General features: G+C 34.7%; 12 protein-coding genes across 23 annotated transcripts; 7 read left to right on the top strand and 5 right to left on the bottom strand.

The window, feature by feature from the left end:
* Window positions 1-10,666: 10,666 nt before the first annotated feature.
* On the top strand, window positions 10,667-13,452 carry LOC107862002. The gene is made up of 2 exons (XM_016707425.2): window positions 10,667-10,957; window positions 13,032-13,452. Exons 1-2 carry the CDS (start codon window positions 10,862-10,864, stop codon window positions 13,296-13,298), a joined length of 363 nt encoding a protein of 120 aa, XP_016562911.1. The 5' UTR covers window positions 10,667-10,861; the 3' UTR covers window positions 13,299-13,452.
* A 2,043-nt stretch (window positions 13,453-15,495) lies between these two features.
* LOC107861999 (uncharacterized protein At2g39795, mitochondrial) lies at window positions 15,496-20,716 on the top strand. Of its 9 annotated transcripts, XR_007053909.1 has the most exons (5): window positions 15,518-15,833; window positions 17,754-18,082; window positions 18,473-19,290; window positions 20,165-20,305; window positions 20,418-20,716. XR_007053909.1 is itself a non-coding variant. In XM_047409921.1 (3 exons), exons 1-3 carry the CDS (start codon window positions 15,618-15,620, stop codon window positions 18,633-18,635), a joined length of 744 nt encoding a protein of 247 aa, XP_047265877.1. In that variant the 5' UTR covers window positions 15,499-15,617; the 3' UTR covers window positions 18,636-20,716. The 9 variants fall into 9 exon arrangements, 2 of the variants coding, with proteins under 2 accessions (XP_047265877.1, XP_016562910.1); XR_007053906.1 differs by having other exon boundaries at window positions 15,496-15,833; window positions 18,437-18,711; window positions 18,805-20,716; XR_007053905.1 differs by having other exon boundaries at window positions 15,497-15,833; window positions 18,437-18,731; window positions 18,805-20,716.
* A 5,011-nt stretch (window positions 20,717-25,727) lies between these two features.
* Window positions 25,728-27,007, bottom strand: LOC107861998 (zinc finger protein 1). Its single transcript, XM_016707423.2, has one exon. The coding sequence runs from the start codon at window positions 26,653-26,655 to the stop codon at window positions 25,930-25,932; it is 726 nt and encodes a 241-aa protein (XP_016562909.1). The 5' UTR covers window positions 26,656-27,007; the 3' UTR covers window positions 25,728-25,929.
* Window positions 27,008-35,027: 8,020 nt separating this feature from the next.
* On the top strand, window positions 35,028-38,589 carry LOC107861996 (60S ribosomal protein L7-1). Its single transcript, XM_016707421.2, has 6 exons — window positions 35,028-35,178; window positions 35,824-36,018; window positions 36,730-36,830; window positions 36,915-37,052; window positions 38,010-38,112; window positions 38,232-38,589. The coding sequence occupies exons 2-6, from the start codon at window positions 35,836-35,838 to the stop codon at window positions 38,445-38,447; spliced, it is 741 nt and encodes a 246-aa protein (XP_016562907.1). The 5' UTR covers window positions 35,028-35,178; window positions 35,824-35,835; the 3' UTR covers window positions 38,448-38,589.
* Window positions 38,590-38,725: 136 nt separating this feature from the next.
* On the top strand, window positions 38,726-41,661 carry LOC107861997. The gene is made up of 3 exons (XM_016707422.2): window positions 38,726-38,993; window positions 39,096-39,469; window positions 40,724-41,661. Exon 2 carries the CDS (start codon window positions 39,107-39,109, stop codon window positions 39,449-39,451), a length of 345 nt encoding a protein of 114 aa, XP_016562908.1. The 5' UTR covers window positions 38,726-38,993; window positions 39,096-39,106; the 3' UTR covers window positions 39,452-39,469; window positions 40,724-41,661.
* On the bottom strand, window positions 40,150-44,499 carry LOC107861995 (aquaporin NIP6-1). Of its 3 annotated transcripts, none has more exons than XM_047409918.1 (7): window positions 44,448-44,499; window positions 43,092-43,327; window positions 42,737-42,961; window positions 42,443-42,637; window positions 42,206-42,267; window positions 41,211-41,411; window positions 40,150-40,440 (listed from the first exon to the last, which is right to left on the bottom strand). In XM_047409918.1, exons 1-7 carry the CDS (start codon window positions 44,482-44,484, stop codon window positions 40,365-40,367), a joined length of 1,032 nt encoding a protein of 343 aa, XP_047265874.1. In that variant the 5' UTR covers window positions 44,485-44,499; the 3' UTR covers window positions 40,150-40,364. The 3 variants fall into 3 exon arrangements, with proteins under 3 accessions (XP_047265874.1, XP_047265876.1, XP_016562906.2); XM_047409920.1 differs by having other exon boundaries at window positions 40,150-40,421; XM_016707420.2 differs by lacking the exon at window positions 44,448-44,499 and adding an exon at window positions 43,463-43,834.
* A 14,493-nt stretch (window positions 44,500-58,992) lies between these two features.
* On the top strand, window positions 58,993-65,190 carry LOC107861993 (factor of DNA methylation 1). Its single transcript, XM_016707417.2, has 7 exons — window positions 58,993-59,388; window positions 61,380-62,277; window positions 62,685-62,866; window positions 63,065-63,154; window positions 63,344-63,631; window positions 63,725-63,943; window positions 64,757-65,190. The coding sequence occupies exons 2-7, from the start codon at window positions 61,380-61,382 to the stop codon at window positions 64,985-64,987; spliced, it is 1,908 nt and encodes a 635-aa protein (XP_016562903.1). The 5' UTR covers window positions 58,993-59,388; the 3' UTR covers window positions 64,988-65,190.
* A 1,725-nt stretch (window positions 65,191-66,915) lies between these two features.
* LOC107861994 (probable CCR4-associated factor 1 homolog 7) lies at window positions 66,916-70,099 on the bottom strand. Of its 2 annotated transcripts, XM_047409917.1 has the most exons (3): window positions 69,624-69,900; window positions 68,557-69,477; window positions 66,916-67,209 (listed from the first exon to the last, which is right to left on the bottom strand). In XM_047409917.1, exon 2 carries the CDS (start codon window positions 69,411-69,413, stop codon window positions 68,589-68,591), a length of 825 nt encoding a protein of 274 aa, XP_047265873.1. In that variant the 5' UTR covers window positions 69,414-69,477; window positions 69,624-69,900; the 3' UTR covers window positions 66,916-67,209; window positions 68,557-68,588. The 2 variants fall into 2 exon arrangements, with proteins under 2 accessions (XP_047265873.1, XP_016562904.2); XM_016707418.2 differs by lacking the exon at window positions 66,916-67,209 and having other exon boundaries at window positions 68,444-69,477; window positions 69,624-70,099.
* A 7,138-nt stretch (window positions 70,100-77,237) lies between these two features.
* LOC107861991 (probable CCR4-associated factor 1 homolog 7) lies at window positions 77,238-78,852 on the bottom strand. The gene is made up of 2 exons (XM_016707416.2): window positions 78,558-78,852; window positions 77,238-78,337 (listed from the first exon to the last, which is right to left on the bottom strand). Exon 2 carries the CDS (start codon window positions 78,221-78,223, stop codon window positions 77,399-77,401), a length of 825 nt encoding a protein of 274 aa, XP_016562902.1. The 5' UTR covers window positions 78,224-78,337; window positions 78,558-78,852; the 3' UTR covers window positions 77,238-77,398.
* Window positions 78,853-80,557: 1,705 nt separating this feature from the next.
* On the bottom strand, window positions 80,558-85,061 carry LOC107861990 (stromal cell-derived factor 2-like protein). The gene is made up of 6 exons (XM_016707415.2): window positions 84,275-85,061; window positions 83,457-83,597; window positions 83,213-83,347; window positions 81,249-81,298; window positions 81,011-81,140; window positions 80,558-80,905 (listed from the first exon to the last, which is right to left on the bottom strand). Exons 1-6 carry the CDS (start codon window positions 84,371-84,373, stop codon window positions 80,822-80,824), a joined length of 639 nt encoding a protein of 212 aa, XP_016562901.1. The 5' UTR covers window positions 84,374-85,061; the 3' UTR covers window positions 80,558-80,821.
* Window positions 85,062-90,693: 5,632 nt separating this feature from the next.
* Window positions 90,694-110,955, top strand: LOC107861989 (sister chromatid cohesion protein PDS5 homolog D). The gene is made up of 17 exons (XM_016707414.2): window positions 90,694-91,101; window positions 95,243-95,446; window positions 95,636-95,817; window positions 97,636-97,762; window positions 97,836-98,003; window positions 99,393-100,145; window positions 100,258-100,353; window positions 100,460-100,552; window positions 100,729-100,821; window positions 101,991-102,073; window positions 103,206-103,257; window positions 103,499-103,585; window positions 103,684-103,724; window positions 106,947-106,998; window positions 109,147-109,233; window positions 109,819-109,856; window positions 109,941-110,955. Exons 1-17 carry the CDS (start codon window positions 90,967-90,969, stop codon window positions 110,653-110,655), a joined length of 3,006 nt encoding a protein of 1,001 aa, XP_016562900.2. The 5' UTR covers window positions 90,694-90,966; the 3' UTR covers window positions 110,656-110,955.
* Window positions 110,956-118,110: 7,155 nt separating this feature from the next.
* LOC107861988 lies at window positions 118,111-122,829 on the top strand. The gene is made up of 2 exons (XM_016707413.2): window positions 118,111-118,899; window positions 122,543-122,829. Exons 1-2 carry the CDS (start codon window positions 118,276-118,278, stop codon window positions 122,588-122,590), a joined length of 672 nt encoding a protein of 223 aa, XP_016562899.1. The 5' UTR covers window positions 118,111-118,275; the 3' UTR covers window positions 122,591-122,829.
* Window positions 122,830-126,347: the final 3,518 nt, after the last annotated feature.

Here is a 126,347-nt window from a genome sequence, read left to right as displayed (position 1 = left end):
AAGCGTATGACAGTGAAGGTTAGCTAGTGAAATTAGTTTGTGGCTATTGATAGGGTATTTAATTTTGAGTGCTATTTTTATGATATTATTTTAGTTTTAGGTGCTATTGCTATCCTTTTCCCTAATATTTATCCATTTGTAACAGATTAATACAAAACTCAATATTTATATAAAAACCTATAATTCTTGAATTGCTTCACTTTACATTTTACTTTCCAAGTTTTCAGAGAGTTCTCATTATTTCCTCATCTTACTTTCATCTTACTTTTCTCATTCTCCTCATTCGTCAAGTTTTGATTTAGGTTTGTTTCTCCTCTTTCTCTTTTTTCTTGTGGAATTATGTTATAGTTAATTATTCTATGGAGTTAAATTTTTAATAAGTTGTTTCCAATTCTTCATTCTTCTTTATGCTTACGTTTTATGTGAAGGAAACTTTCAGACAAGCTATTGTGACTAGTGACTTACAAATTGAACCACTGAGTATCCACATAATATTACTTTGAAAGATAGTAATTTAAACGTCTTAGTAATTTTCCAACTTAATTTTAATTGGAACTACTCTATGACCATTGTTTTTTTTTTTTTTTTTATATCTTTTTATTAAAAATATTTAATTTTTTCTTCAATCACATTATAATTGTAAAAAAATCGAGAAAAAAAATCGAAAAAATAAAAAAAAACTCGATTAAAACCGAAATATAAAAACCGATTGTATATTGGTTTGATTTGGTTTATAGATTTAGAAAACCGACATTGTTGGTTTAGTTATATTTTAATGAAAAACCGAACCAACCCGATCTATGTACACCCTTAGCTCTCAAAGTTGCAATATTTTCTGCATCAATTGAAGTGAAGTTTGAGTATTTATTTATGCATTAGTATAAAATAACAGAATGAAATATAGAAAGAGGGAAACATTACCCATTGGGCTCATGAAGCATTTTTAGATCTAAAAATTACACAAACTCACAACTTAAGTTTGACTTATTACAAAAAAAATTTATCTCTCTAAACATATTACAAAAATCTCATTTTTCTTTAAAAATACATATACATAGCTTTCTATGTATATGCGGTCTTGTTATGTATATGAATCGGCTTTGTTATGTATAGGTCGGCCATATTATGTATATGTCGGACTTGTTATCTATATGTCGGTCTTGTCACACTTGTTATGTATATGAATTGGTCTTGTTATGTATATGTTGGCCTTGTCACATATAAAGGTTTCTATGTATATGTCGGTCATGTCATGTATATGAATTGAGAGAGAGAGTAAAGTAATTAAGGAGAGTTAATACATAAAAATGACCCTAAACTTAACACCAAATTATAACTTTGACCTTAAACTTTGACAGTGCACAAATATGACCTTTAACTATTCAAAACTGCACAAATATGACTCCAATCCTACGTGGCAAAACGCGTGTTCAACACGCAAAACTGGGCGCGTTCAGCTTAAAATCTAAGGGTCATCTTTCACTTTGGTACCTCAAGTGGACGTTGTCCACTTTTGACACCTCAAGTAGCTATAAAATGTGTCATTTTGACACTTTTTTCTGAATCAGTAAAAATATACCGTGTGCGTGTATTACACACGCTGATGACGTGGAAAGAGACTAATTATAAAAGGACATTTGTCATTTTTATAAAAATATTTTTTATATAATTAATTTAAATTAAAAAAATATTAATAACCTCACCCTCACACCTTATATCATCTTTCTAACCATCCCACCCCATATCATCTTCCTCAACCCACCCCAACCCCAAATCGTTTACCGCCATCCTTACCTTCAAATTGTTTTCTGCCACCCTCCCCCACCCCACCCCTAAATCATTTATCGCCACTCCACCCTCCGCCCACCTCCTCCATATTGTCTTCTCCAATTCACAAACCTCCACCTCTAACCACTGCAATAATTCGACCAAATTGACATCAAATTTACAACAACTTGACAACAAATTGATAAGTGCAGCAATTTGATCGTCAATTTCAATTCTCCGCAGCAACAGTCCAACCAAATTGACAACAATTGACAATAATTTTTCATCCTCCATCCAAATTGACAATAATTTTCGATCAAATTATTGTCAAAGGTAACAAATTACACTGTGAAGGAAAAGAAATTAAGCAAGGGTAAAGTATCTTTCTTATTACCTTGTATGGTATTCCTTTTCTCATATTTAGTGATTTTATTGGGACTTTATTATTATAATTGTTTGCGTTCTTTAAAATCATGTGAGGAATTTTCGACAACAATTTGATCTTATCATCATTTGTTGCTGAATCTACTACATTTATTTCTAGTGCTCCTCCCCTTGGATCCTTCCCGAACATAATGTTCAATATATTTTCTTCAACTAAATAGTTGATTTACTGCTGCTCAAAATTGCATACTGATCAGGGAAAGGGCATACAAATTAGAGAGAGAGAAAAGTGGGTGAGAAAGAGTGAGATAGTGGCAATAATGTGTGCATGCATATGGAAGATTTCTCTGTTAATTCGAATAAAGGGATACGGATGTGTTAATAAAAGAAAAAAAAAGTGAAAATTTAATGGATTAAAAGAGAAGAAAGATGAAAAATTTATGAAAATATTCTCGAAACGTGCTTAAAATGTTGTGTTACATGTTCTATACTGACTCAGCAAGAAGTGTCAAAATGACACACTTTATATCTACTTGAGGTGTCAGAAGTGGACGACATCTACTTGATAAGTGAAAGATAACGTCAAGTTAAGGGGACTGACGAAATATTCTGCCTTAAGATAAAGAAAAAAAAATAAAATTAATGATTTATATAGAAAAAATTTAATAAATTTGAAATATTGAATGTGATGGGAACTAACTGGATAATTATGAGAAGAGATAATTTAGGAAATTTGTTTTCCATGTACAAAACAAAACGTGCAAAATTAGCAGAGGAGAGATTTATTTTTCTCACTTATCTCTTTTAATAAATTAAAATAATTATAGAATCTGCTAACTTCTTAAAAATGATAATTTTCACATCTCCTTAAAAAAAACCCTTTGGTATTCATTCATCAATGGCAATGGCAATGGCAATGGCTCGTCGATTAGTTAGACCATTAGGAGAGTGTTTGGATAGGATTAAAATCTGGTCAAATTAGATTTTAATTGTTATAAAACAAGAAGAAGAGTAGAGAGAATAGAGAGAGTAATTCTTATTTCTTTTCTTGAGGAATGAGAGATCATAAGATTGTAAATACAATGAATAAAACCTCTCTATTTATAGGAGAAATTTACTCCTAGTCTGAGTAAAAGACGGATGCTTCAAATCCTAATAGATATTAAAGTAGATCTTGATAGACATTCACTATAATGTAAATACATTTATAACACTCCCTCTTGATGTCTAATTGGTAGATAATGTGCCTCGTTAAAACCTTACTATAAAAAATCCAGTAGGAAAAAAAATCTAGTGAAGGAAAAAGAGTACATATCTCTAATAATACGCATTTCGGCTGCCTCGTTAAAAACCTTACAATGAAAACCCAGTGGGACAAAACCTCGTAAGGGAAAAAGAGTACAACGTGTATTAACTCCCCCTAATGAGAACATCCTTGACCTCTTCATCTCGATCTTGTGCAGCATCTTCTTGAAAGTTGCTATTGGAGAAGATTTGGTGAATAAATCAATCACATTGTCATTTGAACAAATCTGTTGCACGTTAATATCATTATTCTTTTGTAGCTCATGTATGTAGAAAAGCTTTGGTAAAATATGTTTCGTTCTATCTCCATTTATGAATTCTCCCTTAAGATGTGCTATGTATGTTGAATTATCTCTGTATAAAATTATGGGTAGATTATCATTTTTCACACCACATTTTTCTCGAATGAGCTGTATCATGGACCTCAACCATACACATTCTCGGCTTGCTTCATTAATAGCTATTATCTCAGCATGATTCGATGAAGTGGCTACAATAGACTGCTTTGTATATGTAACACCCCGTATTCAAGTACGTGTATTGACGTATTCAAGTACGTGTATTGATCTTATTTATATGGAATTAATTTTTTTATTTTATTTATAACGAAATTTGCCCGTCGATGGTTCTATGCGAAGGTTATTGAATAAGCTTTTCAACGATATAAAGATTTTCAAAAACAGATAGGTTTCGAATATAATCGAGCACGTTCGAAACTATAAAATGGTGGCCTGGATATTTGGGAATAGTAAATGTGCAGGAAAATTTCATGCACACAAACTACTGAGGCCAGCCGAATTTTTGGATCAACTTCGAATGATCATAACTCCCTTAATATAATGAACTGGGAGAGCTGCGACCTATGAAAAGAAATATATTTGAGTCTTCTTTCCAATGCAATTGGTTTCATCCAAATCCAACGTCTAAGTAAGGAGTTATACTCATTTTACTTCAGCCTATCAAAACAGATTTTTAGGGTCAACTTCAAACGACCATAACTCCTTGTACAGGACGAACTGGGTGGCCTACTTTATATGAAATGAAATCCCTTTGAATTATCCTTCCAACGATACCAATTTCACCCAAATCTGATATCGTATCAAAGAGTTATGGTCGATCTACTTTAGCTTATCAAAACAGTCCACCAAATGACAGATTTGACATTATTTAAATTTTAAAGGCATTTTGGTCATTTCCTATTATATTATGGACGGAAATATGTGTATATATACATGTATATGAGTTCAAAAACTCATTTTCATCATCAATCATTGAGAAAGAACAAACCCTAGCCAAATTTGACCTTTAAATTACTCTTGATTTAACCGTAGAAATTCCAAAGTAATCCGATAACTGTGTTTGTCATCTCGAGAGCTTTGAACGGCACCTATTATTTGTGTAAACAGGATTGCATAATCAAGAGGTGAATTCTAATGTATGAATATTGTTTGCCTTTGTTCTTTTCCATATGTATATGTGTGATAGAGGATTATATGTATTGGTTGTTATTGAAAGGTGATGAAAATAGGGCTATGGACTATTTTGCATGGTTTGGTTGTATTGAATTGTGGAAGGTAGATATGGTAATTGAGTTATGGAAGGTGGATATAGTGATATACTATTGAATTGATGATTATTTATGTCTATGGCTCAATTTGGTTTAATGGATTGGTTGGAAGGATAAATGAATCCAAACTTGATATTGGAGGATGTTGTATGAATATGCATGGCGTGTGAATGTAATTGGAGTATAAGAGGGTTAAAGTGACACCCTTTATGGTGTAATTAAGGCTTACTACTTAACCACTAGTTTTGTGAATTCAAATAATTGAATTATGACATTTGGTCGCTAATACTAGATTGCTATATATGTTCATTGTAGATAAGTAATCCGAAAAGACGAGAAGTTCATTTGGGACTAGTATTGAAGGTTGACAGTCAGGTATGTAAAGCATACTGTATACCATATCTTTGGCATGAAAGTGAACAATTGTTCTATTAAGAAAGTTTCCAAAGTTATTCAGTAACATGTGATCCATAATGGTTTTGTATGATGTCCTACGTTACCAATGAACTTGTTTCCACCCTACAAGATGTCAAGGCATTCCAATACTTACTTGTTTTCCAAATATTTTATTGCACTAATGAATGTCAAAAGGTATCCGGTTACTCAAACAAGATCCATGTGCTATTAATGACTCCAAAACGTTTCATTGATATACCAATAAGTTCCTACTTCATTGTTATGGCATTGATCACTCTAAAACACTTCATTGATGTGCCAATGAGTTCTTACTTCGTTGTTATTGCATTGATGGTCTATTTATATGTCTCTTATTGATGTATCATTGTTTCAAAGTATCAAAAATGTGGTGGCGACCGAAATAATAATCTCAAAAATTAATTGAACTAAGTGATGAAAGTTCTTTCTTATCGGGTCGTATCCCAGGGGCATAAGCCTATCATGGGTCGATCCCTATTTATGTGTTTATGGGTGATATCCCAGGGGCATAAGCCTATCATGGGTCGATCCCAGTTGATATGTACTGGAGGCAGCCTAATGGTCACAGTACAGTACAATAATGATTACAAAGATGATAAGAACGAAGGTAAAGTGATTGAATAAATACAATGTACAGGTTGTCACAAGTTCTAGTAAGTGTGGTCCACTCTTATTACGATTTATTCACTTATTTCTGATTTCTATTGAGCTCCTATATCATATGTGATTATCTACAGCTTTACATACTCAGTACATATTTCGTACTGACGTCCCCCACGGGGGACCTACATTTTATGCTGCAGGCACCGGTACCTCAGCTCATACACCGCACAAGTAGGAGCCAGGATATCTAGCTGCTTTTGGTGAGCTCCAGTTTGCTTTGGGGCTTTCCGTGTCATATCCAGTCACTTTTGATATTGTATAGAAGTTAGTTATACGGCGGGGTGTGTCCGGACCTTAGTTAAACTCTGTGTATTGTCTAGAGGCTTGGTAGACCTAATGTACAGTCAAGGTGGTGTTTTGTTAATAGAAATGATGGCTCCAACGGCCAAGTATTGTATATACATATATATGTGTGCTCGAGCTTATACAGGTGATTATTTCCTTTTATATGCGACATGATGCTGTCTGAATTTCGGGTTGTCATAGAGGTATGCATGGAAAGTATAAGGTTATGAGCTGGTTCTCCCGGGCCTCCTCAGTGACGGGTGTCAATCCGCCCCAATAGGATTTGAGGGGTGACAGTATATCTCCAAGATATGGCAGTACTACTACATATGAACACATAGCCTATTTGAGACCGAGCTTAATGCGGATCAGATAGGTACCCAACATCAGCATGACCAATAAGATCGGGACTGCAATCTTTAGAATAAAACAAGCTCATGTGTTTTATCCCATTTTGATGTCTCATAGTAGGAGCAGAAATATACCTTGCTAACAAATTGACTGAAAAGGCTATAGGCCTTGTAGTATTTGCAAGGTACATGAGTGCATCAATTGCACTAAGATATGGTACTTCATAACCAATCCAATTCGATATATTTTGAATTTCAGCAAATAATCTATTACTTTGAAAACTCTCCAAGTATTTCAATGATGTTCAAGCAATAAGCTTATACAATATAAGGATTATAAATAAGTTTCCCAGAAACTTTTATATGCTTCAAGCAGTTTGAATCCTTAAAAGTTCACACATAAGTTTTGTTAAGTGACAATATTCAACATTTCATGAGTGACATCTTCAAGTGTCTGGATTGCAAATCAAATAAGTTTTACGCTTACCAAAATGCACCCTTTCACGTCACTTGATAAATGTTTCTACGTCAGCATGCTTAAATAAACGTAGAATTCAGATCCTCGTAATCTTTCATAATATTGCATCAATATTGTGTCAAAGATATTGATGATATATCATTTTGTATCGGGTCACAATGCGACATAACATTTTGAGATCTCATCACTTCATTATTTTTAGATACATGAACCTCTCATAAGGTTTCATGAAGTGTTATGTCGTAGGCTCTTCAAGAGCTCATTGTCTTCTTATTATGATTATTTGCTCCTTTTTCCTTTGGAATCGATTTGTCTACCATGTTTTATGCATGCATAGACTTTATCCTTCAAGGACACAAAATAGGAGCACTTGCAACTTAAATATGAGATGCTTTCGGCATATGAGTTGAATTATCTTATGAATGAGGATCTTATGAATGAGGATCTTATGAATGAGGATCTTATGATAATTCCGAACATATTTCATAGCTGCTTATAAATATCCCCCTTATGTTAGGAAACTAACATACATCCTCCATCTTCTTTGAGGAATCTATCTTTATGCATCATGGTATATTCATTAATCGTATACCGCACATTAACTATTAGATGGATAACGTGTGATTCCTGACTTAGAACCACTTTGATGGGGAACTAATCATAATTTATTGGTTTGATGCATAAAGTACTTTTGTATATAATATTTCAAACCAACACATGGAGCTTTTGTTCTCAATGGTTTAACTATTTATTGAGGGCATTCGATGCTAAACCATGATCATCAAGATGAATTGTCTTAATTGCACAATCTGAAAATTTTGCTCTTAACTCAATTTTATTGAGCAAGCAACTTTATGAATGTCAAACTATAGGTTGACAATAAATGCACATGTGATTATCTTATATTGATGCATCTTAATAGATCACATGACTGGTAAACAGGCCCATATTCACCTTTTATACTTTTCAGATTTAAGGAATTCAATCCCATTATTAGTTGGTCCAACCAACTTATCATGAGAACAAGCAATATTAAAAGTAATGAAGAATTTTCTAATTCTTCAATATATGTTACATACAAAATATGTACATCTTTGGGATGTCGCAATCGTTCATATCAATTTATGAACTTTTATACTAGTAAACTCCAAGTTTACCATGACATATACCTTTATTCTTTAGTAAATTTTAGATTTACTCTTACATGAATAAATTTCAGATTTACTACTTCAGAGGTAGATATCAAAATAACTTTTCTCAATTATTCAGCCTCTTTCGATTATTCAGACTCTTTCGGAGGTGAGTTGTGATACCATCACAATCAAATGCATGTTTGCATTAATAAGCTTCTCATTCCTCAGGAATAGAATATAATCATGCCTTAAGCGTATCAAATTCTGATAGCTACTAAAAAAGCAAATTGAGGCATATATATGATTTATTTCTACCACATTCAATTCAAGGAATGGAGCATATTTAATGGGACATGTTTCACCAAATACTCATTATTTTACCTTAGCCATCATAATATCATCAATATGGTGCATTGAGATTCAAACTCAATGTCTTACCCATATAAATAGGCGTCTTAGGCATAAATCAAAGGGACTTGAACTCAACATATTATCATCTCTTTTGATAATATTGTTCTTGAGGAATAAATTTAAAACATAAATGGTTCCAAACCAATTATATTTCCTCAAATCCCAAAAGTCCAATAGAATTATATTAATTTAGTGACAAATTCTTGATGTCCAATATATTTAAACTCGTCAAAATTGAGTAGGACAAAATAAAAAAAAAAGATTAGTAAGATAAATCCCAAAAATATAAATTACAGTATTTCACATAAAACATACTTAATGAGATCTGGTAAGTTACTAACAATTAATGATAAGAATATAAAATTAAGAACAAGTAAAAAGGATATCTTTACCTGTATTGCGGACCTTACCGTTTGACACATACTAATACAACTCAATAATGCTACAAGCCTCCTTTTTAAAGGATTAATGTAAATATATTATGCAGTAATATTGATGGCAGTACTATTTGTGGCTCAATTCAGAAGTTTACTAAACCATATATTGATAATATATGGTGGAGAATCACACCTATAACAAGTAAGTAATTTTTGTTTTTTTTCTAAATCTCAACACATAAACAGAAGATAGTCCCTTATAACTAGAATTCTAACATTAGTTCAATAATCATTATCATCACACCCATCCGTGGTTAAGAGGAACGTACCTTTGATCTTTTCAAAATATTTGTGTTAAATAATAGAGACTCGAGCTGATAACGTATTATAAAACAAGAAAGAATAACGTGTTATAAAACAAGAAAGAATAAAGAACAACAGTAAAGAGAAAATAGAGAGAGTGATTCTTATTTATTTTCTTAAGAGACGAGATATCATAAAATTGTAAATAAAATGAACAAAATCCCTCTATAAGAAAAATTTACTCGGGAAATTTACTCCTCTATTTATAATGGAAATTTACTCTTAGGGAAATTTACTCCTAGTCTGAGTAAAAGATGGGTGCTTCAAATCCTAATAGATATTAAAGTAGATCTTGATAGATATCGATAGACATTCCTAATCTGAGTAAAAGATGGATGCTTCAAATCCTAATAAATATTAAAGTAGATCTTGATAGACATTCACTATAATGTAAATACATTTATAATATTAATAATTTTTTTTTAAACTTTTTTAGGTGTTTGGTAAAATTAAAAAGAGCTTAAAAAAATTAAAAATGAATTAAAAAAAGTAAAAATTGAGAAACTAAATACCCCCTTTTACTATTTAGATTAAAATTTTTTAGGTTTGACCAAAATATTTACCTTTTTATTCCTTATATTTTATTTTAATTCCAATAATATCCTAAACTTTGTAACCCTTATTAATTTTTCTTTGCGGTTTTTTTTTCATCTTTTCCCTCTAGATTTCTCTTCATCTTTTTTCTTTATTTTCAGATAATCCATTATTACATAATACATAAGAAAACACTTAAAAATTTTATCGTCAAATCGAGTGGTAAGTTCTTCTCTATCCGTTCATATAGAATCTCTGCTTGTTATTTAAATTTTAAAAATTGATTCTTTTTAATAGCTTGTTTCATTCCTAAAAATTTTATGTTATTTATAAGCTTGCAATATTATAATATAATACTATATTTATATAAAAAATATCTTAAAATTTTTATTTTTTAATATTTAAAAATAAAAAAAGTAACTTATATTTATAAATTGACCTGGCATAATCACTTTATATTGAAAGTGTATTTAAATAAAAATTATTTTTGAAGTATTAGAATTAAAAATCATAAATAATTCACGTTATTATGTGTTAACAACTTTAAAGATATTTAATTCATTTTGACAACAAAAAATGATTGACAAAATTTATTTACCAAACACATCAACAATTTTTCTTTTCAGTTTCAACACTTTTATCCTGCTTAATTAAAAACACTTATTTTAAATTTTTAATAACTCAAGTTAAAAAGTAATTTTTTTTAATCCTTTTCAAACGGGGCTTTAGGTGTAATAGCCAATAGGGTTTTCCTTCTTCAGCAGCAGAAAACGCATCCATTCATATTCAACAATTTGAATAGAAATTATATGTCGGAGATGCGTAGGGAAGCATTTGAAGAGAACATTCTCAGGCTCGTCCATCTCTTAATGCACCTAGAGATGTATATAAATCGTCCATATAAGGTACCCTAATTTCTCATTCCCTGTTAATTACTGTCTCTTCCTTGTTTTTGGAGTAGTATGAGGTAGTAATTACTTCAGAGCTCGTGGTTGCTCAGGAAGGTTCAAACACACACATATTGACACCTAAAGCTGTAAGGTTTCGCTTGGAAACCAAAGCACCCAGCTATATTCTTGGTGCTTTTTTCCATTTTATATCAGTTTATATTTAAAAAAAAAAAAAAAAAAAAAAAAGAAGAAGGGGCAGTCAGGTGGATTAAAGCTCCTGGTATGCTCAGGGTTCACGGAAGGACCGACCACGTATATCAATTTTTGTACATTTCGTATATATAGTTATGCCTAATCTGCGTCGAATTTAATGCGTGCCCGGAGCACCAAATATTTGTACCAAGTTCCGGCCCTGGTAACTACACTGGGTATGTTGTTGTACCCGAGTGAGCCGTTGGGAAAGCGACTCTTGTGCCTGCTACTGCACCTACGTCTCAATTCCTAGCAAGTTGAATTATTTATATGAATCCTGAAATACATAGGCTCATGGAGAGAAGCTAGTAAACAGAAGAGGAGCTTATAAAGTGTGGTTGCACAGTAGGTTGATTTATGATGGTGGCCTAGCTTATTAGTTCCTTTTGTGTACTTCAAGTAGTCCCTTTCTGCCAATGTTTGAGCAGGCAATTGAATCTTACCAATTTATTAGTTTTTTCTGATTAGAATTAACTGTTCCATGTTATGCCCTCTTAACCATGAAAAAGGATGAACCTTGTCAAACCCCACGTTCTTCTTTTTGCTTCTGGGAGTTGTCAAGAAGATGTAGAGATTCCATGTTTAGGCTGAAGTTTGATGATCATTATCATTTTCTGAAGGTACGACCAGTATTTGTGATTACAGTGGCGGAGCGGAACTTTTGGTTAAGGGTGTTCATATTTTTCCTTGGGCAAAGAACTGTTTAAAAAACAAAGAAAATAAAGCACTGCTGCACCTGTCAAGGTTCAAATCCGGGTTGTTGATGCGGAAATGCACACTCTTGACCACTGGACTATGCTTCTCTAGCTTGTCAAGGGTTTGCAACAACATGTAAATAACCACAAATATCTATATTTAACCTATATACTCGAAAAAATTTTCCAACGAAGGGTGTTCATCCGACCACCCTTTATTGGCTGTGGCTCCGCCACTGTTTGTGAAGGCCTAATAGATTTTCGCTCTTTCTTAAAGTAGGGTTGCACTTTTTGTTGTACAGCTTGTTGTGAGGAAACTAATAGGAGGTGAGTTACTTCAAGAGAAGAGTAAGCTGCATTAATGAACTTCGTCACCAGCTGTGATCTCAATTCAATTTCCTCTTGTCTCCATTAAAAGCAGTGGTCTGTTCCAAATCATTGCTGTGATAAGACGATTCTGTAAACCAAAACGAGAATGTTCATTTACTCTTGAAATTAAGACAAAGACAAGGACAAGAAAATCTTAGATTTTTGTATTTTTTTTTTTGCTAAAAGTAATAAATGAAGAGTCTTGAACTTAAGCTTTGCATTGGATATGTTTGATAGCAAAGTAGTGTCATCATATGATCTGAACTCTAAAGCATTCGAGACATATAAATATGGTGTATCTGATAAGATGAGGCATACATGTGTATCAATTAACGCAATTGCCCATCAAAATATATATAACACAACCTTGCATTAAAAGATCAGGTTTGTGTGTGGCTCATGTTGCTACTGCACCCCGTTTTGTAGTATAAGCTACTAGTATCTACATATGTTACAGAATATGCTTTGACCTAGTTAACATTAAAAATGCTAAAACAGAAATTTGTAAAGCGACAGAGATGTGTATTCTTGGCTGATACATGTAATGTGGGCTAACTTTAACAAGTAAATTATCTTGTATCTGCTTTATCTGTATGTTCTGATGTATCAATACAACACGTGGTATACCCATTCCAAGTTATTCATGGTGCAGAAGGGAGTTTCTGAACTATGTTATTTATTATTTGGCTAGCCGATGCTTATGTTTTCATACATTGAATAGTGTGAATCAGCAATGTCTCCTATTGCTAATTTTTGCAATTACTGAATTGCAGCCTATCGCAAAATTTGATTTATTTACCATTGATGAAAGGCCTAGAGAGCAATGGATTACATTAAACAAGAAGTTGGGAGAGAATGAAGAAATTAAAGTTGAAGCTACCATGTTTGATGCATCTATTCCCGTTAAAAAAAGTGGTAATGTATCTGCAGCAGATGATGTGCATTCATGGAAAGGAAATAGAGATAGCGGTTGCATTTCTCCTGTGAGTGTTGTCTTGCTGACTTGCTTGCGGAGAGAAATCATTTTGCTGCTTTTCTGAATTTCTTGGTGTAGACTTTCACATTTTATGTGACAGTTTCTGAACATCTTCAATCAAATATTTTGTTATGCTGTTATAAACCAAACGGGAGAGCCCAACCCAAAAGACTAATCTAATAGGTGGGAGAGCCCATTGGCTTATAACCCCCTTAGCATTTCTCTTTTTTTCCAATGTGGGACATTGGTTCATTACAATCGCCTTTGCTTGAGAACTAAAGACCTCGTTGGTCACGGCTGGCACCCCTCTTGGGTCCAGGCCACCACTCCAAGACGCGGCTCCACGCTTGGTTTGTTCCTCGTTGGTCACGGCTATGCAATTGGTCACGGCTGGCAACACCTCGGTCCAGGCCACCACTCCGAGTCACGGGCTCTTCGTTGGTCACGGCTGGCACCACTCGGGTCCAGGCCACCACTCCGAGTCATGACACGTGGTTTGTTCCTCGTTGGTCACGGCTATGCCCAATTGGTCACTGCTGGCACCTCTCTTGGATCCAGGCCACCACTATTAGCACCTCGTTGGTCACGGCTGGCAACACCTCGGTCCAGGCCACCACCACTCCGAGTCACGGGCTCTTCGTTGGTCACGGCTGGCACCACTCAGGTCCAGGCCACCACTCCGAGTCATGACACGTGGTTTGTTCCTCGTTGGTCACGGCTATTCCTAATTGGTCACTGCTGGCACCTCTCTTGGATCCAGGCCACCACTACTAGCACACAGGTCACCCCTCCGAGACGCGGCTCCACATGTGGTTTGTTCCTCGTTGGTCACGGCTATGCCCAGTTGGCCACGACTGGCAACCCCTCGGGTCCAGGCCACCACGCATGAAACTTTCAGTGAAAGCACCAATGTTATAAACCAAACGGGAGAGCCCAACCCAAAAGACTAGCCTAGTAGGTGGGAGAACCCATTGGCTTATAAGCCCCTTCGCATTTCTCTTTTTTTTCAATGTGGGACATTGGTTCATTACAATCGACTCCGCTTGAGAACCAACGACCTCGTTGGTCACGGCTATGCCCAGTTGGTCACTGCTGGCACCTCTCTTGGGTCCAGGCCACCACTACTGGCACACAGGTCACCCCTCCGAGACGCGGCTCCACACGTGGTTTGTTCCTCGTTGGTCACGGCTGGCACCCCTCGGGTCCAGGCCACCACTCCGAGTCATGGCTGGCACCCCTTGGGTCCGAGTCACGGCCCCCACGCATGGGACTCTCAATGAAAAGACCAATGTTATAAACCAAACGGGAGAACTCAACCCAAAAGACTAGTCTAATAGGTGAAAGAGCTCATTGGCTAGCATTTCTCTCCAATGTGGGACATTGGCTCATTACATATGCCGCCCGTATAAGTGCTTTCCTTCCAGCTGTCTGAAAAATTACTTTTATGTAAATGTCAAGCCTTTTGAAGAGTCCAAATGCATGCATGGTTTTGCAGAATAGGAAAAGCCAATGCTTTGAAGAGCTGACGCTTCATTATTAATATAATTTCAAATCGATGTGTATCAGAAGATAAATTGGAAGATTTAACATTTGTAGGAATGCTTGCTTCCAGGTTGTTGCAGGTTTCCTAAGCGGAAAAGCTAATTTTAAAGCATCAGACATTTGACAGTACTAACATTCTGTTGTTGATAAATGGTTAAGACCTCTTAACTTCTATTTATTTATTATTTTTTGAAAAAATAAATCCTTTAACCAAATATAGCCGGAACTCATACAATTTAAGTATATTGATTTAACTAAACGCGTGCATGGATTCAATCCATCTAGCCATGCACGTAAGTGGCTCATAGGCGTTAAGACATAATAGATAAACAAACACAAACCCAAATTTGATCTCAATGGCAAGTAAAGACTCAAACTTTGAGAATGCGCATCTAGAAAATTCAACTGTCTTTACTGTGTGTTGAGGTGCCCAATTTATAAAATAGCCATATAGACATTCTTCTCAAAAAAATAAACAAAAAAATCATATCGACACCTTCAAAATTTATATGTTACGTTAGCATTAGACGTCGCCGAGATATAGTAGGGACGCGTTAGAGTATCTACTTCCCAACTGATTTCAAATTAAGATATCTAGATGTGTATTATCAATATTACAACTTTGAAGTAAAAGTTTGAGTATTTATTTATGTACGAGTGTATAATTTTCCAAGTTGAGAGAAATAGCAGAACGAAAAAAGGTAACATTACCCCATTGGGCCCATGAGACATTTCCAGGTTCAGCCCAATAGAGTGACTTAGATAAAAATGAAAAAAATGGTAGAAAGACCAAAGATTCTCTTGTTAAACCCTCCTTACGCCCTTTGGTATTCATTCATCAATGGCAATGGCAATGGCTCGTCGATTAGTTAGACCATTAGGTGGAATAGCCAATAGGGTTTTTCTTCTTCAGCAGCAGAAAACGCATCCATTCATATTCAACAATTTGAATAGAAATTACATGTCGGAGATGCGTAGGGAAGCATTTGAAGAGAACATTCTCAGACTCCTACGCTACGAAATTCGCTATGAGCTTGAACGTTCTCCTCCAACTCAGGTATCCCCAATTTCTCATTCCTCTTTATTTATTGTTTCATCCTTGTTTTGGACTATGAGGTAATTACTAAAGTACTGAGATTTTCTACAAAATTTGGTGAGTAACTGGATGAGATGTCTAGTGTCTAGCTTAGCAAGTTAGAGGTAAGGTTGCATACACACTACTCTACCCAGACCCCACTTGTGGGACTACTAGTGGCGGACCTAGGGGTCGTGGGTGCTCAGGGAGGTTCGAACATACATACTGACTCCTAAAGCTTTAAGGTTCCACTAGGAAACCAAAGCACCTAGCTATGTTCTTGATTTTAACGGTGCTTTTTTTCCATTCTATATCAATTTTTTTTTAAAAAAAAAAAAAAGGAGGAAGGGGCAGTCCAGTGGATTAAAGCTCTCTATATGCAGGGTCCAGGGAAGAGCCTGACCACATATATCAATTTTTGTACATTTCTCATATAGTTATACCTAATCTGCGCCACATATAATGTGTGCTGGAGCACCAAATATTTGTACCGAGGTCCGTCCTTGGGGACTATACTGGGTATGTTTTCCCTGTTGTTGTACCTGAGTGAACCATTGGGAAAGCGACTCTTGCGCCTGCTACTGCACCTATGTCTCAATTCCTAGCAAGTTGAATTATTTATATGAATCCTGAACATACATAGTCTCATGGAGAGAAGCTAGTAAACAGAAGAGGAGCTCATCAAGTGTGGTTGCACATTTAGCTGATTTATGATGGTGGCCTAGCTTATTAGTTGCTCTTGTTTACTTCAAGTAGCCCCTTTTTGCCAATGTTTGAGCATACAATTGAATCTTATCAATATATTGGACTTTGGCTGATTGGAATTCGTTGTTCCATGTTATACCCTCTTAACCATGAAAAAAGATGAACCTTGTCGAACCCCATGTTCTTTTTGCTTCTTGGAGTTGTCAGGAATATATGTAGAGATTTCATGTTTAGGCTGAACTTTGATGATCTTTATCATTTTCTGAAGGTACGACTGGTATTTTGGAATGCCTTAATAGATTTTCGTTCTTTCTTAAAGTAGGCTTATGCTTTTTTTTGTGCACCGTGTTGTGAGGAAACTAGCAGCAGGTGAGTTACTTAAAGAGAAGAGTAAGCTGCATTAATGAACTTTGTTACCACCTATGATCTCAATCCAATTTCCTCGTCTCGATTAAAAGCAGTGATCTGTTCCAAACCATTGATATGATAAACCGATTCTCTGAACCAAAACGAGAATGTTTATTTACTCTTGAAATTAAGACAAGGACAAGAAGATCTTGGATTTTTTTATTTTTTTTACTAAAAGTAATAAATGAAGAGTCTTGAACTTAAGCTTCGCATTGGATATGTTTGATAGCAAAGTAATGTCATCATATGATATGAACTCTGAAGCATTCGAGACATATAATTATGGGGTCACTGAGAAGTTGAGACATACATATCTATCAATTAATACAATTACGCAACAAAATATATATATAATACAACCTTGCATTAAAAAATCAGGTTTGTGTGTGGCTCTAGCTGCTACCACACCCTATTTTGTAGTATAATCTACAATCTACATACGTTACAGAATATGCTTTGACCTAGTTAACAGTAAAAATGCTAAAACAGAAATTTGTAAAGCTACAGAGATGTGTATTCTTGCTGATAATGTAATGTGGACTGACTTTAACAAGTAATTATCTTGTATCTGCTTCATCTATATGCTCTGATGTATCGATACACATGTGGTGTGCCTATTCCATGTTATTCGTGTTGCCAAAGGGAATTTCTGAATTAAGTTATTTATTATTTGGCTTGCCGTTGCATATGTTTTCACGTATTGAATAGTGTGAGTCAGCAGTGTCTCTATTGCTAATTCTTGCATTTTTTTTTTCTATTTAAAATTAAATGGGAATTACTGAATTGCAGCCTATCGCAAAATTTGATTCATTTACCATTGATGAACGGCCTGGAGAGCAATGGATTAAATTAAACAAAAAATTTGGAGAGAATGAAGATATTAAAGTTGAAGTTACCATGTTTGATGCATCTATTCCTGTTAAAAAAGGTGGCGATGTATCTGCAGCAGATGACGTGCTACTTCACATGACTATGATTGTCAATGTTCACAAAGGAGAAGGCAATGATGTGCTCGAGTTTGTTTGTTCTGCATGGCCAAACAGCGTTGAGATTTGTAAAGTTTACATGCGTGGACAGAATGGCATAGTGGATCAGCCTTATGTAGGCCCTCCATTTAAGTATGTATCTCTGATTTGATTCCTTAATCTCCACCTAGCTTACTTAGCTTTCTTATTTAGAATTTTTCTGCTGAGTTTGCTTATGTGGTTATTAAGAACTTCAGGATTGGGAAATGTGTGAACTGAACATTCCAAAATTTCCTCAATTCTTGTACTGCCATGATTTTAAATCATTCCTGTGTTGTTTTAATTATGAATAATTAAGTTCGAAACTTTGCAGGAGTCATCCTTTAGTTCTGATAGATTTTGGTTTGGTGATTGTACTCCCAGTTCTTCATCTATATTCTCTTTGTCTTTTCTTCTTTGTGCGACTGATGGACTCCCATTGCTAGCGATGGCAGTTTCACCTAATAGTTTGGTTGGTCTTCTTTTTCAACTTGTAATTTGCAGGGAATTGGATGATGAGCTGCAGAATTCTTTATATGATTTCCTAGAGACCAGGGGAATAAACGATGAACTATGTGTATTTTTACATCAATACATGAAGAACAAAGATAAGCTTGAGTTTATTCGCTGGATGGAGAAGGCCAAAGCGTTCATAGAGCGGAAATAGAGATAGTGGTTGCATTTCTCTTACGAGTGCTGTCTTGCTGACTTGCTTGCGGACCATGCTTTTGATGTCATTGCCTGTGAGAAGTTTTACTTGCAGGTTTAGAATGTGAAAGAAACACTTTTTAGCTCAATTGGAATTCTGTCCATACTAATTTATTTGTCTTGTCAAGGTTTCCTACTATATCAGGAACAAATCAGCCTTACCAAGAAGTCGTGCAGTAACATTACTGATTAGTTGTACTCTGTGAAGATCAAAAATCATCACCCATTCTTCAATCACAAATTTGGGCTGCATCTTAGCAAAGTGTACACCTGGGCTTTGCTATGAAGTCTATGCATTTGGCATAATAGGTCTCTCCTTTACCTCAACCTCTCTGCCACACACTTTTACTTGAACTTTTCAAGCTGCTATACGTTGACCTTTTACACAGATTTTGTTGGTGCATAGAGAGTTTACAGTAATGTCAAATTTGTAAGGAACAACATCGTACTGTGTATTTTTTATCTACTTCAGTAGCAATAGCAATTTAGCTTGTTCAATTTTGAGCAAGCGTCCTCTTTCGACTCGCGGAGTTTTCATTGTAACCATGTCCTGATATGGGCGTTGATATGGGCGTTGTTTCTTACTGTTTCAAGAACCAACCATCCAGTTAAAGGTAAATTATATTTGGTTACACCATCTTATTTTTGTATGTCCGTCCTCTTTTGTTATTTTTTTTCGGGAAATTGTTTTGCTGCTTTTCTGAATTTCTTGGTGTAGACTTTCACAGTTTATGCGACAATTACCGAACATCTTCAATCAAATATTTTGTGATGCCGCATAAGTGCTTCCTTCCAGCTGTCTTCCGACTTTACTGTCTGTTAGTAACTTGGTATAACCAAAGATGCTTTTAACTTTTATTGGTGGTAGATGTCAGCATTGACTGAAGATGCATTAAGATATACTATCATAATTTCTCACTGATATTTATCTAGTCAGATAGACTGTCTTTTCCTTGATTGAGAAGATTAGGTATGTTACATAACACTTGTCTTCATCTGACTTTGGGTGCTTGTTTTAGTGGACTCTTGCACTCATGTTTGTGTTGTGTATTTGTAAGATAATGTAGTAGGTATTGTAACTATTTCTGTCTATGTCAACTCTCTTTTTTTAGAATTCTTATTGAAAAACAAACACTATTGTGCTTTTATTTAGAACCCTTCTACTGTCCATATCATGCCTGAGAAGCTTCATTGATCTATGTTATTCATGTCATGCATGTAATATGTTTTGGCTCAACTTCACTTTAGTTTTTGCTAGACTTATGTCCTTGAACTGAAAAAAAAGGACAGCCCGGTGCATTAAAGCTCCACAATGTGTGGGGTCTGGTGAAGGGCAGGACCACAAGGGTCTATTATATGCAGCCCCTTGTGGTCCTTGAACTAAAGAATTTTCTATTTATGAAAGATGTATTTATTATTAGATTTGTGTCCTATGTTCTCTCTTTCACGTATGTTCGTAAATTATGGTATGCCCTTATATTTATGTAGAGCTGGACTGCTTGGTCAAGGTAAAGGTACTGAGTGTCGGTCCGCCCCACCAAGGTGTAGGACATGACGAACGTGGTATCAGAGCCTAAGTCCGTGCGTCCCGGGAAGTTTGTGAAGTGTCTAGTAGCGTAATACTTAAAGGTGTGTTGATGTACTTACAGCTATATGTAGAAGAGGCCTTATTTTGTTTGTAAGTTTAGGTTGTGATTCTACTTCAGATATTTCTTACTGTTTTGCCGCGTCCCATTCACAGTGAATTAGGCCCTACTCATTGGTTCAACAGCTGATAAAAGACTTTTTGATGATCTAATCCATATCCAGCAGTGGGTAAGATGGAATTGTTCATCTTTTTCCTGGTAGTATTGCTTGTTCCTACACACATCATGTTTCTACCACTACCTACACCTTTGCTGTATGTTGAATTTCATGGTTTAAAATGGTCAAAGCTTCGTAATAGCGGAAGCTTCTGTTGCGTTATGATGGACAGCCAGTCTTGAATATGTATCCCTCTGTGTTCACTTTTTTATCATTTTACTTGTCCACTTTAGCATATCAAGAGAACAATATTTTTTTTTTCCTATTTTAACCTTAATATTACCTGCTAATTCCAGATCACTTGCCGAGTAGTTGAGTCCATCAAAAATTATAAACCAATTAATATGGATATTATGATAAAACATGCATTTCATTTATTATTTTCTTATGGAGGGTGCAAAGTCCGTTGTCGATAAGTAATAGTGAACATGGAGTACCTTTTGGAATTTTGTGCTGTATCAGTAGTTGAATTAAGTAGTCCAACGCTGTTGCTTTCCTAGTCTAATTGTTATCTTCATGGGTGGGAGTTGCTTTTGGAAGGGAAAGCAACATCTGAGACAATTAGTAGCATTATCTTACGGGTCATACCACATTGTCTGGTAAACTAGCAGATTCTCCATGAAAGGCACATGGAAAGGGAAAGAGGAAATGGAATTCTAGTTTTCTTCAATAGTTTCTTTACCTACCAAACAAGAGGGAAGAGCACTCTCAGTAAAATGACATGACTCTAGGGGCCGTTTGGTTGGGGAACAAGTTATTTTACGGTTGTTATTTGTGATTCCACCCTCAATATAGATAAAGATAACACTACAATCTCGGGATAACTAATACCGAGCAATTTTATCCTAACTAAATATGGAATAAACTCATCTTAAAATTAATTTCTAGATTAGTTATCTCTAAAATTTGTACTAATACCTTTCTTCTAAAGAGTAAACAACATTTGCTTGAACAGTTTGGTTGGTGTTTGCTTGTTACTGCTGATTATTTAGTCCTACCTTTTATGTGACTTCTTCTCATACGTTATTTGGGTATCTTGTCCTCCCATCACATGAGTTTGTCGAATGTATTTTCCTTCACTGTTTACGCATTTTTAGCAAAGAATTATTGGCAATTTTCCTGTTGGTTAGTTTTACTAGATGGTTGTATGGGACGTCGAAAATGAATCCCACGTATGAAGAAAGCTATTTTCATGTCATCACCTGAAGAACAATGACTTGCAAGGTAAAAATTGGGAAGATGCATAGGTTCTTGAGAAAATCAATTTCTAATGGAGGACAACATAGGTCTTTTTCATTTTTGGTTTTTGATCCGGTGTTCGATATCCATATTAGAATTCAATTTTATTGAAGGATTCATTCTTTTGAAATACGCTTTTAGGGCTATTTTTATTTTCAAAATTCTTAACTCGAGATTTCTAGTTTAGGGATGGAAGGATCCTCCACCATCTTATGTTGGTAGGACAATGTATGCCTATTCTAGCTGTACAAAGTGTGTAGAGAAGGAAAGTTGATTTGTCCAAATCCAATATGAGACTACTCGTGTCGTTCTGTTTTTCGTAGGCTATAGTTGGGACTCGAGTTGTTCATTTGACAACTGGAATGTCAAAAAGTGGCTCTTTGCTCATGCTTAGAGGTGCCAAATAGACCGTATATCAGTTTAATTTAAACAGTCAAAATGACAACTCGATAAATAAATCGTTGTTCAATTCTATTCGAAAGTTAAATTCGGTTAGGTTGAGCTAGATTATACGTTGCTCAATAATAACAATACCTAGTATATTTTCAGTCTTGTAGGGTAGAATGTTTGCAGTATGTACTACTACCTCAGAGGTAAGGTAGAAAAATTGTTTCTAATATACCCTCGGCTCAAGACAAAATACATTATAGAAAAAGATGTAGTAATAGAGATATAAATGACAATAGAGAGTAATAGAACAACAAATACTAATAGAGCAATGCTACCATAAAATAGTACTACAAACGACTTGAAACAACATTATATCAACAAAAATTCAAGAAAATACAAATTCGACAGATCAAAAAGAATCGAACAAAATTTAAAAAGATTCTTAAGCCGCTTAAACTTCGATAAATTGAACGAAACATATTTTTGTTATTTTATGGTGTGTCGAGTACAAGAATCTGTATAAATGCAACACTAATTACAACACAAGTTTTTGTATAAACAAGAACACCTATGAAGTTCTTTAACACCTTCAACACAAGATTACTGATAATCTATCCTAAAAGTATGTTAATTTTCAGAAATAAGATGAAACAGAATTTGTAAGGCTAAGTCCCTCGACTTCACGGAGTGTCTTTAAGGAATAATTCCCTTCACTGTACCCGAGGTTATGGAATATTTCTCCCAGGATAAAATAGCATTCAATCCGAACAATAGCGGTATCTCAAATTGTTGGATTCAACGAACTCACTCAACAGTTTAATGATCACACAGAGTTTTTGTTAATAACAAGAGAGTTTTTGCTGTCAAAATTGATTTCAATACCTGAGGAAAATATCAGGTATTTATAGCCTTAAGTGTATCCTTTCAGAAAGGATGCATTGGTTCAGCTGAAAGTCACCTTTTCTGCAATAGTCGCGTCCCTGCGTTGGGACTGCGCTGGACCTGCTCCCGAAGTGCGGCCGCAAGTGACGTTTTGTTGTTTCCAGTGAGCAAATGCGCTGCATCTGCGCTACAGGTCGTGTATATGCGTTGCGTATGCGGTCGCATGTCACCCTATAGTGCGAAACAATGTGCCTCTTCTCAAAGGGTCGCATCCCTTCGGGATGTGCGTTGCGTATGCGTTAGCATTGCGTCCGACATGCGCCCACACTTGGAGAAAATTAATACTATCAGATTTTGAATTAAAATTTCACTTGTAAACAACTTCGTGCGGCCACAGGTGACGTTTTGCAGTTTCCAGTGAGCAAATGCGTTGCGTCTGCGCTACAGGTCGTGTATATGCACTGCGTATACGGTTGCATGTCACCCTATAGTGCGAAACAGTGTGCCTCTTCTCAAAGGGTCACATCCCTTCGTGATGTGCGTTGCGTATGGTTAGCATTGCGTCCGAAATGCGCTCGCACTTGGAGAAAATTAATACTATCAGATTTTGGATTAAAATTTCACTTGTAAACAAGTTTCAAATAAATTTTGTCTAAAAAATTAAATCTCAATGACGACGGCGCGAGGCATCACCTAGTTCTTACTTCACTATCCATATGGAATTAGTGTTTCTCATTATAAACACTTTAAAGTTCTCTTCTCCCACCAATGTGAGAGAAATGAGTGAACTTTCTAATTTGGGAGTACACTTTCTAAATTAATGTCTTCCTTCTCCCACCATTTTTTCCTCCATTTTCCATTCACATACACCTTGAACCCAACAATTTTTACACACTAAGGGGTCGTTTGGTAGAGTGTATAAGAATAATGTAAAATATGGTGTATTAATAATGCTTGTATTAGTTATATTTGTATTTTTCTTATGCAGTGTTTGGTTTGATATATAAAAAATAATATGAAGTACATAATTTCTAAAGAAAATTTTTTTTTACACAATACCCACCAATCACCATATATATGTTGGAAAGAATGTGAAAATATTTTTTGAGGGATAATAGTATCTTTAATTATATTAATGCATGCATTGGATTCATTTCGTTGCTAATAGATTTTGAGGTATTAATAATACACACCTCAGTACCCAATAGAGTGTATAACTAATGCAATCATTAGTTATACATAGGGCAAAAGAATATACCAAATAAAGTATTAATAATACGCATTAAACTAATACATACATTAATTTTTCAATACGCTCTATGAAACGAATCCTTAATGTATCAATCAAGCTCATGTTTTGGATGAAAAAGAGATTTAATGAAGGTGGTTGAGAAGCTGTCCCAAGTTGTACAAATTGCTTTCATTAGCTGCGAAACCAATCAATCAAGCAACGAAAATACATACATTTTGGCCCCACATTGTCCATTTTAAAGTTTCCCAACTATTTGTCGTTTTTTGTGCCATAAAAACACCAGAGAAACATATTTTCTTGATTAACTGTGTAATACTACCAAGTAATGCCACCAAACTCACTTACATAGACAGACAATTTAGGATTCCCTCTTGCACGCGCCATATGTCTCTCTCCTTTCTTTTTTTGCTTTCCATACATTTGATTAAATTTAAATTTATATCGAAAAGGTCCATGTTAAAAGAAAAATATTTTTAAATAAAGACAACTCAAACCTGAGAGGTCTTTGATTAAAAGGTACATACTACTCCATGAAACCTGATTGATGCCAAATAATGTCTCTATTATTCGACATTATTATCTAATAAGATAGAGATAAGATATGCAGACACTTTCTTTACATGAACATCACACATTATAGTACTAGTAATAAATTAAGTGGAGGTGAGGAGGTCAATTGTCCTTGTTTGTTGCTTAGAGTTGGATTACTTTGAGAAAATGACATGATTAAGTTTAAAATCAATCATAAAGCCAAATTAAATTTTGGTCCCACCATATTATGCAATGACCCTGTTTAAAAGATTTCTTAGGTAAGAAATCAATGCAATCAAGATTTTACAGCATTAAAATATATGAAAAGATAATGATGTGATTGAATAACTTAAAATTGTTTTTAAAATCACCTTAATTAAAAAGATACTCCTAAGGAGCATGGACAAGGGTCATTTACAAACAAAACTTATAATACTTTCCACATATACCTCCACCTACCTAATGACAATAACCCCTCATTAGATAGTCTATTTCAATCAACTGCTTACTGCATCTCAGCCGTTGAATCTGCTAGATTATTTGGAGCAATAGATGTTATTAATTCATCAAACGGTACGACATTTTTGTCCCCATGTGCATTTGTCACGCAATCAATATCAATCTCATCCAGCCCAAACAGTTAACTTAGTAGCAAGTATTTACCACCAAACGATGTGGTGCGGTGGATGAAATTGCTCCTCTCTTAATCAGAGGTTATGAAAAAATTCTTGGTAGGGAGCGTTATCCCCCGAATGGGACCTTACCCAGCACGAATCCAGAAGCTCCAATGTGGGTATCGGGCACTGAATAAAAAAAAAGTAAGTACTTATTTTTTTTTTTTTTCATTTGTGGACTTTTGGAATTTATGAAAAACATGGATTTCCAGCTTGTAAAATTTGAGCTCTCAATTATTAAATGACTAGTTATATTTATATTTATTTTGGTTGTCCGTCATTGAAGGCAAGATTTAAGCATGATCTTTATACTAAATTGTCGGAAATCACATCGATAAGAATTAACTTAATTAGTCGTCTGCAGGACGGCATACGAACATTTACAGTAATGGACCTAATATAAGTACGACATTTGAAAATAAAATATAAAACGAAAAAAAAAAAATACAACTTAATTCTAGTAAAAATACTAGAGTAATAATTTAGAGTCTAAGAGACAAGTCAAGCTTCTTCAATTCATCTTGATTGTTACTACTCTTTGTAATATGAGGAGGACCACCACCACTGTCCCATCTGTATGGTGAAATACCATCAACCTGCACGACAGGAAATTTTTGGATAATGTTATCAAATCTAGCAGCACCACCACCTGAAGATGTTCCTGCTACGTGGCAGTTGTTGCTTTCTGTCCCGAGCCGGCCTACGGCCGGCTGCTGATCAATGGGCCTTCTAATTGACCATCCAGGATGACCATACAAGGTGGGTGCTCCGAAAGTAGTGCTGATAGTTGGCTTGTGGATCATTGAGTGAACTTGGATCCCTAGAGACCTATTGAATGATCCATGCAGTGGTAAAGAAGCCATGCTCGAATACTTGTCGTAGCCAAAAGCTGCTGATGAGCTAATTTTTTGGCCTCTTTTTGCGATTGTTCGCTCGCGTTTATGCGCGTTTTGATGCCCTCCTAGAGCCTGTGAACTGTAAAATTTCCTCTGGCAATAGTTGCAAGAAAAAATCCGAGGCTCGGATTCATTGTTATTATTGTTGTTGTTGTTACTTGCAGCTCGCGATGCATCGGATGAACTTGTTGGAATAATATTGGATTTAGGCCCGTGATCGAGGCTTAGATCGAGAAAAAGATCATCATTTTCTTGATCATCTTGTGTAGTTTGGTTATTATTGGATATTTGTTCTGATGCTTGAACTTCCATTTTCTATGGGACTGGACTTATTTTGGCAATTGAGAGAAGCACAAATGGATCAAAGAAGAGGGAAAGTGGGACTAGGAATTGCACTTTGAGCCACTTTTGTGTTGGTTATGTGATGATGAATGATGAAAGAGTATAATTGGGGTTTAATAGAAAGAAAGAAACTAGTAGTAAATGTTTATTGATTGAGAATTTAATGCTGTGGTACTATGTAAGGAAGGAGGCATTACAGTTACAATAAACTTATTATAGTAAAAAGATAGTCAAAAAGGGAATTTAATATAGTAAACTCCAATAATAATACAGATAGACAGATGCATGTTTAATCGAAGAGTTTTTGATAGAAACTGATGAAGAAAACAAACTCTGTAAACAACACTATATACCACATTTAATGTTTCTTTATTTTTTTCCTTGTCTATTCCCACGTTTTCTTTCCTTTTGGCCACCATATATATACAGTATATTCTTGTCTTCTTTCATATATATATACTAGTGTAATTTGTAATTACCTTGCCGCACCAATTTATCGCTACTCAATTGACCAATCAAATAAATGTGCTGAAATTTCAATATATTAATTATTTTAAATTTCAATTACAGGATTGCAAAATGATTATTCGTGATTTTTACATCATGTATTTATTAGGAATTTTAGCTTTTTATGGGGATTGATTATATATATATATATACTGTATATTTTTTTCCTTTTCAGAGCCAGGCATAATTAAAGGATATGTTTTAATGAATCAACATATATCACGCATATTTTTCATACCAGCTACATATATTATTCCTACTTTGAAGATTCAAACTGATGATCTCATGCATGAACGGTTTATTTAAATTTGAACTTGCAAAATCAACTTTTTGTACAAGCATGAAGTAGCAACTAATTTAGCGTGACTTTCTAAAACTTCCTAATACATCAATAATACTGTGTTCGTCCATTTTTTGGTTCATGATTTGGCACACTCTTAAGAAATAATTAAGAAAATAATAAGTTTACTATATCACCATTTGAATATATTAAATTTAATGTTTTGAAAAATATATTGCAAAGTGATAATAATTAATAATAAAAGTTATTTGATCTCTTAATTTTTCAAATTGCACAAATAGTGAACGAAAAGAATTTAAAATCTATTGAGGAAAAAAAAAGTAAGTACTATCAACTACAGCTACAAACCGGTTAGAGCTGTTACTGCCTTACATTAATTAGCATTTATAATAATCCTTTCGTGTAATATTACTTGGTTATTTTACTAAAAATAAATATCTTAAATTAATTGTTTTCTCCGTCCCAATTTCTCCATCCCAAGTTATCCGTTCCAAATTGAGATAACACATTAATTAAGAAAAATAATTAATAACATGGCTAGTTTACCATAGTATCCCTATTAAATGATATTTACATTTTAATTTGAAGAAAAAATAATTAATGCAAAGGGTAAAACATGAAAAAAAAATTTGTCTCTTCTTGATTAATGAGAAAAGACAAGTAAAATGAGAAATCAAATTAGGTAATTTGAAACGGAGGGAGTAATTACTTATTAAATTAAGGTAGAATTAATTAAAAAAAGCTCATTTTACTCCTATAATTAATATACTCTTTGAAAGTTTAAACAAATGATCTTTATGTCCATTAATATGAATAAAGGGCATATAGTCAAATTGATCATTTTATTAGTAATTTCTTAAGCACTGTCCAAAATTAAAAGTGTTCAACTAATATTATGAGGGAGGGAGGGAGGGAGGGAGTATGATTTTGATTACAAACTGAAAAATGGCCTAATTTTTGTAGTTAGCACCTTCTTAATTATTTTCATTTCTGGCCGTAATTACATTTTACCATCATTCAGGTGTTTGCTTTCACTTAAGTTTTTCAACAAAGGATGGATACAAAGTCTTGCTATAATGAGAAGAAAAAGAACATAAATAATCATAAGTTGATTTCCTCTAGCAAAAGGGAAAAAAAAACAAAAAACAAAGGTCGAACCTTAAATAGAACGTCTTGATTGGTCTAAACAATGATGATCGGGTTATCTAAGTTTTGGAATAATATATCATGAGGACATGAATTCATTGACTTATTGATATTAAACTATATATTAAATCAAGTACCATAAATATTTTTTTAAAACAAAACGTACCTATATATACTAAAGAAGGATGTTAATGAAGATTGGCGTTAAGGTATTATTTTACAGATGCAGTAATAGTGCCGACCAATATATATGTTTTTGTATACCTACCAATTCCACTCCTTATTTGCTCTACCTAAATTAGAAGCACATAGCTAGAATCTTTGGTGAGAAATTATGTATATATCATATATTATTGGCCAAACCAAAAAAGGAATTATAAGTCCTATGGTAATTAAGGTATATGCCAGGATCTTATATGATTAGTTGAATATATAATTATTTTATTTTTTGGGGATTCTCAAAGAAACCGCTATTGTTTTTTAGTATACATCGGATAAACATGCTCTTGTGCAATTCATAAATCACACAAAATATGTAAATTGTACTAGACAAGCCCGTGCAATGAGTTCGATTGAGAAGGCGTTGATAGAAAGAATTTATATTTGACATCCCTCATAGATAACACCTGCTGCAGTACTAACTCAGCTACCCTGGCAGATAAATGTATAAGCCTTGATGACATAAAGTGTGAAATTTAAGTAGAAAGCTACTATATATCATTAAAAACAGGCACATAACCAAAGCAATAATCAATAATGAGAAAAAACAGTGGGACAAACTTTTTCCAAATAAAACAAGGAAGCAACGCATGGAGTTTGGCCACTTTATTTGGCCGAAAGAGACCTAGTACATTAATAGCAAACTACTTTCATCAATGCTCCCCTAAACACATATAATTGTTCATGAAATATTCTAAAAGAGTACAGTACTCCCAAATATTCAACACGTACACTAACAGAAGTATTTGATTTGTTCATTTGTAATTATGAATATCAAGCACCAATTAGACCCCCACCACCACCACCACCTCACCTCCAAACCCTACATTATATGTTTGTTTGAAACTGATAATAGTACTCTATAGTCTGTAGCCTATACTGCTAGCTAGTAGTGACACATTCATGTATTTCATGGATACAAAGATATCTCTATTTGGATGTCATTAATTAATGCAACATAAGGAATATCCATATTCCATGCTTATAGATATGTCTGTCACAATTCTAATAATGAAAATAAGTTCCCTGTACATCATGACCTATATTTCTCTGGCAGAAAAGTGTAATAGAAAGTTATAAGTTCCTTTAATTGCCAAATGTTATTGGAACTATTGGATTGATAACAAAAAAGATAGTAAATTGATTCACATTAATATTTCTAGCTCCTCTAGATATAGAAAGAAGAAGAGAAAAATAGAAGTACCAAGAGGATACAAAAGGATGAATAAGTGCCACACCTTTCTAAACGTTCAAGAAAAAGTATTATTACACTATTATCATAATATATATAGTTTAGTAAGTTATCTATCAATTACATTTTTTTTATTTTTGTTTTGAGAATTGATCACGATATTAACACGAACCGATATAGTTAGAAGCAAGATATTGTCAACTTTAATCTTGAATTTCTAAAGTGATAATTATTTTTGAGATAGTTTCTTTTTTGAGCTAAAACACAATTAAAATGAGATGAAGAGAGTAATATTTTAAGTAGGATTTTAGATATAAGATTTAGTAGCACTTTTGATCTCTTAATTATTGGTAATTCCTATTTTAGTCCTGTGATATCGTTCTAAGCATATTTGGTTGTGAATATTCACAATTTTTCAGTGGTTATTAAACGACTTCACAATTCAATTACTAACGCGTTTGTTAAAGTTGTATTTTTATTTTTTTGGGGCTTTTCATTCGGTGTTCGGTGTCCGTATTAGAGCCTCAACTAATCCGGTTTGCTCATTGCAAGGCCCATTAAGGTGGTAGCGCTCCCAATAGAGCTTTATTCATACCTAGGATCAAACCCTCGACCTCTGATTAAGGATAGAGCAGCCTTATCTACTGTACTACAACTCATGTTGGTTGTTAAAGTTGTATTGGTGCACCTATTTTAGGACAATATATTCTTAAAATAGTCTAAAATAGAAGAACCAAAAGTACACATTTTAAAGACTAAAATAAGGTGAGCCTATGTATATTATACTAGTGTAGGTAGTCGGTCATAGCAAAATAGAAAGTTCCGGCTAATGATGACTTACAATTGAAAAACCATAAGGGGTGGTTTGGTAAAAGGGAGGAGGGATAATTAATTAGGGATTACTGTTAGGATGAGTTTATCTCATATTTGATTGGAATAAAATACATGGAATAACTCATCGAAGGATTAGTTATTTTGGATTATAGTGTTATTTTTATCTACTTTAAAGGTGGATAATCAGAGGCGGCTCAATATAATTGATGATCTAAAACGAAATTTCAAATGAGGCCTTAATTTTTTTTAATTTTTTTTTAAATATTTAGTATATATGTTTTGTTTGAAGTCAGTTTCATGACTTTTTGAGATGAAAAGTAATGAATAAATTTATTTTCTAATCGATTTCTCCGAATAAATTAAATTTTAATTTTAACTTTTTACATACATCAAACCCATTCAATTTCTCTTGAAACGTTGTTGACCTCAAGTAAAACTTTATCAATTTCAACTTTTAAAAACTTTTGCCGGCCGGCAGAGCAATTGCTATAAGAACACTATAAGCAATATATGCATTTGAAAAATAATAAAATCTTTTTATCTGATTGAAATATTTCTTTCTTTTCTACTCCCTTCGTGCCACTTTAACTATTGTTTTAATTCTAAGTTATCCCTATTTATTAGTTTTTTTTTAGAATTGAACAGTATTAAAAAGAAATCTTTTTTAATGTGGTATAGTTATAAACAATTGTCAACTTTATTTTTGAATTCCTAAAGTGAAGTTAATTTTTTTTTGAGCCAACAATATTAATTTGAGACGGAGAAAATATTCAAAAATACTCAATATTTAGTAAAAAAAAATTCCAACTATAAACATACAATTAGTATAAAGAAGGGGTGGGGGTGGGGGTGGAGGGGCGAGGGGGTAAATAATTTGGGGCCTAGAACCTTTGCTTGAGAGACTTCACCTTAAAGTTGATACTATGGATAATTAATTTTAAAATAACTAATTTTAAAATAAGTAATTATGGGATAACTTGTTTTCAATCAAACGGACCTCTAAGCGGTGTACGTTGTCCCTACTAGACTGTATATAATGTTTTTGCATTATTAGTGTAGTTTAAAATTTGATATCATATAATTAGTTGCCATTTTTATTATTAGTCTTTGTTATGAATTTATAATTTGGAATTATTAGGTGTTGCTCCACTAGTGAGATGACATCAAATATGGAGTTATTAGGCTTAGGATTAATGAATCTAATTCTCAATGTGTTGTCTATATCTTAATAATCATCTTTTTCTAGGAGTCATTTAAGAGAACCATTATTCTCTTGTATTCTAGTGTTCAACTACGAATTACTAACCCCACCCCCTCAAACTCCCCACCCCAACCTTTTGCTTCCTCTTGTCATACCACACGCAACTATATTAATCAAATAGTTATTATATCCATCTGATTTGAGATCACTATCTGACTTTTACAAGACCAATATTACAATTTACAGTATACATATAATTATATGCGCACTAGCATATTAGAGTCTAAACTCTATCAATTTAATTAAAATACTATATATAACAAAAAAAATCATCATGGTATAATTTATACATGATATTTATTTTAAAAAATGAAAGTAGTTTATATATACCAAATTTCTAGATAATTTGAATAAAATATCTAAAATAGTAATAGTACATTACTTTGTGTGAAAATTGTCTTGATGCAGAACAAATGGCCGACAATTAGATAAGAAGCAGATGAGATAAAGGGCCCTCTATTCCTAATATATAATGTGCAATGGAGTTAAATTAGTGTTGTCCTAGGCATATATAGGAAGCAAATGAGATAAAGGGCCCTCTATTCCTAATATATAATGTGCAATAGAGTTAAATTAGTGTTGTCTTAGGCATATACATAACATGAACATATATTATAGAGATAAAGATATCATTACAATAGTTGTTTGAAATCAAAAATAGATATGGTTACTTTGATTGAGGAAAAAGAAGAAAAATGATATGGTTTTTTTGGGACTGATCCAAAAGGAGAGCTTACTACCCTCTCCGTCCCATATTAGTTAGTGATCTTATTAAATATGGTTGTTTCAAATTAGTTGTCTATCTTACTAAATAAAGAAAATATTATTTCCAGTTTATCTTTGTAATTAATTTTTTTTTTTTAAAAATGTTCACACTTATTTATAAAGTTCTCAAGAAGTTTCTTAAAAGGTTAATTAGTAAAATTATCTTCTTATTTATGATTGTTTTAACATGCATGAGAAAAAAAAAGATCAACTAATATAGAACGGGGAGTATATGGCAATGGACATCTTTGTGTTTTTGTCTCAATGCTGAAATGAGAGGATTCTTAAAGATTTTGCGTGTGGTTAAGGAGCTTGCTTTGTCTAATCAAAGTAAAAAAGAATTGGGACCCAAAGTCTCTCAACTCATGTGTTGGATTTCTTTGTCTCTGTATCTTTGTACAATTCAAATGTTTCGGGAAAGAGAGAACCAAAGATAACATATTGAAAGAGAAAGTAGTAACTTTTTTGCCTTCCCCCCACCGGAATATAATAAACCTGCTCACGTATTAACTCAATTCATTTTTTAATGAGTGAAGTTAGAGTTTTAGTAACGATTCAATAGAATTCAGTAATTTGGATCAAAATCTTATACTTATAATAGTAAACCAAGTTAGTAATATCTTTTTTCTAAAATTCAAAATATAATTTTGAGTTCAGTATTCATTTTAACCCACTCAAATTCGGTGTTATATATCCACCTATTAGATTAGAAAGGAAACCTTAGTACTTCAGTTAGTTGGCTATTTGAGCTTTCACTTTTCGATGATAATTAATTCGATTCCCACTTAGTAATCCCAATCCCTTCCCCATTTCAAAAAAGATATCCACTTATTTGATAGCCATGATTCAAGTATTTCATGGACCAATCTTTTATCCCTTGTCCTTTTGGCTTTCGGTCCACTCCAAAAGCTGCTTTCAGTAAAAGTAACACATGTCTATATAGGAGGATTATGATCAACATATCTTGGACATTCATGGGATACATGCTTTTGACAAAAAGTTGACTCCAAACGTTTAATGACTAATTTCATTGGCCTCTAATATATCCAAGTACGTGTAGTGAAGTATTTGACATTTGAAAATGACCCCAATTTTTTTTGGTTACTAATGTATGACCCGTCTCTTTTACACGTGATTTTGAACTAGTAGTAATTACTTTATGTTCTTTCTCAAAATGCCCAAGTACATAGTTTTTGTTTGACTAACAAGTCATTAGTCTTACTAAATGTCCCTCAACTGAACTAGACCTTGATAAGACCAAATTCAATAACATAAGATAAAGAGGAAGAGTCAGATTGGTGATTTAGAAATCCATGCAACTGGGCAACAATTTCTATACGAATCTCACGTCAAACCATCACAATTTCAAAATGTTGACCTGTGACTTCCAACATCAAGTAACACGATATCGTTATGGTTATGTTAAGCAGTGACCACGATAACTGAAAGAGTTCGTACTTTCTATAATAAATTCTTGTGATTTTCTGAGGAATCAATGACAACGACAATAGATGAGGCGTCATCGTGAGAAAAATGGGAGGAAATACAAAATTGAAAAGATTGAGTTAAATCAAACTTTGGTTTCTAACCATTTGCTGGTAGCTTTATACAATACCGATACAAATTTAATACATATCTTATATAAATATGTATTTTATACAATAAAGATACAACTTTTATATGCATCTTATCCATATACATATTTTATATAACGATGATACAAATTTTATGCACATTATATTAAAAAAATGCATATTCTCTCTAACAATGATACAATTTTTATACATTAATTCCCTGCTCTATTTCTTTTACGAACTGTATCAGTATTGGTATATGAATTGTATCAATATGGTATATAAACTATATCTGAACTACCTGGCCAAAATGATACAAATTATGAAATGACCATAATATGAAATTTATTTGGGCCGACTGGCCATGAATGCCCAATGATCCAAACATGGGTCCATTGCTTTTAAAAGGCTCGGCCCATGTCCTTTTTATGTAGTGTGGTTTTCTCTTGTAAATGAATTGAAAGGCCCAATTTATTTCGATGAACAACAAAGGGATACAAATGAATATAGATCATGAGGCCCAATTTCCATCTGGATCCGGCCCGTGAATTATAAAGAGGGTAAAGACTAGGTATATTTCCCAAATCGCCTAATAAATTTCTCCTCTTTACCAGTCCAAAACCCTAAACCCCTCACCACCGCACCTCGTGTGTGAACTTGCTTCTCTCCGGCGAAGAACTTGTCGGCGCCCCTTGTAAGTCTCCTTTCTTCTTAAATTCTTTCTGGCTATGTGTTTATCTCTAGTTTTCGTACTTAGTTTTGATGGTAGAATACGTATATAGTAAGCATTGGCCACCGCTGCTTCGTATTTTTTGCTATTTAATTTGCAGGCGTACTTGTTTCCTTGTATATGTTAATTGCTTCGAATCTCGGATGGTTAGTCTTTCCTTTGAGTGTTTCTAGAAATCAGTGTCATGGACACGTTTTTCAGTGTAATCGGAGAACATGAAGTATTTATCTTAAGGTTGGGTAAAACATTTTGGGAGAGATCCTAAACAGAACAGGTGCCATATTGCCGTTTGGAGTGCAAATTTAAGATAGTAATGCACATGGAGCTCATTAAAAATGTATGCGTTTGCAATCACTATCGTATAAAAGAGAAGCACTGCTCACATACATTTTGGAGAGCTTGTAAGTTTACCTTTGATTGTTTCTAGAAATCAATGTTATGGACATGTCTGTCAATGATATCAGATAACATCAAATATTTATCAATTCTTGTGAATTTTAACGTTCGAGGTCAAATAAATGAATTCAACCCGCGAGTTAAAGTTACTGTATGAGAAGTTGTATAATCTATTTATCTAGTACGCCTTACAAAGTTTTGTATTTCTCTCAGAGAGAGCTAACAATGGCAGAGGAGGTGCCACAGGATCTAAATTATATACCAGAAGTGATTCTAAAGAAGAGGAAGAACAATGAAGAATGGGCAATCAGAAGAAAACTCCAGCTAGAGCAGAGAGTCAAGAAACTTAAATCTGATAATTTCACTATCAAGAAGCCTGAGCAGTTTATTCGAGAGTATAGGGATAAGGTATGGTTATCTATGAATTATATCATCAAGCAATTGTTCAATCTTTCCCTTTCTTAATTGTCTATATCTGTTGTAGAATCCTTTACTGTCAGGAATTTGAGGTGTCTGGCACTGACATTTGTGAAGCTTTGATATTAAAGTGTGATATTTACTTTGGTTCACATATCCTTTAGTTTTGTTGTCCCTAAACAGAATGATCTCCAAATTTCCTTGTAGTCAGTCATTTGCAAGTAACCAGCACCTTTTTGTATTTCCTGGATATTTAAATCATTTTGGCCAAATATTCTCACTAGCATTCTCTAAGGGTCTCAAAAAATTTAGACTTGCATCCGACAGCGATAGCAACCCATATCACGCGGTTAATGATGCTCTATGAAAGAGACATGATGGTATTGTGCAGTTACTAGAAGAAATATAGTTTAACATTAAACACCTACTGAAGCAGTATGGACAAATATGTTTTGAGGAGGGATATGTTACGTGTTCAGATTTATGGGACCAGGACTCAACTATTTATTTTGGGTTAGGCCAATACTCTGGATATAATTTTGCCTTATATTTACCTACAGATCGACTTGCAATAATTTGATTTATAAATTGTTTTTTATTGTTCATATTCAAAAGATTGTGTTGTATTATTCATTTTCAAAAAATTGTGGTATATTGTTTGTTCAACATTCTTCTCATCTGAGCTGTTGTAAATATCTTTAGGAGATGGATCTTGTCCAAATGAAACAAAGGGGTAAGAAAAGATCCAGGCGAGCATTTGCTACGTCTGATTCCAATCTCCTTTTTGTCATACGCATTGGAGGGTGGGTACTGGTTTTACATTCATATCTTTACTTTTTGGCTAGTTAACTTACTTTTGGGTCCTAATATTTTGTGATTCACTTCAGGAAAAGTGATATGCACCCAGTAACAAGAAAGCTTTTGTACACTTTGAGACTGCGGAAAATCTTCAGTGGTGTCTTTGTGAAGGCGGATGCGAGAATATTGGAAATTCTGCAAAAGGTGGAGCCTTATGTCACATATGGGTAGGTTTAAGTAACCTTTTCTTCTATTTTGCTGCACGACTTTTGATGAACTCACTTTTCTGGATATCCCCAAAGTACTCAATCTCAAGTCAATAGTAGTTTTCGATGCATGCATGTGCATGTTAGCATAATTGTTTGTCTTTTCAGCAAAATTTCTAGTAAATACCTCATTCTACAACATGGGACCCTGTCAGTAAATGTGTAAGCACTAAGCAGCATCTACTTGCTAGCATTCGCCCTAGCAAAAAGCATAAAAATAGCCACGACTGCCATCTCTGTGGAAGGAGACAAATGTTGTCCCCTTTATTTAATGTTCTATTGATTGGTGCTGACTTATTGGAGCTGCCAAAGGGACCTTACTTTGAATTCCGTAATTAGTCATGGACCATCTCATATTTAACTTCTCCTATACAGGAGAGCAATTTTCTTGTCATGCCAAAATCTATATTTGCCTTGTCTTTGATAGTTAGATTACTGAATATGCAAAAATAGAAAAATGAGACCCTTAATCAAGTCTATGTACTCCATCCCTTGGCATATTTAATCATATAACCACTTAATCTCAGCTATCTCTGAATGAATATCCATCTCTACCATCCTTGCTCTAACCAATTTGAAGACAATTACACTTGGAAGAAGAAAGTTTTAATATGCATATTGCATCATATGACACCAGGAGCTTAGTAATAAAATTATATCGCGCCAGGGTCACATAAGTTTGCTTTTACAGTTAACTGTCATTGTCTCTACTTAGAAACATGCCTGATCTTGGTAGAACATTAATGCGGTTATGTATCACCTAGGCAGAAATTTTAAGTTTTAACCATGTAAAGGCAAAACTGCTTTGGCAGTTCTCTGTATTCCTCCTGTCCTCAAAAAATGGTTCTCCATATTCATCTTCTGTCATAAACTATGGGCTGTAGAATATTTCTCATGGTTTTCCTCATGCTTTTGAAGATATCCAAATCTCAAGAGCATCAAGGATCTAATTTACAAGAAAGGTTCTGGAAAAATTGACAAGCAGAGAGTGCCTTTAACCAGCAACGAAGTTATCGAACAGGTACCATGAATTTAATTCCTTTCTTTTCCCTTTTTACAACTTGTTGGAGGCACATCTCTCTCTATCATCTTACTATAGTTTGTGGGAGTTCCTGTGTAGTAACTACTTACTGTTTGCAGGCATTGGGTCAATATGGTATTTTATGCTTAGAAGACTTGGTGACTGAGATTGCATATGTTGGTCCACATTTCAAAGAGGTCACTAGCTTTCTGTGCCCTTTCACCCTCACCAAGCCCGAAAAGGCATTACAGGGTAAGAAAAAGCGATTTTCGGACGGGGGCGATTCAGGCAATCGTGAGGATCACATCAATGAGCTGGTCAGCAAGATGAATTAGCATATTCAAGCAGGCCTATTTTTGATTGTGATCATTGTTTGTAATAGTGTCACTAAAGTATGTAGCACTTAAAACTTTTTCGTATGATGGCAGAAGAATTGTACTTACCGTTACCTAAAACAATATTCATTTTTTGCTCTTCCATTGATCTCACTATTCTCTCCGTGTGTTGTTTCCTATTTATCCCTTAAAGCCAAATCCATTTAACTGAAATCCAATATTTTTATGTAGACAAATACTTCCTGTATCAGTGATCGTTAGATTCTATCCAACTGTTTAAAGCTTCTGGACAAATCCTATTGCAGAGAAAAAACCGAAATATGTGGTGCTCAGGTCCATTTAAATACAAATAATCATATACCAAGTTCATCAACAAGGCCAATTAGAACGTTTCATGTGGAATGATGATTAGCCTCTGGTTGATGATGGACCTCAACTTACTGTTCGACAATGGAGGTGCTCAATCACTTTGAGCAGACTAGTGGTCGAGATGAAGGTGCTCAATCGCTCGAGCAAGGTCAATTGTCAAATACTTTAGCATACAATGTAAGAAAAACCAATTATAATAGTAGAAGTTTTATTTTGACTGAAGCTAAACCTCCCCTGTATGGGGCAATCTTTTCCTTTTTCAATCCCCAAACAATTCAGGAAAAAAGGTAATGGAGGAAGGAGATGATTGGATAGCTCCTGATAAACTCTACCACATCCTATTCTGCTTCTTTATTGCTATCATTTCCTCTTTTCTCGCGGAAAGGGCTCGCTATCCTTTCATCCGCCGCAGGAGTATCTGGGTCGGATCCATTATTTCACTCGCCGCCGGCGCCGCTAAGGAAGTCGCCGACGAATTTGGTTTTTTCAGGTCAGCAGGTGCATCTTCTAAGGACGCTGTTGCCGACGTCTTTGGTACTCTTCTCGCTGCTCTCGTTTTATGTCTATACAAATCATCCTTCATTCGCCGGAGGACCGATCAATCCGTTCAAGCTAAAGCACTCCAGATGGTTTAAATGGATCATACGATTCCGGTACATTCCGATGCTCAATTTCTTATTATTAATGTTTTCAATTTTTGAACCGGAAAAAGTTTTATTTTTTGTTGCTGGTGAGAGTGACATGTATCCCATGGAATTAGTCGAGTGACTGGACTTAACTGTTAATTAAAAAAAATTAAAAGAGTAAAATTGATTGACTTTGACAGAGATCGTAATGGTGTTTTATTACAAAGTCTAGAATTTATAACCTATTTACTCATGAAAAAAAGTAATTCAGATGAAGTAGATAGACCCTTGTGGTCCGGTCTCTCCTCGAACCCCATGCATAATGAGAGCTTTAATACACTGGATGTCTAAAAAAATAAATTAGTCGCAGCAAGATTGAATCTTAACGTTATAACAACAGTAGACTTACCACTAGGAAAGCCTTGTGGCTTGTAGTAAGCAGTAGGCACCCTGTTGAATTGTTTTGTTTTTCTCTGTTAAGATCTTGGGACAACTCTTATATAAACTTACTTTGCATTTGAATATTACTTTCACATTGGATACCATTTCACTGTAAATCTTCTGTCTTCCGTTATTGAATTTTCCTTCGAGTTTGAGATCATAATTTTTATGTAGTTATATGTGTATCACCCTTGGTAGAATACTTGTTAATTTTATTGCAGTTATTAGGACTTTGGATCTTGTTTTTGCTTGCTTTGTTGTCCTTATCAAAGAAAGCGGATTTTGGCCGCCTTTATTTCTGTCTATTTTTACAGTACCTCATTTAGTAGGTAGTTGAATTTGCTTTTCACATGGATTTAGCATTCAAGTGACATAACAAGTAAATTGTCCTTTTGTGGATGACCAAGACATCTATCAGCTAAATTGAAAGTTATGGAATATCTGAAGATCGTAGTGGAATAAGAGTGGGCAAACTTATTTGTTAGCATCCAACTTCTGATCTATTTTGCCCTGTGCTGCACATCGCCCTTAGAGTTCTCTGAGGTAAATGATCAATACTGAAACATGTTTAGAAAAGGTAAAAAAGTAGTAGTGTTGGTGAAAATTTAGTTGTTAAATCAGTAGTGTGCGGAGTGAACAGTTTCATGCCAAGGTAGAGCTCAATACACAGTGTTATCTTCCAGTTATGCAGCGCTTGGACTGCAGAGAGGAAAACCTTTAAGATGATAATAAGTTGGAACCACTGTGCTAATTTGGCAGTACTTTATGTATGAACAATACTTCTTTCTCTTTTCATACTCTCATGGATGAATAATACTTCCGTATTTGTGTCTATTTCAGTGCAATTTTTCCTAATTATTCACAATGGCTGGAATTTTCAAGAAGCAACAGTGTAGGAGCCAAAGCATGGAACAAAAGTCGAGTCTCTCAGTTGCACTTCATACCCCTCCAAGATTTCAGACAGATGAAAAAGAAAAAGAATTCCACTTCATATGGCCCTAGTTCTGTGAACTGAAACACGTTATATAGAAGTCTTCTTACAATCCAGTAAAGACTCACCAATTCTACACACCACATAAGTTTGGCAATAGTAGCTCACCAATGTTCATTTGTTTCTTTCCTCTCTCCGACATTATATCTTGCTCTAATTTGTTCTTTGACAAGTTATACTCCATCTTGCTCTAAATCTGTACATTTGGAGAGAGCGGAAAGATTTTGTTTTATTCAACCCACCCTTGCCTTCCAGATGTTTTTACATTCATACAACTGCACAACAACTACAAAAACAGGCAAGTATCATGGTTTTATGGTGTTACTTATGAATCACCTTCTGAAACTATGTTCCAGTGCTTGCTTCGCGTGATTGTTGCTGTCTTCATCAGGCAGTTTGACGGCAGAGTAAATGCCTGCTCCAACTAGAGCGCCAAGAATTGGAGCAGTCAGGTAGATCCATATCGCCTTGTAGTTTCCTGCTGCTACTGCTGGTCCCAGGGTTCTCACTGGATTCATTGAAGCCCCAGATGTCTCCCTAAAACACAGTAACTACAAATTATGAGAAAGGCCGCTGAATACGCTATTATTTTTTCTCACAAGCTTCTTAGTGATTCTTATGGAAGCTGTCATTGTACATGTATTACTTCCTTGATTGTTCATTCATTTTATGTCACTTCATTGTTTGGACGGAGTAATTATATCTGGTAGTAGGTGTAAAATATTTTGAGAACTCTTATTTAAAAAATGTGCTAAGTTAATATTATTCGAAAATGGTCTTAAGTGGATATTTTTTAATATTTTTTTTCTAAGGTACATATAAATGGGAAAGAAGGTGAGTATATTTTTTTCAAATAAGCTGTTTACTTTATGCCCTAAAGTAACTTCTAAAGCTTCCATTTAGCTGGACAAACAGACACTTTAGCTAATACATGAATCTTCGTTTAGGCGGAACTTTTTTCCATCAGCCTGAAAAGCACTCAAAGAAACAATTAGCTTGATTGAAGATCCTCTCTTTGTAATAAAAGAGTGTGATGGGATGCATATAAACTTTTTGACTCTTAGTCATAAATTTCGGGTGCAAGTCATGAGATGAAAAACCGCTCCTCTTAATAGGTCTTACACTGCATGGATTTAGTTTAGCCAAAAGAAAAAGAAAAGGATTGTTAATCGTTACTTGTTAGATGAGTATGTCACTAGGCTGAAAGAAAGTCTAGTTTTAAAGTGGTACCTAGAGGATTAAAGGAGCAATAAAGCTCAATGAACACTCCAAGATGCAAATATAAACAGCATATAGCTAGAGAGCACAGAACAAGAGTTGCAGATAGTTACCCGGCTATTAGTATGTTGAGCATGACGGTCGCTCCTACTGCAATTCCCGCAAGCTCTCCCACCTACGGTTTTCCAAGAAAAACAACTCTAGATTAAATATCGGACGTGGGTAAATTTCAGAATTGGACAAACCACTATTCAATAAGGAGGATGTAGACACAAATTAAATATCAATCAATGTGTGATTTTCGAATTGACAAGTAGGAATATAGAAACCAACAGAGAGTAAATGCTTACAGCTCTAGTGTCAGTAGCCACGGCAGTGACAACAAACATGAGGTTAAAGCTGATGATGAACTCCAAAGCAAACGCTTGAACACAACTACCAGAAGGAACAGTGACTCCACCACCCATTATTGGGTTCATAACTACCTTGAGTGTGAATGCAGCACAGAATGATGCTAGAATTTGTGCTCCAATATACACAGGAACCTGCCAAAAATAAATAAATTAACGCATTTGACAAAATAAACAACTTCATTAAGTACAAACAAATGAAGCCTATATAACTCGGAGCATATATTGTCGTACATGTTTCCAAGGGAAATGCTTGAGAGCAGCAAAAGCAATGGTTAAAGCTGGGTTAAGATGGGCTCCAGAGATGTGGCCAGTTGACAGAATCACAATCATTACAGCGAGTCCACTAGAGGCAGCCAGTCCGATTAGTGTTTCAGAGCCTTGTGTCTTCTGGTTCACAATTGCTGTGGCTGTCCCTGCAAATATTAGTATCAGAGTACCTATAAACTCTGCTCCCACCTGTTACACATGCAAATCAACCTTCATATCAGCAGTTGCATTCGACAATAAAGGCTTATGTAATATATAATCAAGGGATTCAATTGAACTTAATATTTTCATCAGCACTTTCTATTTGTACTTTTCTCACCTTTCTAGCTAGTGAGACAGGAGGAGGAGGTAACATGCATGAAACGGCAGGCAAAGTTCCTTCTTCGGAGCCCCATGGTTCGACACTAAAGCATTTACAGCTCTTGAGAAGGGATTTTTTGCCATTGCCTGTGTTTTTCCTCTCATGCTTGAATCCACCAAAGAGAGGAGCACCAGGAGTTCCTGGAGTTGCTGGTGCTGAAGCAGCCGACACACCTTCTTCAGGGTCCATCGTGGCTATAATAAGAACGAATTAAATCAGATGGTTCTATTTCTCACTCTTCCTGACTCGCTCCTAGAAATCAAGGTCAAAAAAAGGCCTATACCTCAAAAGATAAAACAATTATTTTAGGAAAAACAAAATACTCATACAATTTATTATCAACTAGACAAGCTTTGAGTTAACTCGACTCTGTCCTTGTGTATACAGACAGTGAGCCTCCAGTGAAGACTATTTATAGTTCTATTTGCATCATCAGCCACTAAGAATTATTTGACTTGGAGAAAAAGTTTGTGGATGGAATTGATAGATTAAAAAGGGAAGTGGAAAGTGGGGCAGGAATCAAAAAGAAACTTTGCATTTGGAATTTAAAGGATCTGAAACCCGAGACATCAGTCATGTGTTTCCTGTCCCTGCCCACTTGATCTTGCTATTCAACAATGAACACAAGATCCTTTATCATACAATAGCTGACTATTTTGCTCAGACATTTGGACATGAATTGGTTGATACTTGAAGACTAATTTAAAGCTAAGTTGAGACAGTATATATACTTAAAGGGGAGGAATGCCCGAGTCTGTTCCCCGACCAATGTGGGACAAAGACATGATTTTTATATGATTGGCCTTAACTCAACCCCAAAAGCCAGGTTATATTGCTCGAGTTCATATAAGCAAACCACCGATCCATTCTCCGACCTCAAAACCACTCTAACAATATTCAACAGTTATTTGAAATAGTAATCTACAAATATTATTTTAAAAGTTTGAAATAAAATCTATGGACACGCGGGTGTTTAGTTTAGTTTAGTTGTCCATGCTGCAATCTTGCTTTCTTAATGAAAAAATAAATAGGAGGAGAAGAATCATTATTATGAATTGCTTGGAAGTGGGCAAATATCAATTTATAATCATTTTCCTTCAATAAAGTAGCCATTCTTTGGATTAATATTGTCATGATTGTTAGGAGAAAAGAAAAAGGAAAACCCCAACCCCAAATGCAAATTATAGACCATGCTCCACACAGTAGGTAATATTGGCTTGTTCTACTACTTTCCTTTAGGCTTTCCCCTTTTGCATTTATATAGAACTTGTGACGAGGCCATTTCTCCACTAGCCTTCTAATGTAACAACGTACCCAGTGAAATTACCCATGCGATGTCTTTAAAGGGCATGCAGATCGCCTCTTAGCTTAGACGAGTAATGAAATTGTTTCTGAAAGATTCCTAGCTAGAACTAATATTTAATTTGCATGCACAGAGAGTAGCAACTGCAAGTTTTAACTTTTGATTATATATAGGAGCTAGGTTTTTAAGAATTCAAAGTGTTTCATTAAGCTGGAAGATTCTTGAACATGTCACTTAGCAATCAGTGGTGGAGCTAGCTTGGAACCAGAGGGTTCATTTGAAACCCCTCGTACCTCAACGAAAAACTATACTAATTATTTATAATTGAAATTATTTTTTTATGAATATATAGTAGGTGTTAGATGTTAAGTTTTTTGCCCTGATTTTCGGGCAGGTTGGCCAAAAATGACATTTTGAAAACTATTTAGTAATTTAGTCAAAAGTTCTAAAAAATTTGCCATATGCCCTATTTAATCCACATCACCACAAACTTCTCCAACTCAACAAATTCACCCACAAGTTTTGTAATACTACACTTTAACCCAATATTTTCAACTTAATAAATTCATCCACAAGTTTCTAATAATACACTTCAACCCCTTCCATCATTCACCATTATAAAATATTATCTAAGTTTCCAAAAATATTAAAAAAAAATCCAAAAGCTAAAAATAGAAGGTGGTTCTTTCCCTAAAAAAAAAAAGCTTTGATTCTGGCGTTATTTTTCGACGATCAGCTCTAAATTAATTCACAAACATCATAAGCTTGTCCATTGCATCCATTTTACCCCATTTGTTTATTATCTTCTCAAACACACTTTCCACCATTGTTAAAAAGCTTTAAATCAGTCATATCACTCAAAAACTCTTAAGAAAGTACATTACAATAGCTCAAGCGACTCCAAATTCATTTCTCTATTCCATAAACCCAACGATCGTTGATTAGAAGCAATATTTGCAATTTTAAATTTTTGTACGGATATCTGCACAGTCATCGACCTGTCATCGTCAGTCATCGACCGTGCATACATCCCGACATAGACCCTAAGCTTAATCTACCGTCGATCGAAGCTTAATTCTAAGATGTCTGTTGCAGAATTTGTTCTGGTTTCAGGTGATTTTATGGGAGAATGAGTGGATACTCCCAAATGTTGGAAATTGAGATCTTTTACTAAGGTAACACCGCCCATTGTTGTTCGCCGCAACAGTTCATACGACGAATTGGTTGCTAGCGTAATGCAGAGCGGGGATCTAGATTGCGCACCAAGCAACGTGGTGATTATTTATCTAATGTATTCAAGGGAAAAGGTGAATCCTATGATCATAAATAATGATGCACGTGTGTCCCTCTACATGATGGATGTTGATGTAGATGGCTTTATGCCTATTTTAAGGATAAATGTAGTCGAGAGGTCCTTCGAAGGACCGATGAATTCATCACCATTCCCACCTTGGCGCCCGACAGTCGACGATGATTTGAATGATTACGAGAGCGAAGTCGATCATCCCATGAATATGGAAGATGATTGTATGCATATGAAAGACGTGTCATCAGACTCGCAAGATGCGGAAGAAGACTGTGGAACGGGATTCCAACCAGGACATTTCTTTTCTGACGGAACCAATTTCTATCGTAATCAAACATTTGCCGACAAGAACAGCTCAAAATGCTACTAGACGGAGCAGCGGTGAGGCAGTCTTTTGATTATTGTATGGAGAAGAGTTGCACCAAATTGTTGAAGGCGAAATGTGTATCTCCTGGTTGTGGCTGGTTGTTGCGGACAAGAAAGTACGAAATCTCGAACAAATTTTGCATATATAAGTATGTCGGGGTGCACACGTGCGGTGTTGAACACGCCACCTGCAAGCACAAGAAAATCACATCTGAATTGATTGCTTCACTATGCGTAAATCATTTTCAGGATGGTAAGGGTCCAAGCATAAGAGAAATTCAAAGGATTGTGTTCAAGGAGTTGCATTGCCACGCAAGCTACTGGATGTGTTGGAAAGAAAGTGTAATTGCGAAAAACATTATTCGCGAGACACCGGGGCACGGATATGTTTATCGGCTTTTTTCCACATGGTGGAGTTGTTGAATCCAGGGTCTTCCTACTCTATCATGATAAACCAGATTGATGGATCGTTCATTTACTACTTCTTAGCATTCGAAGCTTGCATACGGGGATATACCCACATGAGAAAGGTAATTGTCGTCGATGGCACATATTTGTATGGAAAGTACGGGGGCGTGTTGCTGAGTGCAGTTGCACAGGACACCGAAAATCACATCTTTCCAATTGCCTTTTGTGTCGTCGATAAAAAGAATGATGCTTCTTGGACCTTCTTCTTCCAGAAGTTGAAGTCTATCATAGAAGATGAACCAGATCTATGTGTCATCTCCGACGGGCACATTAGCATCGTCAATGCCTTCTCTCGTGTATACAATCGTGCACATCACGGACTTTGCATGAGACATCTCGCTGAAAATCTTTATGTAAATCAACACTGTGGAGAACATCTTTATCTATTCTACGCCGCGACAAAGGCGTATTCCTTTGATGAGTTCAACGAGAATTTTGAGGAATTGAAGAATAATTACCCCGAGGCAGCACATGTCCTTAAAATGTGCTTGGTTTTAAAAAATGGAGTAGAGCACACTTCCCGGGCAATAGGTACGATGTGATGATCATAAATATCGTTGAGTCGCTTAACTCGGTTCGATGGATGAACGGGAGTACTCCGTGTCGTACATATTCAATTCAATTGCTAAAAAATTTGGTAAAAAGTTTAGGGAGAGGCATGCCTATGTCGATAGAAAAAAAAATTGTGCCTGGTGAGGAAAAGATCCTAAGGAATAACAAGAGTGCGAGTGATTCCTTGTATGTGACTAATACAAATGGGGTTTTCGACTAGTACACGGTATTCGACAATAGTGTTACTACCAAGGTCAATCTCTTGGAGCGGAGTTGTTCTTGTCGAAAATTTGACTTGGTAAAAATGTTGTGCGAACATGCTATGACAGCTTTGCGAGCAAAGTATGGCGATGGCGCAGGTTATGGTAACTCCATCTACAAGTACTCTTCGCTAATTTATAAAGCTAAAAGTTACCTCCTTGCATACTCGGAAGAAATTAACGTTGTCCCTCCAGAGGCCGAATGGACTGTGCCACAGGAATTTCTAGACATTAAAATTTTGCCACCCCCTACGATCCCAAACTCGAAAGGAAGAAAATCAAACGCACTAAGGGCGTTGGTGAGACGCTCAAGTCTAAAAGGAGGAATAGGTATTCAATATGCAAGAAATCCGGGCATAAAAGAACCATGTGTAGCATGGCCAGCAAATCATAGATAGGTTTTTTTTTGCTTCAGTTGTAAAGTTGTTGTTTTGGGGTATAAATGTGCATTTCAATAGAATTTAATGTTCATTTTTTATCGATTTAAAGCTTTGTCTACGATAGACTACATACATTCTATGGTATATCTTTCGCACGGTCTATTAAATAATATATATTGGTTATATGATTACTCATCAAACACGCTATGTGGGTATTTATACTGTCGTATCTCTCTAATAGATACATTGAATCATTGTTTCGTGTTTCCACTTAATTAAAAGTTGCAAACACGTCTGTTCTCAAGAAAAAATGCTGATATATGCAAACCAAGCATTTTTTATTCCCACACGCGTCGACTGATCATTGTTTGGATATATGACAAGACGTCATCTATAGGTCTATAAGTACAGGGCATATTTCTACGTAACCCTTCACTTATCCCTAAACCCAAAACATCAAAAACCCTCTTCTTCCCAAAAACTGAAATTAAGCCTGGTCACAGAATCCCCCTTCGCCCAATCAGATGAGTTTCCCCTCGTTACTACGATTTTGTTTTGCTTCGAAATGATTTTGATTGGCTTTTCTACGGCCTGGGAGAAGACCCTCGTTACTTGGCGCATGAGCTCCGACGAATTGCTCGTTTCCTCCGAGCAATTCTAGAGCGTCTTGGAATGGATGGCAACAACTACATCACTCTCCACCATCTCCATAATTTAGTTTACTTTTTTATTTTGTTTTTGTTGTTAAGTTTTTTTGGTTTGTTCATTATTGAAGAAGCTTTCTTAAAAAGATTTTGTTAGAAGAAAGCTTCTTCTATTTTCCCCTTTTTGCTGTAAATTTTAGTATGTAATGCAATGAACAAGTTTAATATAAGTATGTTGTTTCAGTTTGAACATTATGTTTACCATCTTTGTTGTGATACGCAAACCAAACGTTTTCTTCTGTACAGACACAAATTTCAAATATGTATGTCTTGTTCAATTAATAGTATTGTAGTTTGACTTGATTAATTTCAAGTTGCTATAAAAAGTGATATATAGTCTATCATCAATCGTATACTCCGTCTTTCATTGACAGATAATAACATATTTTGGGGTTGGTGCAACAAAATAATTAAATTAAAAATGATTTAAACAGATAATCACATATTTTGGGGCTGGTGGAACAAAATAATTAAATTAAAAATGATTTAAATAGATAATCATATGTTTTGGGGCTAGTGGAAGAAAATAATTAACTTAAAAATAATTTAAACGTATAATCTTGAGGGTCCATCGATTAGTCTGGTCTATAAACTGGTGGTGACACTTAATAGACCGTCGTAGATCATGACTTATGGCGGCCATCGATTTATCTGGTCTACCGTAAACTTACACCTTCAATAGTGCATCGATTGATCTCTTGATTATGCGTACACCAAAACATACTTATGTTTTGACAAACATTACTCTTGAGATATTGAACATTCAACCACTACCCATCCACACACTCCTTAATTCATCCCCCCTAATTTGTGCAAGTTCTAATATGATTATGTGTCATGTTTACACTCATTCACGTGTGCAGAAATCAACACTACATTTATTCTGAATTTATTTTTCCATTTTTTAACTACATCCAAGTGACGGTCTATAGCAGTGTACATAGATCAATGTGGTCTATGCATAATCAGGAGATCAATCGATGCACTACTGAAGGTGTAAGTCTATGGTAGACCAGACAAATCGATGGCTGACATAAGTCATGATCTACGACGGTCTATTAAGTGTCACCACCAGTTCAAAAAATAAAATCACTATTTCAACGGTAATAAACGGCTGCTTTTATAATCCATCAGTATCAACACTTCGTTTTTACTTCATATATAAGGTCGGTCATCCTTTATTATTCTATTTCATTCGCTTTTTTTTGTTTTTAAAAATTCTATAATGTCTCAAGCCTCTCAAACATCCAATTCTAATAATACTCTAATTTGTCATTGTGGGAATGCGGCTGTCTTGAGGACGTCACGCACGGATTCAAATTCAGGTGACAAATTTTATAATTGTGCAATTGTGAAGGTGAGCTATGTGTGTCTTTTTTATAAAGTTAAGTTAGTCGTTAAGTAATTATTATTTTTTTCTAGGATAATGGCGTATGCTCGTTTTTTAAATGGCTTGAGGAGCTATCACCTCCAACCAATCCATCACGTTAAGTCTGGGACCCGAGACATCAAATTTTCAAGGCTTAGCAAAATTTAATCCACTACAAAGGCTCCAACAATGTGAAGAAAATAAAAATTTTCTCATGACTTTGTTCAAAGAAGACAAAGAACATAGGGATCACTTTAAAGTGTTGCTACATGACACCCAAATAGAGAGAGATCAACTAAAACAAAAATTAATTTTGGCCGAAGAAAGAGAGAATAGCCTAAAAATGATATTATGTGCTATAATGCTAGTATTGGTTCTTTGGAAAGGTGTAACATAGATGTAATGATAATGAATAAATAATAATACTTCTATTTTTCTATAATGTTAATACTATTTTTGATAGAATCATAGTCGATCAAACAACCCGTCGACTTAAAACCGACCAGCATTGTAATGATAGACTATGTATGCAGTTTACGAAAGATTAAGTATGCATTCTATGATATCAACCATACATTGTACCAACTATGACAATACCCTGCATGTTCAAATGGTCATGCCACAAATCAGTTTGATAAAGACAGAGTCAGTACAGAATCATAACAACTAACATAAAATAAAAGAATGTTTCTAATATCCAGCCAACAGATCCTTAAACTTTCATACTTGTCAAATAAAAAAAAAATTCTATCCTATCAACTGATCATTCAACAACACATTAACAATACTAGCATTCAAATATCTTTTTTCCCATGTTCCTCATCAACACAAATATTACTGTAGATTTCACCAACGGTATCCATGACCACATCTTTTTGGTCAGCTTCAGCTTTTTTTTTCTCAACAGCTGTAGCTGCTTCTTCATTCTCGCCTTCTTCTCCTTCTTTTTCAGTATCTGCAGCAGCTGGTGCTTCTTAAGCTTTCTCTTTTTCCTCAGCTTCTTTTCTTTCTTCACCTGCAACAACTGTTTCTTCCTCAGTTTTTTCTTTTCCTTCACCTATTGCTTCTTTTTCAGCTTCTTTTTTTCCTTGCCTTCTTCTTCATCTGTTGGTGCTTCTTTTTTAGCTTCTTTTTCTGCTTCTGCAACTGCTTCTTTTCCACTTTCTACTTGGCCCTTATCTTCTTCATCCTTCTTTTCTTCTTCCTTTTCCTCTTCTGCCACAACAGAGCCCAACTTATCTATTTTGCTCTTTTTTCTCCTTCTTCAATCCTCTCCGATTCACGAAGGTCCACATGCACTGTATCATCATATTACAAAGTGTTACTGATATTTAAAACTGAAAATTCATTAACAACATCAATTATTGAATAAAAAATAAATTATATATTTTTATTTTTTAATAAATATATATATATATATATATATATATATATATATATATAATTTTACAAAGATTAATTAATTCGATAATAAACTCATGTTTGAAGTGAAAATATCGTCATAAAAAATAGTTAGTTATTACTATTATTAATTTATCGAATTAATTAATCTTTGTAAAATTTTATATATATATATATATATATATATATTTATTAAAAATAAAAATATATAATTTATTTTTTATTAAATTTTATTAATTTTTTAATATATAAATGACTTGTAATAATTAATTAGAGATGATATAGTAAAATCATGAAGCAAGTAGCTGATGAAACAAGCAGGAGTAGCAGGCTTGCTGACGGAGAGTTGCTTGCTTCCGTGGCCTTTCCCTCTTATTAGATAGTAAGATTATGCATATATTAAAATTATATAGCTATAAATGCTAAAAGTTTTTAAATATAGTATATTTTGGTAAGTTTTTCTTTTATGAATTCACACCATAAAAAATTTCTTGAAAACTTTATAAACCAATGTGAAGACTTTCAGAATGAATTAACTACAAGGATAATATAATTTAAATTTAATCAATGCTTTTTTTATTTAGTATAATGGACAATTAATATAAAATAATTATTTTTAACAAAATGGTCAACTAATATGGAACGGAGAAAGTAAATTATAAAATTGGATAAGGTGCAAATATACCCTCGAACTTTGATAAATGGTACAAATATACCCTTATCACTAATGAAGGAACACGATCGTGACACGTGTCCCGCCGTTAGTGATAATGGTATATTTGTTCCTTTTCATTAACGGCAAAGGTATATTTGTATCCAAAGTATGACGGAGGGTATATTTGCATCATTTATCAAAGTTCGAGAGTATACTTGTACCTTTGCCCACATAAATATACAAAGTATGTTATATATGAAGTTTATACCATGTATATACCATATACACACATATATAAAAATAAAAAGTATAAAGAAACATACTAAGCATATTTATATATTTATGGTATATGATATAATGTACCATAAATATGCAAAGCATGTTTTGCATCGAAATAATTTATTCATACACAGTAAAATCTTTCATGTATAAGAAAATTAACGAAATAAATTAGCGGCACCCTAAAATTTAATAACAACTCATCATTTCCTATTTTTTAGGAACGGAAAATGAAGGAAATAAATTACATTAATTTCTAAAAAAATAAATTTGTTTGAAAGATAATATTTGTTACCTGAAATCCAGGAAACAATGATATGTTAATATAACATCCATATTTAAAATTTTCAAATATGAGAAAACGGCTATTAATGTAAATATTATATATGTCACAATTGAAATTCATTAAATATGGCCATGTATATGTAATTATTTTTATAATAGTGACTAATTGTGTTCTTTTTCCATTAGTAGATAAATTTTAGTTGAGTGATTTCGATAGTTTGTAAAAGTTAGTGCATAAAATCATATTTAAAAAGTTTTTTCAAAAGTCAAATTTATTTTTTTTCAAAAAAGACATTGTCAAACACAACTCCAACTTCAACTTTAACTCTAACTCCAAAAAATTTTAGTTTTCATGGCCAAGCGGATACTTAGAGTTCTCTATATTTCATGACTTTTCAGGTACTGAAATCACCACTGAGGATCGCAGTGGGATGAGTAAGATTTTCACTTTCGATAGTTCTGAGAATGGAACATATTATGATAAAGAAAAGAGTGTTTCTTGATCGGTTAATGGGTATTATACAGTGCATGTCTGGTTTTAGTAAAAACATTAAGTGGAAATATATACTAAATCTGCATAATGGCAAAAGAATCTTTTATATTAATGAATGTCAAAGGTTTCCCAAATTAATCAACAACGTAACGTAGGCCTACTACTTTATTTAATCAAAATGTAATACGGTTTGTCCTTTTTCTTTTTCTTCTCGTGTCTTCTCCTTCACTTCTTTTCCCTTTTTCCCCTTCTGATTTTGGTGGCTCTCAGTACTTAGCTTGTCATTAAAGTGCAACAAAAAAAAATAAAAATGTACCAACATTATTCATTTAATTTACCAAACATAATCATTAAGCTAAAGAAGATCACCAGAAGAATCCATGATCTGTTAAATCAATGAATTTAGCACGCAGTGATCATTGCTTTATGGCTCTTTTTTAATAAAATGTTTAGATGGAATAAGTACACTCCACCGAGAGTCTTTTGGAGAGTCTTTCTACCTCCAAGAGCTAAAAGTAAAATCTGCCTACACTCTACTCTCCACTCTCCGTAGATTTCATTTTAATTTGTGGAATTTCACTTGATATATATGATGTTGTATTTAGATATGGAATAAGCTCTATGTTATGTTTCATTAGGTTATTACAACTTTGTAGGTGGTAAATGTGGACAGAGGCGGAGCCAGCCTATTAAAGGGGTTCGGACGAACCCTTCAACGAAAAATTATATTATTAATACGTAGATGTTGAACCCCTTTGATGAGGTTTTCTTCAAATTTCAAACCCCTACAACAAAAAAACTGGCTCCATCTGTGAGTATGGATGTACTCATATACCTCTAGAGATAGAAACTTTTTGATTTTGTGGTCTCTAACCAAATTAATTTAATGGAGTACGTGTTATTTTCCACCAATCCAATTAACTATGTTCACCAATAATTAGACTTGATTTATAAATGTGGGGTAACTTGCCACACCTCGACTAATCTATGAAGGTACTTTTGTTCTTCCACCAGTATAACATCAAGTAATTTTATTCATCAAGGCTTGAACATATTTTTTTTCTTTTAACCATATAGCATCCGGGTCAACTTACACACTATATCGACTAATTAATTGTACGAAATATTTATCATCAATCTTTCATTAATATAAGTATCGAATAACTAGTTTACCCAAGCTTGTATTTATGGCTAGATATAGAAATTTACAGCAAAGGTGAAGAGACAGATGAGAAAAGAAAAGGATAAGTGAAAGACATTGAAAAGAAATTGAAGAAGGGTGTGGGAACAAATACTTTTGTTTCATACAAATGTGTTATTACTCTAGTTCTTGGCCTATTGTTTTTCAAAATCAAAGACAATAATTGCAACAATACATCGGCAATAATGCATTTCAATATTGATGGGATCTCTATGCTTTCCACTTTGGTTTTCTTATTTGTACGTGAATAATAAGTCAAACATACTAATTCTCTATAATCAAATGTATGTGTAGCCGAATTCGATGCTTAAAAAATCAAGGTAAGGGTGCATAGGACTGTCCTCAAGTTTATTTTCCACCGGACGTGGATCATATCTTCTGAACATCTCTCAGTATATATGGCGCAAGATAATTCTATATCGGGATCAGAATAGGATCGAATATTTTCACGTCTTACTATAATACCCGATTTGTCTTGATTTTCCTCTTCCAAATATTTCTTTTTAAGTATTTATTCTAATGCTTTTAAAAGTACTAATGATGCTCATTCGAAGTTTCAATTTGCTAATGACAACTTTCAGGTAGTGACGGACCCGGAAATTTTAATTAAAACACTTCTAAACTGTATGTGAAGGTGTTATATGTACTAATTAAATATGACAGCTCTTAGTAAAACATTAACTAGAAAACAATAGTATATTAAATTAAACGTCGATAATACAGGGAATCTTTGTTAATGATTAGTAAGGATTCTTAATCAACGACGTAGTCCATTGATCAGGTTACTATAATACGATTTGTCTTTGGACTTTGTCATTTTCCTTTATTTTATTGTTATATTCTTCTCTTTTTTCCTACAATTCTGGTGGTTCTCATTTCTCATTGCATCCACCATTTAAAGAGTGACAACTCCAATGAGAAAAGAAACCATTTGCATAATTAATTTCCAAACATAATCATTAAACAAAAGAATATCAGAAGAATTGACTTGTCATATTAATAGCAATATATTAGACCTATTTTTTATTTTTTTTTGGTTTCCCAAGATATCCCAGTCCGACAGGCCAAGGACTAATCCTCCGCGGATCTGAACTCAATTTAAGGATTTGCCGCTGGCCAATTGGTTGCTGCATGCACAAGACGGGAATCGAATCTCCGACACTTACTTAAGCGACCTAGTGAGCTAACCACTGGGCCAACCAAACTTGGTTATATTAGACCTAGTTCATCAACGTTTTTCTCTACTCTTTTGCTTCGTTGGTAGAGGGAGAGCTATACATTTAGATGATCTCAAAAAAATAATTGTAACAGCTAGCTAAGTATACATATAAAATATTATTTATATATAAAGTGTATATATTCTATGTATATAAATATTAATATATTTTTAATATACATCTATCAACTATTATTTGATGAATGACATATATACAATAGATATATAAAATTCTTAAAAGGATCACAATATATCTCCAAATTCAGAAGCTTTATTGTTACTCTCGAATAGTAAGTCGCTAAAGGTGTGCGGATTTGTACACGACTAGTAATAGAAATTTCTAGGGGTTACGTTTAGTTCGTGGACTAAATTAGTTCGAGAATATAGTTCTGGAATTATATTTTTCTAAACTAATTTATCTCACTTGGAAGATGAGATAAAATAATTTCAAGTTGGATGAATAAGGTGAGATATCTCAAAATTAAATGAGATTAATTTATTTTTTTTTCTTGTGTGTGTGTTTGTTTTGATCTTTTGATAGTATAAATTTAATTATCTTGAACCAAACAGAGTACAAGTTTAACTCAAAACTTAACATTGGTACATCCTACCTTATCTCAAGTAGTGAACAACTTGTTACTCAACATGAAGATGATACAAACAAATAGAGAAAAAAAATGAAAAGACAGTGAAAAGACTTTTATTGATGGAGAAAATAAAACTCAAGGTAAAGAACAAATGCTCGCGTGCTTTTAGATATAAAATGAATGGATACCTCTTTACTTCATTACTTTTCAGAATTGAAACAAAACAAATTTATTTATTTAGGGTATTGTCATTTCAATTTTAGAGGTTGTAGGAAGTAGACCATATAGGCCTGCTTTTTTTCACATGTGTTAGATTACGTGTCCTACTGACCAATAACTTTAACGTAAGAGTTGTCTTTAGATGAAACGGGTTGCCTGAAGTGTTTCAAAGAAGAAGTAAAGAACACAATGATTTTTACGTGGAAAACACCCGGCTCAAAAAGGTGTAAAAAATCACGACTTGTACCTCTACAGAATTTAACCCCAACTTCACTAAATAACTCTGAGCCTCAACAACGACTGATTACAAAATTCTTGTAACCTACAACTAAGAATTATAAACTTTAATTCATATATCTCAATAACTAGGAATCATAAACTATAATTCTTATAACTCAACAACTAGGAATCATAAACTATAATTCTTATAACTCAACAACTAGGAATCATAAACTCTAATTCCTATAACTCAACAATCACCCTCGACTGTTGAACCCACTTCGAGTTATCCCAAACTTGAAGTTAACTCAGCTCAGTATTGTTCCTAAACAATCAATCTAGGAAAACAATAAATTACAACTCAATAATAACAATACATTTAAACTGACTCATGAACTGTAAAGTTCTGTCTTATGAAACAAGTTCGTCAATCTGTTCCTTTGTATTGGCAGCCCAGTATTGTTCCTAAACAATCAATCTAGGAAAACAATAAATTACAACTCAATAAGAACAATACATTTAAACTGACTCATGAACTGTAAAGTTCTGTCCTGTGAAACAGTTTCGTCAATCTGTTCCTTTATACTGACAACGCTTGAATCTTTAGTCAGAATTCTCTCAATTATGAACTTTCTCAATTTGCTCGTATTTAACCTTTTCTCTCTCTGTAAGTGCGCAAGTTATTCTGAATAATATATCTTCTATTTAAGCACAGTTTTCCAAAGAATCATTCTTTATTTCAAACTCCTCCTTTAATCAGAACTTTTATGCATAGATCAGAATTCTACTTCAAGTGAGACTCCAAACCCAAAAACAAGGTAAGGTCACATGGTCTGTCTTTAAGGAGCTGTTTGATAGCTGGTTTGGACATGAGTTATAAAAGCTCAGCTCGGTGCACTAAAGCTCCCACTTTAAAAACCTAAGTTGCTCGAACTCTTCAAAAATGTCTACAGGTGTGTGTCGGATCCTCAAAAAATAGTGTATTTTTGAAGAATCCGACACGGGTGTGGCAACATTTTTGGAGAGTCCGAGCAACTTAGTTAAAAATGTGAGCTATGCAGGTATTAAATCCTACATAAGTAATACTATGTTTGGTAGCTGGCTAGGAGGTAAGGTATTCCAGTTATAAACTTAATATGGTGTTCGATTTGCAGTTCAGAAATCCACATAACTTATACAATCTATGTACAATTTTATACGGGATAAAAGGTGAATGGTGAAATAACTAATACATGAATAACTAACTGAGACATATTCATACACACATAACTTGAACCAACTATCAAATGATCCCTAACAGTATATGTAATACTGCATATATTGAACAAGATACTCCTTAGTGTTGTAGTCAAACTCCAACTCTTTAAATTAGCAGATGTTTATTTCCTTGAGTTTATCTGAATTAGCCACCCATCTGGTCCTTCCTTGATTTTTGCACGCTTGTCTTTAATCATCGATAATTTTGCTACAAGTTTCAGCTACATGAGACAGTGTGTCTGTGAACCAGATTGATTGACATGTTTCATATTGCTTTGTCAGGTTGTCAATCATCAAAACTACATCGTACCCAACAACATGCAAAACAAAGAGCAAGAATTAATACTTATCTGAAACAAGTTTGGTTTGTGTACATGACAATAATTCTCTTGAATTATATTTCCTTCGTTAATTTCTTATCCGCAATATATAACTTAAACAGTAGAAAATCCTATCGTTATTCTTTTTCTAGCGGAATGATCACGATAAAAATCGACAGCATAAATTCTAGCTACAAAGTTGACGAAAATTAGCAGCTAGGAGGACTGTAGTAGTATGCCAGTACTATTTTTAGTATATTTTGTTTTGTTTTCCACCCGGTGTTTGTGACTCATTTTGGAAACCGACTAATTCGTATTCACACCGGAAAGTCTCACTATGAGGGTAAAGCGTTCCCTACCAAAGGCGACATCATACTCAGGACTCGAACTCGAGATATCTGGTTAAGGATGAATGAATACTTATCACTTCACTACAACCATTGGTCTATACATTTCACTATCGGAACCAACTTAGGTCCAAAAACGTTAGGCTCAAGCTTGTCTTGTCATTGCATCTTTATTCATCTACTCAGATTCAGAAGTTCTCATCATCTTCATGAAAAGGACAAACACAAAACTGAAAGTAGAAATAACATAAATACCAATCCTTTTGGAAGTAATTACACTCTCTTCCACTTTTTTAATTACTTTACTCTTTCTTTCTATTAATATACATAACATAGCCGACATATGCATAGCATTCTGCATATATGTTGAGATTTTTGTAATATGTTTAGGGAGTTGAGATTTTTTGTAATATTGAAAACATAAGTTGTGTATTTGTGTAATTTTTAGAAACTGAACTGAAATGGCAGGCCACCAAGTCTCAAATTGGGCTAGTCCACTCATACTGGTGTCAAACCCATTAACCAACTCAATTAAAAGCCCATCATCTTTCTTGGGCTGGCATATTAAAAGGCCCAATAATTCCATCAGATAGCTTATCTTAGGAATACCATTTTAAAATATATTCAAATTTGTAAAATTATTTAAAAATCAACTCAAATACGAATATTCGTGCAAATTATCCATTTATTTTTTTCATAAGTTAATCTGTAATTAGGTATTGAACTTATACCTGGGATATAAATTCTTTAGAGGCGTAAGACGTAATTTATGAAATATTAGGAGGTGAAATATAAATTTATGTCACCTGTGTTTTTCCTCTTACACGTGGCATCCATCCGAGTAAGCGACAAAACTTTTGGTGGGGAGATTACTGGCGTTTTCGTCGTGAAGCGCGTACTCTGAAGAGTGAGTACTGAACCACCCCCAAAAAACATGAACACCCTCTCCTTCTAACCCTTTTAGGTCTGTATCACTTTTCCCATTTTACTCCATAAATTTGGAAATTTGATAGATCGGCGGCGAGCTCAGACATTTCTGGTTAACGTTTATCGCTCCATTTCGTAGAGGTATCAGCAATGCTGAAAATAGCCCTTTTCTTTCTCCAATTTGTTGTTATAATGTCGATTTTTTTCCTTTATTTTTTGTGCTGAAACATGTTAATTTTTGTATTCTACAAGCTATTTCTGCCTTCATTGTCCTTAGTTATGTCGGTGTGGGTGTGGAATTAGGGTTTTGCAGTATGAGCTATTGTTACGCTTAATCGGATGTTGTAGTGGCGAATTTTTCATTCATTTTTGTGTTGAAGTGTGTTGTTTTTGTTGTCTACAAGCATTTTCTGTCTCGGATGTCCTTAGTTATGTGAGTGCGTAGTTAGGGTTTTGCAGTATGAGCTATTGATTTTATGAATTTACGCCTAATTGGATGTTATAATGTCGATTGTTTCATTCATTTTTGTGTTGAAGTGCGTTATTTTTGTTGTCTACAAGCAATTTCTGCCTACGTTGTGCATATGTGAGTGCGTAGTTAGGGTTTTGGAGTATGACCTATTGATTTTTATGAATTTAAACTTAATCGGAGCTGCACTGACTCCGCTGTTATATCTGAAATGTTATTTTTGTTATGTACAAGCATATTCTGCCTTTGTTGTCCTTAGTTATGTGAGATTGCGGTTAGGGTTTTGCAGTATGAGCGATTGGTTTTATGAATCTAAGCTTAAATGGAGCTGCATTGACTCTGCTGTTATATCAGAAATGTTATTTTGCTTCCATTCTTTTGCGTGTGTATTGGAACTCTGGATTTCCTTGTGTTGTCTTTTAGAATGTGACCACCTCTTAGCTAAAGCTTTTTGTTTATACATGGTACGCAAATGTTAGTAATCTATTTCATGGCGCACACTTGAAATCTGTATTTGTGGACTGATTTTTTAGCATAAGATTGCCCAGGGGCCAATGTGCTCCGTTACCAGAGTTTTAAGTATTCGAAATCAGGTGCACAAAGAACTTATCCCCTTTCCAAGAGGCTTAAGGCTGTGTTTACTTCATGCTGTCCATTAAGGTTATGCATCAATTTGTAAAGTAACCATGAAACCCACCTTCAATATTTTGACAAGATTTTATTCTTTGATGGAACTCTTTTATTTTATTTTGAGCTATATTTTCCAAACGGATCTTTAATCTACTTGTGTTACTTAAGGTTTTCTTTTTTCATTTTAGTGTTCTTTCAAATCATATTCTGCCTCATCAAAGTACAAATTGGATGGTTTCCACTAATATCTTTGAGTCTTCTTAACATATGTGTTGTTCACAAAATATTGATTCGTCCTCTAAGATAATTCTGACTACTGTTAGAAATTCTAAATTAGAGTAATAGCCTAATAGGAAATAGTGCACCTTAATCGTTCTTGGATAGGACATTTAAGAAATGGTTTAACTTTCCTCTGAATATGCATTTATTAACTTGAGGAAACTGATAGGTTTTTCCTGAGACATCATAATCTCTCCCTTTAATATATTTCTTTTGTCACATTAATTATCAAGTGGTAGGTCTGGTGAATCGAGGCGAAAGTATACCGTGTCAGTCAAATTACTTTATATTCAACAAGTAGTATCTGTTGTCCATAATTTTATTGTGTAATTCAGTGGTATTGTTTCAATTGACTGGTATTGCTTTAATTGTTGTACTTTGTTGCAGTCAATGTTTTGCCTAGCAGTTTTTGTATATTAATTGAATTCTATTGGTGCCGTAGGCAACTTACAACATCTTCAGCTATGCTTCAAGTCCTCTCTGCTACTTGTTCTAAAATTTCTTTTAATTAGCTGATTTGTGTATGCCATTTGTACCATATTCAGCTATGATTCAAGTCCTCTTATTTGCATGTGCCGAAGTTTCTGCGTATTAACTGAATTGTACATGGGGTGTAAGCTGTTTTCATACCATCAGCTATGATTCAATTCCTATAAGTTGCTTCTTTAAGATTTAGCTTGAGTTCCCTTGATATTTGTTTTAATTAAATCTTGTACATTCCTTGGAATTAACTCTTGTTTTATTTTAATTCCAGATGAGCAGCAGCTCAGGCGAAGAATCAGATTTGAGTGACTCTGAGATTTATGAGTTCAAAGAGAAGCCTTATGAAGAATTAAGAACTGGAAAACTAAGAGTCAAGGGTCCAAATGGGTCCCTTAGATGTCCCTTCTGTGCAGGGAAGAAAAAGCAAGACTACAAGTACAAAGACCTTCTTCAACATGCTACAGGGGTTAGCAAGGGTTCTGCTAACCGAAGTGCTAAACAGAAGGCAAACCACTTAGCTCTTGCACAGTATCTGGAAACAGACCTAGCGAATGAGGCTGAGCCGATACCAAAACGTGATGTGACACCAGAACGTTCAGAACCTGGAAAAGATGAACTGTTTTCTTGGCCTTGGACTGGGGTTGTCGTTAACATTTCAAAGGAAACAGGAAAGGGAAGATCTCTAGATGAAAAGGAGTATTGGTTAAAAAAGTTTTCCATGTACACACCTTTGGAAGTTAAGCTTTTCTTTGATAATCAAGGAAGGGTGTCTGAAGTTGTTGTGAGATTCAATAGTGATTGGACTGGTTTTAAGGGCGCAATGGAGTTTGAGAAGTCCTTCGAAGCCTCTCATTGCAGTAAACAAGAATGGAAATCCCATAGAAGTTGCCCTGGTCCAAATCTGTATGGATGGGTTGCTCGTGAAGATGATTATCTAGAAGAAGGAGCTGTAGGAGAATATCTGCGAGAGAAGGGGGAGCTAAAGACTATCTCAGACCTTATTAAAGAGGAAACTCAGGGTAGAAAAAAAGTTGTAGCAAATCTAGCCAATGAAATTGACATGAAAAATGAAAATCTGGATGAGCTGCAAACAAAATTCAATTTGAACACCCTGTCTCTTAGCCAGATGCTCGTAGAGAAAGACATGCTACACCGTTCTTTTTTTGAAGGTTTTTAGTTGGAAACTTCTCTTTTCTTAATTGTTTTACCTGGTCTGCAGATAATGTGTGAAATTTATGTTTCTTATCTGATGTCCCTGCCATGTGTCTGATAGATGAGAATGTTTGGACGTGACATTGTAAAGTGCCAGTTCCCTTTTGTCTACTCTAAGATTAGCTTATTTCATTTGTTACTTGGACAAAAGGGATTCACTAGAGCTTGTCTGTTGAAAATGGTTTTATTTAATATGTAACTAACTTCAAGCATCTTACATTTGCTTTGAAAACTTGTAAGGTGATTCTAGATCCTTGATTTGACGAAGGTCACAAGGTAAAGAGAGGTTTCATTTTTGGATATTAATCAGGTAATAGAAAGTTCCACTAGTTTCTAAAGTATAACTTAAGTGTACTTGGTGCAGAGTCAAGGAAGATGCAACGCCTTGCACGTGAGCATGTACAGAAAGTCCTGATGGAGCAAGAAATGCTGAGTTTAGAGTTGGAGAGCAAGAAGAAGAAGCTTGATTCTTGGAGCAGAGAACTGAATAAGCGTGAAACCTTGACTGAGCGAGAAAAGCAAAAGCTTGATGAGGAAAAAAAACAGGTATCCAATTCCAGCACGAGTCAAAATTATATATAAATATTTCTCTTTGTCATGGTAGAGCAGCAATGGTTTACATTCTTTTGGGTCTCAGCTTTCTTGTGCCTATATTATGTGGTTAGAATGTTACTTTCAAGCTTCCTGTCCTCTAACGCCAACACTTTCGAAGAATACTCTGTTGAATTTATATTGTTGATTCAGAATGATGTGAGAAATTCAGCTCTTCAATTGGCTTCCGCGGAACAAAGAAAAGCTGATGAGAATGTCTTGAGACTGGTTGAAGAACAAAAGGTGCGTCATTCATAATCATGTCCACCGACCTCTACCCCTCCCTGTCATGCGTTTGTGTGTGTGTGTGTTTATTTTGAGCAAGGATATTTCTGCATATGGTTCTTGCAAAACCTGGAAGTTGGGGTTTCTGTTATTGTTGTTAGCACCAAACTAAACTGAAGTTTACTCATGTTGATGTTAAATGTCCAGAGGGAGAAGGAGGAAGCCTTGAAAAAAATTCTTGAGCTTGAGAGGGACATTGATGCCAAGCAAAAGTTGGAAATGGAGATAGCAGAACTAAAAGGAAAACTAGAGGTTATGAAGCACCTTGGGGGCAATGATGATGAAGCTGTACAGAAAAAGATTAAGGAGATGAATGAAGAGCTGAAAGATAAAATGGAGGAGATGGACAGTATGGAGTCTCTAAACCAGACTCTCCTTGCGAAGGAGCGCCAAAGTAATGATGAGTTGCAAGATGCACGGCGCACATTGAAAGAGGTAAGATACTTGGAATCAATTGCAGTAAGATTTTCAATTGCTTTTAGTCGAAACCTTAATGCTGAGTTATTTGCAATAACTCTCTCTTTTTAGGGACTACTTGATGTATTAAGCAGTGCGCGAGCCCATATTGGGATAAAAAGAATGGGAGAAATTGATTCAAAGGCCTTTCAGAATGCACTGAAACAGAGGTTTCCAAATCAGGAAGCTGAAATCAAGGCCATAGAACTTCTTTCTCTGTGGCAGGAAAAAATAAAAGACCCTGACTGGCATCCCTTTAAAACAATCATGATTGATGAATCAAATGTGGAGGTTCGTTTTTCATTTGGCTATTTCAGTTTATTTCTTTTTCTGCCAATTTTGTTCCTTCTGTTGCTGTGACTTGATACCCTAACCTATGTTTCAAGATGGGGGTTTTATTACTTGATCAACCCTACTTAGGAGAAACATAAAAGGTTGTATTCCTTCATTTTTAGCAGTCAACTTTATTTCAATTTTTCGTCTCCCATATTCCAAGTTTTAAACCCACAAGGAGTAACCTATTATGAAATATTACAGTATTATCTGTTTTTTTTTCCTTTTAAGAATATTTTGGAAAGAATATGTTAAGAGTTCTCTTTTGGGTCTTATGCAAACCACCTCTCTACCTTTGTCGAATATTTTGGAAAGAATAATGTTAAGAATTCTCCTTTGGGTCTTATGCAAACAACCTCTCCTCCTCTGTCTGTGTGTGTGTGTCCCGGGGGGGGGGGGGGGGGGGGTTGTATGTTGATGTAAAATAGTTAATTGCCCCTCAGAGATTCACATTTGTAATCACCAATGTGATTTTGTTACAACAGTAACATTTTTGCAACTAATAGAAATGTTAGGATTACAATGTTTGAATAGTTTAGGGTCATTTTCACTGCTCAAATAACTAGAGGGTTAAATTGCTTGCCTTGAAGTTTACTACTCGGTATCTTTTATGGAAAGGATTTTGATACTAGCAGAAAGAAGAAAAATCATGCACTTTTGTCCCAAATTTTTACTATGCATGCTGCTTTACAACAATTAAAAAGTAAAAGAAAGAGGGAGAGAAGTCTATTCAAGTCATATTGACAGCTGGGATTGTGACTGTAAATGCAGAGAGTGATTGATGAGAATGATGAAGCTCTACGAAACCTAAAGGAAGAATATGGGGATGAAATTTGGGATGCGGTGACTGCAGCCCTGAAGGAGATAGAGGAGTACAATCCTAGTGGTAGATATGCGGTTCCTGAGCTATGGAACTTCAAGGAAGGAAGGAAGGCCACACTGAAGGAAGTCATCAGTTTCATCTTCAAGCAAATCAAGACGCAGAAACGAAAGAGAACATGATAGCAAGATGGTTGACAGATTATGTTTGTTTTATGATGCTTGTAAAGCCAGTGATGGTCGACTCGCTAGATATTATCCTTTTTTGTGGTTCGACTCTGATAATACTGATGAGATACTTTAAAATGTTCAATTGTCTTTTAATTTTATTTGAAACTCTGTTCTGCAGTCAGTTATGTTATTGGGAGAAAATGTCTTCTAGCCAAGAGTATGCACTGTTGTTGGTGTTTGCCTTAATTCAATTAAACTAGAAAATCTCAAGGAAGTCTTCAAAGGACAATCCTCTCAATTATCTGCCTTGTGTACATGGTTTGCATTTGCATGTTGATCCTAGATAAAACAATTCTCTCCGAGAATTTTGATGTAGCGGAGGATGGTGTTGTCTATTTGCAAGACATCACCAGTCTTAAAGGGGCTAGGGTATAGCACAAGAAGATACATATACAGCTAGAAGCCTAGAACTGTGGTCTTCACCAATTCGGACGCTATTTAACCCAGACTACATCCAAGGTGTAAAAACCAGTGAGACAAATACATCCATAAGAAGAAAGCCTGTCAGCGTATTTACCGGACAACTTTGGACTATGCTGACAGCATTTTACAGTTCATTTTCTCACTGAGAAGTCATTAATAGTCAGAATTGCAACGCCAAAACAAAATTCCACCCAAGCTTAGTGGGCCTAGTGGTGTCCTTAAACATGAAAACGTGATGCTCGTTGTTCTTAATAAAATAGCAAGAACAAAAAATAAATTTGCAATTACAATTGTTCTAGCCGATAGAATTACTAATTGGACCTTGAGCCCATGCGTCATCAACATTAACAGAAGAAATCATGTCATAAACAAACAAGGCAATAGGATTGTGTCCTCAAACCATTAGATATGTTGTTCAGCAAACACCCTTGTTTATGTATTAACGCAAGCAGAAGCTCCAATCCTTGGAATGGGGGAAGAGACTTACTTCCAAGAACCTCGTATGCTTAAGCAGCAGCGCAGCACCATATGAAGTATTCAATTTCAATACTTTCTCAGTCTAATATTTGCTTATGAATGGACCGTCATTTGTGTATGTTAGCGAAACAGAATAAGACGATACGTTTTCACCATTCTGATCTAAAAACACCATTAATGACAGGGTTAACAGAATTATGCGATCAGCTCCTAACACGATATCAGTCTTACACAAACCAACCTTTGGGATTTGAGGCAGATACCTTACATCATAAAGGTAAATAAGCCTTTGGACTTTTGTTAATCAACCCAAGTTGGAACATACAGAAACGGGCTTCAGTTAACAAACACCTGAATAACAAGTTTCTGCAGAAGTAGATCAAAAACACATGGCAGCAAGTACCTCACATCTTTTGATTCACAAGACCAGACCTGTCAGTAACAACAACAGCAACAACATACGCAGTGAAATCTTGTAAGTGGGGTCTTGAGAGGGTAGAGTGTACGCAGACCTTACCCCTACCTTGCGGAGGTAGAGCGGTAGAGCGGTAGAGAGGTAGTTTCAGAACGACCCTCGGCTCGAATACACCAAACCAAAGTAGGTATAGAAAGGGAAAGCATCAGTGAAGAAAACATAGGAACTAATATGGAAACATTAACAACAACAAAATAGTGCAACAACCGAAACACCATATACAACAGGAACAGATGAAGAGATTGACATGCTATAACACTAAACTATAAAACCAATTATTTATCATTAAGCAATTTTCAAACCAGCAACATATATGAAATCATGTCTCCTCTTTTTTTAAAACACCAAGTTAACAGATCTTCTTTTCACATCCTCTCTTCTTTTACCCTTACTCTAGTTCAATGGTTTTCTCAAACTCACGCTACCAATTCAAGACTCCAATAACCAAATTCACTTGAAGCCAAACCCACATATTACAGAAAAGTATCATCAGAATCAACCAATCTTTCAAGAGAATAAATCAGCAGCTCAACCAACTTTCCTAATCTGAAGTAACTGTGAATTAGAATTACAAATTGAGGACAAGCCTTCTCATAATAGTTCAAACAAAAAAAGCAAGGACAATGTAACAGCCATAGCTAAGAAAGCCCAGGTCCCTCCTTCTACCTCCTCAAAACAAACAATTTTTCTACAACCAATACAAGGAAACTGGAAAACCAATAATGCAAGGCATGGCAGTAAATCAGAAAACAGAGATCCTCGTTCTTCCAGAGTGATACAATATGCCAACCAAACTATCCTGTAGAAGGCAAGTAATTGCAGTAGTGTTAGGTACATGCACTAAAACAATAAGATGGAAGCAAGAACAAGGTTGATATATCTGAACTGCAACTAGCTCCTTTTAAGGAAAGGGAAGAGGTTTTCCTGAGTCTGTCCGAATCTCTCTTTTCAACAACACATCCAGCATAATCCCACAAGCAGGATCTAGAGAGGGTACGATGTATGTAGACCTTACCCCTACTTTTTTTGGGATGGGGTAGAGATGTTGATAGGTTAGACCCTTGGTTCAAGAGAAGTTTAATACAAGTAGCAAGATGAACAAAGCAAAGAAAAAAAACGCAATAGTAGAACTTGAAGATGAAGTACTTCATGAATACTACTAAAAATGGAGAAGATGAGGAGAAGAGACTACCAACCGCCTCTTCCACATGAAAGACTACAACACTCGGCTATATACTCTCCTTTTATTCTAATCTTGGAGCTCCATACCTTCAAATTTGAGATCATGTCCTTACTAGCTAAAGATGTGTCACGTCCTATCTATCACCTCCACCGGTTCTTCTTCAGCCTACCTCTACCTCTCCTAACAACTGCTATAGTCAGCCTCTCGCACCTCCTTATTGGTGCATCCACGCACCCCCTATTCACATTCCCGAACCAACTCAGTCCTGATTCGCTCATCTTGTCCTCCACAGAAGCCACTCCCAACCTTGTCCAGTATAACATCATTTCTAATCTTATCTCTCCTAGTACTCACACATCCATGCGACCATTCTCATATCTGCTACCATCTTTTGAACATGCCTGCTCTTGACTGACCAACGCTCTACCCCATACAGATAATTCCAAAAACATAGTTACTAAACAGATGCCTCTCATCAGTCGTAAATGATGTTATTACTTATGTTCAGTTAATTCATTAGAAACGTTATGATCAGTTAGAACTTAAAAGGAAAACCTTGATTGAGGATAATCATTTCTTTCCACGAGTGAGGATGACAACCATAGAGAGCACCATTTGTTTTCAACTCCAATCAAACATGTCACAACAGCACAAAAGTATTTCTTGATCTATAACATTTCCGTCCTTGCATTTGCTTCTCCCATAACTCAATCGAAAAGCAGAACAAACCAGGAAGCTACAAGCTAATGCCCACATATGGAGGCTTCAGCAATTTTATCTTTCTTATCCGAAACATAGAAAATATGCCGTGCTGATGTTTAATAGCACGGCAAAGGAGGGAAGAAAAGAGTTGCATAAAACCAAAATAAGGTGGATACCATAAATCACGATGAAACTTTTTTACCAAAAGTATACATAGGAACGCAGCATCATACAGCACACACAGAGGTAATAAACACCTACCCTTCTAAAGTTTATTTATTTATATGTTTTCTTCAATGGGAACTCTGCCCATTTTCAACACCTAGACCATACAATACACCAGCATACTTCTCCAGCGAACCACTAAAGTAGTTCTCTTTCAACTTCCTAAATGTACAAGCAGTGAGCAAGCTATCTGAACCCGCCTGATGACAAATACCAACCCTCTCAACTTCCAACAGCTCCGCAAGCTTGTTCAATCCACCATGAAGGCTGTTGCAGAACTTCATCAAGTGCTTGATATCGAAAATCACAGGAAAGTATAAATTTAGCAAGGTAAAGAAACCTTCTTGCGTATCAGGCAAAGCCCGTCCACTCAACAGCTTCAACAGATACCCAAAATCATACCCACTGTGAAACGTAACCCACGAAACACCATCATTCAGCACAATCCCTGACGACATCAAAAGCTCCCCAAAACGAATAGCATCAATACCCCTTTCATTATTCATCTTGAAATCAATCCCACTTTCGCGCAACAACTCTATCGAATCATTCGCGAAAACATCCTCATTCGGATTGAATTCGCGAAAATTGAATTGCCAAATACAGTACTTATCAGTTCCACACTTTGGCAAGTTGCCATTTTCATCCGAAAACGTCAACCCTAACTGAATCAACTTCAACATATCAACATTATCCTTAAGTGTCTGAAAATTAAAATCATTTATACTCTTAAAATTCCCAACCGGCCGTATCACCACTCCTGGAAACTCCGTATCCATAGCAACAAACGGAAAATCATCAACAATCTCCCGCATCAACACAAATTCTTCCTCCAGATTCTCATTCCAAACCTCCCGAATATGAATCGAATCAGTTTTCGACAAAATCGACATTTTCACCCCAATTAAATTATCTTCTCTCCACCAGAACCGACAGAATCTCAAATCAAAATCAGATCTGCAAAATAAAATAAAAATGAACTACAACTAAACTAACCCAAAAAAAAAAAAAAAAAAAAAAAAACACAACAAATTAACATTTAAAAAAACTTTTTTTTTTCAAAAAAAAGTAAATATATAACTAACAGATCCTTTGAAACTTACCTTTGAACTTTCAATACAAATAACAAAATGGAGAAATGGGCATCTACTGTGCTAGTTCTCACATCTTTAAAAGTGTTTTGGTAAAGTAGATAACATTGAACTTTTTGTGTTGTAGTTTTGGCAAAAGCTATTTAACAAGCTGTATGCTAAGGTTTTATGGGAATTGTAATAAATAGTACTATAAGTCAATGATGATGTGCAAGTTAATGGATTGGATCAACTTATTAAGCTTTATTAATTTCTCCTATAAAGGTACTTCTCTCCTTGTTATGAATGAGTCATGGACCATGGTAATGTGTTTTTGTTGTCTTGTGTGATATTTGGGTTGTTTAAGATTTGTGATAAATTTTAAATTTTGCTAGTTTTGATGATTTAACTCTTCTAGTAATTTCATTTTAAGGAAATGCAAGCTGCAAATTTTCTATTATTATTTCTATTAAAAAAAAAGTTTTGAGTTTTTTTTGTGCAGTTTCTTCATATCGATTTTAATTGTGGGATATATGTTGATGATTTATATCTTTTAATTATATTTTAACGGAATATAAGCTCTTAACTTTTTTATCGTGTTAACTTATTTGTTTCTTTGTTTTTGAATTTTCTCTTGTACGGTTCTTTTCGTGCTGATTTAAGTGATATAAAATTTCTTTGATTTTTTTTCACGAGATCTTTAAGATCATGCCTGGTTATGAAACAAATGTACCAAAAAGCAAAAGAAGGTGATGAAGAAAGCATTAGAGGATTGAGGAACGGATCATCTTGACAATAAATTGAAGCTAGATTGAACGAAACTAGAGCCATCAATTTGAGAAATCATACTGAAAGGCACATGCATATAACCGTTAAGTGTTCCAGCCAATTTGAAGTGGATCAATCGGATGAAACACATTCTTCATCGATAAAAGTCAAAGACGAAAGTTTAAATGAAATTGGATCAACCAATTTGAAAAGTACGTGAAAGACATGCGCATATAATCGTTAAGTATTCCAACCAATTTGAAAGGGGGCCAAACAGATGGAACACATCCTTGTATCAATAAAAGTCAAAAACTCAAATTTAAATAAAATTGGAGTAATCTCAATGAGAAGTCACGTGCAAGATACGTGCATATAACCGTTGAGTGTTCCAGTCAATTTGAAGTGGGTTAATTAGATGAAACACATTCTTCATATCAATAAAAGTCAAAGACACAAGTTTAAATGAAATTGGAGCAATCAATTTGAAAAATCACGTGCAAGACATATGCATATAACCGTTAAGTGTTCCAGCCAATTTGAAGTAGGCCAATCAAATGAAACAGAAGTCAAAGACGCAAGTTTAAATTTAATTGGAGCAATCAGTTTGAGTTTGAGAAATCCCAAGAAACACATGAGCATATAATCATAAAGTGTTCCAACCAACTCAAAGTGGATCAAACGATGAAGCATATTCTTCCATACCAATGAAAGCCAAAGACGCAAGTTTAGTCTGCATTGACACGTGTCATATGTTCTGAATAAGTTTTATCGTGTATGATTTTTTCAGATTAGTTTTAATGATATAATATGTTCTGATAATCCAAACTCTTTAATTACATTTTTCCAAGTTAATTTTAATGATATAATATGTTTTGATGATTCAAACTCTTTAATTACATTTTTGAATTTTCTCTAGTATGATTCATTTTAGATTGATTTTAAAGACATAATGAGATCTTAAAATTATGCCTACTAATGGAACAAATGTACCAAAGAGTTTTTTTTTTTCAAAAAAAAAAATGATGAAAAAACATTTCAGAAAATATGTTGAAGGCTGAATCATCTTGAAAATAAATTGAAGCTAGATTGAATAAAACTAAAGCCATCAATGTGAGAAATCACGAGAAAAACACGTACATATAACCATAAAAATTAAGAGCTATCAATGAATATTAGTGTCATATGATTTTCTAATTGGGTGTTGAACTAGTACATAAAAGAATGACGTTTTAAATACTAAAACTTGTATTAATAACATAAGTATTTGCACAAATTTTTCTGATTGGTCGTTGAATTAATACGCAGAAGAATGATGTATTAAATACTAAAACGTGTATTAATAGCATAAGTGTCCGCATACAGTTACTAATTGTTCGTTAAATTAGTAAATAGAAGGATGGAGAATTAAATACTAAAATGTGTATTAACAACTTAAATGTACTCATACCGTGATAAACACGTACATATAACCGTTAAGTGTTTCGGACAAATTGAAGGGGCTAATCTGCTGAAACAAAATCTTCATATCAATAAAATTCAAAGACGCAAATTTAAAAGAAATTAGAGCAATCAATTTGAGAAATCACGTGCATATAACCGTTAAGTGTTCCAACCAATTTGGAGTGGGTTGACCCAAATGAAACACATTCTTCGTATCAATAAAAATCAAAGACACAGATTTAAATGAAATTAGAGCAGTTAATTTGAAAAATCACGTGCAAGACACATGCATATAATCTTTAAGTATTTCAGCCCATTTGAAGTGAACCAGTCAGATGAAACACATTTTTCATATCAATAAAATTCATAGACACAAGTTTAAAAGAAATTAGAGCAATCAATTTGAGAAATCACGTGTAAGACACGTGCATGTAACTGTTAGCTGTTCCAATCAGACACGTGCATATAATCATAAAATGTTTCTGTCAGTTTGAAGTGGATCGATCAGATGAAACACATTCTTCCATACCAATGGAAGTCAAAAGGGAAGTTCAATCCTTGTTGACGCGTGTCATTTGTTTTTAATAAGATATTTGCATAATTATTAAAACACTTCTCTCCTACTTTCAATTTTTTTCCCTTGATTGTATTGGAAAGAAACTTGAAGTGCATTAACTAGGTACAATATAATTTAACTTAATTTTAGTGTCAATTTACTATAACTACGTAAGTTGCAAGAGGAAAGCATGTGGTAATAAAAAGCGTTTGGATCACATTACTTAATTGTCCTATTACCAAAATGATGTGTTAAAATTTGAGAGATATCAATGAATATTAGTGTCATACGATTTTCTAATTGGGTGTCAGATTAATACGTGGAAGGATAACGTAATAAATACTAAAACTTGTATTAATAACATAAGTGTTCGCATACAATTTTCTGATTGCTCGTTGGTTTAGTACGTAGAAGAATGACGTTAAATACTAAAACGTGTATTAACAACATAAGTGTTCGCATACACGTGATAGACACGTGAATATAACAGTTAAGTGGTCCAGACAATTTGAAGGGGGTCATTCAGATGAAACACATTCTTCATATCAATAAAATTCAAAGACGCCAGTTTAAAATAAATTAGAGCAATCAATTTGAGAAATCACGTGCAAGACACGTACATATAATTGTTAACTGGTCCAATCAATTTGAAGTGGGTCAATCAGATGAAACATATTCTTCATATCAATAAATCACGTGCAAGACACGTGGATATAGTCGTTAAGTGTTCTAGCCCATTTGAAGTAAGTCTATGAAACACATTCCTCGTATCAACAAAATTCAAAGACGCAAATTTAAAAGAAATTGGAGCAATCAATTTGAGAAATCACGTACAAGACACGTGCATATAACCGTTAACTGTTCCAGCCATTTAGGCCAGTCAGATGAAATATATCCTTCCATATCAATGAAAGTCAAAAGGACAAGTTGAATGGAACTAGATCAATCAAATTGAGAAATTATGAGAATAGACACGTGCATATAATCATAAATGTTCCTGTTAGTTTAAAGTGAATCGATCAGATGAAACGCAATCTTCCATCTCAATGAAAGTCAAAAGGGAAGTTCAATCCATGTTGATACGTGTCATCTGTTCTGAATAAGTTATTTGCCCAATCTTCAATTGTTTAAACACTTCTCTTCAAACATCAATTATTGAAAAACTTCTCTTCAACTGTGAGTTTTTTTCAATTTTCTATAACTATGTAAGTTGCAGGAGAAAAGCATGTGGTAACAAAAAGCATTTGGACCCTGTTAGATCTTACACATTCATTAATTGGCCTATTACAAACATGACGTGTTAAAAATTGAGAGGTATCAATGAATATTAGTGTCATACGGTTTTCTAATTGGGTGTTCGACTAATACGTAAAAGGATGGTGTATTAAATACTAAAACGTATATTAATAACATAAGTATTCGCACACAATTTTCTGATTGATCATTGGATTAGTACGTAGAAGGATGACATATCAAATACTACATTAAGGGATCGTTTGGTAGGACGTATTAAGAAAAATAGTTCATGTATTAAGTATGGTATTACCTAATACTATGTTTGGTAGAATTATGGACCTATATATTACTAATATCATGTATTAGTTATACACCCTATATGGTATTATAGAGTGAATTACTAATACATCTCATATGGTGGTATTAGCAATACATGAGTTTTAATATCATGGACTAATATGTGTAAAGACAAAAATATCCCTCAAATTCTTTTAAATATTTTTTTATTTTCTTAATTTTATTTTTTATATTTGTATTGATAAATTTATTTAAATAAATTAGTTTACAAATTTTATTATTATTTACAAAAATGCCTCAAATTTCATTAATTTTTTTCTAAATCTTTTTCAATTTAAGTTACTTCTTTTCAATTTACCAAGAAAACAATATCCCTCCAAATAATTTTAGTCATAAAAAAATTACTCCATTAACTTAAAAAAATACTTATTGATGAAAATCTGAAAATAAATTGCATGATTGCATACTAGCTTTAATTTTATAAATAGGATATTCATAAATAAAAATAATTTTTCTACTTAGCTTTAACACTCTACCGAACACAACTTTATGTTAATAATAATTCTATTGTCTCATTCAAAAATTACACGTACCCCTCCAACTTAAAAACACCACAAAATGGGAACAACAAGCAAATGATAAACAAATAAAGAAAAGATAACCCCCCAAAAAAAATTGCAAGTGAATGATTAAATCTTAAAATTATTTCAAAGTAAATAATTTGTTATATTGTTCATTTTTTTATTTTTAAAAAAAGAATAATAAAATTTTACAAAGAAAATACACAAAGTTATAATATGTTGAGGGTATTTTTGTAAACAAACAAATATTCTTTTTAAAATATAACAATACATTGTTTTCAATACATCAAACAAAACACTGCATAAAAAATAATTCTAGTATTACTATTCCCAGTATTACTAATACAACCTATTCAATATTATCTTATACGATCTACCAAACGACCCCTAATAACATAAAGTGTGTGCATACAGTTTTCTGATTGATCTCGTTGGATTAGTACGTAGAAAGATGACGTCTCTCCAATTTTCAATGGGTCATGCACAATTCCCCAGGAGGAAATAATCATTTTTCATTTTCAAAAGGGCAAGATGGGATGATAGCTAGGTATCTTTCTATCTCCTTTCCTTTCACAGGTTGTCAGATGGAAATCCTTCTTAGGGATGTAACAGAGCATTACTTTTTCATAATGGATGTATATATGCACTTCCTGGATTCAGATTTGTGCAAATTTGCGAGGTGGATGACATGTTTAGCTGCAGAAATGTGTTTTTTAAAGATGCTTGTAAAACACAGTAGAGAATATCCTTTACACAGTCCATATAGCCAAGGATGGTGCTGTCTATTTGTAAGACATCACTAGTCTTGAGAGCTAGAAGAATATTGCAATATAACAAGATACATCAAAGTTGAGCATAACTTACTAGTCAACATATAATGTATACAGCCTAAACAAAGCATGAAAGTCGATGTGGAAACTCTTGAGATATTGGCTCTTCCGGTCTGAATCCTTCTCTCCAGGTATTTACTTCAACTGAACAAAGCATGAAAGAAGTTTTTTGGGCAGTGGATCACATCTTTTGATGCACAATCACAACTACAATATCAAATTATTTCCATTATGCTTTTTCAAACCAGCAGTATATAACAAGGTCATATAAGTCAACAGATCTCTTTTATCCTTACTTTAATTCAATGGTTTTCTCAAACTCACACTACCAATTCAAGACTCCCAACAACCAAATTCACTTGAAGAAAAATCCCCAGAGTACAGAAAAATAACATCCGCATTAACTGATCTTTCAAGAGAACAACCAACAGCTCAACAAACATCCTTAATCTGAAGCAACTGTGAATTAGAATTATTAGATCACTTCCAAGGACAACTAAATGTTAAACTGAGTCTTCTCATAATATTTCAATCAAAACAAATGTAAAAGCCATAGCTCCGGTCCATCCTTCTTCCTCCTCAACAACCATTCCACAACCAATAGAAGGAAAAAGGAAACACAAATTATGCAAGGTATGGCAGTACATCAAAAAACAGAAAACCTAGTTCTTCCAGAGTGATGCAATATGCCAACCTATCTATCCTTTATATATCATATACAAGATAAGTAAATTGCAGTAGTGTTATGTATATGTGCTAAAACAATAAGATGGAAGCAAGGACAAGGTTGATAGTTCTAAAATGCAACTAGCTCTAAGTAAAGGGAATAGGTTATCCCGACACTCTTCTAATCTCTCTTTTCAACAACAAAAAAGAACAACATACACAACGTAATTCCAAAAGTGGGCTCTGGGGGGAAGGAAAGACGTACGGAAACCTTACCCATACCATTTTGGGATAGAGAGGTTTCCGGTAGACTATTGTCTCAAAGTAGAAAGAAAAATAAATACAATATAGCAATATGAACAAAGCAAAGAAGCAACAGCTAGCAGTAAAAAACGAAGAATAAGATACTGCACCAATACTACTTAAAAAAGAAGAGGCGGAGAGAAGACACCCCTTGCCTCTCCCACACAGAAGTGCTACAGCACTCAGTTACCTACGACCCTTTTACCCTAATCTTCGACCTCTGTACCTCCCCTTAGTTCTTCTTCGGCCTACCTCAACTTCGCACAGTCCTCTTCACATGCCCGAATCACTCTTGCTTCCTTCGCGTTATCTGCCAAGGAGGTCACTCCCACCTTGTTATGTATAACTTTGTTCCTAGTCCTATAAAACACTCTGCCCAACAAAAAAATACTCACTGTAATCCCATAAGCAGGGGTATGGGGATGGTAGGATGCACGTGGACCTTAACTCAACCTTGGTGAGATAGAGATTGTTTCCAATAGACTCTGCCCCATATATATAATTCCAAAAACAGAGTAACAAAACTCCCCACTTTGTGGGAATATACTGGGTATGTTGTGTTGTTGTTGCAGAGTAACTAAACAGAAGCCACTTATCGGTTGTAAATGATGCTGTAACTTATGTTCAGCTAGAAGGAGAACCTTGATTAAGGATAATTATTTCATTCCACCAGTGAGGATGACAACCATAAACAGCACAATGAGTTTTCGACTCCAATCAAACATTGTGAAAACAGCATAAAAGTATTTCTTGATACACAACAATTCCATCCTTGCACATGCTTCTCCCATAGCTCAATCGAAAAGCAGAGGAAAAATCAGAACAAACCTGGAAGCTACCAACTTATGAATGCTTCAGCAATTATACTTCCTTATCCTGGAGCAAAACAATGAACCAGAAACACCAAAACAATGACATTGACAATATCCAACACTGTTATATAATAGCAGAAGAAAAAAGGAAGAAAGAGTTTTATCAAACCAAAGTAAGGTGGATATTATAAATAACCACAAACTTTTTTACCAAAAGTATACATTGGAAGTGTGGCATCATACATCACACACAAGTAATAAACATCTATCCTTTTTTAAGTTTTTTTTTTTTTCTTTTTTATTTTTTTTATTTTTTTCCTCAATGGGAACTCTGCCCATTTTCAACACCTAGACCATACAAGACACCGGCATACTTTTCCAGTGAACCGCTAAAGAAGTTTTCTTTCAACTTCCTAAATGTACAAGCAGTGAGCAAGCTATCTGAACCCGCCTGATGACAAATACCAACCCTCTCAACCTCCAACAACTCCGCAAGCTTGTTCAATCCACCATGAAGGCTGTTGCAGAACTTCATCAAATGTTTGATGTCGAAAACAATAGGGAAATACACATTGATCAAGGTAAAGAAACCAGCTTGCGTATCAGGCAAATCCTGGCAAGTCAACAGCTTCAACAGGTATCCAAAATCATACCCACTATGAAAAGTAATCCAATGAACGCTATCATTCAGCACAATCCCTGACGACATCAAAAGCTCACCAAAACGAATAGCATCAATTCCCCTCTCATTGTTCATCTTGAAATCAATCCCGCTTTGGCGCAACAACTCAATCGAATCATTCGCGAAAACATCCTCATTCGGATTGAATTCACGGAAATTGAATTGCCAAATGCAGTACTTATCGGTTCCACACTTAGGCAAATTGCCATTCTCATCCGAAAATGTCAGCCCTAACTGAATCAACTTCAACATATCCACGTTATCCTTCAGCGTTTGGTAATGAAAATCATTACTATTCTTAAAATTCCCAACCGGCCGAATCACAACTCCAGGAAACTCCGTATCCATAGCAACAAACGGATAATCATCAACAATCTCCCTCATCAACGCGAATTCCTCCTCCAGATTGTCAATCCAAACCTCTCGAATGTGAATCGAGTCAGTTTTCAGCAAAATCGACATTTTTTTTCAATCAAATGAAAGAAAATTTTTTATCTTCACTAATTCCGACAATACAAATTTTGAATCGTCGGAATTAAAATAGATCTCTTTATATCTCCCAATTCAAAATCAGATCTGCAAAATCAAATGAAAATAAACTAAATTAACCCAACATAAAACAATAAAAAGCAAGCTCGGTGCACTACAGCTTATGAGAAAGGACAGGACCACAAGGATCAACTGCACGCAGCCTTACCTTGTTTCTGCGAGAGGCTGTTTTCCAAAAAAATTCAAATAAAAAAAACATTTTTCATAAATTAAAATACAAATAAACAACAGATCTATCAAAATTTACCTTACAAAATAACTAAAGATTGAAACTTTCAACCATGGATCGAAAACCCAATACTCCGAGACATGTATATATAAATAAATTTGTCGAGAGAGAGGGAGATTTGGAAGATTAGGGTTTCAACAGGAAAAAATTGAAAGCGGCGAAGAGGTATAAAAAAGATGAACTTTAGGGCAAAATGGAAGACTTTTTTTTTACTATGTTTTTTTTGAATTTTTGTTTTTGTTTTTTTTTTTTTCTTTTTCTAAGGGGAGAAAAAGAGATGGGCCTTCCCTTCTTGTCCACCTTCTCACAATTCCAAAACTACAAATATATAGTAAATGTTTTTTTTGAACTAAAATTTTTGGTTTTTTTAAAATTTGGAATATTTTGTGGAAATAAAAAATTGAAGGAGACAATTTGTTGGATGGTGGTTGTGTTAATGGCCCTTTTTTTTCCTCGTAAATATATTTTTTGCTTGAGGATTGAAGGGTTTTTGGTTTTTATTTTTACTTTTTTTTTGGTTATTTTTTTTTTTTAATGAATTTTTGGTTTTTTGATTGTTTTGGAGGTTTTGAGCGATCACGAGTTTGAAATGTGGTTTTATGTGGGAGGAAAAGAAAAAGGGTGAAATGTTGGTATTTACTAAATATATACATGTATTCTAATAATACTAATAATCGCGTAATGGAGCAAACAGATACATATAGTAATTTAAATTTTATAGTCATTATGATGATAATATTAAAATTTCAAAAGGGAAGGATTAAAAAGTAATCCACAATGACGAACCAACTTTATAAATCCAAAATCGTGAAAGGGAAGGATTGAAAAGTAAAAGAAAGGTTGGTCATTGTCAATGAAGAACATGTAACGCACCTCTTTTAGTAAACAACATAATCGACTGCACATGAAGTGTTGACGTGATTAGAATAAATAATTTAGAAGTGAGCAGTGGCGGGCGAAAAATTATACTATTTATATATGGTTAAAATAATTTTTTATGTATATATAGTATATATAATTTGTGTGTGCACTTTCGAACCCCCCTTAATGAACATCTTGGCTCCACCACTCGGAGTGAGGAAGAGAAATGAAAACTTTTAAGAGCGTCTAAATACTGGGAAGGTAGGATGTACACAAATTTTATTTCTATCTTTGTAAGGTAGGGAATTTGTTTTTAATAGATTCTTGCCTCAAAAACAAAAGATTTTTGAAGCAGAATTGTAAGAAAGATATGACAGCAAAATAGCAAGAAACGAGATAAATACAACAACAGGTAATAATGCATATTGAAATGCAACTCCTAAATTAGCAATTTCGGAAATTCAATTAGTGGGCAAGATGAGTCATGGCTTCATGGGAGAGATGATGTATTGAACCAGTCGATTGTGACTCGTAAGGCATTAACAGTAAGGCATAACACCTCATAATCCTTTTAAACTTGACATGTCCTATTCAGGAAAAATTATATACACATTTTAATGTGTATCTTGTTAGAAGCAACAGCAATGGAATCATTAATCCTCGATGGGAGCTTTTTGGGACAATAGCTCAAAGTTGTGCTCTAACAATAATCGACGTTTAAGAAGAATCAATATTCTGATAATCCAAACGACTAATGCTGAGCTTGGATTTGTTTTTTCGCATATGGAAACTTTGCCAAGAGTTTTCTCCAATCAAACGTTGGTGCACAATTTGAATGATTCCCATCTAATTACCACATAAAAAACTTCGTGGCGTGCTACCTGTTTCGCATTTATTCTTGTTTTCAAGGCTTAGTTGGCGTTCAGCCTTCATGTATTCCCTCCGGGTTTACAAATTATTGTTTTCCAGATGGGGTGAATAAAACTGAAAAAGATGCAACCGAAGTGCCTTGTCCCTGGCCCTCCTCACAGATTGTGTTATAACTAGCCTTCCTGACTGCTTGTGATGCCATATTAATAACCACAAATAAAACACGAGGGTAAATCCAAAATCTCTCAATCAACTGAGGGAAGTAACAAACTAAACAGAGCAGGAAAGAGAGCAGGAAAGAATTATCACTTAATTGTTACCATTTGCAACAGAGAAAATGCTTTCAACAGCGGAAAATACTAGTAAAGTCTGGGTACACTATTAATTAGTCTGTTTCTACAGAGAAAATTCAGCTAACAAGCCGTTAGGAAATACTTCTATTGAATGACGATGACCACGAAGAAAGATGTACTCAGAGCCACCTCCAATATGAGGCAAAAAGCAAAAGAAAATTGTATGTGATCCAGAGAACTCATGCCATTCAAAGATCTTTACTTGCTTTCAGTAACTGGGAAGTAGACACCCTCTGCTGCCAACCAAACATTATCTGCACGTTTTTCTCTAACACCGCAAACCTGCAACATGCATACATGGAGATTTTAAGGCTATGAAGGAAGCAGAAGATAGGATAACATTACATTTGGAACTATCACGATGTTAGTACAATCTTATGCTCTCACCTCTTGCTGACCTCCAGCAATTCGGGTGTATTTCTTGTCATGACTGTGGAGATAACCTCCAGTGTCCACATGCTGAAACCTGATTCTTTGGTCTTGCCTCCAAGTTTTCCCACTGCCCTCAATTTCGAGTCTACCAAGGGGGAGAAAGAAGAAACAGATCAAACAAAGAGGTGGTGGTTACTAAAGGCCAAGAAGGCAGCACATGTCAGCCTGTATCCAAAGACTGATCCAGCCTTACCTCCAATAGTCCCCAGTATCAGATTCATTGTCATCACCGAAGCAGCTGACCTGCAAAATTGTCCACCAATTAATTTCAGCTGGAAAACATCGGAGAAAGCAATATTCAACCGCAGTTGATATCATAACATTAAAACCAAAAAGGAATTATTGAGACATCAGAAACAACAGTTAATGTGCTACATTGCGAGCACAGAAAGAGGCACCTAAAATCATAGCAGCACTTCCAGCCCGAGTCCCCCCCAACAAAATAAGAGCACACAAGCATATTGTCTTTTACTTAAAGCTATCATTAGTCCCTCGTGTGAACAAAAATTCCTCATTTAATTGTCATGTACTCTTTGATGCCTTTTATTGGGGATCAACTTCATCAAAAAAATTCCTTATCTGATTGAACATTATAACATGGTGTGTCCTATTGTTGAGGCCATCAATGATGTTAATCAAGTGAACCTTTCAAACTAACATTGTAATCTTTATTTAACTCAACCATGAGATGAAATTTTGTTTTTAATCAAGTGAACATAAAGCTGTTAGCATCCTTAAAACTAACATTGTAATTTTTATTCAACTCAACCATGAGGTGAAATTTTGTTTTACCGCAAACTGAGATGCAAATGTTTTTTTTTTTTATTTTTGGTAAGTAATTGACACTGGGACTGTTGTTGTTGTTGTTTTGGTAAGTAATTAAGCTGCCAATTTGCTTTCCAACAATGACTATTTATTGCCAAAATTCATATGTAATTTAGAAAGGAGTTATAATCATATATATTATGAACACATTTGCATAAGAAAACCTATATTCGGCGTAAACACCAACTGAATGTAATGTATTGACATCAACAATAAAATGTAACACGCCAATTTGGTGATGTTACTTAATGGGGAAAAATGCATATTTTACAATATTTGTCAGGGACCAACATAAGGAAACTAATTGCCTCCTTTAATTGTTTAATAGAGAACAATGTACCTCGTGTGATAACTCACATCATAGAACCCACACAGCTGTTTGCATAAAATAATATATTGGTATTATATCAATGTAAGCCAAAGAAATATTGACTCTGATAAATGATAAAATGTAACACTCAGGTCATAGGGAAATCTTTCTTTTGAGAAACTACATTTTCACGTAATGCTAAACGCGTAACCATAACTATACTGCAATCAAAATGAGAATTCATCTAGATGCCTTTTTGTTACTTCCATAGTTCCACAACAAATAATCAAGGTCATTTTCCCTTTGGAGCTCAAAATGTTTTACCCCAGCTAAATAAAAGTACGGCGAAAAGATGGTAACAGTTTGAGGTCAAGTTGATTGCTCCTAGGTAAAAGGATATCTGCCTTAGGATATTATCTGCCTCACAAATTTTCAAGTGAAAAATACAATATTTCAATCACGTGATGTGATGAAGGATGTTAAGATCCTTTGAGCACTTTGGGGAAAGATATATTGAGTTGTAGATTGCATACCTTAGTTTTTCTTTTCCTTTATGAAAAAATGGCATATCATATCTTCTGATGAATCAAAAATAAACCCAAAAACAAATGGAAATCTCCCCTACTAGGTCTACGTGAGCATGGATTTTTTTCCTTTTTTGACAAGTAATAAAGAACACGGGGACGGATTATTTAAGCACCTTACATGCTAGTTTTCATGGTGAACTGGCATTTATATTTGTCGATGAATCTAAAAGATAAACTAAGGCAAATGCAGGTAGAAGTTTCCCAGACAAACCTCACATATGTTATGCTCGTATATAAAAGAACAACCACTTTCTACTATTCTTTATATAGTGTAAAATTATTATGGATGAACATGAAAACTATAGCTAAAGTTGTCAATAGTTGTTTCTTGTACTCCTAAATTTAAAAAGGTCAAGGATAAAGTGGGATGCATAAACATACCATCTAGTATCCAGATGCAAGAAGAAAGAAAATACATGAGACGCATAAACGAACCTCCATATTCCCTGATATGGGAGATGCATGCAAATGGCTATGCAACCATCTTCTGGTCTTCATATGTTGCAGCCTGATGATACTTCCACTCTTAATAGGATCACCTTGCTTGGACGAGTCGGTACTCCTAACAACCTGGTAAGAAATCACAGATCAATTAGAACAACACCAAAAGCTAATGAAGTTAAATACATTGTGTAGAGAATGCAAAAAGATAACACTTCAAGACAATCATCTAACGTACCCAGTAACTGTTAGCATCATCTACGCCGGGAAATCCAGTGACTGATTGCTGTCCACTGCCAGAACCATATGGCACATCATGGGAATGCAACCTAAACTTTGTCTTCTCATGCATCAACTTAATCGTGGATCCATATGTAATCTACAAAAACATAAACAGATTAGTGCCATTTAGGTGTTATGGCCCTCTACAATCATCGGTAGAATAAAAACACAACTACTGCCAAATTATCATTGGGTTCTATTAAACTTTAGATCCCAGCGCGTACACTCATGGTATTTCACTGCGTATATTGTCGTTATTGCATCCTAACACCCATATTTTATTAAGATACTCCCTATGACCCAATTTATGAGGCACAATTGGAATTTCTAGAGTATTTTAATTTGTTAATTATTGCAATTCATAATAGTCTTTGAATATATAAATTTCATTTCAATAAATTTAAAGCTTTTATGTGCAAATTGACCATCAAAGTACAGAAGTTTGAATCTCAGAAATTCGTGAAACATAAATTGAGACAGAGCGAGAAAATTAAAACATAAGCTAGAACAAATTCAATTTCCAATTAAGCTTGTCATGAAGGATAACAGTTACAAGAGCGAATTTATAGCCTAAAAATGAAGCACGTCTTTCCATAGAAACTAGACGTTTTATGCATGTATTTTTAAGGCTCAATGATGCACTTGTTGAATGTTGAGTTATTTCCCTCATCAATTCTCACTTGACACATTTTTTCCTTCTTTGTTACCGGTGCAACCATGTTCTAGAATTTCTAGATTCGCCTCTGACAGCTACAGGGAAGTATATTTCATTACCTGGACACCTTCGGAAGCAGCGGAAACAGGCGTAGATACATAATCAGAATCAAGCGTGAGAAAAAGGAAGAGAGCGAGACCGAAGAATGAAATTGCCATGAGAAGTAATAGCAATATGAACCAGGTTCTTTGCCAAAATGGAAGATCAAGTTCCGATTCAGATGAAGATTCTTTAAGTACTATTCGCTTCGACCCCGATGCCGCAGCTTGATTCAACGTCGACGGCGGTGCTGATTTCCTTCTAGTAAGTGTATTATGCTGTTGATTTTGGCCGGAAGGAGCCACGATGAAGCTCTTTACGGATGCCCGGTGGAGCTCCGACGATTGTTCCGATTTATATTTTTTCTGATTTCCGACGATGTCGATGATCGTTTTGTGGGCTTTGGATGCAAAGAGGCGTTTTAGCTTCCTGCTGCCACGTTGGAGGAGTAGCCTGAGCAAATCAGTTTTCTACACGTGGAAATGTTGATGATGTGTCGAGTTTTGGTTGGTGGAGCATGGCTGTTGTCTACGTGGCGATGAAGACTAAACCGATTGATACGGTACTTGACTACTTGTATAGGCTTCTTACCCAAATTTACTGGTCAAACAAACATTTCACACAGTGTAATTCAATAACTTTTTTTTTTTTGAATTAGCCAAATTACTTTAAAAAAATATTATTCTTTTCAAATTTACCTTTTTTTTGTCATTTTTCAAATTTTTTTTGGGGGTAAAATTGTAAATATAACCACCATATACTTAACATTATCATCAATAAAACAAGCTAAAAGCACCTCGACATCTCAATCCTTTAGCAAGCAAGAAGGCATCCTCAGTGAGGAAAGCTACTTACATACTCCATTCGTTCAAAACATAATGATGTAATTTTATTTTTAGTCTATTTTTTAAAAAAAAAGAATGAATCTTTTTTTTTCCACAACACTTTAATTCAATTTTTTACGTGATATATTTAAGATCACAAAATTTTCAAAAGTTTTTTTATTTTCTTAACTTTGTACCAAGTCAAAATAGATCAATCTTTTTGAAATTGTCGGAGTATATAATATTTGCATTAGTACTTGTGCAGTGTCTTATACAAACAAAAAATCCAGTCTATCTAGTAGCTCTTAATTGTGTAATTACCCTCAATATACATCATTGTATATGTAATCTGCCCTTTTAATCTGCGTAATGACCCTCAATATACATCATTGTATATGCAATCTGTCCTTTTAATCTGTGTAATATTGACCCTCAAAATACATCATTGCATATGCAATCTGCCCTTTAAACAAAGCTTTAAACAACTTTCAATTACGAGCCCTTCAAGTGGAATATATCATTGCCTCCCCAATGGCTATACTTAATCTTATTCTGAATTGATTTTTAGTGTTCCATTTTAATTCCTGAAAGGATGTATCCTACATTTTCATGCTGTAAACTGACTCTAATTAATTACATCATTACTTCTCTTAACATTTTTAAACTGTACACGTTCAACAAATAAATGACGACTGGTTTAAAAAACAATAGTATTACACAAACAACATTGCTGACCATCCACTGAGATGTTCATCCGAATCAATCTCTTTTTGTAATTAAGCAACTTCTCCTTAACAACAAGCCACATAATAAATCTGAGTTGAGTGATTACAACAGTATAACCTTAATTAAAGCCAATGTCTCCGAGATTTAAAGTAATCGAAGAGTAGAACTCAGATGCAGAATTCCAGATATATATATACTGATAAAGCAAAAGATTTAAATTCTCAGGTTAGTTTCATTGGCTCCACAAGACGATGCACCTCATACTCTTGTTTGAAACTTGTATGCGTTCAACTAGTAGGGATGTTGTACAAGGATCTAAAGGAACATAAACTTGATGTGACTTCTTTGAGTTCTGCTAAAATGTAACCATCATGTTGCATCTGTCATGCTTCAGAGAGAATTAAATGCGGATAAGAAAGCTCAAGCTATGTTACATTCATTAAGATTTTCAGCAATGTCATGTGTGATGACCTTGTTGAAATTTATGTGCCTTGACTTGTGCATTTTCTAATGTGAACAATTTATTAGATTGCTAATAAAAACTTGAGTGGCTTAATTAGGAAGAGAACTTTGACATGGTACATTACCGGTGAAAATCACTTTATTCAAGCTCTGCTTGTACTAGGATTAGTTGTTGGCAGGACTATTGTGCCTTCTACGGGTGGTGTCAACCGAGAAGGGAAATAAAAGTTTCTCTTTAACCTTCTTTCAAGTACCTTATTAGGTTTAGATACAAGCAAAGAGGGGCGCCCTATATTATTGATGATTATGTCTCATTTGCTATATTTTAGCATGTATGTGCATGTGGATATTTGACATTTGACAATGCTTTAATTAGTGATTCGTTACATGACTATTTTAGGCTTTGATTCAGAAATAGGGGCCTGTTTATATTGTCCTTGGAGTTATTATTCTCCTCTCCTGGGTTACAACAAAAAATTGGTGATGCTTCCATATAGATTAAGCTTGGTAACAAAAACACCGATGAATACCTCTTCCTGCTTGTCACCATCAGACTCTGCACCCAACCCAGTCAACTGTTTGGGAAAAAATGGACTATTTTTCCCGCCCCTTTCGGACCGCTTTCGGACCGCTTTCAAGCAAAAAATAATAGAGAAATTAAAAAAAATAACAACACAAAGATTTAACATGGAAAACTCCCCAATTGAAGAAAAACCACGAGCCTCTCAGAAAAATATTCACTATATGGAAATTATTACACCATACAATCTACAATATTTTTCTCACACACCCTCACTTCCTAAAATGCTATTCTCAAAGAGATCTCCAAGAGAATCATCTCTAAAGCCCCTTAATAGTAAATAAGGAAAAAAATATTTTTGTGTGTTTCAACAATGAAGGAGGTGGAGTTTATTTATAACTCTCAACCTCCTCCCAAACCAAGTAGATTTTCGATGTGGGAGGCAAAACTTTTCTTTCTTCAAAAACTTCAACAAATCTCCACCTTTTGGAGAGAAGAAAATTCAATCCGTTGACCTTTTATAGTTGTCCAACTACACATAACAAAATCAGTTCTCTACCTGACTCTAAACTCGACCAACCATGTATGGCTGCAACTTTCAAATTAGCTGCTACTGACAATCATAATTCTAAATTCAAGAATTATGATACCCCCACCATAAAGAGTACCTCCACTCAGATTGAAAAAACAATCCAAGAATTTTCACTTGAAATTACTTCCCAATTTCAAAAATTTCATTTTCGGCACATGTCGAAAAAACCTGCTAATAACTTATGGTGCAACCCTCTTGTTGATTTCTTGAGAGTTCATTAGTCATCGACATCCTTTCCACCACACACCCTGCATTACCTATCAATCAATGCCCATGTGCAAACTTGTGGACCAGCTACCAATTAAACATCCTCTTACATGGCAATTCTAAAGGCAGCATTCATGCCATGAGGATTTTCATCTTTCTTTACAAAGAAATATCATTCCACTATTCTAGGGAGACAACATTGTCAACATTTTCTTTGGAGCTTCCAGCCGAACTAGCCCCATTATTTGGACAATTATTTTTAACATGTCCCGATTGTTTACAATTCCAGCAGATAACCTTCTGCTTAGAGCTTTGCTTTCATTTTTCTTTAACAACAAGAGCTGAATCTTCTAGAGATTTTTCATCTTCATTCTTCATTCTTTCTCCTCAGTCAGTTATGAGAAAATCACAGTTTCCTTCCCATACATTAAAATGAGTTACATGTGCTTGTAGGAAGATGGAAGAGACCAGATAAGTCGAAGTGTCTTGTCTTCATCATCAATTTTTACTCCAATAGATTCAAATTCAGAAACAATCTCATTCAAGACACTCAGATGATCAGAAATAGTTATACCTTCATCCATTTGTAATTTATGAAATTGCTCCTTCAAATATAACCTATTTGAAATACTTTTGGTTTGGTACAATTCTTCAAGTTTCTCCCACAACTCCTTTGTTGTAAATAATCCAATCACATTAGCAAGAACATTTTTAGCTAAACACAAGCGAATTTGACTTGCTGCTTTCATGTCTAGCTCTTCTTATTCTTCACCACTAATTCTAGATTTTTCTGAGTCTTTACTGCTTTCAGATTTTTCTGAATCCTTATCACCTTTTCCGCTAGTTGGTCTCTGTTTCAATGCTTTGTGTAATTCCACAAGCCAAAATTAATTCTCCCATCAAATTTCTCAATCTCAAATTTTGTCCCATCTAGTTTATCAGTACTAATAAATGGACAATAGTAATGTAAAGTACCCACTAAATTAGTTCCCAGGAAAGAGAGGTGGATCACAAGGGATACACTTAAGTACCAAGTCTTTCCTTAGCCAGAACCTCTTTAGACTGTACTTATTTCCACTATTACCAAATATACAAGTACCCACTTATTTCCACTATTACCAAATATACAAGTACCCCAAAGTAACTCCACCAGAATAGCAAACTTAGCCGGAATCAGACTCTACTTGCTACTCCACCGGGACGAAACTTCTGCTTGAGAACAATAATTCTAATTCAGAAATTTTTTCTGATGTGGAAGATCAGACAAAGCTGCAACCACAGAGCATACTAAAATTTTAAAAGAATTATTCCACACCGAAGGCTCTGACACCACTTGTTTGGGAGAAAATAGACCACTTGTTTGGGAGAAAATAGACTATTTTTTTCGCCCCTTCCGGACCGCTTTCAAGCAGAAAATAATAGAGAAATTAAAGAGATAACAACACAAAGATTTAACGTGAAAAACTCCCCAATTGAAGAAAAACCACGGCCTCTCAGAAAAATATTCACTATATGAAAATTATTACACCATACAATACACAATATTTTTCTTACACACCCTCACTTCCTAAAATACTATTCTCAAGATCTCCAATAATAAACAAGGAAAAGAATATTTTTGTGTGTTTCAACAATGAAGGAGGTGGAGTTTATTTATAACTCTCAACCTACTCCCAAACCAAGTAGATTTTCGATGTGGGAGGCAAAACTTTTCTTTCTTCAAAAACTTCAACATCAACTACGTCAGATTATCAGTTGTCCAACACCTCTTTTGCATGCTTTTCAGTTGACGGTTGCAACCATGTCAGTTTTATAGCGTTAGGCAAAGTAACCGTGATGAACTATGTCGTTTTTTGATTATTTCCTTTGACATAGGCCTTGATAATTAATTTTAAAACACGAGAGGTTTTCGATCTTGAAACATCTAACAATCATGGGATGATAACAATACAATCATTATGCTGGGCAGCTAGTAATAAAGAGATGGAATACAGGAAAACCGAGTTTGTTATGGCACTTGAACGAGTTGGAGAGGCTGAAAAACAAGGTGAATCAGGAATGACCAGTTATAACATTGAATTTTCATGCGGAACAACCTTCTCGAGATGACAATTAAGTGACTTCTATAGTAAACTGCTTTTTGCAATGGTCATTGGATCCTTCTCATGTGGTCTTTACACCTGTTCATGAAAACACAGTTTACAAGATAGGCAGATTATGTGTACCAACGACTGAGTATTAAATTTGCAATCTTTATCAGTAAGTTTATTATATGTGTGTATACTGTTTGATCTTGGAGGTATCCTTCATCGAAAAATTACATTGTATATAAGGTCAAATTTTCCTTTTAGATATGTACAGTAGATATTGAATTCCTAAACTTTTTTTGAGTATTTATATTTTGATCTCCTTAACAAAAATTTTGATTTCGCACAGTGAATTTTGGTTAAACCCACTAACTAAATTTTTTTGTGAAAATGAGCCAAGGCTTTGCCCCTTTTAACCTTTTAATACGTGGGACCTCCTAAGTTATAGGTGGCAACAAAATTGGTTTTCTTTGTTCTGTCCTATTATAAGTCCTAAAGCTGATATAGTTACTGCTTGCTAGCATAAACATTAGTTCTGTCCTATTATAAGTCCTAAAAGTTCATATAATTGTTGCTCCATCCGTTTAAAAAAGAATAATTTTTTCTTTTAATCTGTTTTTTAAAAATGTAATTCCTTTTTTTTTTCTTAAAAAAAAAATCACTAAACTTCGAAGACGGAGAGCCTATTGTTTTCATCATCATATTTTTTTGATGTTTGAATGTTGGCTTTGTTCCTTTTCCAGCAGAAGCGCCCAAGAAAAATAGTGAGGAAAGATGAAATTAAACAACAAAAGGGGCAGGGAAGAATGGATTCTGTAGAGATTACTGTAACATAGTCCATGCCCCTCTACCTCAGAGGATTGAGTCATACAGACCTCGTTCAAGACAAAGACAGTCGTAACAAGGTACAAAAACAAGAGATAAAAACAAAATAATTGATAGTATTCAAATAAAATTAACATAAAATAATATGAACATTCTAGCCGAAACAACATAGCATGTATTAGCAATTTTCATTAATTGAAACCAAACTTTAAGAGGACTAACGTGAAAATTTAACCAGTTAAGACCACCTGAGTCCTACTCACACATTGAAATTATTTCCTTAAACAGCACAAAAAATTAATTTGGTTTAGAAAAACTCACAGACAGATGTGCTTTGCCTCTGCTGCATGCGTTCCATTTCCCCCCTCTCTTTATGTTAGTGGGTTTTGCCCTTCCGTTTTCTTTTGGGTTTCAAAGTAAAACTGCTATTCTTGTTGTTTGTGTGCGCAAGTGCTGTGAGAAATAGGAAATGGGTGCCGTTGCTCGTGCTTCCGTCTCAGAGGAGGAGGAGGAGGAGGAACTCAACAAAGTACTTTTTGAAGCTGGGAATGAGCTGCTTCATCAACCCCCTTCTTCTAAAGAGGAGCTTCTCGAGAAACTTGATGTGAGTGCCTTTTCTTAAGCTTACCAAGCCTTTTGTCTATGCAAATGTGCGTTGCTTCAACGCTGTTGTCTCTAACTTGTTTAATTTCTTATAGCTGAATTCCTAAATCTCAAGTCAACAATTTTTTAATTAATCCTAGGATGAATTGACCCCTTATTGGAAAAATTTTAGTAGTTTAGGTTATCAATGGTTTTTTAGGAGTAGTTTAGCTGGTTTACCACTTTAGTAGTGAGGGTTTTGATTCCCACCTTGTAGAAAATGATTGTTGTTTGTGTATGTAATGTAGATTGATTATGGTTTGTATCAGATGAAATTCTGATAAGCAACCCTAGTGAAAGATCATTTCCTTAATTGGTCTTTTTCTTTATAGAAACATTCTAGTAATTAAAAGCTCTGTCTGTGTTTGTTTTGCTTAGCATAGAGGGTCAAAGTCCAGACAAGGGATGCGGATGCGGTAGGTTGATCCATTGAATCTCTGAGTAAGTCGGAAATAGCAGAATGGATATATAGGTGTCGTACAGCCGACCCCTTCTAGTTTGGGATTTAGTTGCAGTTGATTGATATTCTAGGAATTATATGATCGCTTGACCATGACCAGAAAATGCTCGTTAGAAATAGAAGGTGCAAACGCTTAAGTTTTGTGAGTGCCGCTCAGCTCTCGAACCACTTTTGTGCTACATACTGCTGATTCTTATTTTCTTCCAGCTATAGATCATTCATTTCGTGCCATGTGTGGGTATATATCCTCATTGAGCAAAAGGGTAGGTACCTCAATCTTTTGATTATCTTATGGTTTCCCTGATGTATTCCTGAAATCAGTAATATTTAGAAGGCTGAGATCTCTACCACTTATTACTATTTGCTAGAGTTTTTTGGCGAACCAAGATAGCCAAAAAAGCTGTCACCTTGGCTTCTCAAATCACATGAGAACATTCTTTTCTTGTAATTTGATCCCACGTCTGTGTAGATTTGGGGCAAGGATGCGTTCGCATCATCCATCACCCTCCCCAAACCTCACTTGTGGGGTTACAATGGGTATGTTGTTGTTGTTGTTTGTCTGTGTAGATTTGGGATCAGTTTTCAGGGAAGCTTGATGCGGGAAAAAGCGACGAGGCTTCACATCGCGCATTACGCGATGCGTTAAATGATGCGACCGCATCATTGAAGTGAAGCGCAATTTAAAAGGAAAAAGACCAAATAGCATCCAAACTGTAAGTCTGACTGAAAAGACCAAAACAACTATATAATCAACAATAAAGACAATATATATAAGCAAAAGTTCAAACGAAACACCAAAATCACAGGTTTGATCACCGAAACCAGTGAAAAAGAGAAAAAGAAGTGAGGAGCAGAAGTGAAAGAAGCAGAGAAAAAGAAAAAGAAAAAGAAAAGCAGAGAAAGAAAATAGAGCAAAACAGTAACTGATTGCAGCAGTGAACAGTAACAGTGAAAACAAAAAGAAGAAGAAGAAAAGAAAAGTGAAGTCGCGGCAGTGAAGAGCAGCAAAACAGAGAAGAAAGAAGAAGGAAGAAAAATTACCTTAAAATCTCAAGTGAAGAAGAAGAGAGGTTGCAGCATTGAAATCGCGACTCTTTTCAGAGCTAACCCTAAAAATTCGCAGGAGTGAAGGCAAGAGTGACCCGACTCTTTCATTTTTAATTTAAAAATGGCCCTACAAATAAAATCAACACGATGTGAGCGCATCGGCTCGCATCTCGCATCACAGGGTTATGCGCCCGCATTTGTAAAATGGCCTCTCATCACTTACTCACAATGGGAAAGCCTTGCATGGCATCACCACATAATGCGATGATGCGCTCGCATTCCAGAACACTGTTTGGGATTGTGAGGGTTAGATGTTCACCCCAAGGAAGTTCATAGGCTTGCACTGGATATGAATGTGATACCTTATCCTCTAATGGATATTACACCATGGTTCTTAAGTTTTTGAAGTTTGTTGTTTGTTCATTGGGTTTTACTTTCTAATCTAGTATTGGAAAAAGTTATTATCTAACCTAGCAGCTGGACCTAGATTGTGATATCTACTCTTATCAACATGTTCCTTGCACATAACTTGAAGAAGGATCAGTTAACATGATCCATCTTGAATCATGTTTGTTCTGAAGGAAGTTGGCCTAGCTCTCCCTTCTTGTACCTGAACTTAAGTTTTATCATAGATTAGGATTTCCACATGGCATTGCTTATTCACTTGACCTGGTAGTGCAACAACAACAACAACAACAAACCCAGTGTATTCCCACTTAGTGGGGTCTGGGGGGGTAAGATGTACGCAGTCCATACCTCTACCTCTGATGAAGTAGAAAGGCTGTTTCCGAAAGACCCCCGGCTCAAGTCACGAGATATCACACAAACACATAGTACAACACAGAAGCAGATGACATAACATAGATACGGCACCCATAAGGAATATAAAACAGAGAAAAGCAGGAATGCAGGAATATAAAGCAGAGGAAAGCACACATATTCGTAATAAACATGGAACACGGAACACGAAACATTGAATACGGAATCATAACAGGAATACACCCCCACCAATTAATTCCCTACACTAGTGACCCGAACTGGCCCTAATCCTCTGCCGTAATTCGCATCTTCCAGACCTTCCTATCTAGGGTCATGTCCTCGGTGAGCTGTAACTGTTCTATGTCCCGCCTAATCACCTCACCCCAGTACTTCTTCGGTCTACCCCTACCCCGTCTAAAATCATCCAACGCTAGCCTCTCACACCTACGGACCGGGGCATCCATGCCCCTCCTCTTCACGTGTCCGAACCATCTCAATCGTGCTTCCCGCATCTTACACTCCACTGAAGTCACACCAACCTTCTCCCGGATAGTCTCATTCCGAACTCTATCCCCTCGGGTCAGTCCACACATCCAGCGCAACATCCGCATTTCTGCCACCTTCATTCTTTGGATGTGGGAGTTCTTAACTGGCCAACACTCCGCTCCATACAGCAAGGCCGGACGGACTACCACCCTATAGAATTTGCCTTTAAGCTTGGGCGGCACCTTCTTATCACACAGCACCCCCGATGCGAGTTTCCACTTCATCCATCCCGCCCCAATACGGTGCGAGACATCCTCGTCAATCTCACCGTTACTCTGGATCACGGACCCGAGATACTTGAACTTATCCCTCTTCCCTACCTCCTGTGCTTCTAGCCTCACTACTACCTCATTCTCCCGCCTCACGTCATTAAACTTACATTCCACATACTCTGTCTTGGTTCTGCTCACCCTGAACCCTTTAGACTCCAGAGTTTGCCTCCACAACTCTAATTTGTCATTCACACCCCCCTCGAGTCTCATCTATCAGGACTACATCATCTGCAAAAAGCATACACCACGGCACCTCCCCTTGGATACGCCGCGTCAACACATCCATTACTAACGCAAACAAAAAGGGACTAAGAGTAGATCCCTGATGCAATCCTGTCAGGACAGTGAAATGCTCTGAGTCTCCTCCCGCCGTCCTCACCTGGGTTTTCGCTCCCTCATGCATATCCTTAATTACTCTAATATATGCCTGCGGTACTCCACTCACCTCCAAGCATCTCCAAAGCACTTCCCTGGGGACTTTGTCGTACGCCTTTTCCAGGTCGATGAACACCATGTGCAGATCCTTCTTCCTCTCCCTATACTGCTCCACCAACCTCCGTACCAGGTGGATTGCCTCCGTCGTCGAGCGGCCGGGCATAAATCCGAACTGGTTTTCCGAAATAGACACTATCCGTCTCAGCCTCACCTCGACCACTCTCTCCCAGATCTTCATAGAGTGACTCAGTAACTTAATCCCCCTATAGTTATTGCAACACTGAATGTCCCCCTTATTCTTATAGAGGGGGATCATGGTACTCCATGACCTGGTAGTGCAATTATCTATATTTGTTCTCTTACTTTTTGCTGTGTAAAGGACTTAATCAGGCTTCTTGATGGATGAAAGGACATAAAAGTGGAGAGAGAGAGAGATGTTTGACCTTGTGACGTAGTTTGCAATTTTATTTATTCTTTATTTTGTACAAGATCTCATGTTCTAGACTTCATGTGTTATCCAGAGAAGTGTTTCCAATATATTTGACATGGTTCAATCATTTTTTTTTGGTATATGCAATTTCCAGAATTTAGAGCATCTTTTGTCAATGGTGAAGCAAATTCCCCCCGCATCAACGCGAGATGCTTTTCAGCCTGCTATGAGAGCACTAGTTGCAGATGGACTTCTACGGTATCCTGACATAGATGTGAAGGTGTCAGTTGCATCTTGCATGAGTGAGATCATGAGAATTACAGCTCCAGATCAACCGTATGATGATGGCAGACTTAAGGCAAATACAACTCATACATCCTTCTTTGCCCAAGTCAGACTGATTTCCAGTCTGTCTTCTAACTAAGCTGTTTTGCTTTGTAATTGATGGTTCATATTCTGTAGTAGTTATGCATCTATGATTTTATTGAATGCATGACTAGTATTTATACATACTCACAGTTTGGTTTCTTGCTCAATTGGCGTACAGGACTTTTTTGAGCTTGCAATGTTGGCATTTGGGAAATTGTCTTGCTTGGATGGTCGCTGTTATTCAAAGGCAGTGTCTATTATTGAAGTTCTTGCGAAGTACCGAACGTGCGTGCTTATGTGGGATCTCGAACTAGATGCATTGGTTGTTCAGATGTTTCAACATTTTCTGAATAGTATAAGGTATACTCCAATTATGTTAGTCATTCATAATTTTTCTGAAGGAAAGAGGATTGAACCTGACCATATCGTGTAACTTTGCTGGTATTTTATCTGTTATTGTTCATTTGTTTTTCTGGTAATATAATGTATGCTATGTCCTTGCACACGTCAAAGTATTACTTTTCCCTTTTTCTCATTTTCATTTATTTATTTATTTGTGGACTGGGACAAGAAAATAACTAAACTGCAAATGATCACCCTTTAAGAGCAGAACACTCATGAATGAGATGGGTGATTGCTTGTGACTACTTCTATCTTGTGTTCTAGTATATTTTAGTTAGCTAATTGGGTTAGAGTTTTATCTTGGTCAAGTTGTGGCTTAGAAAAACTTCTATATGGGTGCCTCAGCAGTTGCATGTCCTGGAAAGATTGCCCCAGCTGAGAACAAGCAATTCAATGAGCCCTTTTTTGGAATATAAATTGTTCTATATTGAATTGATTGGGCTTTGAATGTGATCAATTGATTTTTCCCCAATTCAGAACATGTAGAGCTAGTAAAATGTGAGTGGAAACATGGAAAAGAACAGCGGTTATTTGCACTATTGCTTTTCCTCTTCTTTGTTTTGGCCACATGATGAAAGTTGGGATGATGGTATTTGTGGATCAGATTGGTAGACTTAAGCCCCCAGGGATTAGCTCAATAGGAACTGGTTGAAGGACTTGTGTCTTAGGTCACAAGTTTGAGCTCTGTCCCAACTCCCAAGCAAACTAAATTCAGTATCTAAGTGGAGAAGGGTAGAGGAGGGGGTCCATCACCCCGAGTTTCAAAGGTTGCGGTTGGCTCAGAGGGTTTTCTCAAGACAGAGTTCTCGATTAACAGAAAGATTGGTAGACTTGAAAAGTAAAAATAAAGGAAGTAAAGGCTGAAAAACCAGGAGGAGTGGGAGAAACTATGTCTCATTTCTGGCACCAATCAACTAGTTACAGTTTAAGCAACTTCAATCAGTCTCATGATGAAGAGAAGTCGCTTCCAAATGAATTTATCTGGCTTACCAGAAAATTTATCACCATACTAATCCATATTTAGTCGCTAAGCTGTCTGGAGAAAATCTCGACAACTTACCCTAAAAGTGTTGTATTATAGGTAGATAGCCTCCTAACTCGCGCCCCTTCCAAGTGGGAACCATGATCTTCTTCCACTCTACTAGGTGAAGTACCTATATCTGTCTTTCGCTTCCAATAAAAAATCTCTATTGATCTTATCCAAATTGTTGAAACACTTACAAGCATGCAAAGTATAATCAATAGATATAACATGTGGGTGATTAAAAGAGAGTTGATATTAATATCATCCCTCCCTTTGTATATAGTCTTTTCATCCACTCAATTTTTTTCTGGGATCTCAACAACCGACTGCCATATAAAATATTATTCTATGCAATTTTTACTACTACTTAAAATTCAATGTCTCTGACTTTTCAAATTTCAAATCTCATAAGATGTTTTCTTTATGAAACTAACTCTTTGACTATTAATTAGATATTTTTCCAACCATCACTAATTAATCATAAGTTAATTACACATCTTAAAATTTGTACCAAGCAAACACTGTTATAGCAATTGGGATGGAGTATGTGACAGTTTTAGCTGAATATTCACAGTTGTACCTACATATATTTAATGCAGCATAAATGAACTTATATGCTAAGGTACGTAGCATGTCAAAGACTGCCGGATTTTTTTTCTTCATAAAGTTCAAAGACTACCAGTTTCTCAGTATTCCATTTTTTTTCTTGTGGAAATGGCTGACAAGTGTTTTGTCTCTTGCTCCATTTTAAGACCGGACCACCCTGATCAAGTATTCATGGACATCGAGGAAATAATGAGCATGATGATTAAAGAGAGTGAAGAAATTCCAATGCACCTTCTAAACATCCTCATAACTTGTGTTAAGAAGGAAAACCAGGTATTCCTTTTCCTCTACAACTTTATTCATTTATCTTTCTACTTATTTTTAATGACGTCATCTTTTGATTTAGAATGTTTCACCACGTTCCTATGTGCTGGGAGAGAAAGTTCTTCAAGAAAGTGCTGGCAAACTTCATCCATATCTTGTAAATGCAGTGAGGTCCCTCGGCATTTCCACTAACAACTATTCGGAAGTTGTGGAATTAATATGGAGTCAGGCAATTAGAAGTAAAACTACGGTGTGTCTATCTGATATTCAATGTAGTTTCTGCAATTATTTGTCAAAAAATAATCGTTTAGTTGTATAATCCTCCTCTTCTCATTTTCTTTTCTAACTTACGAAGAATGGAGTTCCCACCCCTACCAAAGAAATGGAAGCAGATAAACATGCAATGTACATCTTGTGGTAGACCATCTTTTCTATGACTTTCAAGTTCTGTATTCTGTCAATCTTATTCTCTTTTCTTGGTTTTATGTTTGGATTTCTCAGCTTAGGTGTTCCGTAGGAGTAATAGAAAGCCTGACATATGTCTTGACCCTTGGAAAAGGAATTCTGGAATGTAGGAAATATGTCTAGGATCAGTGCTTAATCAGCCGATCATGAAAAATGGCAGATTCAATAATCTTAGAAAAGAGGTGGGAAAAGAACGAAATACAAAATTGACTATCAAAAAGAAAAATGTAGACAGTTCCGATGAAAGCAATAATGACATGTTTGACCATTCAAATAAGATGACATGGATCCTCCTTGTTTATGCCTGGATGGCCATCTGTAGCATCAGTTGCGAGTATTTATCACAGGATCATGCTACAGTGTGCTACAGAGTTTTTATAACTTTGATCCCATGTTTCTTGTTAAATTTAAATCACGGAAACTGTGATTAGGTGTTGAACCTGTTTTACATTAACTATCCAGTTACTGCTGAACTTATCCTACTTATCTTCACAGTTGATCTTTGTTAGATAGTTCTTGTATATAGTATTACTCGAGTTTCCCATGTTAAACAATGTGTATTATGTATTATGTATTATGTAGAGTATAGGTATAAATAGGGCTCGGTGTAATACAATAGTTATGCATCTTAATAATATTTTCCCATGCATTTATTTCACAAGTTTAAAGGAACTTAGCCTCCTTTGAAATCCATATCCTTAATATATAATAGGCCAGAGAATAATGTAACAAGAAAGGAATATGGTTGTAACATCTAGGTCTTGACTACTACTATGTAAGATAGCTAAATTACCTTCACTTTCGTTTAATATCACCTACAATCTGTGAAGTTACACTTTACTTCCTCTGAAGATCTTAACAAGAACTTATCAGGTGATTTTTCTCTTAAGATCTTCTGACTATTGCAAACTCAGGAATATGTACACGTCTTGTTTTCCATCAAGCTGTCCTCAATTTTTGGGCTAGCTTGAGTAAGATAAAACTTAAGCTCCTTCATGAGATTCTCAGAAGCTCCTTGTTTTGCCGGATTAATTGTTGATCTAAAGATGATAAGTAAAGGTAACTTCACAGGTTATAGGTGATATTTGTTCTGGATTTATGATAATGCTGTGAATTCTACCTTTTTGTACGCACTTGTCAGAATGCTCTAAAGTTTCTTCCAAAATCTTGACAGGGAGAAAGTGATCAATTTGTGAATGGAGCATTGAAATCACAGGTGGAAAATGTTTCTGAAGTTGCTTGCTTTGACGATGGAAATCACAACTTGCTAGGGAAAGATGATCCCAAGCATAAGGACGATGACATCGTTCTAGAGAAGGATCCAACTTTAAAAGAATCAGTATGTGGAGATGCAATGAAGCAGCAGAAAAGTACCGATTCAAGGGCCACTTCGCTACCAGAAAACTTGGGTTTCATAAATGCAGCCGAAAAAGAACTAGATCCAGAAGCTACTCAAGCTTCAAAGAAAAGAGGTTGGAAACCTAATTTTTTGAATAAACCAGAGGAAGGATATGATCATGCTTGGGTAGGTGGAGAACGGAGATCAAAAGCCCGTATTCTCTTGAAGGGTTGTGGGGAAGATACTAAAAAGCGAAGTAGCTGTTCACCTAAATGTGCAATCTCCAAAGGATTGTATTCTTCAACTGTTGAGGAGAAGACTCCAATAATGATGTCTATAAAGAGACATCATAAGGAGAAAAATGGCAACATAGGTCAGAATGATGGTGCACAATTTTCATCAATTTCAGCAAGAGATGCACCAGTAGTAACCAAGAAGAAAGTCTCACAATCTACATTAGTTGCTTCAGAAGAATTTGCTGTTGTGGAGGCATTAGAAGAGAAACAAGAAAAAGAAGACAAGAAAAATGTACCTGCCGGATGTCGTGATAAAAGACGGCGGTTATCAGTTGATGAATCAGGAGCTGAGGTAAGTTAAACAATTAGTGTCAATTGGCTGAACGGAAGTTGTGTATTTAAGTGATGTATTTATTCTGCCCCTTAGTTCTGGACTTATTGTAGACATAAATTGAATTGTGCAGGCATTGGGCACTGTCTTATCAATTACCAAAGAAAGCCACAATGCCAAAACCTTTAAGGAACAACGTAAAAGGAAGAGTTCTCCATCACAAGAAAAGGTAAATGTTTATTATAGTATCTTTTTGAAAGTTAAGTCAATTCAAGTAAAGTATTTAATTTACCCCTTTCTTTGGACTTATCATGAACATAAATTGATATCTGCAGGCATTGGGTTCTGCTTCAAACACCAAAGAAAGTAACTTTCCCCAAACCTCTAAAGAACAACTAAAAAGAAAGAACTCTCCCTCACAAGAAGAGGTAAACATCTGTTATCATTTATTAGAACTGTCTTATTGTTAATGATATTAGACAACCTTCAGTAAATGATTGCTGAAGTGAATGTACTTGTTTTGGAATATTATGTGGATTCAATTAAAGCGTTTGTTCTACCCCTTAATTTTGGACTTATCATGTACATAAATTGAGTTTTGCAGGCAATGGGTTCTGTTTCAATTACCAAGAAAAGCAGCCTCCCCAAAACCTCAAAAAAACAACGTAAAAGGAAGAACTCCCTATCACACGAAGAGGTAAACATTTATTTTTACTAATTAGAGATGGTTTATAGTTATTAGCATCAGATGTTCTTCAATAGGTGATAGTAAAGTGAATGTTCTCATTTGTAAGTTATGTCGATTCAGGTATAGTATTTGTTCTATCCTTAGTTTGGGTTCGTTTAATTACTATTTTTAACGTCAAAATGAGAGTCGGAAGGTTGTCCAATCCTTGACTGCAAAACAAGTACAAAATTTGAACATCAAAACAAGTACATTCACTTCAGCAATCACTTACTGAAGGTTGTCTAATATCATTTAACAATAAGACAGTTTTAATAAATGATAACAGATGTTTGTTGGAAGGATGTCAAAATAAGTAAGTGATTTTTGACGAACAAAATTTAAATTTTCACGAATCCGACTCTCTATTCACACCCCTGTATCCATGTTCATCAAAATGTACTTTTTTAATTTCTATTTTCCTTGTATATGCTATTTTACTATTTCCACTTACGTGTCAGTTGAAAAAAAAACCTTACCCGTCACAAGTCAAATAAATAAAGGGATATGTGTGTCTCTTCAATTAAAAAAGAATAAAGCTTAAAGACTTAAATCCTCGAGATCTGTGCTCTCTTTCTTCCCCAAAAGTCATCCTCTGGTTCTTTCCAACTAAGTTGCTCGGACTCTTCAAAAATGTCTGCGGGTGTGTGTTGGATCCTCCAAAAATAGTGTATTTTTGAAGGATCTGACACGGGTGCGGCGGCAACATTTCTGAGAGTCCGAGCAACTTAGCTTTCCAAGACGATGCTACGTCGCCGGTCGGACTTTTGTATTTTATTTTATGAAATTGAATCCTCAGTTTTTTTCCAAATTTGCTCTTGATTTCGGTCAAAGTATCCGGATGCGTTTGACCGAATCCGAAATGCACCCCGCACCAGCATCTCGTCGAGACGGGTTCGGTGGTAAAACCAAAGAAGCCACGCAACATAGATGTACAACAATTGATTGGTGAAGGCATTGGATTCTGTCTCAATCACAAAGCAAAGCAATTTTTCAAAAACCTCTAAAAACAATGTAAAAGGGATAGGTCGCCTTAATTCCAGGTGAATTCTTCCTTTTACAGTGTCTTTTAGAGGTTTTGGGGAAATGGAAGCTTTTTTTACTCTCTAGATTTATGTGCATCTCTATCATCTTTTCCTTAGGAATCTGCGGATAAGGTTGTCAGAAAGCATGGCAAGGAGCTGGTTGGCTGCAGCGTAAGGGTTTGGTGGCCACTTGATCAAGTGTATGTGATTTCATTGAATTAATTATTTTTTTGAGAATAATGAGTGGGGACCTGATGTGGATGCCAAGATCCAGCTATTCCTGTTAAGAGTTTTAAATGTTGACTTGCTCTTTCACAGAGTGAGTAGAATTTTTTTCATCTGAATAGCTCTGAATGAATTGCTTATTCATAATTTTCTGAATATGAATCATGCATATGCATGTCAATTGCAGAAGTAGGTAAACTTTTTTTCAATGTAGGAAGTAGAAAACTAGAATATTGTATAAAGAAATACTGAGCTCTGTTTGAATCCTGAAGATCATACTGGCTTAAATTCTAGTCCAAGTTAACTGGATGGGCCAAAGAAGAGGGATTAATATGGTCAACTGTCATCTTAAAATTTCTTGCTATAAAATTAAGTACAAGTACTTGTTGTAGTCTAGCCATAATAAGGTCTCCAGGGCATCTAAACTCTTGGCATGAAACTATGGGTTTATGACTTGTCATAGAGAAGGGGGAGCAGGTACATCTGCATGTTAACAAGGTTTGACTAAAAGCTGAAAAAGGCAGAGGAGTCGAATATGCAAGTAGTTATTTCTGGGTTCCTCTTTCAAGCTTAATTCTGTTCATTGAATGCTCTCATTCTCAAAAAGCATAGATTTCTGAGGGCCTAACATTATAGGTTATATTTGAGACAGAAAATGGTGCAACTGATTCTTTATGCTTTAAATAAAAATTGTAGCTCTTTTCTCTTCCCCAGCCCCCACCCAAATGAAACAAAGAGGTTTTGTATTTGTGATATATCAATATATGTTCCAAATCTGATGTTTAACCATTACAGGGCCTTTCTTAAAGTAAAATATGATTAGTTAAAGGAAATCTTTAATCATATGTATCTTATTGGTGCTTGGTTCAGTCATTGCATCACATTAGAACTTTGGTAGCATCTGCGGAAAAGAATTTGGCGGTAACTTTTTTGATTGTTTTTTTTTTTTTCAAAAAAGCTCTTAGGTCCATACAGGCAGGCTTTTGAGCAATTAGCTGCTTATTATCCTTTTAAAAAAAAATTGCGGCATTATTCTTTTCGTTCCAATGACCTTTATTTTTAGTTGAAATGTTATATCACGTAGCGTTCACATTTCACTTTCTTTAGGTTCTATGAAGGTTATATCGCTTCATACGACCCTTCACAGAAGAAGCACAAGGTAAAGATTTAGCATGGCTATCTAAACATTATTTTTCTTGTATATTAATTGATTCAAACTGCTTTATGTAATCATACATTCGTACTCACTTAATTGCTGGTTGATGTTCCTCATATGCTAATAGGCTGGTGTCAGTCTATTGTTTCACAGGTTGTTAGAATCTAAATTGAAGTTAATTTGTCAGGCAATTTTCCAAGTCTTGGTAATGTTTTATCATTTATGTTTTTCCTGGTATTCTAAGGTTATCTATGGAGATGGTGAGCAAGAAATGCTAAATCTTATAAAGGAACGCTGGGAACTAGTTGTTGATGACAATGCATCAGATCCTGTGGGTTCCTGCCAGGCTTCTCTTTTCCCTTTGCTTCTGTACTCGTCTGTTCTGTACTTGTCTTTATTTGCATGACTTATTGGATGGATGTATTTCAGATACAAGAGATTGTACCTGGTCCAAGTGATTTGTCTGACATGTAAGCTCCATTCACCTAACTTCTCATTCATGGCAAGTCATTTGATTATATAGAATGCTGCTTGTAAAGTTGACATGACGAACAATTTTGTTCTCTGCTTCCTGTTGTTTCTAGATTACGATGGTGAGTATCACTGTTGGTGCGTCAAATCTAATTCAACTCTCCAATTTTAATTTTTTTTTCTCACAGACTGTCACGACCCGAGCCAGGGCCTTGGCCGCGACGGGCATCCCGAACCACGAAGGTCCGAGAGACCCCTGTCTCTGCCCAACCAACTAGTGATATTGTCCGCTGTGGGCCCAGGCCCGCACGGCTTTAAAACGCGTCACTAGGGAGTAAGGCTTTCTCACTTATATACCCAGCATCCCTCCCGTGTTTTGCCAATGTGGGACTCCTTCCTAAGTTGGGGTGTTACATACACCTCCCCTTATGGACTCAGCGTCCTCGCTGAGGTTTGCCCCACCAAATGGGATTTGCCTACACTCAGGACTGAGGTTTGCCCCGCCTTTACCGGGATTTGCCTACACTCAGTTTGAACTTTGGCCCACATCGACAGGGACGATACAGGAGCGGCTTTGATAATATTCTGTCACGACCCGACCCGAGGCCCTGGCTGGGACGGCATCCTGACCCACGAAGATCCGAGATACCCCTGAACTCCTCAACCCACTAGTGATATTGTCCGCTCTGGGCCAGGCCTGCACTGCTTTAAAACGTGTCACTAGGGAGTAAGACTTTCTTACTTATATACCCAGCATCCTTCCTGTGTTTTGCCGATGTGAGACTCCTTCCTAAGTTGGTGTGTTACATACGCCCCCCTTATGGACTCAGTGTCCTCGCTGAGGTTTGCCCCACCGAATGGGATTTGCCTACACTCAGGACTGAGGTTTGGCCCGCCTTACCGGAATTTGCCTACACTCAGTTTGAACTCTGGCCCACATCGACAGGGCTGACATAGGAGCGGCTCTGATACCATTCTGTCACGACTCGAGTCGGGGCCCTGGCCGCGATGGGCATCCCGAATCACAAAGGTCCGAGAGACCTCTGTCTCTACCCAACCCACTAATGATATTGTCCGCTCTGGGCCCAGGCCCGCACGGCTTTAAAACGCGTCACTAGGGAGTAAGACGTTCTCACTTATATACCCAGCATCCCTCTCGTGTTTTGCCGATGTGGGACTCCTTCCTAAGTTGGGGTGTTACATACACCTCCCCTTATGGACTCAGCGTCCTCGCTGAGGTTTGCCCCACCGAATGGGATTTGCCTACACTCAGGACTGAGGTTTGCCCCGCCTTTACCGGGATTTGCCTACATTCAATTTGAACTCTGGCCCACATCGACAGGGACGACACAGGAGCGGCTTTGATACCATTATGTCACGACCCGACCCGAGGTTCTGGCCGCGACGGGCATCCCGAACCACAAAGGCCCGAGAGACCCCTTAGCCAGCCCACAAGTGATATTGTCCGCTCTAGGGTCGGGTCGTGACATAGACATGCACATGCAAGTCTCTCATTGAAAATGTCCCCCCCCCCCCCCCCCCCCCCCCTATTTCTTTTTTTTTTTTCTTTTCTTTTGGGGGGAGGGGGAGTTCTTTGGTAAGGCTTCTCGATAGTTTAGGTGTCCGAACATTAATACTTTTGCATTCCCTATTTCACTAGTTTGCATCTCTTGCTGTGCTATCTAGTGTCCGCATCTTCAGAAAAGTGATACTTGTATCCAATCAGATATTATGCAAAATCTTCTGTCAAAGATGGGAGTAAACCTTCCTTTTGTCTCCTGCCTTGTTTAATCTGTTATAATAATTACTGACAAACAGCCTCCCTCTCTCTCTCTTTTTTTTTTTTTTTTACAGGCATGGAAAGTTATACTTCAGTTTCTAGATAATTACAGTTTCTTTCTAGCATTTATGTTGATAGGCGGTTTCTTTGTAGTATATTTGGGACGTAAACAAGATGTAAGACAATTTCTTAGAGTTTATTCTATATGTATGCTAAAATCAAAAAAACAACTAAAATTCAAGCACTGATGTATGTGAACAATAAATCAACCAAACAGTGTTATATTTGTACTGAAGTTGTCTTTTCCATTTTGAAATATTGATGAACTTCTGAAATGAAACCCAGTAAAAGAAGAATGTCAATGAAACTTGGGTGTTCAATATGTTTACTGATTGCATTCCATGTTAATTGTACAGTGGTGCAGATTTCAGTAAATCTTTTTAATGCATCAGCAGGACTACTGGGACACTTCTAATAATCCTAAAATAAAGTCATTAGAAGTACTATGTTCTCTTATGACCTTTAGGATAAGATAAAGATTCAGAAGGAACCTTCATGATTGGGAGATGGAAGTATTTCACAGTCTGTTAGAGCTTTTGTATGGGCTAGACACATCAAACAACTTGTTAGATGCATGGAGATAGCAGGAGAGTGATGACGGCTTATTCATTGTTAGCTCTTTTTATAAGAGGTTGCTAGTGAGAGTGGAAGATACCTTTCCTTATGAATCCATTTGGATCCCTAGAGCACGAAGGAAGGTTTGTTTCTTTGTATGGTTGGCGGCAAGGGGTGTGATATTAACAGCGGAGAATCTGAGAAAGAAGAAAAACACTCATGTCAGTTGGTGCTTCATTTGTAAAAGTACCGGCAAAAGTGTAGATCATCTTCTTCTGCATTGTAAGATGGCTAGTCGGTTATGGAGAGTGGCCCTAAATTTGTTTAGGACGCAATGGGTCAATGCCAGGCACAGTGACAGAGGCTTTGCAAAGTTGGACTCTTAAAAGAGGGAAGGAAAGCACGAGAGCATGGAGTGTTGCCCCCTTGGTAGTCATGTGGGTCATTTGGAAAGAGAGGAACAAGAGGGCTTTTGAAGGGGTAGAACTTGTTTTCGTAAAGTTAAAAGAGTAGTGTTTTGTACCTAGTTTACTTTTGGTGTACTTGCGAGGTCCCAATTGTATAGAGTATTAGACCTCTTTTGTTGAGAACCATATTTTGGTGTAGCTGTGTAGGTTCTCTTCTTTTGGCATATTTATGCGGGGTTTTCCCCCTTCTGTTAATAAAATTGTTTACATTATCAAAAAAACGACCTTTAGGATAAGATACTGTCACGTTTTACATTTTATAAATTTTATGTTATACTTTGAAGTTATTGCTTTTATAAAATATCTATGTGAAACAATTTTAGTGGTTGATGTGTATTACATAAGTTGTTAATGTGCAGGCGTCTTGGTTGCATTATTGATTCACATCGCCATATAAGAAAAAAGAAGAAGGTAGGAGTACTTGTATGGAAGCTTTCTGCCTATGAGCTACACATCCTTGTTCAGATTGCTTTCTAAGATCAAGTGGAAAGGGTTAGATTGAAACAGGCAAACACTATATGTTTATTCTCCAAAGTCACCATGTTTGCTTTCAGGAAATTCACGTGATAAAGTTCGAAGATATTCCATTGAAGTTCTCTTTTGTTTCTTTTTGGTGGCATAATCCCATTACTGAATTTGTGATGAGTCATTGATGGAATGGAATGCTCTTTGTATAAGGAGTTCTTCTGTTTTCTCAGTGGGAGGCTAGCAAAGGCCTGCTAGGCTTGTGATATAACTTCTGTCTTGAGTTACATTTGATCGTAGCAACTTAAATCTCCAAACTTGGGAAAAGCTGAAAGCGCCTCGTTCTTATTCTTTTATGGTAACAACAACAGCACAGCTGGAGTGATCCCACAAAGTGGGGTTTGGAGAGGGTAGAGTGTACGCAGACCTTACCCTTACCATGGGAGGTAGAGGAGCTATTTTTGATAGACCCTCTGCTCAAGGAAAAACATATCCTATCAGATCGAAAAAGAAATAATTGGAAGTGAAGAAATCATGGCGAAACATTCTGAAAAACAGAACAGTAACTGCAACAAATAGTGTGATAAGCCCCCCCAAAACAAATAATAATGTGATAATCGAAGTAAAGAGACAATAGATAGTAGTAGAAATCAAAGGACAAGAAACTCCTATTCACCTCTCCGGATACTTCGGCCTATCTCTACCTCTCCTGAAGCAATCTTAGCCAAGTCCAACCCATCTCAACCTCACAGCCACATTTTTTCCTCCACCAATGTCATTTCTACCTTGTCCCGGATATCTTCATTCCTAATCCCATCTCTCCTAATATGCTCACATATCTACCACAACATCCTCATTTCTGCAACTTTCATCTTCGGTATGTGAGAGTTCTTGACTAGTTCTTGACTGGCCAACACTCCACCCTATACCACATAGACCTAGTAGATCTGATAGGAAACTGTAAATGCTTTAGATATTCAGCTACCGTCTGATCCCTTTTTTTGTTTTTTCTTTGGCTCCTCTTATGAGATGCTTTAGATATTCAGCTACCGTCTGATCCCCTTTTTTTTTTTTCTTTTGCTCCTCTTATGAGCTTGTAATTACAGTTCCATCAGCAACTTTGATGTTGATCTTTTGGATTTCTATACAAGTTATTACCTTTCTGGAAGATAACAAGGTTGGAATAGTATCAAAGTAAAACAACAAAAGTATTACAATGTTGGAATAGTATCAAAGTAAAACAACAAAAGTATTGGACATCTTGCCTCAGGATGTACACCTTAGATACGAATGCTATTAAAGCTTCAATTAAGGTGCTCGTAGACCTTAAAACCCAGGTTGTGAACTTCGCCTCATATTGTTGTTGTTTTAGGGAAGGGGCCAAGCAGTTAAGACATGTGCTTCTTCATCGGTGAGCTATGTCTTTAAAAGCACAACTCTAGATAATGAACATAGTTGACCAACTAATGCATTAATTGTTAAGAGCTTTGACTAAACTTCTAGTTATTAGGAATAGGATTAGAAATTTAGTGTAAAGAACTGTCCACTAAAAACTTAAAACATCTATCTAAATAAAAAATTTATAGTGGTTTTTGAACTTGATTGACGTAATTTTTATTTCAAATATATAGCTTAGTTATTTTTCCTTCTGTCAAAATAATTATTGTTTGTGTTTTTAGTTACTTGTTCTTGTATTACTTGGATATTTTTCTTTGAACCCTAGTGCTTTTCTCGCTAAGGCTTGCCGCTTGCGCTTTGATTGTGCTTTGCGTTTAAAGCCACAATAGATTTTGGCGCTTTTCAGTGCTTCTTGTTTTTGACTACTCTGTGGGATACTTTAATGGATATCATCTTTCTCCTTTCTTCTGCGGAGCATCTTCATTCGATGAAAGTATATCTCACCTATTTTAATGTATCCTGGTTTAAAATTTTCTAAAGAACTTCCTCTGCTGGTATATCGTTCACCTATTTTACGAAGTTGATATAGTTTTCGGTAGAACTTGCATGAGTTAATACCATTCTTCATGAGCTGAAATGTGTTTCACTTTATGAGACCTTTTTTCCCTGCATTCTTAACGTCAATTTCTTGAGCAGGTTTTGAACGTTCACGATGATATGCCCGTGCTAACTCCTGCTACTGAAAGAAGGAAGATCGTTTGCAGCAAAGCAAAGTTATATAGGGTAAGTTGGTCCTACTTTAACTACAGTCCTGTACACTTATCCGTGGCTCTTTCTCTTCTCTTCTGTAGTCATCTTATTTTTATAAGGTTTGTCACTCTGACATCAAAGTGCTGCTTAATTGTACGCTGTCATCTCCTTCTAACTAAGGATTACATTTTGCCATCTCTAAGTACTAAGATCCAATCACCTTATCGGAAAGAAAACAATGACTTTGAAACAATAAAATAGCCCTTCATTGTAATTAATACTTTCAAAGAGAAGTTATAAGCAGAGATGAATGCTCACGTGAATTTAATTTTTCCTCGGCTTTCTTTGAAACTCTAGCTGATTATAAATGTAAGTCTCCTAGGCATTAATTTATGATAAATTGGTTACTTTTGCGAAGCTAAATTACTACTTCTCACCCTGCATGACAACCATCTTGGTCTCTAAAAGTGTTCAGTGTCATTGTGAATGGCAAACTGCAGCAGAAGTTTAGATGACAAAGTGAACCTAGAAAGCATGCATGGGAAAGTGATAGAAATCTGAAAAAACCTGATCTTAGTATGTATTTCATAACACCATCTATGCTTGAAAATTTGGCAGGGGAAAGCAACTGATGATCCGACGGCGACTTCAACAATGTAAGTTATTTATATTGCATTTAAAACCCCTTTGCATAATCATAAATGGTTTGTGAGCTGAACAGAGTTTGTTTCTTTGTGAAGGACTATGCAGCATAATTTAACTCCAAAAGGAGTGCACCAAAATAAAGGGATCAAGGTTGAAGGTTCAGAATCTGGGGTAGAGGGAAAGCCGATGAGGTTGATAACACCTATAAAGGTGTCCCGCAAAGATGGTGATGTATGCAGTGAACTGGTGGATGTGCATGGCTATAAAGTAAAAGTGAGCAGTGCTCCGATACTTGCTGCCATTTTTGCCAAGTATGGTGACATTGCAGTCAACTGTCACTCTAAATCGCCGACTGCCAGAGCTTCACTTCTTGACGCGGTTAGTGATGTTGTCAGGCGGCTGAAGACCAGTGATGTTAGTTTTTCTTCCATTAAAGCTATGAAATCTGTAATCTCTAATGCCGCGGATGCCAAGCTTGATGTAACTTGGCTGCAGCAGTATCTGAATGAGATTTCTGAAGAGGAAGATATGGAGAAAAAGTCTTCCTATCTAATGGCGTTAAGAGAGACTACCCTGCTTGTCTCTAAAGCAGCTAAAAAGGACTTGGTAGAAAGGAACAGGGAGGTCTTGGCAGCAGAGAAACGGCTCAAAAAGGCTGAAAGGCGTTTGCAAGAGGCCCAAAGGCGAGCAGGAAAGGTAGAAAGTTCTGTCAAAGTACTTGAAATACTGGGTGAAAAAGTTCAACAGGACATCAAGGAGGCTAGGGATCAAGCACAATACTGGGTGAATAGGTTGAGTGAGCTTCTGTAGCCCACAGCTGTTTTATTCCTACTACTTTCTCGGAACTCTATGACGGCTATCTACATATCTTATTTATGTCAAAGACATTTTAAAAATTGTGATTGATCGATCATCTAGGCAATCACGCATGGTTGAATCTTGTTTTGAACATTATGGTAACATTGGACTCTTTCTGTGAACTTTAGCATTTTGTGCAGTATCGAGTTTGTAGCAAAAACTAATCTCAACATTACTAATACATTGTATTCAGTACTATTTTTATACGCTATCAAACGACATGCAACTATATGCTGTTGTCCAGTGGGTTCACACCGAGTGTTGCCGTCAGTTGCTTACAACTATTTCATTAATTTTATACTATGAAGTTTTTGGGATATGCAGTCGAACACATACGCTGCTCAACTGCTTGGTTTGGCTTTTCTAGCTTCTTTGATTGATTACAGTGGCAAGCTGTTGATATTTGATCATCTATCTAATCACTTTCAACATACGAAATTAAGCAAATTTTCTTAGAATATGGCATTACACGGTCAATTCTAGGCTCAAACTAATAGTCAGTGACATTGATAAGTGGTTAAAGTTCCCATTTTCAATGTTAAATTAGCCCATAAAAATATGATTCGGTCACTTGTTCAAGTTCGGAAGGGTCATGATCCGGTCAATTATTAACTCAATTCATTTTGAACCCCTGGCCCAACTCAACGTATGTAAAATTATTTATGCTTCATGCAGTCATAAAGGACTTCATTAAATTTATGAATTAATTTTTTTAACATCTAATTAAATTTAAAAGTTCAAAATATTTAAAGTCTTCTTTTGACATAAATCTTGAATATTCAAATTCCTTCGACAATAACAGAAATTCAATAAATACAGTTTTTTTGAATGTCATAATTGAGATTGAAATTTGAAAGTAATTTCAATTAAATAACAATGCTGATTTCAATGAAAATCAGCCGAATGTTTTTGAACTATTTATTCAAGTGAGCAAGTCTGTAAAATGACTACTTAATTGCTATGATCGTTCATTTTCTTTATTTACTTCAAATCTTTAATAGTAATTCTTAATAGCCTTCAAAACTCTTCATTTTCTCTTTTTATTACAATAATAACCGACAGAAGAGGAAGATAAAGAATAGTAATTAAGAGAATTTAAGTTAAAAACTTTCAAAAGCATAAATGCACCTGACATTCATTTTAGGGAAGCCTAAATGAAATTATTCGCAATGGTTATAATTGTAACCTAAGTGTTTATTAGCTGAATTATTACAAGTCACGACAGTACAATATATACTTTTTACTTAATTAAATGTTAAGCTGGCGTATTTTTTAATCAAATAGTTAGGAGATTATTATTATTTAATAAAATAAAGAAAAATATCCAAAAAAAAAAGATCTTTTAAGCGATAAAGAGATACTAAATCACTTTATTTTAGATATTTATAAGTATTTAATGTTGATTTGTTAATACTTTCATAACTTTCATCTTCTTTAAAATCTAAATCTAAAAACTGTTTTAAAAAGAAATCAGAAAAAAATAAAAATAAAATAAAATTAAACTCTTTTGTCACAAATTTATAGACCAATTGGTAGGAAACTTTTCTTCCTCGTTTTGTACCTGAAAAACATGATGATAGAAAATTATTGTTAAGATAATTATAATTATGATCATACAAAAATATCATTAAAATGGATCAATAAAGAGAAGGGAAAAAGATGAGGTGTAATTAAGAGGATTAATAAAGTAGTTCTTGAAATTTATAATGAAGCATAAAATAAATAAAATAAAATTTGAGAAGACAAAATTTCCTTTAAAAAAATAAAATTGAAAAGCAAAAAAAAAGCCACAAAATATAAATTTTTGGTCAAAGAACTATATACATCATCTTTTGATAAACCATATTTATATATAAATAAAGATTGCATATTTAAATATAAATGCTTATATAATAATATATCAATTAAGTTTTATATTAGAAACAAAATAATTAATATAAACAAAGTGTAAAACTTTATAATAATTTTTTTATTGAATAGTATATCTAGTTATTCGACAAATTTACAATAAGCACAAATTCGTGTATCTTTATTATTAATAAACCATTAAAAAAAAATTATTTTTCTAAACTAATTTGGTCATCTCTCTAGATGCATTATACATTCTTCTTCGTCTTGACGATAAACTTACACGAAATTAATTTGATCATTCTTTCTTTGATGAATTTTGTACCCCCATCAAACTCTCTTCTTCATCCTTGGTGAACTTGTATTTGGTTCGTATTACACAAAAAAAAACTTTGATAATATATCTAGAATCTTCATCATAGTAGCCATTTTGTGAATCACGTTTTCAATGCCCTCTCTTTTAGTTATTGAACACATGATTGATGAAAACAATGAAAAAAAGTTTGAAAAGGAGAAAAATATACACTAATAAAAAAGGAGAAGAAATGGAAATGAACATCCAAAAACTTTATAGATTATTGTTATTTATAGATTGATCAAGTAGTTGAGAAGATATTTTATTAAATAGAGAATACAAATAGTTAGAGGTTTTCTTATAACTCATGAGATATAATTAAATGTAGTAAATATGACATAATTTTTTTAATTGATAAACAAATTAATTAATAAAAAGAATGATGGAAAAAATTCAAAAAAAGGAGAAAGAAGATAAATAGTATTGGAGGCCATAGAGAGGTGCCACATCATCCTCTCAATGTTTCTCCTTTATAAATATATACTAGTGAAAATATTCGCGCTTCACGCGGTTATAAAACATATTATTTTAACCTTATAATTTATTCCGAGTGTAATTTTATGCTTTAAGAACTTCTACAAAAAATTTCTCTTTCTATAGTGGTACTTGGCTATCTACTCATTCATATAATATTCATATTTCAGGCATACTAATCTTTACACATTAATAATTATTTTTAAAAAGATCTTTTGACATTAAGATTAAGACAGTTAAAAAATATACAAAATATAGTGTCATAATAAAGGCTAAATCTAAAAATATGCTTGAAAGACATGGTAGAAAATTAGAAAAGCTAATTAAAGAATAATAAATACATATGTGAAGAAATAATTACTTACTATATATTCATGTAATGTAATGTATAATTACGTTACCTATTATGGTCATTAATTGTCTAATTGAATTACACTAAATGCTATGAGCAAATGAAAATTTCATCTCAAAAAAGTTTTAAAATGAGAAAGTAAAGATATAGCAAGTTAAAAGTATAAAAATAAGAAAGTTGAAATATTAAACTGAATTCTTAATACATTTTCAAAGTGCATAATAATTTAAGTTGCATGAGTAATATTAAACATACGTTTTTCTTTCATTTTTTTGTTCAATTTTTATCCTAATTTTTTTTTCACTTCTCCGTCTTCCCCAATAATATATCTTTTGTGATAACTTGTGCTTACTAATTAAATACATGTTAAAGAATAAATTTTAAAAAATAAAATATCCAACATATACTTACAAAATTCTTTTTGATAGATATTCATCAACCTAAGAGGGAGGTGGTAGTCATGTCAAGAGACTCAGAAGTCCTAGCATGCATGTTGGAATACAATTTCAAGAGTTCAAATTCATGCAGGTCGTACCACGCCAACTTGAGTGTCCTCACAATTGTAACCTCACCACAAGTTGAGAATTCAAATAGATGAAAACTCCATTATAAATACTTCTTTTGATGAGACAAACTACAATTATAATATGAAGAAAGAACTTGTTTTGATCATAAATAAAGAAATAATACTATGAAACAACAAATTATTATATATATAAATTACTAATATGTTTTTGACGAGAAGAACTACAGTTATAATATGATGAAAGAACTTGTTTTGATCATAAACAAAGAAAATAATACTACAAAATAATAAATATTTTTTATATTTCGGACAACTTTTGGGATCTCTAATGGAAGAAGAATTATATAGATGGAAGGAAAGATGAAAAGTGTAGAGTTAACACTAGTTAGTGATATTTCATAAATAACATGGCCTAATAAAAAAAAGAGTTACAATCATTTATTATTATATTAGTAAATGCTAATTATCGTAAAATTAAATGAAATAGGTAATTAATAGATAAGTTTTAAAAGTAAAAAAAAAAAAGACTCAAAAAATTGACAAAAAGGATAAATAGAAATACTTGCTTGTGAGGCATGCCACATAGAATTGGCTATTGATCTCTTTTATATATATATATGTACTAGGTAACTTGATCGCGCTTCGCGCGGTCATAAAATATTTATTAAATTTATGAAAGATCTTTAATAATATTTGAACATTAAAAGCAATGAGAAGTAAAATTTTTAAGAACTAAAAAATATTTAAATATGTTTTGATCTTGAGCCGGGAGTCTATAAAAAATAACCTATTTACCTTATCTCGGATATAAAAATAATGTATGCGTACATTCTACCTTATTCAAACCCCACTTTATGAGGATAAATTGAATATAATATCATACTCTATCTTTAATCCTAAATATCTACAAAATTGCATCATACATATCATATAATACTGACAAAAAGAAATCATTGTTGTTGGCATTGTAATTTGCAACACCACCTTTAAAATTAACATTATAATATGAAAGAATGGTTATTAAAAAATAAAAAAACAAGATGTCAAATACTAAATTTGATAATCAGCAGAATCTTAATTCCTCGACATGAAAAATTGTAGGAGTAAAAGGAATTTGAATTAAAGTGAACTAAAAACTCAGTAAAACGCTACAGAGCAACAACGTGAAGGCAAAAAATTATATGTTATTAAATCATTTGATCGATGAATTAAAAACTCAATCAAAAATCAAGTAGTAACGGATTGTAGCTATAATTGCTAAAAATGGAAACATAAAGTAATGAAAATGAAAGAACAATAAAGATGAAGCTTACACATTGCAATGATAAGGTCAAGTTGCAGAGAAATAAAAATGATACCCAAGAATAAAATATTATATTTATAGACCTATGTATGGTGATTCTCATTCTCCATTATAACTTCTAGCTTTTCTTCCTTTACTAAAGCAATTTAGAACAAAATATTTGTATGAAATGAAAGAATAGAAACGAAAAAGACTAACCTATTGATATCATCAAATGCAATACTATTAATGCTTATACGGTGACTTTCCACTATATGTAACAGTACTTCATTGAGATAGCACATTAAACATAATTAAGAGAGTTGAAAGAATGATTTTTGAGTTTTTATAAGTAACGAAAGTTTAAGACAAGTAAATACTCAAAATTTAATAGGTAAAGTAAATACATATTAAATACTTTATGATTTTTTATACAATTAAATGAATTAAAATAGGTGAAAATACTCCAAAAAAGAAGAAAAAATATAGCAAATATACATGGAGGTCTTGAATTTAAAAAAAATTATGAAAATAGAAAATATACACTAAATCTATTATAAATGTATACAAAAATTAGTTCTATAAATTTAATCAAGTTTAACATTTCAATAGTTTGATAATATTAATAGATCTAATTTCACTACTTTTAGCAGCATACTCTTATAAATATTTATATGAGCAGATGAAGCAAAAATGAAATAAAAATTGGCTAAGATGAAGCAAAAATAAAATAAAAATCGGCTAACATATTATTTTAGGCATTTAGAATTTCACAATTATTAATTATTAGAAGTGAATCATTACTTTGCTAAAATGAATAAAATTTGATGAATTTATTTGACTGATTATTGATCTTATCAAAAAAAAATCTTTTGATACCTATTCTTTCAATTTTAATTTGTTTACTTATCACATTTATTCCTCTACTTTCATCTTTTGTCAGATAATTTTGATATTCTATCTTTATTGTTTTATTTTCTCTTCGTTGAGCATTATTTTTTTAATAGTAAGAACATAATTATTTTTTTAATAGTAAGAACATAACTTAAATCATACCAACGACTCTCTCTGACCTTATTTCTCAAAAAAAAAATTTAATTCTTTGACATCGCCATCATTATTCTTATCTTCATCTCATGTACTTCATCTTATCGGATCTCGCAAAGCTTCATTTTTTTTTCTCCAACATTAATTTTTTTGGATGAAAAAAACTATAAATCTTAAATTACTTTTAAGTATAATCTGGTAAAGATAATATGAAATTTTTTATGTAATTTAAAAGAATTCGAAATTAAGTTTAATTTCTCCCAAGAATTTAGTAACCGAAAATTCACATAAATGATCATTATAATGTAATAGAAATATCACAAATTCTTCAGAAAGGGAGATTTTTCAGATGTCCATTATTAAGCATGCAACAATTAAGATATAACTAAAGTTTTTATTTTATAAATAGAAAGAAGGCCAAAAAGGAGAAAAAAGGTAATGATCTTATAGTGTATATATATATAAAAGATGGTTTCGACATGCCTGCTTCAGCAGATTGCTTGCTCCGTGATTTTACTATATCACTCATAATTAATTATTATAAGTTATTTATATATTAAAATAATAATAATATTTAATTAAAAAATAAAATAGACATTTACGACATGTCTGCTTCAGTTGATTTAACCGCGATTTTACTATATCATCCCTAATTAATTATTATAAGTCATTTATGTATTAAAAAACTAATAATATTAAATCCGTAATTTCACTACATCACCCTCAATTAATTATTTCGACATGTCTGCTTCAGCAGGTTGCTTGCTCCGTGATTTTACTACATCACTCCTAATTAATTATTATAAGTCATTTATATATTAAAAACTAATAGTATTTAATATAAAAAATAAAATATACATTTATAACATGTTTGCTTCAGCTACTTCAATCGTAATTTTACTAAATATCATCCTAATTAAGTATTATAAGCTATTTAAATATTAAAAATTAATAAAACCAATAAAAAGGCAGTTTAATCATAATTTTACTAAATATTCCCTAATTAATTATTGTAAGTCATCTAAGTATTAAAAAGTTAATAATATTTAATGAATAGGTAAAATAGACATAAAAGACAAATTAATTTTTGATATTTTAAATTAACTTGACGTCTTATATGAGGCTCACTTAAATTTTTTTAAGGTTTCAACATGTCTACTTATGTTGCTTCAACCGTGATTTTACTATATCGCCCCTGATTAATTATTATAAGTTATTTATATATTAAAAAAAATATTTAATTAAAAAATAAAATAGACATTTATGACATGTTTGTTTCACCTATTTCAACCGTAATTTTACTAAATATCATCCCTAATTAATTATTATAAGTCATTTTAAGTATTAAAAAATTAATAATATTTAATAAAAAAGATAAGATATATATGAAATGATAAATTAACTTTTGATGTTTTAAATTAACTTGACGTCTTATATGATGCCCACTTATTTTTTTTTACAAGAATTTTTTATTGTAATTTTGCTGTATTAATTCTAATTAATTGTCATCCATGGATCTTCTGTCAACAGACTTGCTTTCCCAAATGATGACCCAAGCATCCTTGAATCTCCCCTTCTTTCCTCAGAGGATTCAAGGTCTGCTAGAAACGGGTCCAACCTTTGTCACCACACACCAGGGTCTCTACCTGCAAACCAACTCCTCACCTGTAATGCAATAGTTTCCAGAAATGATGGTGAGGGTAGAAACAATAGCTTCTCTTCAAGAGAACAACAGAGAGATGGAAAAGATATTGGTATCACTCAAAATTCCAAGAATAGATGTCATAACATTAGAAAAAACACTAACTTTAAAGTTCGAGAATGTGGTAAGAGAAATGGAAATCATCCTTCTTCCATTAGATCTAACCAAATTTAGTCTAGAGATTTATCCACCGTCTCAGACCAACACTCTTTGCTTCACCTGTCGAATGTGCCCAATATCCAACAGCAGAAAGAGGAAATCAATGTCCCCATCAAATCTGGACAGAGGGAAGACTCCATTGGGAGAGATTCCCAACCCTCCAACTCGATTGATAATGAAGTGCATCATATGGAATGTTAGGGGGGCGAACAATACCGAATTCAAGCGGAATTACAAGTTCATGGTCCAAATTCACCAACCTGTTATCCTAGGTCTCCTAGAAACTAGAATGCAAGACCATAAAAGAATCTCTAAAACTCTTGGTTTTTCTAACAACATCCAATTTCCAGCAACTGGCAATTTTGGCGGCCGAGTCTTAATGTGGAAAGATGAGAACATCAACATCACTGAAATTTCTATCTCACCCCAAGTGATCTACACCATGATTCAGGTAATTAACCCCCCTTCTCAGTGGTTTTTTAGCCTTGTTTATGCTAGCACCGACTTCGAGGTTAGAAAGCTTCTCTGGAACCAGTTAACTGACTTGTCCTCTAACATTGACCTCCATAATACTAACTCTTGAGTAGTGGGGGGGAGGGTTTCAATGAAGTTCTTAATGGTGCAGAGAAATTTGGTGGTAATACTATAAGTAACTCTAGGGTCAATCTGTTTAGAGATTGCATCAACAACAATAACCTTACTGACTTAGGCTTTAAAGGTAGTAAGTATACCTGGACTAATAAAAAATACAGAAATATGTGGGCCCTTATCCTTGAGAGACTGGACAGATGTCTAGCTAATAAATCTTGGATCAATTCTTTCCCTGATTCTACAGTTACCCATCTCGCTAGAACTCACTCCGACCACTGCGCCATTCTCCTGTAGCCTTTGAAAACTTACTCCCCGGTTAATAGACCTTTCAGGTTAGAATCCATGTGGTGTTTCCATCCTACCTTTCCTGACATGGTTAAGAACTCCATCAATGTCCACCCTGGTATCACCTCTGCTTTCTCCCACTTCTAAACTAGGATAAAAATTTGGAACAGGAAAACCTTTGGCAATATCTTTCTGAAGAAGAAAATAATTCTTGCCCGTTTAGCTGGTATCCAATGCTCTCCCAACTATCCAATTAGTTTTTTTCTCCATTCTCTGAAACTCTCTCTTACTAAAAGTCTTAGTGATCTCCTACGACATGAACATGAGTTTTGGAGACTTAAGTTTAGGATAGAATGGCTGTCAGAGGGTGATGCTAACACAAAGTTCTTTCATGCTTCTACCATCAATAGAAGGAGAAGAAATAGGAACAACTCCCTCCAAACTGATTCAGGAAATTGGATTTACAATCACAGAGATGTTAAAAATGCCATCTGGACTTACTATAACTCCCTGTATACCTCTGACCAGTGCACCTCTCCCCTAAAGACTCAACCCAACCCTTCTTCTCATGGCTTCATTAACCAACAAGACCACTCTCTACTGGAGGCTATCCCCTCTGATAAAGAGATAAAAAGGGTTGTATTTTCCTTCAAGCCCAACAAGGCCCCTGGCCCTGATGGGATTCACCCATTCTGGTTCTAAAAGTACTGGGATATTGTTGGTCAGGTTGTTGTTAAATTCTGTAAAGATAACTTCGCATCCTCCACAATGGAGACGAAGGTCAATGAAACCTACCTTTACCTTATCCCCATGTGTAGGAATGCAGTTACGCTGAAGAATTTTCGACCAATTGGCCTGTGCAACACTCAGTACAAAATTATCACCGAAATCATTGCTTGTCGGATCAAGCCTCTCCTGGAGAGAATTATCAGTCATAATCAAGCCAGCTTCCTCCCCAAGAGAAGAACCTATGATAACGCCATTGTTGTCCAGGAATTCATCACCCACTTCTCAAAAATGAAGGGAAAAAGAGCCAACATAATGCTCAAAATAGATCTGGAGAAAGCTTTTGACAAAATCGAATGGTCCTTTGTCAGACAAGCTCTCTACTTCTTTAATTTTCCTTCCAAACTCATCAAGCTTATCATGTCTTATATCTCCTCGGCCTCCATCTCTGTTCTGGTAAATGGATGTAGTACCCTCTTCTTTCAACCTTCTCGAGGTATAAGGCAAGGGGATCCTATGTACCCCTACATCTTCATCATGTGTATAGAACTTCTATCTATAAGGATCAACCATGAGGTAGATGTTCTAAATTGGACTCCCATATCCATTACAAGTGGTGGGACCAAAATTTCTCACTTGTTTTTTGCTGATGACCTTACTCTGTTTGCTAGAGCTGATATTCAGAACTGTGTTACCATCATAAGCACTCTTAACAGCTTTAGCTTTCACTCTGGACAAAGGGTAAATACCTCAAAATCTAAAGTAGTGTTCTCCAGAAACTGCTCCCCTGAAGACAGACAATCTCTTGCCAATATGCTAGCCTTCAAAGCTTTTGATACCTTCGAGAAATATCTCGAATTTACCATTTTACATAAAAACCAGTCATTAGAGACTTCCAATATATATTGGATAATCTCTCTTCAAAACTGGCGGGGTGGAAGACGAAATTCCTCAATATGGCTAGAAGAACAATCCTTGCCAAAGCTTCTTTGAATAATATCCCCAACCATGTCATGCAGTACATTTCTCTCCCTGCTAATATCTTGAAACTTATAGATAGAACCCAAAGAAAATTCATCTAGGGTTCGAGTTCTGATAGGAAAAGAATGCATCTGGTTAACTGGAGGACTGTCACTTACCATAAAACTTTCGGGGTGTTAGGTGTTCACAAAGCTACCATTAAGAATGATACTATGCATTGTGGTTTAGCCTGGCGTTTCAATTTTTCCAGTCACAAACTTTGGGTTAAAATTCTCCATGAGAAGTATAATAAAAATCGCTTCCAACCTAAGTCAAATTCCTCGAGAATCTGGAAGAATATAGGCAAGGGTTGGTCTTTCTGTAGGAAAGCTTCTCATTGGGTCCTTCATTATGGTAGGGATATTAGCTTTTGGTTCGATAAATGGGTCCCGAACTATTCTTATCTAAGACAACCTATCCATGGCCCCCTTACCAATCAGGATCTCAAAACCATGGTTGCTAATACATGGGTCAACGGTTCCTGGGATTTTTCAAGCCTATCTATCAATATTCCCCTTGGTTTGAAGAATGACATTGAACTCACCTACCATCCTAATCTAAGAGCTACTAAGGACTTCACAATATGGAGCCTTACTACTTCGAGTCTTTTTTCCAGCCACGACTTACAATCTCATCAATTCTATAAGAAATCCCTTGGAAAACAACTCTGGTTGGAGCGAGAACAAAATCTGGAAATTTAATGTCCCTAACAAAACCAAGTTTTTCTTGTGGCTTCTCAGCCACAACAGCCTTCCCTCAAACCTCTTTCTTCAATCTAGATGTATCCCTGTTAGCACTACCTGCCAATGCTGCAATGTCGTGGTTGAGAATTTAAACCACATCTTCCATGAATGCCCCCTGGTAACTGATTTATGGGTTCAAATTGCTTACAAGTCCCAAAATCTAAGGTTGTCTTTCCAGTATTTTCACCCTTCAAATTGGCGCAAAGTTTGGTCGCTCGTGAAGGGTAAAAGCTTCGATAATACCATCCCTTGGGAGCAATTACTCCCATTCTGCCTTTGGTGTATTTGGAAGACAAGAAATAGTAATGTCTTCAACAAACGCTCCTCCAAACCATCCTTCTTCGAAGCTTACTCTGAAGCTACCGAATATGCTCTTCTTATTAACAAAACTGCTGGGGGTTTGAACAGAACCACCATTGATGTAAAATGGACCTCACCAGCAAATGGTTTCTTTAAATTAAACACGGATGGGGCTTGTACACTAAACAACGGTAGGGGAGGTACAGGAGGAATTGTTCGAAACTCTAATGTGGAGTGGATTCTTGGATTCTTCAACAGCTTCCACAATACTACAAACAATATGATGGAATTGTTAGCCTTAAGAGATGGACTTGAAGTGATTGAATCTAATAATCTTCTACCTGTTGAAATAAATATTGATTCCCTGGAAGTACTCCATATACTTGCAAATGGGAACCTTTACTATGACGCTATTATCGATGATTGCAGGTCAAGATTAAGGAGGTTGGGAGCTCCGGCAGTTCGGCACTGCTTTAGGGAACAAAACCAAGCTGCGGTTGCTCTATCCAAAGAAGGAACAACAGATAAATATTTTGAAGGCAAGAAACTTTTTATAGTTCCTCCGGTGTTTGTCCGGAAAATAGTCTGGCTAGACATGGTAGGATCTATGTATAAAAGATATGTTAATCAGTGTATGACTACCCAAACTAATGGGTCCAGAACCTATTTTGTGCTTGATCCAGGCTAGTGAATACCTGGGAATGCTTGTACCTCTACTTACTTAATATATTACCCTGTTCACTAAAAAAAAAATTATTATGGTCATCCACTTAAAAATTTAAATTATTTAAAAATATAAATGGTTATCAATGCCGCAAAAGTTTGGACAAGGAGAGTAATATAAATTATTTGAAAATTACATGAGAAGTATTATAAATCATAATAGTTAACAACTTAAAATATCTAAAAAAAAATTATTATGTTACATATTTTTGAAAAATACTCTAAATCTCAATAATTAACAAGTAAAAAGGTTTAAAGGACAAAATGCCTGCTTTGGTACATTTTCATTAATGCTTTGCCTTGCCTTCATTTTTCCCTCCATTTTAATTTATTTATATTTTTTATAATTTGTTATATATTTAAAAAAACATAAAAGTTTCTATAAATCACAATAATGAACAACTTAAAAAATTTTAAAGATATAAAATATTTGGTTGACTCTCAAAATTCTATAATTGTCTATCAATGCCACAAAAATTTGGATAAGGAGAGTAACGTATATTATTTAAATTTTCTATTAAAAATTTATAAAACACAATAGTTAACAACTTAAAATGTCTCCCAACTTATTATTATGCATTCTTATAATTTAGCATCTAATTAGTATTAAATTTTGAATATTTATTTTTAATTTTAAAATACTCTAAACATAATCGATGTTGGGCCCATGCTTATATACATATAAAGTTATTGTGAATATTCGACTTCATCATTGCATAAATATATAAGTAATTTTTGTTTGTCATCGTACAACATCAAATCTTTGTTTTGAATCTTTCTTTACGTAATATCTTTTTCATTCTTATAAATATAGTCCACTTACATATAATCTAAATGATATTTTCAAAAACATGTTAATTATTTCAGTGGAATTGATCAACATAAATTCACTATAAATAAATAAAATATAGTACGTAGTAATAAGGTTGCAAAGTGATTCATTTGGCTCCATACAATACATTATCACTAAAAGTTCAAAAAAATTATTAAAAAAAAAAATGTAAACACCCATAAAAAGAAGAAAAATAAAAACATGATATATTTACATTTAAATTAATTAAATAATGCAAAAAAGATGAGAAAAAATTAAGAAAAAAAATTATATTAAGAGGGTGAAAGGAGATCTTGCCTTACTTAATCAATTAATTAGACGATCTACTATTTAAAGATCAAGAAATAAAATAGAAAAATAGAATTAGTTAAAGACATATTTGTTGTACTTGACTTTTTTGTATATGCTTTAATTATCAAGAATACTAATAAAGATTATCTAATATTAATTTCTTTGTATGTGAAATCAAATGTGTACATGTAGAACTTTTTTAGACGAAAGAAAAATAACTTGTAAACTCATACACTTTTTGATCAATTAAACCTTTTTGAGAAAGATAATGATATATTTATTAGCATTTTATCATGAACTCAAAAAAAATATCAATTAAAAGAAAACTTAACAATATCTCCATAATTCAAATACAACTGCACGGACCACTCAATTAACCTGCAAGAGAAGTATAAAACTAAAATCAGTGAGACAAGAAAAGGAGAAATGGATCATAATTTAATGCACTATAAGCAATTGATATCTTATCTTTTACTACATAAGCCCAAAACAAAGAAAGAAAAAATTCAAACACAATTCAATAACACAATATTTCGACTACAATCAACAAAATCAAAATGATAAGAAAAAGTTATAAATAAATACTAGCATCTAATAGCAAGAAAATCAATAAGATATTAAAATTGGTGGCAGTAAAATAGAGTACTTGTGCCCTCCATAAAAATGACAAACAACAATCTCTAGGAGAGATTGTATATTCATCACATTGAGTGAGAATTAATTGTGAGAATTAACTCTATGTTATTTAATTATCAATCTTTTTATGGCTAGAAGGTAAAAAGACATGTATTGTAACTGAAATTCTTTTAAAATGAAGATTAATAGCATTAATGTGGAAAGAAATTAAATGTGACTATCTTTAATAATTTATTAATTTTTTAAAGTGTATTTTTCATCTTTTAAGAGAGAAAAAATATCAAAAAAATGACAAAAATGATAAATAACATCCTTGGATTTAGAGAGCGTCATGTCACTAATCTCGTGTTTCTCTTTTATATATATATACTAGGAAACTCAACTGCGCTTCGCGCGGCAATAAGAAATTGAGTGAAATTATATTTTTAATAATAAAAAATTAAATTTAAACAAAAAACAAATGAAAGTTCAAGAATACTCAAAAAAAAAGTAGTCCTCCATTTGAAATATATATATACATATATCCGGGGGTCTATCGGAAACAACCTCTTTACTTCTTCGAAGGTAGCGGTATAAACTGCGTACATCTTACCTTCCCCAGGCAGCGGTATGAACTGCGTACATATATATAAAAGTAAATTTACATAAATGTAGAAGGAATATATAAATTGAATCATAACCTCTCAAAATTCCTATTCGATTTTTTCATTCAAATTTTAATTTTTTGGGGAAGAAACAAAACTTAGTTAAGAGCCTATGTCCGGTTGTTGACAGGGGGAGAAAGAGATACTATACTTCTAGTGCTTTATTGTTTCACTATCTTTTGTGCAACATCTAAGTTTTATCAACCCGTCTCTCTTGTTGCGATAAAAATATTAAAATTAGTGAGAAAATGAATACATGACACTGATCACCTAATTTCGTTGCTAATTCACTAATACCATCATAGCTTTCCAGGAAAAAAAAAATTATATGGATCATCATTAATATTAATTTAAAATTTATAAGAGAAAAACTCATGAGAACTGAATGACATCAGAAAAAAGACGAACGCATATTTTTTTATGGACTTAAAGGAGATATCACGATTCAAGAGTGTGTTAAATATGAAAAAATGCTTTTCGCGAGAACTATAGATCAGTCAGCAGCTCTTCATTTTATCATTTTCGTCCACTTTCAAAAAAATTCAATTTGTATATTTTATGGAGCCAATGAAACAAATCAAGACTTCTTAAAACAAAATTTTTCTTCTCCTTTGATATATGAAAGATTGTCAAAACAAATACATTATTAAAGTAACTCTTTATAATGTATTTAAGTACATCCAAACTGTTTTAAAAAGCACTTTTCAAAAGTTTTATGTGAAATGATTTATTTAGTTTAAATAGGAAAAAAAGAATTTGTGCTTGAAAATAAAAAGAGGATCGCATTTTTGTTAGAATTAGTGGCGACTTTTAGATCTTTTTTTTTAAAAGGTGGAACATGGATGAAACAAAAAAGGAAAACACTAAAAAGGAAGAAAAAGAAAATAGAAATGATGGTCATGGAGAGGTGTCACAACACTCTATTGCATTTTGGATTATAACTCCTCTGTCTCAAGTATCTTTCTTTGATCGCATATTGGATCTGCATTGATAATATGTTATTATTTGAAGTAATTAAATTTGTATAATAATTATAGGTACTAAATAAGGTAATGAACATTGAGTAGTTGCAAAAGATAAGTAATGTGCATTAAGAAATTTTAATGGC

The sequence above is a fragment of the Capsicum annuum genome, chromosome 3 (assembly GCF_002878395.1).
Source record: "Capsicum annuum cultivar UCD-10X-F1 chromosome 3, UCD10Xv1.1, whole genome shotgun sequence".
NCBI lineage: Eukaryota > Viridiplantae > Streptophyta > Magnoliopsida > Solanales > Solanaceae > Capsicum > Capsicum annuum.
This window is presented reverse-complemented; position numbering and strand designations above follow the sequence as displayed.

Excerpts from the sequence above, each read along its gene's own strand:
- LOC107861990 (XM_016707415.2), bottom strand. The coding sequence starts at position 84,373 with ATGGCAATTTCATTCTTCGGTCTCGCTCTCTTCCTTTTTCTCACGCTT. Across the intron at positions 81,141-81,248 it reads GATACTGGGGACTATTGGAG|ACTCGAAATTGAGGGCAGTG; the intron begins GTAAGGCTGGAT and ends CCCCCTTGGTAG. Across the intron at positions 80,906-81,010 it reads TTGCTGGAGGTCAGCAAGAG|GTTTGCGGTGTTAGAGAAAA; the intron begins GTGAGAGCATAA and ends TGCATGTTGCAG.
- LOC107861995 (XM_047409918.1), bottom strand. The coding sequence starts at position 44,484 with ATGCCCTTTAAAGACATCGCATGGGTAATTTCACTGG. Across the intron at positions 42,962-43,091 it reads CTGTCTCACTAGCTAGAAAG|GTGGGAGCAGAGTTTATAGG; the intron begins GTGAGAAAAGTA and ends CATGTGTAACAG. Across the intron at positions 40,441-41,210 it reads CTGGAACATAGTTTCAGAAG|TATTGATCATTTACCTCAGA; the intron begins GTGATTCATAAG and ends AACATGTTTCAG.
- LOC107861991 (XM_016707416.2), bottom strand. The coding sequence starts at position 78,223 with ATGTCGATTTTGCTGAAAACTGACTCGATTCACATTCGAGAGGTTTGG.
- LOC107861989 (XM_016707414.2), top strand. The coding sequence starts at position 90,967 with ATGGGTGCCGTTGCTCGTGCTTCCGTCTCAGAGGAGGAGGAGGAGGAG. Across the intron at positions 106,999-109,146 it reads ATATAAGAAAAAAGAAGAAG|GTTTTGAACGTTCACGATGA; the intron begins GTAGGAGTACTT and ends TTTCTTGAGCAG. Across the intron at positions 109,234-109,818 it reads GCAAAGCAAAGTTATATAGG|GGGAAAGCAACTGATGATCC; the intron begins GTAAGTTGGTCC and ends AAAATTTGGCAG.
- LOC107861996 (XM_016707421.2), top strand. The coding sequence starts at position 35,836 with ATGGCAGAGGAGGTGCCACAGGATCTAAATTATATACCAGAAGTGATT. Across the intron at positions 36,019-36,729 it reads TTCGAGAGTATAGGGATAAG|GAGATGGATCTTGTCCAAAT; the intron begins GTATGGTTATCT and ends AAATATCTTTAG. Across the intron at positions 38,113-38,231 it reads GCAACGAAGTTATCGAACAG|GCATTGGGTCAATATGGTAT; the intron begins GTACCATGAATT and ends TACTGTTTGCAG.
- LOC107862002 (XM_016707425.2), top strand. The coding sequence starts at position 10,862 with ATGTCGGAGATGCGTAGGGAAGCATTTGAAGAGAACATTCTCAGGCTC. Across the intron at positions 10,958-13,031 it reads ATATAAATCGTCCATATAAG|CCTATCGCAAAATTTGATTT; the intron begins GTACCCTAATTT and ends ACTGAATTGCAG.
- LOC107861999 (XM_047409921.1), top strand. The coding sequence starts at position 15,618 with ATGGCAATGGCAATGGCTCGTCGATTAGTTAGACCATTAGGTGGAATA. Across the intron at positions 15,834-17,753 it reads AACGTTCTCCTCCAACTCAG|CCTATCGCAAAATTTGATTC; the intron begins GTATCCCCAATT and ends ACTGAATTGCAG. Across the intron at positions 18,083-18,436 it reads TATGTAGGCCCTCCATTTAA|TTTGGTTGGTCTTCTTTTTC; the intron begins GTATGTATCTCT and ends TTCACCTAATAG.
- LOC107861994 (XM_016707418.2), bottom strand. The coding sequence starts at position 69,413 with ATGTCGATTTTGTCGAAAACTGATTCGATTCATATTCGGGAGGTTTGG.
- LOC107861988 (XM_016707413.2), top strand. The coding sequence starts at position 118,276 with ATGATGGTGAGGGTAGAAACAATAGCTTCTCTTCAAGAGAACAACAGA. Across the intron at positions 118,900-122,542 it reads TGATCTACACCATGATTCAG|GTCAAGATTAAGGAGGTTGG; the intron begins GTAATTAACCCC and ends CGATGATTGCAG.
- LOC107861998 (XM_016707423.2), bottom strand. The coding sequence starts at position 26,655 with ATGGAAGTTCAAGCATCAGAACAAATATCCAATAATAACCAAACTACA.
- LOC107861997 (XM_016707422.2), top strand. The coding sequence starts at position 39,107 with ATGGAGGAAGGAGATGATTGGATAGCTCCTGATAAACTCTACCACATC.
- LOC107861993 (XM_016707417.2), top strand. The coding sequence starts at position 61,380 with ATGAGCAGCAGCTCAGGCGAAGAATCAGATTTGAGTGACTCTGAGATT. Across the intron at positions 62,278-62,684 it reads ACACCGTTCTTTTTTTGAAG|AGTCAAGGAAGATGCAACGC; the intron begins GTTTTTAGTTGG and ends TACTTGGTGCAG. Across the intron at positions 63,944-64,756 it reads TTGATGAATCAAATGTGGAG|AGAGTGATTGATGAGAATGA; the intron begins GTTCGTTTTTCA and ends CTGTAAATGCAG.